The following is a 138460-nucleotide window of genomic DNA, read 5'->3' on the forward strand; positions in this document are numbered from 1 at the left end:
ATTGCCCCTGGGAGCAGCTGCCCCAGCCCTCACCGGCGTCAGCCTGTTTATTTTGAAGAGCAGTTCGGCAACACTTGCTAGAAGTTGCATCACTTCTTTTTCCCCTGGCAGAAGGCCGCAGAATTTGCTTCTCCCAGGCTCCATCCCTTGAGGGTGAGTTTGCTCTTGGGCTGCTCAGCTGCTTTCTCCTTTTTCTCCTGCTCCTTTGGTCAAGCGTTGAGCAAAAGAGCGAGTTTGCAGACTCCCCATCCCACTAAACCAGCAGCATAAGTGACCTGCTGAACTCAGTGCCTAAAAAATGCCAAGGATGCCAAGTGCTTGGACAGAACTCAAAGCTACCCAGCATCTACAAGCATCAGGAAGAACAGGTCAGACCAGGAATGATGTAAAACAACCTCAAAATGTAGTACTGGAAGAAAGTCAAGTCCTCGTGCTTTGGAGCAACAAGCTGAAGTCTGAGAGGCAGAAGAAAGCGTTTTCCCCAGTACCTGAACTTGATTGGTATGCAGCAGCTGCACCAGAGTGAGCTTTTGTCCCCTCTGCTGGCTCTGCTAGTCAGCTGGGAGAGTACCGTAAGTCATTTGCTAGAAGAAGTCTGTCAAAGCCACAAAACAGCTATTTCTGGAGTGTTCCTGTGAATCGTTTCCCCACCGGACTACGTCCTCCTGGACCAGCTACATCAGACACACGGCGTTTGCTCCCTTCCCTAGACCAAGAGGCAGCTCAAAGTCTTCGCTTCAAAAGATGACCAGACAAGTTGTTTGCTTCCCATATGCTTTGCATAATTTCCCATGCAAACTTATCTAATTATCACAGAAAGCAGGCTTTGAACAAGGGGAATTATCCTGCTTGCATCAGCCTACCTCAAAGAAGGCCACACTGAAGCCCAGCAGCCAGCACGAAAGGGGGAGAGGGAAAGGATGGTTCTTCTGCCATCACTGCCTGGAAAAGGCTGCCACCAAGACTCCACCTGATTCAGCACCTGTCAAAACGCACGCAGTTGCACCTCAAAACTCAGTAATTTCGTTGCTGTTGCAAAGAAAAATCTACATTTAAGGCAACACTCCAACTACTTTCCACGTCCTGAGAAAACACTTATTCCCCGTTGCTTATTAGCATTAGGGATGCTCTAATTAATGCACATAATCTCTGGAGTGATGGAGAAAAGCGTATCAGGGGAGTTATCAACTTTAAGGCTTGTGCAGCTGAGGACAGCTGCTGTTACATCAGGGCGGGCAGGAGGAACTAGCGATGGGCAACCCAGCCCCAAAGGCTGCTACCGTACCTAATAAAGGAAGATAAAAACAGGGGGCCAGGGCTGTTTCATTTTTAAAGTGAGAAAATGCATCTACTGCGGATAACTGCGCTCAGACTGAAGGCATGGAAAGGACGGCTTAAGATTGAGCCTTTTCAGGGCTGAGACACCGTCTCCGGGCTTAAACCAGCAGACAGCAATTCCCTAAGGGGCAGCGGTTTAGTAGCCATACACAAAAGCAGCGAAGGCCTTCCCGGTCCCAGCGGAGGGGAATGAGCACTCCCAAATCCACTGTCAGCTCTTTGTTCGAAGATCAGGAGTGAGAATAAATGACTGAATAGGTCAGAGATCCCAGCTCCTCCCGGCTTGCCCCATTTATGATCTGGAGAGGGATGCAGGTGAACATAAGACCTTTTTGCATGGTGCCGTTTCTGTATAAAATGTGATTTCATTCTCCACGACGCACAAAGCAGCTCCTTTCACCAACATTAGCTCTACTTCAACAAAACATCTTTGTGTTTCAAGCACTGTTCACCTCGAGGTCTCAAGAGCATCCCCTCGCCCCTGTCAAACAGGGCAGGAGCTGACTTTGTGTCCCCAGTGAGAACGGGCACTGTGAGGGGAAGGACAGGGAACAGAAACACGGGGAGAGTGACTCACTCCTGTAGCTCGTTTACTTCCCAGATGAATCCAGCAATCCTATTTCTTCCCCACCCCCTTTCATCCTACACTCAGGCCCAATTCCCCAGAGGAGGCAAGGCTCAGATCCGAGCAGCGCAAGCCTGATCATCAAAAGCCAGCTGAGCAAAATGAATTTACTGACCATGGCAAAACACAATGAGGAGGGCTGGAAACACCGATGGCTACTGCCTCTCCTTCTACCCCTCCGCTCAGTGACACTGCTGGCACCGGGAGTTTGAAGGACACGCAAATCCCCAGCTCAGGGTAAATTTTGGGCTGACAGTCAAGCGAAGACTTTTGGTGTTCTCCAGCATTGGCAGCGGTAGGGAAAATGTGTCTCTGCTGCAGCGCCTGCCAGCCTAGCCCCCTTGCTTCTCCCTTCCTCTTGTCAGCCACTGATAGGAGGGTTGCTCATTGCACTGTCCACAGGGGAGACCTGTTGGCCATCCGAGGAGCGGCGTAGGCACAGACAACGGAGGCAGCTGTTTGTTCGCCTCGCCAGAGAGCAGCTCTGAACAAAAAGCTGGGAGTGGAAAATGGGGCTGGGAGTGGTAGAAGGGTTTATTTCTGTTTGTACGGGGAAAATGAGCAAGGAGAGGGAAAAAAATAAATAATAATTCCAACCAGAAGCCTTCAGTAGAAAAAAAAAAAAAGCCCCAAGCACAGAATCTAGATTTGAAAGGAGAGAGAGAGGGAAGTGTGTTCAAGAACCATTTATAATTTTAAAATTATCAAGAACCTTGTTTATATAGACCCACGTTGCTGATTAGCCATCTCTGAGCCCACCGCCTCTTCACATGGCTCTGCTACACCCACAACTACGCATTTGCATTTTGATTCATAAAGAAAATAAAACAAACTTACCTTATGAAGCGAAAAACATATTTCAAAAAATTGTCAGATCACGTGTTGTTTTGTGGTCCTCTATCTCACCCAAAGCACTTTCAAGCACAGAAATAGTCTACTTGGATAATTTGAGGGAACTGGTATTTTTCTGCCCAAAGATTAGGAGTTAGAGGCCATGAAAATCCTTATTATAAAGAAAAGATATCTCCGTTTAAACTGAGATATGAGTTTCTTCGGCATTGCTAGAAGAAATGAAAATAAATCAGGCACAGAAGCATTCCACCAAGTATCAGGAACAGTTTCCTGATAGTAAGATGTATTAGCAAGTGGAAAAAGTCTCCCCTCAGGGAAGCACCGAAAGTACAAGGTCTGAATTACTTTTAAAACTCCAGAGTTTATGTCTAGTTGAGAAAAGACTTAAACACAATAAGGCATCATGGTCCTCTAGGGAAGGGAAAACGATGCCTGCTTTAGCGCTAGTCAGCTCTGATTTCTGTCATTAATCCTCTCTACCTGTTTTTGAGCTCCTTGCTTTGGACAACAGCACTATCACATCTCTGAATTGAGACTGCCGAAGAACTGGTGAATTTTCATATAAAAGGAACAACTGGGAATATCTGAGTCTGGTCAGTCGTGACTGCTGGCCCTCAGAGCCCAGTCTTGCTGCGTGCTAAGCAATAGCATCAAAAGGAACAATGTGTGAGCATGCAATTTAGAAAAGATATTTATTATACCAGCACCTAGAGATCAATCAAGATCAAGGCACCGTATGGAGTGTCCAGCCATCCCTGCCTTGGAGAGCTTACGGTCTGAGCAGTGGTGAGTTAACTCCCTGTCCTGCCAGAGGGCACCGTGGCTTTCATTCATCCAGTTGTAAAAAGAATTTTGAGAGTCAAAAACCAAATCAGACAAATGCTGTTCCTCCCAAGATCACAACACATTGCAACACCCAGCAGTTTTGGTCCTTTTGGCAGCAACTGAAGACAATGCAGGCAATGGGTTAATTTGTAAGCGGAGATTTTTTTAATTAAACGGAACTATTTATATATATACAAAACCCAGAAAATATTGCACCATTAAAAAAAGGACATTTTACATCTAATCATCTGTTAAACACACCTTGCCCTCCCTGCATTGTAGTATATACACAGATTCACAGCAACTGTTGGACATGAACAGGCAACCTGTGCTATCAGACACCACGGAAATCTGCTGGTCCACACACATCCCAGAGAAAACACCGTTACCCTTTCCACCCTTGCCCTCCTTCAGGGAACATATCCATCACGTTGTCGTCTCGGTGGCACTCAGGACCAATCATCTCAAGTTGCTCAGATGTAAGGACAAATTAAAAACAAAAGGCTTTGGGAACTTCTCAGTCATGATTTCTTTTGGGCTTGGTCGGCACAGTTTTCTGGGAAAGTCTCTTACGCGTTGGGGCTCAGTCTCCAGAACCCAAGCGTGGAAGCTCTGGAGCGAACCATTTGTGTCCCTGCCCAGGGAGAGGGGCATTCCAGTGTAGTTTCGTCTTCGACAATTGCAATCCAAGGACTAAGACTTCTCAAACCCTGAGAGCATCTTCAGTAAGCCACAGCCCCAGGGTCCCGAGGGATGCTAAAAAGTACATCCGCTTTGGCGTTGATAAAATGTGTGGCGAGGAGGGAGAAGACCAGAATGGCGATGCCCACAACCAAAGTGATTATCTAGGAAGGGATGAGAAATACTTAGCATTGTCACAACAAAGACAGACCTGCAGCATCTCACAGAACTTGTACCCAGTGGGGTCCCTGTCACAGAGACCAGCTCTCACTCCTGAGGCACTATGCAGAGTAAAATAAAAACAAACCCTGAAGACCTTACAGTCCTAGACAAAAGGAACAGTGACTGCCAAGCAGGATCAAATCAGCTTTCTCTGCAGTTACCAACAGTGCACACAGATGTTTAGAGAAAAGGCAAGAAAGCTATATGACTGATAACAGAGAATATATCATGTGTCAAAGTCACTGGAGTAGTCCACATAGTTTGCAAAGAATTTTAGCAAGCATTTAATGGGACGCTTTGGCTACTCCTGAATGAACTGTCATATCCTCCAGTAAGGAACTGTAAATGCCTTCAACGAGTACAGCTGCTGGCAGAATCAACATCTGTCAATAACCTTTGCATAACTGAGATTACCTCCTGCTCATCGTGTTTCCCAAAGCTTAAATGCCTGACCAGTCCAAGGCCTCACTGGGTTCCTTGCTATCAACCCTTATTGCGCGTAGGATTATTGTTCCAGAACAGCCTCCATCCACTGGCCAGGCACTCCTGTGCTGCTCCAGCTCCCACAACACATTCTCCATCAGCACTTCAGGGATGGCTGGGCTCAAAATGTGCATCTCAAGGGTACCACTACCCACCAGGTTGTGACACAGGGCAAGAGACACAGGCAGGAAACTATGCTTGCCTGACAGAGCTAAAAAGGTCCAGTGCCACACAAATAAGTTACTCATAGTGCAAATAACCATCAGAAAGATGCAACAACTGCCTGGGCTTGCATGGCCTTTGGGTGGTTTACTGCTGGAAATGATGACAAGAAGGCTGTGCGCTCCGGAGCTGTCCTGGCAGGGCACACAACATCATTAACAGCTAACCAGAGGGCAGCCAGGCCCAAAGGGACCGCACACTTAACACGTGTTTTGCTGGCACTTCAGCTGCATCACACCCAGCTAAAGGCTGCTTTGAATCTGAGACACTGAACCAACACAGTTCTCACTTGTGAAGGCTTTTACAAAGGTTGTTTCTGTTCTGGCAAGAGGGGATTCAAACAGCAGCAAGGCTGATTCACTGGTCTGGCCTCCTGTACATGGGGAGAGGATTGAGACTCCCGTCACTTGAATCTTTTATTCACAGACCTCAGCCTACTCATGGGATTCTTGATTATTCTGTTCTGTCTCAGCCTCAGTGACTAGGTTATTACCCTCCAACTGGCTGGAGGTGGCAGGGTTATCACTGGTGATACACTCTGGGTTGTCCCATTTGCCTGGCTTCTTAGCTGGGAAGCTCACCTACGATAAGGGCACACGATCTAACAAACTGAACTGTTTCTCCAGCCGTCAGATGTTATTCAAAGACCTTTGGATTTGGCCTAGTCACATTTTTTTCCCTCTTTCTTTTTCACACAAGCACAAACTCACCTCTAGCTCCTTGCTGGCTACCAGAAATATCCGTGCACGGATCTCCTTCCACCGACTCTCTGTCCATGTGGAATACTCTGTAGATCCCCATTGCCTCAGCTCAAAGGCAGGAGAGAGCGCTTTGGTTAGGTGAACAGTTGACCGAACACAGTAGGGGACTCGTGTTGTCGAGTTAGGGTCCAGAGAACCTTGCACCCAGGCATAATCGTACAGCTGCAATGAAAACAGGGCAGTAAGAACCAGAAGAGCACTAGCAAATAACCAGACTATGCACTTGCTCTGGAATCTTGCCTCTCGTTGGAAAGAGATAGAGGGTTTTACAGAGGGTTCTCACTGCAAGGGGATTCTTTCACACAGTCCTCTGCCCTTGGGCTTCAAAATGCTTCGTTATTGAAGGAGTTGAATGAATTCTCCCATGTGTGATTATGGGAAGTGGAAAGCTTTCCTCAAAGGTAGAAAAACAGCAAACTAGACAACAGATGTGTTCTTGTCCTACCCCACTCTGATGGCACTTACTTCTTTCTCAGTGTTTGGTGCTTTATCAGGGTTCATACACTCTTCCTTGGTGAGGTTAACAACAGTGCCCGTGAGGTTGGCCAGAACATACTGCACAAGGTAAGTGGTGTTCACAGGGCTGGAAACAGCGACGTAGTGCTGGGGAACATCACCTGGAAGAGTCAGAGAAATGGGATTGACGGGGAGATTGCCAGAAGCAGACAGCGTTACTGTGGAGCTTTAAAAAGCTGCCAGGTAACATATGGGGTCAAACCCATCCCCATGTTTTTCCCTGTGTTGCTCTTACCAAGAATCCCTTTAAGGTCAGGCTTAATGATGGACTGAAACCAGGAATTGTTCATTTTAATCAGAAACCCATACAGCATTCGAGTAACCTGGAAAGAGATGGAAACTGGTTTATACAAAGAGGAGAGAGCAAAGCATCTTAATAGCTACACCTCTCAAAATTATTTCCACTCCAAGAACCAAGAGCACAGGAAAGGAGTCACAACTTTATATAATACAGGGCTGAGCTGTGAAAGCTGGGTTCGATTCCAGATCTGTTGACTCCTTAACTGATCCCTGTGGCACTGATTGCCATTTCACCTATTTCCTCTTCTGCTTTGTGGAACAAGGATAAAGGAGCTCTGCTTGTAGAAGGCTCACGGAGCTTAATGTCTGACGTGAGACTGAGAGGCAAGGAACTAGAGAAAGGTGAAAAGTTTTTCATTCAGCCGTGGTGGGGAATGGGAGAAGGGGGGAGAGGCAAAGCCCTCATGGAGACAGACAGGACAGCATGCTGTGTAAACACATATAAACAGAGACAGAAGGGAAGTACGTGAGGGCTCATCATAGATGCCAGGGACTCAATTCCATCTGCTCGTACCGTTTTTGGATCTGCCTGAATAGCAGAGGTGTTGTTGGCTCCCCCTGCAAGCCGGTAGAGAGCACGGGCGACCACTGTGGCAACTTCTGCCAGGGACTGCAAAGGAAGAGCGCTCGGTGTTAATCAAGATAGGCAGACACAGCAAAACAAGGAAGAGCACGCCAGAACCTACGCGTCCATTGAAATGCTCACATCGTGCTAGCATCTGAGTGCCTTTTGCCATTGTAACTGTATGAAGTACTCTCATTTCTTTCTGCCTTCTTTGAAAACAGCTTTCCCCCTCTCCCCGTGATCCCCCTTGTGATCTGTCCCTACCCAAAGCCCCACCCATCCCAGATAGAGCAGCTAAAGAAAATGCAGAGTAGGAACCTTGGCAGTGTCTGTGACATACTCCAAGGTCTCCTCGGGGCTAAGCCCCTCAGGGTATTGCATCCGGATGTTCTCTGGAGTGTCGTACATGCTCTGGTAGTATCTGAAAAGAAGAAGGCAAACAGAGGTTGGGGAGGGGCAGAAAGAAACCACAGGGCATGGAATTCAATTCAGAGTGTGCCTAAAGCAAACAGTGGGAGCAGTCTCCCGGGAGCAGAGATACAGCCCTGCCAAAGCACTGCCCTGCCACACGCTCCTTAAACCATTTAATGAGGCTTTATAATTAACTTGGCCCTTCCACAGCTTCTCCCATCTGAGGATCTCCAAGCAATTTACAAGCTGTGATTAGCTTTCCAGTGGGCAACTGCCCAATCTATTAAATGGGTAGAGAAACTGAGGCAAGGACAGCCCGTGCAGAAGGTCTCATGGGAAGAGAGCTTTTAACGCACATCATGCTAGTGGATTTTATTAATGCCTTATCTTGAAGGCAGTGAAGAATTCCAAGTGAACTCTACGAGAGATTTACACCCAAGTGTCTGTAGCACACACAGCTGCACTGGGAATTGGGCTGAAAGCCCACTGCATGGGCTACGCATCTGATATTCCTAAACAATGTGGGACTGATCCCCCCAGTCTGAAGATGGTCACGCACCCAGGAGGTGTGCTTTCCTTCACCTCAGCTGTTCCTGTACCTTCAAAGCAGCACAGACAGAGCTGAAAGGGAAAAAAGGGAAGCTACTTCCCCTTTATTATACCACAGATTCTCAGTAACTGTAAGAAAAGGTAGAAGATGAAGGCAAGGAGATAATCTGAAGAGTTTGGATGAAGCAGGGAGGCAAGAAGAGAAAGTGAAAAGGGGATGTCTGTCCTCTACCCCACATCCCCATTTCCAAAATTGAAGAGGAACAGGAGATCCCCAAGGAACACGCTGTATTAGGGTCATGTGGGGTGAATCAAAGTGCCCTTTTCCAATGCCTGGGGCTTTCTGCCATCACAAATAGAAAGCTATATTAAAAAAAAAAAAAGCAGCTAGCTTCTGGAAGAACAGATGAGGCTTAGGCACGCTCAGTTGCCATTTGCTCACCTCTGGCTCCCAGCCAGCTGTGGGGAACATTTTCTGTACAAAACTGGATTTCTTTCGGTTGTCAGAATAATTATGTTGCGCTTGTTCAATTACATGGCACACGTTTGCTCCTCCGCTCCCCCCGGACTGCCGCTCTACATGTATGTTCGGCAGCACGCTCCTGGCAGAGGCGTTGCAGGAGCTCGGGCTGCCCTCTGCTGGCTCTGCTGCCTTTGGCCAAGGGCCAGCCTGTGCTGTCCACCTCGGAGGAGTACCTGTTCTGGAAGGCAGCCTGGTGGTCAGTTAGGACCACTCCGGGGATGTGCCGGGCCCGAAGGAAGCGCTGGAAGGAAGATGGGGGAAGAGGCTGCGAATATCCAACTTCCCGCAAAGTTACATTTGCTCCCATGCTGCTGTCACTCAGAATATCGAGCAGGTTTCTAACCTGAAAACGAGAAGAGAAAACAGCACTGTTCCGCTCTTCTTTTGAATGTGCAATTTCTCTGGGAAGTTTAACATCCTGATCATTTGTAGCACGCCAAAGATCCCACAGCATTTTGGGTAGGCGAGCAACTACAGATTGCTTTCAATCACCTGTGTTTGGACAGATTCATTCATCCAAGAGACGGGGTCTGTATGCATCCATAAAACGGAGCCATTCCTTAGAGCCACCTGCAAGGGAAAAACAAAACAAAACACCATCTTAAGCACATACTAGGACATCACGGAATCTTCTGGAGCAGGGAAGTCCAGATGAGGGAAAAAACAACAGAAGTAGCAGAAGGCTGGCTAGGAAAACTACAGCTAAATTATCACAGAAAAATAAGGAATTAAAAGGTCCCCTAACTTCTCTCTCACCTGATTCAACTCCACAAATGAATGAATGTTGTCTAAACGGAGAGGAAACTTGTCTTTTTCCATATCATACACCATCCGTGAACTGCCAATATAATCAAAGGTCTCCTGCAACAGAAAAAAAAAAAATCACACATGAACAGCACATGGATAGCTGCCTGGCACAAACAGCAGGACTATTTGAGAAGTTGAGGTGGAAAAAAAAAAAAGAAAAAAGAATTCAAGGGCCAGCTACTGGACCAAGTATTTCTGAAGGTCTGCATGGCTTTGCACACACCAAAGAACTATTACATTGTTCCTGGACCCAGGGACAAAAGTATTGGAAGCAGGGATGTGGCAAAAGACAAAAACGAAGGCAAACAGCAAAAACTCAGGGGACAGCTGTTGGATTCCACAAGCAAGAAGGGCACAGAGACAAAGTGAGCTTATGTGAGTACCTACAACTCGCACGGTACTGCAAGTAACAGCAGAGGGACGTTACTCCACCCTCCACTCTGGCACACGCCTTCCTCTTTGTTTTTGGGAGAGCAGAATAGGAGGTCAGGGAAGAGGGCAATCCTCCATTCCAGGAATTAAATACACGAAGCTCTCCCAAAAGGAGGGGTATCAGTTTCTCCGGAAAAAGCGGGATTGAAGGCAAGATGACAGAAAGGAGTCTGTCAAGATAATTGCAAGAGACTGAGCTTTGCTTGGGCATGAATAGATGCCCTGAAGAAGAGAATTTCCGTGACAGAAAAGGACAGTGAAGTCAGCCAGCCACCAGACTTTGCTCTTGACTAATTTACAGCCAAGTCTTATCACTCCTCCTCCATCCCGGGAGCACGACAGAGAATGTCCATTCCATCGTGCTGTATGTTTGCCTCCCCAGGGAAATTCTGACTAGGGATGTATGTGCTGGGGAGGGTGAATGAAGGGAATCACATGGCCACAGCATGGGGCTGTGGGAGCCAGTTTCACAAAGCTGCACAAAAGAAGCCATCAATGTAGATGCCTTCAGGGGAACATCAGCTGTTGGCCATCAGTCCCTCCTCCACAAGCTTGTTCTGCTTTTCCACAGCTGCCAGCTCCAGTGCTGGGCTCTCAGAAATGAACTACATTTCGCTGCTGTCAACACATATATTTTTAATCTAGCTTTTTCTGGGCTTCATTTCAGGATTTAGAGCCTAGCCATTGCAATTCATCCTGAATGGGGGGGAGGCAGAGAACAGATAGAGAGGAACCTTGGGAAGAGACAGGAGGGAAAGCAAAGTTTGAGTTATTCGACCAGAATGAACCGTGGGGCAGAACTGCCCCACTGGAAGCCCCATCTGCTGTTGTTATCCCAGTGCAATTAAGATCCTGTTCTCACTGGGGGAGCAGAGAGAACTATGGTGTGGGGATGCAGATAAACGACTGCACAAAGACTAGGAAAAAGTTCATTTGCAGGCAGCCAAGGGCTGATTTGCTATCTAGGAATAAGCCAAACGGTGGAGTGATGCTGCTGCTCTTACCCCTTGGAAGAAGGTGAACATTACATTTCTTTGTAGCAAATGAACATCTGACGCTTTATGAAGAGCTTCAGCAGCAGCCAAGTGGGTCACAAAAGAGGAGACGGCACTCTCTGCCCCGGGTGCAATGTTCCAGAAGAAGGAATGGCTGTCAATCTGTAAGCATGAACAGGAGGCATTAAGAATTTTGCAAACAGACAGACAAATACTGTACCGGGAAAGCAAATCTGTCACCCCTCTTATCCCACTCACCCTACTGATAAGGGAAGAACCAAAGCACCGTGCCTAATGGAACTTCAAATACCAAATGAGTAATTTTTGTAGTCCTGAGGTCTCAGAGCACTGCCAACACCCTTCAGCCCTGACCTGAAAACTAATGCTATCAGGTGTGCTGCAGTTTCACTGTTAGCACCAACATGCAGCGTGTGCCTCCGTGCTGGTGACAAAATGGAGTTTTGAACTTGTATCTCTGAAGGGTGGAAAGTGACTGTAAAACAGACTGCTAGACAGGGAAGCAAATTTCTTTCTCAGCTCTGACACTGACTCACTGCTTGACACACACCAAAATTTCCATGTGATTCAGTCTCTCCCATCAATATAGACAAGCGAACCATGCTCTCTCACCCTCTTCAACATGTTTCAAGCATGTGAAGTATTTTAGGAAAGAATGTCAGACACCATAATTATTTCTACTCTTCTGGTTCCGTAAAGACTTCCCATCACTGAGAAAAATGCTGAAAAAAGTCTCACATAGGGATACAGACAGAATCAAAACCCACATGTCCTTTTATTGAAACAATACGCAAACCCACCAACTAAAAGGCTCCTAGAAACACAATAGCCAGTCAGATCTAAAAGGTCTGGAACATGGGAAGAAATTAAAATATGTACAAGTATATTCTCATAAGACCCAAAACTCATATCTTCCCAGAATCCTTCCAGCCACCCTCTCTGCAAAGCAATATTAAGGAGATACCTACTCGTGTAGCGACAATGATAACTTCCTTCTCACGATCGACTTTTCCAGAGGAATTGATAGGTTGCAAGGTGCTCCACACATTGTAATCAAGAAGCGGATCACATACAGTCTCTAGGAAGCAGAAACAACGTTGCTTGAGTTGAGACTACAGCAGAGATAAGTGAGAAATGATCCCTCTGGTCAGCTGAAGCTCACCAGTGGCCCTATTACAAGAGCAAACTTCTGCCCAGCTGGGGGAAAGTCTTGGCTCCAGCGAAGTCACCAACAAAACATTCACCAGGACCAGGATTTCGATTCAGATACACACAGCCTATGTAGTAGTAATATCAGAGCTATTCTCGATGATTTATGTAGCAGGTAGTAGGTGTCTTTCTCAGCTAGCACCTCTACGTATTTTCCAAACTGATGGCAAACATACCCCAAAATTCCTTACCACTTGAATTGTTTATTTTTAAAAGGCTCAGCCAGGAAGTGAGCCTTTGAGGAAACTTTATAATTTTCTCTCTTTTGCAAAACTGTATTTCACTAGGATTTTTACCACCAGACTTATCAAGACAAGGAGAGACGAATCTGCTCACCTGGGTTAATGCTGAACGTATTTTGGATGGAGTTGCGTCTCATGCATGTAACAGTGCTGGTGACAGCATGCATGTGGGAAAAAAGCTGCATGGCACATAGAGGGTACTCAGGGCCAGATCCATCGCGAGGGACATTATGGTCTTGATAACACTGGACAGAAATAAAAATTATCACAAAACTTAGCGTTTCTCTAACAGCGTGGTGTGTTGCCTATAAAATTGGACCATAAGTTTTTACTGCAGATTTTGACTTCTAAGCTGAGTTACCTCAACTTCTGCCCCCCTTCCTGAGCTGGGTGGCAGTTCCCCTCTCCCACTCGTTGAGGAAGTTAAGTACCTGCTTAATAACTTGAGTCTCGTTGGCATCTTCAAGTAGAAAAATAGGGAAGTCAAAATCCTCATATGAAATCCCACTCCCCAGAGGATTCCACACAGTCGTATTGCAGTGTGCATATTGAGGGCCATAATCTTTGGAATAAACACCTGGAAACAGAAAGAAATGGGCAAATCTGAGCCTGTGAGAGAATAACAGCCTGCAGGAAAGGTAGGGCCTGCTGAGAAAATAGCAGCAAATACTGAATGAGCACCATTATGGGCTAGGGAACCAGCTGACAAAGCTTAGAGAGATGGAGCTGGTCACTGCATGCGGCAGAGTGGCAGAGACTGAGCACTGTGCCACGCAGGGAGAGTAAGAAACGTGCATGCTCGAAGCCATCACATGCCAGGAGGCTGGCAGGAGCACTCAGCGAGCATTTATCACATGCTGAGAGAGCGGAGGAGGCACACAGAGAAACATTATACTTCAAAAGGAGGAACATACAAACCGGCATTTTCTGAGCTCATCATGTGCTGGAAGTACCCCTAAGGCATCCATAATGTGCCAATTGTTTTAACACCTAGATACTGTGCAAACAACACCAAGGCAGAGAGACAACAAATGCCAGCACACCAATCATATCTCAGGAGTTTACACGGCATCCTTCACGGCTGAGAAGGAAGTTTTGTGCAAACCACAGAAGGTAGTTTCTCCCCAGAAATTGAAAGATAGTAAACTCACTGCATGAAAAAACAGCGAAATGAAAACCTAACTGAAACCTCCTGGGGATTCCAGGGAGGCAGAATGGAGTGAAAAAAGTAACTGGCCCAAAAAGAGGTTTACACATGCTCCATGCAATCTACAGAAATGGAATGAGCAGGTGTGGAAAAAGTACAAGTTTCACACCTGAAAGAAAAAGATGTTGTAGCAAACCTTGGCCAGGCTTAACACTTAGTGATTTAACACCGTTTTAGCCAGCTTATCCAACAGTCTTCCCTCAAACATCAGTCCCAGCCCTTGCTCGGAACTGATGAGGTTCCAGATCAGACCAGTTACTTCAAAAGGAATTATCGAGCACGTTATCTCGGGCACAATTTTGACATGAAAGTGAAGCTACAATTTCACGTGGCCTCTACAATCCCTGCTTTGACCTTACAACGTAAAGGAACTCCTCCTCCTCCTCCCAGCAAGAAAAAAGACTTCACATTTCCTTACCAAACCCGTCATTGGGGCACTTCAAACCAGGAGAGAACCCCTGGGGAGGGTTAGGTTTGGCAATGGACACGGCAAGGCCTGACACTCGGGAGGTTCCCTTCAGCTGCATCAGCACCTTCCTGGAACAGAGAAAGGAATGAAATTGTGAATTCGCTAACGAAGGGTTACAATCCAAGAAATGCCTCTGCTGACATACTACACGAGCACGTGGTTATGCTTATGATCAGAATAATCAACGCATTGATTCATCTTCTGCTCATCTTCTCTGAAGCACATAAGATGGCAACAAACAGAAAATTTCAACCACTTCTTTCCTGCTCTGCCCAGGAGATGTGACAAACATTAGCCACTTTGTTTAATAAACTTCAGACACAGCTACAGCGATGAATGTGGTGTAAGAAAACACACAGTGCAGAGCTCTTCTCACAACCAAACCATCTATTTATGAATAAATAATTCCAGGCAGTAAAACACGGTGAAAACATACACTTTACACCCTCATTGTGCTTCGGAGCAGTGCAGTCAGGGATAATTTTGCCATCTCTCACTTGAAAAATTAGATTGCTTGTCCCAGAATTGGTCTTCTGGGCACACTTGGGGAAGATAAGAAGTGCTGATGACTGACCTGTTGAAAAGGTTCCCGTCCAGCAGTATCATGTAGGGTGGGTGCGGGCCATCAGCAAGCACCCAGTTTAGGTCTTCCTCCTTCTCAACCACGTGGATCACTCCCGTGTCCCCACTGATGGAGGCTGCAGAAAGAGAAAGCGCCCTTGGTGTCTCACCGTGACCCCTTCGCACCCCAACAACCCCAAAACAGGAGGGCTGCATGGCTAAGAGAGCTGTCAGAAGAGGACGGGAGGAAGCAATGTGGTAAAGTGGCACCATTTCGCTGGAATAGGACAGAACGGTTTTTAGAAGAAAAAAAAAGTGAACAGCACAGTTCAAGAAGTAACAGAAATAAGCACCCAAGCCTTGAAAGCATCTTTTGTTTAAGCCCACTAAAGCACTGAAGGAACTTCAGCTATCTGAGCATTACAAGTCTCCTGTGACTGGAGGAAATTAGGTACGACCCAGGAGGAAACGGAGGCCCAGAGACAGAAAATCGTGCAGAGAAGACAGGACCCGAGTTGAGGACCACAGTCATGGAAACAGCTTTGTGCTGACCATCATCAAAGGTTGCAAATTCCAAAACGGAGAGCTCAAAGACAGCTCCACTTGAGGCCCAGAGGAGCATGAGGTGACAGAGAGTGCAGCACAGGGGACTAGCAGCCTGGCAGGTCCATCTGCCTGTCATTTCACCCCATCCCAAGAAAACGAAGCCTTTTCTTAAGTCTCTACTGATAAAAACAACCCCCACAGCTAGGAAAAACAGTCGTTGCTACTCACTGCCCGCGGCTGGGACAGCAGGATTGGGTGCTGGTGTCTGCACTACCACCAGGCTCACATCAGAGGGCAGAAGAGCCAGGGAGCCCACACCCTGTGCTATCGGGCGGGCTGAGTGCAGCTGTGCTGCCCTGCAGTGGCAGCTGACAGCCTCTGCTGCAGGGAGTGGCTCGCTACGGAAACAAAACTCAAGCGTAAATTAACAAATCCCTGACTCAGAGGTTGCCCTTTCTGCAAGGAGCGCCATTTGAATTGGGCTCCCTCATCCTCCTCCTCGTTCTCAGCAGCCAAGCAGCCCTACCTCCTGCATCTTCATGGCACAAAACCCAGACAAAGGTAACAAGCACTGCGCAAGCAGCTAAACCAAACCCTCCCGGCCCTTCATGTGGCACTTTGTCCGTTCTTCACTCCCTGCCTGTTTCTCTAGGAGGCTGTAAATTCGGCAGGGCTCACGGCTTTGCCTCCTACCCGGGGTGCTGGCTGGGCAAGGAGCAGCCTGCGGGGTGAACTGGCTTTACCCTGCACACGACCACCTGCATGTGCTGAAAGTGTTGCTCTCTGCCTAGCCCTGGGTTTTCCAGGGTGAGGAAACACAGACTTCCTAAGGTTTCTACCCCCATCAATTTAGCAGAAACAGCTCAGCATTACTGGAGTAGGACAGGAAAAGACAGCAAGCAGCGCTAGGAACACAGATGGTGCTGAATGAGGCAGCCCAGCAGCATTGTACCCTGTTCCTCAGGGCGTGCCCCCCCCCAGGAGCAGTTTTGGGGCTCCGTGGCTGTACTCACACTGGCAGCCGATCTGGTGGGTGGCGTTCAGGAGGCGAACGCACGGCGCCGTCTTGTTGAGGGGGATGTAGATCTTCCTCTCCACGGAGTTCCCGTGGCAGGAGCCTGGGGAAGAAGACAAAGCCCAACCTCAGAGAGAGGCAAACTGGGGGCTCCCCACACATCCAAGTGCTCCCCGCAGATAAAGGGGGGGGAGATGCAACCCTGCCCAGCTTGGAGGGAACGGCTGGGGGCTGCCAGGGCCCCATCTCCTGGGGGGGGACCCCAGATTCCGGGGCAGGGGCTAAACCCCAGATTCTAGGCAGGGAGTCAGATCCTTGGGGTGGGGGGGGGGGAAGGAGAGGAACCCCAGATGCTTGGGGGGGGGCAGGAGGGTGACACGACCCGGGGGGGGACACCCCGGATCCTGGGGGGGGAGGGAAACACGACCGAGGGGAGGGAGGATCCCAAATCCCCAGTGGGGGGGGGAAAAACAATGGATGTGGATTTGACCCCAGATCCCGGGGAGGGAATGGGAGGACGGACGGGACCCCAGATCCCGGACAGGGAGATGCGAGGGGGACCCCAAATCCACGAAGGGGGAGCGGGGACCCCAAAGCCCTTTGGGGGAGGGGGGACCCCAGACCCGGGGGGGGGACCCGGCCCGGCTCAGCCCAGCTCGGCCCCATCTCCCCAGCGGCCTCACCCGCCGCCAGCACGGCGAGGAGCAGCCCCCGCAGCGGCCCGCACCAGGCCGGCAGCCGAGGGCTCCCCGCGGTGGCCGCCATCCCCCGCCTGCTCCGAGCCCTCCCCGCCTCCACCGCCGCCATCTTCCCGGCTCTTCCGCTTCCTGCGGCGCGGCCGGAAGCCGCTCTATGGCGCCGGAAGCCGCTCTATGCCGCCTGGGAGGACCGCGTCTCGTTGGTCGGCGAGGCGGAAGCGGAAGCCGGGGCCGCTTCCGGGACGCCGACGTGGAGGGGTCGGGGCGGAGGAGGCGGCCGGTGGAGGGGGCGCGATGCTGACCAAGTTCGAGACCAAATCGGCCCGGGTGAAAGGTGGCGGCCGGGGGGGGGGCTCGGGGGACTCAGGGGGGATCTGGGAGTCATGGGGCTGGGTTGCGGGGGGAGCACCGGGGGTCCTCTGGGGGTTCTGGGGGTTAGGTCCTGAGGGGGGCTCTGGGGCCTCCTGGGCCTGCTTGGGGGGTCCTGAGGGGGGTCCTGAAGGGGGGCTCCTGGGGGTGGGGGCGTTCCCGAGGGGGCTCCTGGGGGTGTGCTGGGTGCCCTGTCACGGTCTGATCCCTTCATTCCTTCTCTCCCTGCCTCGGCAGGGCTCAGCTTCCACCCGAAGCGGCCCTGGATCCTCACCAGCCTGCACAATGGCGTCATCCAGCTGTGGGACTATCGGATGTGCACCCTCATCGACAAGTTCGACGAGCACGATGGTCAGTGGGGGGTGAGGGGGGTGGTGTGAGGGGCAGGAGCAGGGCTGAGCGGTTCTGTGGGGCTGCAGGCGGTGGGTGTTACACCCCGTGGCCAGCTCGATGCTTTCTGAGCGCTGCTTTCACAGAAATAAAGGGGGGCGGTGTTCGTTTCTGGTGTAGAAATAAATTTGTAGGTGTAAGTGCAAAGGGTTTGTGTGCTTTGCGACGTTTTTCTGCAAGAATGCTGATGAAAAGAATGGCATTTAGGAGTGAGATACCATACTCTATAAGGTGGTTTCTTGTTGCTTTGAACCTTTTAACTTCTCTGCAGCAAAAAATGTAATAGGGAGTGCGAAATACCTTCTTTGTGGGATGTAAGGGACTGTTCCAGCTGTTGGTTGTCTGCCTTGTTCAACCTTCTCTTCCTATTAATAGGACCCGTTCGAGGGATTGATTTCCACAAACAGCAGCCCCTGTTTGTTTCTGGAGGCGATGACTACAAAATAAAGGTAACCTTTTACTCCTTTTACAGTTTTTCTCTAAAAGGAATTGTTTGGGGTGGGAATTTTTCAGGAAATATGATTCTGCTGTTTCAGAGGAATGAGTGGTAATTGCAGCAAGTTGAAGACTTTTTATGGCTTGCATTAGAAATATCTTAAACTGGAAGAGGGAGAGGCTTGTAGGTGACCTAGAAGACTAAAATCTTTAGCCTATTGTGAGAAAGCACAAATAAATCCAGCTGGATGGGGCACGTACCCTCATTGTGCTGCTTTTGTGTTGCTCAGGTGTGGAATTACAAACTGCGCCGCTGCCTTTTCACTCTGCTGGGACACCTGGATTACATCCGCACCACCTTCTTCCACCACGTAAGCTCCTCTAATACTCACCCCGATGTGTGCCTGTGTTTGTCCTGTGTGAGTGGAAATCTCTTTTCCTTCCTTGGATGGGAATCTTTGCTAAGGAAGCTCTGCTAAAGCAAAAAGTACAGGCGTGGTCCTTTTTAGAGGTGTAAGACGCATAAATTCTGCCCCTAGATCTTTAGTAAAATAAAATAAAATGAGGGTAATTTTGGGTGGCAACTGAAAAATGCTGGAAGGAGGGAATGTGTGTGTGTGTATTATTTCAGATGCAAACTACTTTGTCTTTTTAGGAATATCCGTGGATTTTGAGTGCTTCTGATGATCAGACCATTCGAGTTTGGAACTGGCAGTCCAGAACTTGCGTCTGGTAAAATCAGTGGATGCTTTAAAAATAACTGTAGGGCTTGGGTGCGAGCTATCCTCATTTGTTGTTTTCAAGTGGAAGATGATACTGATATTTCAAACTGTGCTTAGTTGAAAGACCAGAGCTGACAAAAAACAAACAAACAAACAAACAAAAAAAAAACAAAAAAACCCAAACAGACTAGTAATGAAGATTTCTGTCAGTTATGACTTTTGCTCACTTACATTGATCCTACTAAGCACATTTGTAATTTCCGGTGTTGTTTTGTTGGACATTTTTTGAAGTTAAAAAAAGATGCAGCAGTGTTGATACCTATGAAGTTACTGTTATCAGCGAGCCAGCCCTTCAATATTCCTATTAAGAACAGCTGTGTTCAGCAGCTGTGATAATTCTTGAAGAGAATTTTCCTTCCCTTTTTGAATTTCCCTTCCAAGTATTATCAACCATATTCCTCTTTGTCCCTTCTGAGACCGAGCTCATTGCTGTTGGTGCAAATCAGAGCGTGTGCTAATATACTTTATGTTTAAATGGCGTTTTCTGTCCTTTTTGTTGTAGTGTGCTGACAGGACACAACCACTATGTGATGTGTGCCCAGTTTCACCCCTCTGAGGACCTGGTAGTGTCAGCCAGCTTGGATCAGACTGTGCGCGTTTGGGATATTTCTGGTGAGCTGCCCAGATCAAGGGGGTGTCCGGTGGCAAAGCCCACTTCAAAACTGCAATTGCTGAAAGCCAAACGAGGCAGGAAAAAAGTTGGTTCTGATCTGAGAGCAGAAAGAGTAGCCTGTCAGCTCTAGGAGCCTCAGGAAGAACATTAGGGGTTTGGCAGGGATCTAGTCCTCTCATTTTTCAAGAAGCTGTAGATTGTTGGCTGAAAGGGACTTCTGGGGCTCATCTAGTCCAACTTCATGCTTGAAGCAACCTTCTACAACAGTAGATGTCAGCTTTAGGTTTGTGCAGCCCCAAAAAACTCTTTAAGAGTTGGATTTTATAGCCAACATAGGTGACAAGTATTGCTGTCAAAATGGGCATGGTGCTGTCAGCTGATCAGCTTTGCCAACGTGCAAGACCTGTAGGAAAATTATAAAACTTTCTGGATCACCTTTATCCCTTTCAAAATCTGTTGGAGGCAGCAGTAAGTCATTTGTTCTCAGATAAAGATAAAAAGGCCTCAATACCCATTGCACAATAGGCAGGGGATCTTTTTGGTGGTTTAATTGTGGATCGTGACGGGAAGATAACATTAGGAATTTCTTCATCGTCCAGTCTGCTTGTCTTTTATAAAGCAAGGCGTGGCCTGGGGATCAGAGCAGGAGTTGCAAGTCAGAAGTCCAAAGTCCTTTGCTGATATCTTAGCTGTTTCTGAGGTTATGCCTAAGGCTACGAGGTGATTCAATGGAATCACGTAGGATCCATAAATGAAAAGCTAGAAGCCAAGAAAATAGGTGGAGAAGGGACTGGTGGGAGGCAGTACTGGTGGTGTTACAGATTAAGCTATTCTAGAGACAGACCATGGCCCTGCCGCTCTCGCCATTGCAGTTTTGGTTGGGCATGCTGCATTATTTGTAGTACACGCTCAGACACAGCCAGCTGTGTCAACAGTAGGGGCTGGGGACAGGATATCCTGGTTATTTAAAACCTGTCCCCCTCTCCGTACTGCCAGCACGGGGAGTTTAACAGCTATTCTGCTAGGAAGCGTTGCTGCTGCATTCACCCACAAACGCTCTCTCTCAGCAGAGTTCCAGCTGCCAAATTGGTTTGGAGATGGTACAGGGCTTTTTTTTTTTTTTTTTTTTTTCCTCTCAGTTGATGTGATGAGGGGTTTTAGAGACATGCTGAATTATTGACTCAGCTGTCGCTCCAGTCAGACACGACACTGCAGGAATATTAGTGTGTGGAGAAAGACACGGGTAGATGTTAAACAGATTGAAAATAGTACTTTTTTTTTTTTTCCTCCCCCCAAAAAGTTTTTTCCCCAAAATGACTTCTGTCCTCAGCAGGACTCTGTTCTGGCTCTAGCAGCCTGCTGGAAATGGTTATTTCCACATTTTGTCTGATTCCTGTTATCCATATAATCCTAATCAGAGAGAGCATCATGTGATGTTGAGCTTTAACTCCATTTCTGAGTGCTGCTTATAACTTGCAGCTTCTGCTGACATCAGTGGGATTATTTTTCATCAGGCTTTGGGGTTTTTAGTACTGGCTCTTTGATGCCCCCAGTTAAATGAATTTAAAGGTCGTATTCCACATTCTTCCTCCCAAAACTCAGCTTTGATGGCAGCTGTGGCAGAGTGAGGGATGAGGAGCATGACCCAGACCAGACCAGGGTGAAGACTGCCTTGTAGTTCTGAACTCCCACAAATTTACTGTTCTTTGATTTGAAACCTGCTGATAAAGGACTTTCAATGTAAAACAAATAAGGTGGAGGTGGAAGGGTCTATTTCCTGCTATTCTGCTGAGAGAGAGTGTGAATGCAGTCAGAATAAGCTTGTTTATATATTAAAAAGCATGAACATTTGTACTGAACTGTTCACCTGTGCTGTGGAATGAAGTCATTGCTCATGTGGCTGATATTAACCTACAAAATCTACAAAATAATCTGTTTTTCTCTTGTTTCTTTTTAAGTATTAACCAGTGAGGAGGATGCTAGTGGTCTTACTCTGATCGGAGTGCTTTCTGTCTGCGCTTTAACACCACGCACCAACTCCTGTTTAACCTTCCTCTTGGTTGCCAAATAACTGATGTCTGTCGCTTGGCAAAAAAATGCCCTTGTTCTGTCAGGACTCTGTTTAGTCGATCTGGGTGGCGTGCTTAAGTGAGGATCACCTCAGGGTTTGGGCTGGTGCTGCTGAAGCACCCTGGGACTGGAAGGACCTCTGCTGGAAGTCCCCAGATGGCACCTGCAGATCTGGAGTGCCTCTCCTTGAGCACCACCTTATGTGCATTTGTGGTGATGGCTGGCGAAACCTTTGGTACAACTTCAGCCCCCACTTCACTTTTCTGCTCGTCTACTGAATGTGGGTGGATTGGAGGGGCCAGAATGAACCTAAGCCCAGCAAGGGTGTAGTCAGTACCCAAGAGCCCTCTTTAGTTTCCACCTTGGGTGGGTTACTGACCTCAGGTATAAGGCCTGAATTGTGAGGAAGATGATAGAAGAAAAGAATTTGTAGAGGGCCATCTGCCTGTAGGTCAGTGCTGTCACATCAGCCATGTGTTCCAGAAAATGGGTGCCAGGAGTGTCCTGATGCTTCCCTGGTCTCTTTCTCCTTCTCTCCTAACTTACAACGTGTAATTCACCAGTAGTATGTTGCCCCTTTTCCTCTGGTTGTTCTAATACCTGCTCTTCTGAGTGCTCATGTGCATGTCCATCCGAGTCTGCTCTTCAGTTTTTTTTTTTTGTTCTTCTAAACAGCTGTCCTTAGAGTGCCTAATATCTGCCTTTCTGCTGCAAGTCCCCTCTCTGTCCCTGCTCCCTCCCCAGAGCAACACAGGAAGCTGCTGTGTTCTGTGAGTGTTCTGCCTTTCCTTAGATTTGTGCAGTTATGCCAGAAATTTTCCACTTGTGTTCCAGTCCTGTTTCACTGGCTTGTCAAAGGCTCAAGTATTTTCTCTTCTGAAAATCCTACGTTTCTTCGCTCGCCTTCTCTGGGTTATATATGTTTTATTCCTCCTTTCTGGGGTGGTTTGTGCCAGCTTTGTAGAAGTTTCCACTCAGCCATTCAAGTTCATCATCGTTACTTGGACCATCTGTGTGTGCACCTCCCTCAGTGTGCTGAGCGTTCATGCTGTGCTGTGAGGCTCTGCTTATCATGGTCATTTCATCAGCCTAACTTCGCAGAAGGGTTTGTTGAGAGGTTGAGCTGCTAATCTGAGTAGTGTGGGAATCAGAATTGCAACTAGAAAATAATTTTTGCCTTCTGTATCATTTATTCTCTTCTTGTACTTCCCTCTCTGTTGGTCTCCATAGCAGTGCAATTCTGCATTTATCCTAGACAGATTTTTCTTACTCTATAAACTCCATGATAGCTTTTTGAGGCCAAGTGCTTTTGAATCTAAAAGGGTATTTTCTAAGTTTTGTTTTAGCGTTTTATGTACAGTCTTTCACTGTGCACTGGCAGATGAGAGGCTCTTTTCATTTCTTTCCATACAGCGTTACGTTGAATTTTAATGAGGAATGGCTTGAAGTAGGTCTGTTTTAATATGGAAAACTTAATGTTCTTCAGAATCAAGAACAGGCTTTTTTTGCTATAGTTTTAGCTCCCCAAAATATCCTGTGCCCAGGCAGATTGATGACCTCAGGATTATGGATTTGGGCAGAGTGGCATGGTTGAAAAGTCCCCTGAAAGCTGCAAGCTCAATTCAGTGAAGGAGGAATGAGAGGAAGAGAAATCAGAATGCCTCAGTCCTTTGCTGAAGTGCCACTGTCTGTGTCCCAGTGAGCTGAGGTGATCCCTTGAGTGGTGTACTGCATTGCAGACTTTCCTTTTTGGTATGTCTAATCTGAGCTGGTGCTTTTGGAGGAAGTGGAAGGGAGTCCTGGATATTTCTCACCCTCTTTCACTCTTTCAAGTTCTCACTTTCCACCTGAAGATGTATATAAACAACATGGGATAGCACTCAACTTGTTTCTGGATAAGGAACGTTGCTATGATCAACATAATTTTTGCTTCCTCCACCCTGTTTCTCCTTCCCCTTTGTCCTTCAAGGCCTAAGGAAGAAGAACCTGTCCCCTGGAGCTGTGGAATCGGATGTCAGGGGAATAACTGGAGTGGATTTGTTTGGGACAACAGATGCAGTTGTGAAGCACGTTCTTGAGGTACAGTGTCAGTGTGTGTGCTCTACAGCTTTTTCAGATTTGTGTAATAAAATCCTTGTGACCCAAATGACTTTCTAAAAGGCCAGAAAAATAGCAGATGAAAAAGAGTTAAAATACCAGCCTCAGCTCAGTGGAGTTATGTGCTCCAAGAATTTTGTAAATTGAAATCTGGAGATGTTTGCACTGAAACCTAACGAGTACCGTTCTCTCTGTATGGCTAAAAGCTCCATTAAATAGCAGACATTATTATTGCCTTGTGTTACTGGAAGCAGCATTCTGTAATGGCTTGTTAAAGCTGGGAAGTGGTGCCTGCTCTGCTGGTGAAGGATGGTATCTGCAAAGCTCATTACCGTGGGCAAAGTCTGTCTAAGCATTTGGTATGAGCAGCATGGCATACAGAAAATAGCGAGAGCTGCATCTTGGCAAGACTGTCTGCAGTCTTGTCACTTCATTTTTCCTTTGCTCATTACATTCAGTCAGTAACCTGCTTCAAGTGACTGTTTTCTTTTCCCCTTGTAGGGCCACGATCGTGGGGTGAACTGGGCTGCCTTCCATCCCACAATGCCGCTTATTGTATCAGGAGCTGATGATCGACAAGTGAAGATCTGGCGGATGAATGGTAAGTGGATTCTCCAGGGGGAACACTTGGGAAGAAGGGTGTAAAGAATTGAAATGTGTTTGAGCGTTTGTAGGCTGAACCTGAAGATAATTTACATTTTGCAAGCATGTATGTAGGACACAGTGGTAAATAATCCCAAACAGCGTTGGCTTTTGCAATCTGAAGAGGGCTCAGTTCCCTAGCACACACTTCTAGCTTCTTTTGATTTGCATGCACTGCTGAGCAGAGGTTTGTAGGAACAGAAAAGTTTTTTGATTACGTGCCAATGAAATAAGAAAGGGAGATGATTCTAGAATGAGAAGCACTTCACCAGGAATGGATGCCCTTTTGCCAGCTCAGTCCAGCTAAGCTATATAAAATTCTTTGCACCTTTTTGGAAATCTGGTTTATCTGTTTCTCAGGCAAGCTGTGCTAGCAGTTAAACATCACAAAAATAAATTACAGGGAATGGTTTAGTAATAGGCTGATAGAGGCCACTTCATTAAGGTGTTTGCTGCATTTCTCCTGTGGAATAGCTTAACCCATTTAAGCATTATTTTCTTCTTTCTTTTCCACTTCTGGTTAGAATCCAAGGCCTGGGAGGTTGACACTTGCCGAGGACATTACAACAATGTCTCGTGTGCTGTCTTCCACCCCCGACAGGAACTGATCCTCAGCAATTCAGAAGACAAAAGCATCCGTGTCTGGGATATGTCAAAACGGTTAGTGCATGTCAGGCGTCTGCCTCAGCCTTATTGTGGAAGCTTTTACACATGTGAGAGGCCTACAGTTATTCTTAGAGAAACTAAATACCAGAACTTTTTAAAACATTAGTTCTAACGTTTGATAATTACTGAGAAAGAAATGTTTTTCATATTTGCTCTCCCTTTGAGATGCATTTTATGGGCAAGGCTTATAATTGTCTGAAGGCACGTGGAAGAAGACTGGCTTGTCTAGTGGTGTTGCTGCTGCAAATACTTTAAATGAGAATATATTATTTGACAGAAGGTTATGAATACAGTGTTCTGAACTCTGTGTAGTCTCCCCATGCTGAATGCTAGAGATCAGTCTGAAGTTTGGGATCTTTATTTGGGGACCTGGAGCATACAGCAGAGTTTCCATTTTCTTTACATTCCTTATTTCTTATGTTGCATGTTTAGCACGGGTGTTCAGACCTTTCGCCGTGATCACGATCGCTTTTGGGTATTGGCAGCTCATCCCAACCTCAACCTCTTTGCTGCAGGTAAAAAAACAAAACAAAACAAAAAAAAGCATCGAAGGGCTTGGTCTTGGTATCTCCATAATAAGAAAACCCACAGGATTTAATTCAGGTCTGAATTCTTGTATGCCTTTTCCCAGGCCATGACGGTGGCATGATTGTATTCAAATTGGAGCGTGAGCGGCCTGCTTATGCTGTGCACGGGAACATGCTGTATTATGTGAAGGACCGTTTCCTCCGCCAGCTTGATTTTAACAGTTCCAAAGATGTTGCTGTCATGCAGCTGCGAAGGTAAGAGATGAGTGCTTAGCATATTATGAAAGGCATTGCTAGTATCTTTAATCCCTTGTTAGTTCCTCACTTCTCACTTACAGGTAGGTCAGATTGTCACATTCTGCATAGATGTAACTTTTTTTTTTTGTAACTGGCTTTAAGTTTGCAGTAATTCAGACTGAAATGCCAGCTTTTGTTTATAAAATGGTGGTGTTCTTACAGTGTTTCCAGGTGGTTTGGGAAATTCATCAAAACAGCTTTTTTTTGGCACTCTGTTTATTTAAAAAAAAAAAAAAAAAATAACATGAAGATGACTGTTAGAAATAATCTGGTTTCACTGTAACTTTCTTTTATTTATGACTTCTCTTCAGCGGTTCCAAGTTCCCTGTGTTCAACATGTCGTACAACCCAGCTGAGAACGCTGTCCTTCTCTGCACAGTAAGTCAAGTTTTGCTATGTAACGTGCTAAAGAACGTTTCATGAGGCTGTGAATGGCCGTTCTCTGAAATCCTACCTTGAAAATTTTCCCCCCATCTTTGTGCAGAGAGCCAGCAACTTGGAGAACAGTACTTATGATCTATACACCATTCCCAAGGATGCAGATTCCCAAAATCCGGATGGTAAGCACTTTCTTATTTCACATTATTCCTCTGAGTGTTTATTGTTGTATAGCTGTCTCCTCCTCCTCCTCCTCTCTCCAACTGTGTGTGTATTATATATAAAAAAGCTTCATTTTTGTAAGCCTCCCATTGGATTTTTTTTTCTTCATGTTTCCCAATGTCCCTGCAGCACACATCATTTGGCAGGCTTCCTGCTTACTATATCACACGACACTGACTTGAAAAATTCATGTTCATCCCAAACTTTTACTGCTACAAATATATATTTTATAATTTTGTTATTAGTAACTTTCCATTTTCCCTTTCGACGCAGCAGGCAGCATTCCTGGCTTGTCAACAGAGATGGATTTTAACCAGATATGTTTTGTTCGAAGAGGTTTTATACTCTGAAAAGTGGCTGTAAAAGTGACAGTGCCAGGGTGCCAGTGCTCATTCTTCCTCTCGGCAAATTCCAGATCAGTTTTGTGCAATTTACAAGTCAAAACATGATTTAGGAAAAGAAAAAAATTCTTTCTCCTAACTGTGAATTCCATTTGGGATCTGAAACTCCAGCTGGTTTCTCCTGCCTCTGTCGTCATGGCAGTAAAGATTTCGAAATGAGTGGGAGTGATGAATGTGTTAGACTGGAATCCAGCTCACTTGTTCTCACATCTATTGATTTCTGCAGATCTAATGAAGGGATGGTTTCTTTGCTGAGTACAGTCAGCAGGTATATTTGGAAAGAGAGAGAAAGGGAGCTTTTTGGTAACTTTATATAGATGAAATGCTACTGAGGATATTATAAATATTAATTTTGACTGAGTCATTCAAAGCTGACTTGTCTGGGGACACCTGGCTTGTGCCTCCCTTTTAGAGAGGAAAGGGTTTATTCCAGAAGAGGTTTTATCCTCTTCTGAAGAAGGTGTCAAGGCCTCATGAAAACTAAGCACCTTTAATGTGTTTTCAAGAACAGCATGTAATTCTACTAGCTGATAAATATTTTCTTTAACAAACTGCTGTGTATGCAGAGTTCTCATGATTTCCCTGGTCTGTAATGTAGATATTTAACACGTGCATTGGATTTTTCATCCTCATGCCCTTCAGTTTATTTACCTGACCTACAAGGGAAGCTAAACTTCCTTATCACCCTTTAATAATCTTTTAGGTAAAATAAATACATCAGTTGTTTTCTGAGTGAGGCACAGCCACTGTTAAAGATTTAAAGCCAGTAAAAATACTGCTTTGTGGTGATTCAGAAAAACAGGTGAAGTTGCCATCAGAAAACCCTAAGCAGAGCTGGAAATTGAATTTAGACCAGTCTTTCTTGCGTAGGGTAGTAACTGAGAGCTGAGGCAGTCAGGTTTAAGTCATTTGTTCGGCTGTAGATCTGTCACAAACAGTACTGTGCTTTTAAAAGAGTCACAAGTCTTGTGGGTGGGTCTGCAAAAACATTTGTGTTGAGCACCAGGAGGACCAGAGAGAAAGGGGATTGGGAACTAAAGAAGAAGAAATTTTGTTTTACCAAAACAGTAGCAACTCTCTCCTCTCTTGTTTGTTCCCTTCTCCTGTTTCAAAACCTTCTCTGCATCTGAAAAATCCTGCGGCGTGGTTCTTTATGTGTGTCTGACATGCAGAGCGCTGTGTTTGTATTAGCATTTTAAAACTGAGAGAACAGCTGCGTGCTGCTCAGAGTGCAGCCTTTCTCCTCCAGCTCGTTATGTCAGTTCGCAGGGGGGAGAGGGAGGGGGGCTTACATTGAAGCCGGGACCCTCGCTGCTCGGTTTGTTTGGCCAGCAAGGCTCTGCTCGTTAGCTTGACAGACTGTGCTGTCGCCCAGGATGGCCCGCTTCAGCGCCAAGCAGTGGCGTTGGCGGTACAGACAGCCACTTGTCTTGTGCCTTGGCTGGAGAGAAGGGCTGGCGCTGGCCACGCTGCGATCTGAAAGGACATTGGGGGAGGAAATGAGTCTTGCGAATAGCCTCAGGTTAAACATGAATTAGTAGGAAGCAGCTACAACAGCCAAGATGGGATCAAACAAGACTGACTAATGTGTTGCCATAAGAGCCTGCCAGAGGTTTTATTCACTGCCTGCGTCTTTCTCTCCCTAGCCCCTGAAGGGAAACGTTCCTCCGGGCTAACAGCTGTGTGGGTAGCTCGTAACCGCTTTGCAGTCCTGGATCGAATGCATTCGGTAAGGGGACAGGCTTAATAGGGTCATCTTTTTAACGGGGTATATTGTCATTTGGAAACATGCAAATGGAATAGTGGGAGATTGGGTTAACAGAATTACTGGAGATCCACATAGACTGGCAAGGCAATCTCAATAGAAAGTGAGCTGCGGATACACATGAAGAAGTATAATACAATGAAAATGTAGTGAGCTGAAATATTATTTAACTTACGGTAAATGCCGTCTTAGTTGCTGGAAGCTTGCTACTGCAGGTGAGCTCAGAAATGACAGCTGACCAGAACAGGGCTGTGAAGCCACCCGGGTTGCTTTCATAGCATGCAAGTAATGAGAAAATGCTGAAAAAGCAGGTTAGTTTTTATAAAGGTCTTTGATCTCACTTGTGGAGTGAAATAGGAGAAAGAAAGGGGAAAGTAAGTCATGGAAAGTTCTTCCTGCTTCAGTTTACTTGGCAGAAAGGGAAATAAGCCTTACGCTTTGCCCAATGCAGAATATTTATCTACTTATTTTGTATCTGATTCAGTACTTTTTTTTTGCCTAGTATATTAAAGCTTCTTTTAATTTTTTTGTTACTCCTCTCTGCCTTCCCTTCCTCTCTTCGCAGTTCTCCCTTTTCAACTTCCTCATCTCCTTTATTTACCCTGTATTTGCCCACCCTCCTTCCCTTCATATTTACTTTGTTCATATGCTCAATGTAGAGTGCACTTGAAAATTATATGAGCTAGCTGACAACAACAGCAGTGGGGCTAAAGGGAAAGCTCGCACTCCTATGTCTGTGCCCTGGTAAACTTAAGTTGTTGGATTTTCCGGAAGGATAATGTCTGATCCTGTCTTGTGAAAGGCTTTGTATTTAATTTGGGCTCTTGAGGTTCAGCTATACAAAAATTCTGAGCTAAAACAATCCTAAATTTCTTTGTGTATTCTATCTGACTGCCCTGTGTTGCTGTGTTTCGTTTTCGTCTCATCAAATGGCAGATCCTAATCAAAAACTTGAAGAATGAGATCACGAAGAAGGTGCAGGTGCCGAACTGTGATGAGATTTTCTATGCTGGCACAGGGAACCTGTTACTGAGAGATGCAGACTCCATCACCCTCTTTGACGTGCAGCAGAAGCGGTAAGATCCAGTCTGCTGGGGGAAGTTTTAATATTGTAATCCTGTTGGCGTGTGCCCTCTAGGGACAAGTAATAGCTATTAATGCACTCCAGAATTCAGCATCAGCTGCAGGCTGTGTCAGACTGATCCAAACCATGGCTAACAACTGTTAGGGAGAGCAGAGTGTAAACATAGCCAAGGTGCAGTTTATGCTGCAGGCGTTGTGCCATTGATCACAGGGAGATGTGTGCCATATCCTTATAAATTCTGACTACAGAATCGGGTACTATAAAAGTGGAAAGAAATCAAAAACCCTATACTCAGTCGAGCTAAGCTTGCCTGATGCCTTGTCCCTTAGGTTTTATATCTGTTCAAAATGCTCTTAAATTGGAATATTATAGCACGTTGGTACTGGTTATGTGTTGCTAGCCACAAAGAAAGACAAGTAGCTGGTGCTCTTGGCCATCATTGTCAGCTTGAGAAGGTTCTGGATTAGCAGCAGATAAATGCAGTGTGTCTTGATTGCTTATGTCCCAGAATTTGTCTGGAGTTTCATTTCCTTATCTCTATGTCTTTGCCTTTCTAGTATTGTTGGGAAAGTTATGGATAAATTTATTAAAGCAAACGTTACCTGTAAATACCTTATTTCCTTTGTTCTATTAAAACCATCTTTAATCATCTCCATGTTTTTCAAGTCAGTTGTCACCCCAAATGTGTTTGTTATTGCATAGGCATGGAGAAAGCTTTGTTTTGTTGAACTAGGGAGACACTGAGTTTTGTTGCATGATTTTGTAGCTTCAGAAATGCATAAAGAGGATTCAGAGCATCTGCAAATTGGGCTCGGTGTATTGGAGACTGGTAGCTGATAATAGAGCTTGCTGTGGAGGCAGATTGTTCAACTCTAACGTCAGTGCTGTCCTTTTCCAGGACTCTGGCCTCGGTGAAGATCTCCAAGGTGAAATACGTCATCTGGTCGGCTGACATGTCCCACGTAGCTCTGCTGGCCAAGCATGGTAAGCAGGGGCGGCTGCAGTATTTCACCTGGATCCCAGTGCACGCCAGGTCCTTCCTTGGCTGGGAGAATGTTTCTGTGTTCATGATCTGCTAGAGTAACTGCTCAGTGCTGTGTCTAGTGGTGAAGGTGCAGCTGCAGACGGATTCACAGTGCGAGCCCTGCTGCTTTTTCTCTTCAGCAAAACCTTTTTGCAAGCTTATAGAACAGATGATTTGCTATATTCCTCAAAAAGGATCAGCTATTCCGTCTTAAAAAAAAAAAAAAAAAAAAAAGGCAAATGGTGACAATTTTGTTGTGGTTACTATCATCTCCTTAATGTCCAAATCTGAATATAGTCCCTATTTCTGGGACTGTGGAAGAGAGAAGCTTTAAGTCAGAGTCAGATATTTAAGAGCAGAGTTACCTGATCCTCCTCCTTCCTGTTTTTGTCTCCAGCCATCATGATCTGCAACAGAAAGCTGGAATCCCTGTGTAACATCCACGAAAACATCCGTGTCAAGAGCGGTGCCTGGGATGAAAGTGGTGTTTTCATCTATACCACCAGCAACCACATCAAATATGCTGTCACCACAGGGTAAGTCTGAGAGTCAAACAGAGCCCTTGAACTGGCTGCCCTTGTGCAGACTACCAGTGTTTTTATTTTGTTGTTTGTTTGGCAGATGCCAAAGTTAGTGCTGGTGCAACTCCACTTTTACAGTACGGATGGTCCCCAGGACAGTTAGAGCTAAATAGATGCTCCTGGCTCATGTTTGGTTGCTTACCCTATGCATTAGTGTTTTATTGCTGGCTTGGGTGGCTGCTCTATTCATCTGACTGGGGCTTGAGGGCTAAAATAGCATAGTGAGCCTCCTTTGTGGTAGGGGATGTGGCCATACAGACACGGTGTGAACATGTGCTGTGTGTTGGCATAGGGATCATGGAATCATCCGCACCCTGGACCTTCCTATCTATGTTACCCGTGTGAAGGGGAACAACGTGTACTGCCTGGACAGAGAATGCCGCCCCAGGGTCCTCACCATTGATCCCACAGAGTTCAAATTCAAGCTGGCATTGATTAACAGGAAGTATGATGAGGTGAGGCATGAGAAACTCTGCACTATTTCTTGGCCGTAGCCTGAGTGTTCAAGGACGTTCCTTGTGAGTGGTGTCAGCTTCACTGCCTGGGCCTTTTCTTTGCAGGTGCTGCACATGGTGAGGAATGCTAAGCTTGTGGGCCAGTCCATCATTGCCTACCTGCAGAAAAAGGGCTACCCTGAGGTGGCCCTGCACTTTGTCAAAGACGAGAAGACCCGTTTCAGCCTGGCACTGGAGTGTGGCAACATTGAGGTGAGGTAGCAGATGGTGGTGGGAGAAGGGCATGTCTTTTGGGTCGTCACTTTGGGGATGATAGCTGCCCTACTAAAGTGTGTGCGGGCCCTCGTCGAGGCATGATTTAGTGCAGCGAACTTTGTAATCTCCAGCTTTTCATCAGGGGCGTTATTAACAGAAGCCTGTAGAGAAAACTGCTTCTGCAAACCCTCATAGTATTTTTGGTGGGGCAGAGAAGCAAGCTCAAGTCTTGTGTGTTGAGCATTTCTTTTCAGATCTGACCTTGTAACCGCATCAATTGTCTTGTTAGATTGCTCTGGAAGCAGCCAAGGCTCTGGATGACAAGAATTGCTGGGAGAAACTGGGAGAAGTGGCATTACTGCAGGGAAATCATCAGATTGTGGAGATGTGCTACCAGCGCACCAAGAACTTTGATAGGCTATCCTTTCTCTATCTTATCACTGGCAATCTGGAGAAGCTTCGGAAGATGATGAAGATAGGTGAGTGCAGGAGAATGAATTAAGATGTGCTGCGCTCCCAGAGGGAATGAGCAGCATCCCAGAGAAGGACACTTCTCTGACTTCTTTGTGACTTTTTTTTTTTCCTGTTTCTGTCTAGCTGAGATCCGTAAGGATATGAGTGGCCACTACCAGAATGCCTTGTATCTAGGAGATGTGGCAGAGAGAGTGAGGATCCTGAAGAACTGTGGGCAAAGTGAGTAATGTCAGTCTAACGTGTTTCTCTGGGCTGAGGAGCAGCTGGAGAGGTTTTGGGGGTGAACAGTAATTTCTGAAGAGAAATGAGCATAATCTCTTACTGAGAGATGGACAGAGAAAGTAACGCAAGAGTCACAATACAATCCAGGAGATGTGAAACAACCTTGGAGCATATTCAGGTGGTCAGTCACTTGCTCACACTAGTCCTAAATCCAGTGATGCCCCTAGAATTGTAATTTTACACCTTGGTACATGTGTGCTGCTAATCTTTCCTTTTGACAGTGTGGTCATGCTTGTTGGTATGAGAGGTTTTCTTTCTGCATAATACAGAGAACACACACTCATGTTTGTTATACTTAATTTCAGAGTCCCTGGCCTATCTCACGGCTGCGACTCATGGTCTGGATGAGGAAGCTGAAAACCTGAAGGAAACCTTTGATCCTGAAAAGGAAACGGTTAGTGACTAATGCTTCAGAACAAGAACCTTACAGTTTTGGGAAGAAGATGGCAGTGGGACATGGTGTTAGTGTGACTGGCATGACAGCCCCTTTCTGAGAGGGAGGCACCATGTTCCTTTTCTGTCACTACTTAACAAAACCTTGAGACTGTGCTGCATGGAGGTGGGTAGGTCAAAGAACGGGATTTTCCTTATATGGCCTTTAGCTGTTTTTTGCTCCTTTCTGCTCAGATTCCAGACATTGATCCCAATGCAAAACTGCTGCAGCCTCCTGCTCCTGTCATGCCTCTGGATACCAACTGGCCATTGCTGACTGTTTCCAAGGGGTTCTTTGAAGGAACAATTGCTAGCAAAGGTATTGCTTTATACTTAGAAGGTCACATTAAGTTGGGATATGCAGAACAGAGAGAGTTGTTCCCGTGGCTCCTGGTCTGTTGCTGTTAAACCCCAGATTTGCTGTGTGTTACTAGTAGGGGCTGAACTGCAGCTTGGTATTTACACCATCCTCGGCACATCTTCTCAAAATCTTTGTCCTTTTAACACAAGATAGGGTTTGGTAATTGGAGGGGAGAATGCTGGCCTAACTTAATTCTTTTCTTAACACCTGTCCAACTCAGAGATGAATAAACAAATAATCCTGTCCTTCTTTTTTAGGCAAAGGGGGTGCCTTAGCTGCTGACATTGATATTGACAATGTTGGCACTGAAGGCTGGGGAGAAGATGCAGAATTGCAGCTGGATGAAGGTGGGTAAATTAAAAAGTGTTTCTTACAGAAGTGAAAATGTGCCTGTGTAGGAGCTCTAACTGTTTTTCCCCCTCCCCATGCAGATGGCTTTGTGGATGCTGGAGAAGGCTTTGGAGAGGAAGGTCTAGGTAAAGGGCAGGAAGAAGGAGGTGGATGGGAAGTTGAAGAAGATTTGGATCTTCCCCCTGAACTGGTAAGGGGCTGTTGAGACGATGACGCTTTTGGGAGAGTTCTCACTTTTAGCCCAGTTTTAGTTACTTAGGAAAGCAATGACAAGTCATGGTGGGCTGGGGAGGGGGGAAAAGCATTATGGGCTTCATCAGAGGCTTGGCTACCTCTGATATAATCTGGGTGCTGGAAGCTTGCACGCTAATTGCTGCTCTGTGTCTTCCCCCAGGATGTTCCTGCTGGTCCAGCAGGAGGGGGAGAGGATGGATTCTTCGTGCCACCCACCAAGGGCACCAGCCCAGCTCAGGTAACAGCACACATCTTTGATTTTTCAGCTTTCTGCTTTCTTTCTGTTTTGGTGCTTTTTTCAGGTTTAGACCTTACTAAAATTCACCTGTGAGCACAACACAGGAACTTGCTAAGGGGCATGGGGGGTGATGAGGGTAAGATCAGAAAAATGTGTACACATGCACAACTCCTCTTGTATGTTTTTTCCCATATTGTAGGTGTGGTGTAACAATTCACAGCTTCCTGTTGACCACATTCTGGCAGGCTCCTTTGAGACAGCAATGAGAGTAAGTTACACTTGGAGTTCCTGGGGAAAAAAATGTTAAGTAAGAGGTTCCGTGAGCCTGAGTGATGATTGCAGCTTCTGTATGGCCCTGGACAGCTTTTACTCAGCACATCAATGTATTCTTTCCAGCTCCTCCATGACCAGGTAGGAGTAACAAACTTTGGACCCTACAAGCAGCTGTTCCTGCAGACCTATGCCCGTGGCCGTACGACCTACCAAGCCCTGCCATGTCTCCCTACCATGTATGGATACCCACATCGCAACTGGTAAGCAACTGCGTTAGTTCCTCTTCTGTGCTCTTCTCCTGGTGTCATGTACCTCCCTGTGTCTTTCACTCTCTGTTCTGAAGGGAGGAGCCTTCCTGTTTGCTGGATGTTAATAGGAAGTGTGTTCCATCTTTAGTGGGATGTTTCTGCTGATGGTTAGATGTTAAGATGTTGAAGAGCTATTTTTATTTATTTATTATTTTTTTGGTGAAAACAGAGTGAGGCAGTCGGGATGTTGTGTTTTCTATCACTGATGCTCTGCCTCTGACAAAGCTAGTCCAAACCTTGGGATGTCTAGAGAAGCACAGATGTGTATTTTTAGTGGTGTCTGGAAACTGCTGTAGAAGAATGAGCCAGATTTTTCTAGTGTGTTAATGAAAAGAGAGCTGGGCATTGAATGTGACAACTAATGGAAGCACAGGTGCCTTTTATGCTAAGCTAATGGCCAAGAAAAACAGCATGGCCCTGGGTCAAAATGTTGCTGATATTTGCAGCTGAGCTGACTGTGTAATGCAGGTGTGTTGTTGCTGGCCCCTGTATTAGTCCTGCTTGTATCCCCATCCCCTCTCTGCCCCCAGGAAAGAAGCTGGCTTGAAGAATGCTCTCCCTGCTGTGGGACTGAAGCTTAATGACCTGATCCAGCGCTTGCAGCTGTGCTACCAGCTCACTACAGCTGGCAAGTTTGAGGAGGCTGTGGAGAAGTTCCGCTCCATCTTGCTCAGTGTGCCCTTGCTGGTGGTGGACAACAAGCAGGAGATTGCTGAGGTGAGGGGCAGATCTCTTCTGTCCATATTGTCAGCGTGCCCCTGGGGCGGGAGGCCAAATGCTTGACTCCATCTTTCTCTCTCAAAGGCCCAGCAGCTGATAGCCATTTGTCGGGAGTATATTGTAGGACTCTCAATGGAGATTGAGCGGAAGAAGTTGCCTAAGGAGACCCTGGAGCACCAGAAGCGAGTCTGTGAGGTACAGTAACTCTGAATTTCCTCGCTGGGTGCCTGGGAGAAGCCTGTGGGTTTAAAAATGCATCAGGAATCCTGAATTCTATTTCCTGCCTTCGAAGCAGATGTGGCAGTGATTACCTGGGAGGGGTCGGTGTGTTTCTTGGAGCATTTTCAGGGCATCCAGTTTCTCACGTCCTTGGTAATGATTGTATCCTCACTTTTCCTCCTTGTCCCCGCTGCAGATGGCTGCCTATTTCACCCATTCCAACCTGCAGCCTGTCCACATGATCTTGGTACTGCGCACTGCACTTAACCTCTTCTTCAAACTCAAAAACTTCAAGACAGCTGCTACTTTTGCTCGTCGGCTACTAGAGCTGGGTCCGAAGCCTGAGGTGGCCCAGCAGGTATGTCTGTGAGGTGCATTGCCAGAAATATTTGCTGTGGCAGATCCTATTTGGACTGCTTCCTAGCTGCACCTCTGGTTGATGTGGTTGCTTTTTGCAGACCCGCAAGATCTTGTCAGCGTGTGAGAAGAATCCTACTGACACCTACCAGCTTAACTATGACATGCACAACCCCTTTGACATCTGTGCTGCCTCTTACCGACCCATCTATCGTGGCAAGCCCGTGGAGAAGTGTCCCCTTAGTGGAGCCTGCTACTGCCCTGAGTTCCAGGGGCAGATCTGCCGTGTCACAACAGTAAGGGAGTCTCTGTTGCAACCCAGTCTGTGATGTTTTCTGCTAGAGAGGATTCCAGCAGCTTCTCCCTTGTGTCCCCCTAACTTAAGTCAGTGTGGGTTTTGGGTCAGTGGCAGGGAACTTGGCATTTGGGGTGGAGCAGTTTGGGAATTGTGAAATACAGCGTAGCTTAAAAATCCCCTTCAGGGACTGACATTGCAGTGATTGGCAATGTGTGTTCTTCAGAACCATCTAGGCTGTCAAGGCAACATACAGGGTCGGGCTGTTTTGTTTCTTTTGAACGTTAATTATCTCCCTTTTATTCCTCAGGTGACAGAGATCGGCAAGGATGTCATTGGGCTGCGGATCAGCCCACTCCAGTTCCGCTAGCACACGTGCCCATCCCAGGGAGGTGTGGGATCAAAGGGAAATGGTCCCGTTTGACAGTACAGCGTGGAAACTTTCACCTCCCACCATTCCAGCTTCTAGTTATCTCTTCACCTTACCATAGTTATGCCTGTGCTGTGTCTTAACTGCTCTTCCCCACCCAGGAATGCTGTAGCAAGCCTCTCTGCTGCTTCTAAGTAGGGATCCTGTTTCTAACTTGGAATCCTATTTTCACATCTGATCCAGCTGATGTGATGTTTTGTGTACCATAGCTTCCAGGCTTTTTTTTTTTCCCCAGCAGATAGAATGTGGTTCTTGCTGACACCTTGGTATAGTACAGTGTGCTCAATAGAAACTGCTCAAGAGCCAAGGACTGCCTCTCATGTCCTTCAGTGTTGGGCTCCTAAAAGAAGCGCTCAAAGATCCTGCTGCAACCTGGGCAGCAGGAGGAGTCAAGCCTGGGTCTCAAAAGAGGGTGGTACTGTCTGGTACAGCCCTGCTGCCCTCGGAAGTGACTGGAGAGCAGCTAGGCAACCAAGTGGTAGTGTTGACTGTTTTGTTGTCCTGGTAGCATTTCTCAACATGATCTGCCTCTTAACACGAATAAAGTAAATTGACTGTCTGGATCTTCCTGTTCTGCAGCTTAGTTGTTCTTACTGATTTACAGTAGATACCACATTACATTTCCTCTTTTCACGTCCCACCTCCCACTCATTTGTGCTGTTAAGCTGCCAGATCTGAAGAGTTCTGAAGTTTCCAGAAAATGGAGGCCACAGCACTGAAATAATGAATCATGCCAGCAGGGGCTGCTTCTGCTAATTATTAGTGTGGAACTGCTGTTGCCTGTGCTCAAAGTGTCCTCACTGGTAAGGCTCCTGTCCTCACCTTCCCATGTGTAGTTGTGCCATTTGGTATTACTGTGGCTTTCCATGTGGTACTTAGCAGCCTGGAGGGTCTTCAGAATCAGGCAGATTGTAGTTTCCAGCAGTGACAAGTTGAACATACATTCTTTCACCAGTGGAGAAGCAGAAACCCTAGAGTTCCTGCTTCCTTGTTGCTCCCGAGTTGTCTAGTTCTTTCTCTAAAATAAAACCATGCCATAAGCTAGGATTTTAAACCTTTATTTTATTCATAAAAAGGGGGAGTGGGAATCACAGAATCACAGAACTGTAGGGATTGGAAGGGACCTCGAAAGATCATCGGGTCCAACTCCCTTGCCAAAGCAGGTTCATCCCACTCTTAAAGGCGTTCCTTCCAGTTTTGCATGGGTTTTGTTCAAGGAATGTTGGTAGCTGGGGGGCTGATGAAAGTTGCTGGGACTAGTGGTTAGGGGCCTGAACAAGCAGGGCGTCATGGCAGGCCACTGCAATGCCTCCAATGAGGTTCAGGAACTCCTGGAAGTCCAGCTGCCCATCACTGTTCAAATCGAGTTTCTTCATCATCCTGTCCAGGACAGCTGGGTCCCTCTGATTCTGCAAAAAATCAAAGAGATTGGGATCAATGCCTGCCTCGAGGCAAAGGTGTCCTTTGCTGTACACACCCAGGTACAAGCCTGCAGCTGCTGAGTTCATCACTAGCAGCAAGGGTTTGGCAGAGGGAAGCAGAATCCAGCTGGGGCAACTCCAATCAGGCTCTGCTCTGGCTTCTGGTAGAAGTGAGGTCTTTTCCCCTGCCCCCTCCCATGCTCATGTGGCTGGAGGACTCCTGGCCTGGATTTCACTCACCTTGGTGAAGGAGGCCAGCTCAGTGTTCATGAAAGCCAGGAACTCCCTCTTGGAGAGCTTTAAGTTGTCCCCTTCACGCCCTGCGTACCGCTGGAAGACGGCCAGCAGGGACTCGATGCAGCGTTCGGTCTCGGTGGGGGACACCTTGGACTGCAGGAATGGAGCAAAAGCAAAAGTTCAGGCTGGTGCTTGCAGCGAGCTCTGTGCTTGCAGAAGAGCCACGACAACTTCCAGAGGGAGGCTGGGCTGAGGGAGCCCTCCTGCCATCCCCTTTAGGGAGCCTGCTGTGCCCAATCTGTCCAGGTGCATTTTTCCTCGGTATTCCTTTTTTTTCGTGACCTGCACAGCTCTTGGGTGAGAAGGGACCCAGGGGAGGGGCAGGGAGTGGTTTGGGAAGCACCTGGATGCCTTGGGAGCATGGAAAATTCCCTGGGGAGACACCAGCAGTCGAGGGAGGAGGGCTGCTCCCTCTGGTTTACTCACCATTCTCCAGCATAGCTGAACTGGAAGATAAACCTCCCTTTCCCTCCCCCTGCCCCGTCTGGCCAGAGGAGAAACTCTGAGTCACCAGAGAAAAATGTGAGTGGAGCAGCAGCGGAGTTGGCTCCCCAAACTGCTGCCTGGGCTGGGGGAGCTGGGGTGGCTCCTGGTGAGCCTTCAGCAGGGCCAGCCAGGCCCTAAAAGCGAGGGAACACCAGGGACATGGGGCTCTTTCCCCTCCCCAGGGCTCCAATTTTTGGGAAAAGGGACCTCGCAGGCAGGGTTGGGTGGAGTCCGCCCTTCCCTCCCTAACCTCAGCATCCTGGGGACTCCCTGCCACATCCTGCCCCGCCTGAAGCTGAATTCAGCCTTTTCTGGTTAAAGTGGCACCGTGTTGCTTCCTTCCTGAACCTCGTTTTTTCATCTCCTGGTTCCCCTGAGCCCCCCACCCTGGTGCCGTGAGCTGGGTGGAGGCCAAGCCACAGCCCTGAGCCCAGCGCTGGGCAGCGGGAACAGTACTGGAAAGAGGAAGGCGAGGGGAGGGAAGGGACTGGGGGGTGGGGAGGGGAGAGAAATAGGGGGCAAATATCCTCTTGCTGTTTCCCTGCAGCCACGGGGACCCTCTGCTCTCCCACTCTGAACCCCTTTCCAACCCCCCTTTCCCGAGGAGGCTGAGCTCAGCCCTTGGCCCCATTCCCTCTTCCCAGTGCCAAGACACGTCTGGCTTCCAGCTCGGGGCCTCTTCCCTGAGGGAAACGCTCCAACGCCCTCTCCCCCAGGCCCGGGGTCGTGCTCACTCACCATGGCTGCGTCTCGGGGCTCAGTGGGACCGTGGTACGGTTCGAGGTAGAATCGAGACGGGTGTGAGCTTCGTCTGCCACCGCCCTGCCAGCGCCCAGCCCCGGCTCAGCCCCCTGGGCCACGTTGGGCAATCGGCGGCGCTAACGGCAGATCCCGACGTGCCTGCGGTCCCCACCTCAGCTTGGGCCCCTCCTTCATCCTCTTCCCTCCTGCATTTTATTTTTTTGTGCTTCTATTTTCTCTTTTGTCCGTTTTTTTTTTTTTTTTTTTTTTTTTTTCCTTAGTTTTGTCTACTCGTCTCTATGCTTTTTTTTTTTTTTTTAAACCCAGTCTTCTCAGGGCTGAGCCCTGCGGCTGCCTCACTGCTCCCCACACTACCCTTAGGCCTTCTTCTTCCTCCAGCGACCTTTGGGCACCCCCGAGTGCAGCCCACCCCCCCCCCCGTGTCCCTGCCCCTTCCTGTGCTAACCACCAGGAAAGCTTTGCCAATAACCTGTTATTATTTGCCAATAACGTGTTACAAGCTCAACCTGTTGTAAAAAGGGTGCAGCTGCTCTCTAGGGGTGAAGGCAGCCCCCTGGGGTCCAGCTGCAGGTGGGATTTGTCCCAAGCAGCCTCAGTCCCTATGCCACTGGAGGGCTGAAGACAGGGAGAGGCAGAAGAGGCACAGCAGACACCCAAAGGCAAAGTTTGGGGCCCACCTCACTCCCAGCTGGGGGGCTACGGGGGCAGAAACTGTCCTGCTGGGTGCATCTGCCCCGGGGGTGTCCTCATCCGCCCCCCCAGCCCTACCCTGCCACTCCTCGTCCTGCGGCACCAGGGAGGCTGCTGAGACACGTCAGCCTGGCCTTGCCACTGCAACCGCAGTGTGGTGACGTCCTTGGCACTCGGTGTGGATACGGAGCCGCCCGCCCTGGCCCCGATTTCACCCAAAAGCTTTGGGGAGAGGAAGGGGGAAGCGTGGAGTGGAGAGGTTGAGTGGCAACCATCCTCAATCTCATTTCCTTCCTTTCTTTCCCCAGTTCCCTTCCCATATTTTTATCTGTGTATTGAGGAAAAATATCTTCTCCACCGCTACCCTAAATCTCATAAACAGTTCATTGCAAATGAATCAAAAAGATTTTCTGATGCGGGGAGCTGAGGGCAGGAAGGCTTCTGCTCTTTGGTCTGCACTTCCACCTGCGGTTTGCAGCCTCCTCTTTGTGCTTCCTGAGCGCTGCAGCAGCGCTCGCTCCTCCGCCCAGCTTTTATCTCCCCCTAGCTTTTATTTCCCCCTTTGCAAGAGCAAATCCCGGAGGGGCTGTGGCCTGGCCCCAGCCTGGCTGCAGTGTGGGATTTGGGGAGATTTCTATTTCTTGCTGCTGCTCTGTGTGTTTGCGATCAAGGCTCTGGCACCGTTTGCAGACGCACCATCTGTGCTGCCATATGTTTGTCACTGGGACATGCAGCGGCCACGTGCATGAGAGAGGGGTGGCAGAGAGCAGTGCCAGCGCATCCGTCTGCCCCAGCTGGGACAGACCCCTCTCAGTACCCCTAGCACCACGTCCAAACCATGCCAGGAAAATGGCTATGGCTGGCTAAGAGTGAAGGCCTGAGTGCTGCATCAGGCTCTGGTGGACCTGAGCTGCCCTTGTTCCTCCTGGCGAGCCCCGGCACCAGCCAGAGAGCACTGGTTACACCTAGGGGCAAGTCCTAGCCACTGCTGGGGTTATCCTCGCGTCTCACTCTTCTTGCAAAACTGCAGCCCCATCTGCTGCTGAGAGAATTGATTCTCTCTTGCTTGAGAGAAAGGAAAGTGAATTAAATCAGGCTTTCTCCAGTGCGGGGTTAAGGATGTCTCCATCCATGGCTAAGTGCACCGTATGTGGGATCTGGAGCATTTTGCATGCTGTGCCGCTGCCTCTCTATGGCCTGAGGACCCATGAATGGGCCTGCTTGTGGGGAAATCCAGGGGAAAAGGCAAGTGGATACCTGAGGGTGGGAAACTGCACCTGGATGGCTCCTACCTGCCCACCCCTGCATGGATCTGGGATCATAGTGGACACCGGGAGCCCCTGGAATTATGCAGATCTATAGTGAGGACCACAAGGTTAGAAGTATATGGGTGCCAAGACATACAGTAGGGGGGTTTGTTGTAATTTTCAGCAGCCCCTATCTGGATTAAGCGCCTAGAATCAGGAGGCATGGGTGATCCGAACTGGGACACCTTCCCAGTGGGCTGAAGCCCTCGTAGAAATTAGAAGGAAGGATGAAGGATGGCAGCAGTCAGTGCAGTCATCAGCTATTTATTGTGATTTTTCATGCAATACATCGTTCTGAAGTAGAGAATGACCCCCCACACCTACCACCACCATTACCCTTCAGTAACCACAGCAGGACTCAGATGCTTCAAAGCCTCCGTGATGCTGGAACTGGGATTCTGCTCAGTTTCCAGGAGAGCAGAAAGGTGTAACCAAAAGCCAAGGGCCTAAAAAGATGTTTATCCCAGTCTCAATACTTTTCAGACCCCAGAAAGGGTATGGTTAAGCTCCTGGGATGATTTTTGTTTTTTATTGCACAGCGGAAGCTAACAAGCAGGAGAGCCAGCCATGGGCCTAGGGAGATGTGAGTGCACTGAAATGCAGAACTGTCATGCCCCAGGGTAAAAGAGATGACAGGGACACAAAGGACTGAGAGACCCAAGGAATCCAATTAGAGCGGAAAAGTGACTAAATACTGCATTGGGGTTGATAGACATGATGCAGGAAGGCAGGAGCTGCAGATCCTGGCATAGCTCTCTGCCTTCCCTGGTTGCTGAGGATGTGTTAGCTGGAAACCCCCCAAAGCCACTTACCTCACAGAGCCCCCTGTTAACCCTTTGTATTGAGCACTTCTGTGCCACTGCGTGGTGGCATCCTAAGCTGAAAGCAGAGAACAGACATGATCCTCAAAGAGGCTCAGAGAAACCTCATCAATGCCACAGAGAAGATGACCCCTTAAGATGCCTTGGCCTCATCCCTAGCAGGTTGGCTTGTTGCCTTCTGTGAAGCTACAGGGCCGGGGGCGCCCTGGCTCTGCTTGGTGCAAGGATAGGATTCCTCTTCCTGTTGAGGCTGGTCACGGCTAGCTTGCTGTGGGCTCTTCTTGATGCTTTCCTCCTCTTGTGGCTGGCAGCTCCTCTCTGGTGGGGGAAGCTCTTCATCCTCTGGGCAGCAGTCAGCTTCGTCCCTTTGGGGTGGTTCAGGACGTTGCTCTTCTACAGCTTGCTGGCCTGTCTCTTGAGCTTTCTGTGGCTCTGAACCCTGTGATAGAGGCAGGCAGCTCTTGGTCTCCCTGTCTTTGCTCACCTGGCAGCTGGATTCAGACTCCTGTTGGCCCTTCTCCCTGTTGGCTTTTGATCCATCACCCTGGCACTGATACTTCTTTTCTTCCTCATCGGGCATTCTGGGACGCTGGTGGTCTCTCCTGTCCTCCCTGGACTCAACCTGGTGAGTATCACTCTTCACACCATCCGATTCAGGGGCAGAAGCCTGCTGAGATACTGCCTTCACCCCTACTGCAGACCTGTCTTTCAACTCAGCTTTCTGAGGCTCATCAAGCTCCCCTGAGTTTTCATGGGAGCTGGAAGCTGGCAGCTGCTGTTTTTGATGCTCATCCATACCTGATTTAATCCTGCACACATCCTTGCACTGTGGCTCTTCAACCTCGTGTGTTTTGCCATCGTCCTTACAGGATTCTGCATTCTGGGCACTGCTCTCTTTGCATGGCACAGCTGGTGCTTGGGATGAAACGTAGCATTTTCTCACATAGACAGGCTGCTCCAGGTTGTTGGGCTGGTGACAGACAATCTCATAAGTGGTAGCATTGGGATCATTCAGGTTCTGGATTACATGGATCAGGTACGCAATGGTCTTAGGCTCACAGGGACCAGGGAGCACCTGAACCTCCGGCTGTATGTCAGGGTCAGCAGGGATATAACGAACCCTCATATCAGTAACAGATGAAATTTCCCCTGGGAGACATAGGTCTCCACTATCAACATCAACTGTTTGGTAGAGGCTCGTCCTTTCCTCCTCTCTATGGGCCTCCCGTTCTTCTGTGGGGGCGCCTCGCTCTTCCCTCTCTCGAGTGAGGCGGCTTCGGCGCTCGTGGACCTCCACCTCCAGGTCCCGTTGGCGATCGAGCCTCCTCTCGCGCACCACGGGCTCTTCCCTGTCTCGTGCGCGGCAAGGCCTCGTCTCGTCCTCTGGTTCGTCGCACTCGCGGGAGCGCTCCCTCCTTTCTCCCTCGTCACGAGGCTGCAGTTCCCGGGACACGCGGTGGACCTTCACGTCCGCTTCTGCGGAGACCTCGGTGGTCTCCCGCGTCCTTTCGTACCTCACGGCTTCACGGCGTCTCCTGGCATCGTCTTCGGGCTCCCGGGTGCGACACTCACGACCATCGCGGGGCTCCCGTTCTTCTGTGGGGGCGCCTCGCTCTTCCCTCTCTCGCGTGAGGCGGCTTCGGCGCTCGTGGACCTCCACCTCCAGGTCCCGTTGGCGATCGAGCCTCCTCTCGCGCACCACGGGCTCTTCCCTGTCTCGTGCGCGGCAAGGCCTCGTCTCGTCCTCTGGTTCGTCGCACTCGCGGGAGCGCTCCCTCCTTTCTCCCTCGTCACGAGGCTGCAGTTCCCGGGACACGCGGTGGACCTTCACGTCCGCTTCTGCGGAGACCTCGGTGGTCTCCCGCGTCCTTTCGTACCTCACGGCTTCACGGCGTCTCCTGGCATCGTCTTCGGGCTCCCGGGTGCGACACTCACGACCATCGCGGGGCTCCCGTTCTTCTGTGGGGGCGCCTCGCTCTTCCCTCTCTCGCGTGAGGCGGCTTCGGCGCTCGTGGACCTCCACCTCCAGGTCCCGTTGGCGATCGAGCCTCCTCTCGCGCACCACGGGCTCTTCCCTGTCTCGTGCGCGGCAAGGCCTCGTCTCGTCCTCTGGTTCGTCGCACTCGCGGGAGCGCTCCCTCCTTTCTCCCTCGTCACGAGGCTGCAGTTCCCGGGACACGCGGTGGACCTTCACGTCCGCTTCTGCGGAGACCTCGGTGGTCTCCCGCGTCCTTTCGTACCTCACGGCTTCACGGCGTCTCCTGGCATCGTCTTCGGGCTCCCGGGTGCGACACTCACGACCATCGCGGGGCTCCCGTTCTTCTGTGGGGGCGCCTCGCTCTTCCCTCTCTCGAGTGAGGCGGCTTCGGCGCTCGTGGACCTCCACCTCCAGGTCCCGTTGGCGATCGAGCCTCCTCTCGCGCACCACGGGCTCTTCCCTGTCTCGTGCACGGCAAGGCCTCGTCTCGTCCTCTGGTTCGTCGCACTCGCGGGAGCGCTCCCTCCTTTCTCCCTCGTCACGAGGCTGCAGTTCCCGGGACACGCGGTGGACCTTCACGTCCGCTTCTGCGGAGACCTCGGTGGTCTCCCGCGTCCTTTCGTACCTCACGGCTTCACGGCGTCTCCTGGCATCGTCTTCGGGCTCCCGGGTGCGACACTCACGACCATCGCGGGGCTCCCGTTCTTCTGTGGGGGCGCCTCGCTCTTCCCTATCTCGCGTGAGGCGGCTTCGGCGCTCGTGGACCTCCACCTCCAGGTCCCGTTGGCGATCGAGCCTCCTCTCGCGCACCATGGGCTCTTCCCTGTCTCGTGCGCGGCAAGGCCTCGTCTCGTCCTCTGGTTCGTCGCACTCGCGGGAGCGCTCCCTCCTTTCTCCCTCGTCACGAGGCTGCAGTTCCCGGGACACGCGGTGGACCTTCACGTCCGCTTCTGCGGAGACCTCGGTGGTCTCCCGCGTCCTTTCGTACCTCACGGCTTCACGGCGTCTCCTGGCATCGTCTTCGGGCTCCCGGGTGCGACACTCACGACCATCGCGGGGCTCCCGTTCTTCTGTGGGGGCGCCTCGCTCTTCCCTCTCTCGAGTGAGGCGGCTTCGGCGCTCGTGGACCTCCACCTCCAGGTCCCGTTGGCGATCGAGCCTCCTCTCGCGCACCACGGGCTCTTCCCTGTCTCGTGCGCGGCAAGGCCTCGTCTCGTCCTCTGGTTCGTCGCACTCGCGGGAGCGCTCCCTCCTTTCTCCCTCGTCACGAGGCTGCAGTTCCCGGGACACGCGGTGGACCTTCACGTCCGCTTCTGCGGAGACCTCGGTGGTCTCCCGCGTCCTTTCGTACCTCACGGCTTCACGGCGTCTCCTGGCATCGTCTTCGGGCTCCCGGGTGCGACACTCACGACCATCGCGGGGCTCCCGTTCTTCTGTGGGGGCGCCTCGCTCTTCCCTCTCTCGAGTGAGGCGGCTTCGGCGCTCGTGGACCTCCACCTCCAGGTCCCGTTGGCGATCGAGCCTCCTCTCGCGCACCACGGGCTCTTCCCTGTCTCGTGCGCGGCAAGGCCTCGTCTCGTCCTCTGGTTCGTCGCACTCGCGGGAGCGCTCCCTCCTTTCTCCCTCGTCACGAGGCTGCAGTTCCCGGGACACGCGGTGGACCTTCACGTCCGCTTCTGCGGAGACCTCGGTGGTCTCCCGCGTCCTTTCGTACCTCACGGCTTCACGGCGTCTCCTGGCATCGTCTTCGGGCTCCCGGGTGCGACACTCACGACCATCGCGGGGCTCCCGTTCTTCTGTGGGGGCGCCTCGCTCTTCCCTCTCTCGCGTGAGGCGGCTTCGGCGCTCGTGGACCTCCACCTCCAGGTCCCGTTGGCGATCGAGCCTCCTCTCGCGCACCACGGGCTCTTCCCTGTCTCGTGCGCGGCAAGGCCTCGTCTCGTCCTCTGGTTCGTCGCACTCGCGGGAGCGCTCCCTCCTTTCTCCCTCGTCACGAGGCTGCAGTTCCCGGGACACGCGGTGGACCTTCACGTCCGCTTCTGCGGAGACCTCGGTGGTCTCCCGCGTCCTTTCGTACCTCACGGCTTCACGGCGTCTCCTGGCATCGTCTTTGGGCTCCCGGGTGCGACACTCACGACCATCGCGGGGCTCCCGTTCTTCTGTGGGGGCGCCTCGCTCTTCCCTCTCTCGAGTGAGGCGGCTTCGGCGCTCGTGGACCTCCACCTCCAGGTCCCGTTGGCGATCGAGCCTCCTCTCGCGCACCACGGGCTCTTCCCTGTCTCGTGCGCGGCAAGGCCTCGTCTCGTCCTCTGGTTCGTCGCACTCGCGGGAGCGCTCCCTCCTTTCTCCCTCGTCACGAGGCTGCAGTTCCCGGGACACGCGGTGGACCTTCACGTCCGCTTCTGCGGAGACCTCGGTGGTCTCCCGCGTCCTTTCGTACCTCACGGCTTCACGGCGTCTCCTGGCATCGTCTTCGGGCTCCCGGGTGCGACACTCACGACCATCGCGGGGCTCCCGTTCTTCTGTGGGGGCGCCTCGCTCTTCCCTCTCTCGAGTGAGGCGGCTTCGGCGCTCGTGGACCTCCACCTCCAGGTCCCGTTGGCGATCGAGCCTCCTCTCGCGCACCACGGGCTCTTCCCTGTCTCGTGCACGGCAAGGCCTCGTCTCGTCCTCTGGTTCGTCGCACTCGCGGGAGCGCTCCCTCCTTTCTCCCTCGTCACGAGGCTGCAGTTCCCGGGACACGCGGTGGACCTTCACGTCCGCTTCTGCGGAGACCTCGGTGGTCTCCCGCGTCCTTTCGTACCTCACGGCTTCACGGCGTCTCCTGGCATCGTCTTCGGGCTCCCGGGTGCGACACTCACGACCATCGCGGGGCTCCCGTTCTTCTGTGGGGGCGCCTCGCTCTTCCCTATCTCGCGTGAGGCGGCTTCGGCGCTCGTGGACCTCCACCTCCAGGTCCCGTTGGCGATCGAGCCTCCTCTCGCGCACCATGGGCTCTTCCCTGTCTCGTGCGCGGCAAGGCCTCGTCTCGTCCTCTGGTTCGTCGCACTCGCGGGAGCGCTCCCTCCTTTCTCCCTCGTCACGAGGCTGCAGTTCCCGGGACACGCGGTGGACCTTCACGTCCGCTTCTGCGGAGACCTCGGTGGTCTCCCGCGTCCTTTCGTACCTCACGGCTTCACGGCGTCTCCTGGCATCGTCTTCGGGCTCCCGGGTGCGACACTCACGACCATCGCGGGGCTCCCGTTCTTCTGTGGGGGCGCCTCGCTCTTCCCTCTCTCGAGTGAGGCGGCTTCGGCGCTCGTGGACCTCCACCTCCAGGTCCCGTTGGCGATCGAGCCTCCTCTCGCGCACCACGGGCTCTTCCCTGTCTCGTGCGCGGCAAGGCCTCGTCTCGTCCTCTGGTTCGTCGCACTCGCGGGAGCGCTCCCTCCTTTCTCCCTCGTCACGAGGCTGCAGTTCCCGGGACACGCGGTGGACCTTCACGTCCGCTTCTGCGGAGACCTCGGTGGTCTCCCGCGTCCTTTCGTACCTCACGGCTTCACGGCGTCTCCTGGCATCGTCTTCGGGCTCCCGGGTGCGACACTCACGACCATCGCGGGGCTCCCGTTCTTCTGTGGGGGCGCCTCGCTCTTCCCTCTCTCGAGTGAGGCGGCTTCGGCGCTCGTGGACCTCCACCTCCAGGTCCCGTTGGCGATCGAGCCTCCTCTCGCGCACCACGGGCTCTTCCCTGTCTCGTGCGCGGCAAGGCCTCGTCTCGTCCTCTGGTTCGTCGCACTCGCGGGAGCGCTCCCTCCTTTCTCCCTCGTCACGAGGCTGCAGTTCCCGGGACACGCGGTGGACCTTCACGTCCGCTTCTGCGGAGACCTCGGTGGTCTCCCGCGTCCTTTCGTACCTCACGGCTTCACGGCGTCTCCTGGCATCGTCTTCGGGCTCCCGGGTGCGACACTCACGACCATCGCGGGGCTCCCGTTCTTCTGTGGGGGCGCCTCGCTCTTCCCTCTCTCGCGTGAGGCGGCTTCGGCGCTCGTGGACCTCCACCTCCAGGTCCCGTTGGCGATCGAGCCTCCTCTCGCGCACCACGGGCTCTTCCCTGTCTCGTGCGCGGCAAGGCCTCGTCTCGTCCTCTGGTTCGTCGCACTCGCGGGAGCGCTCCCTCCTTTCTCCCTCGTCACGAGGCTGCAGTTCCCGGGACACGCGGTGGACCTTCACGTCCGCTTCTGCGGAGACCTCGGTGGTCTCCCGCGTCCTTTCGTACCTCACGGCTTCACGGCGTCTCCTGGCATCGTCTTCGGGCTCCCGGGTGCGACACTCACGACCATCGCGGGGCTCCCGTTCTTCTGTGGGGGCGCCTCGCTCTTCCCTCTCTCGAGTGAGGCGGCTTCGGCGCTCGTGGACCTCCACCTCCAGGTCCCGTTGGCGATCGAGCCTCCTCTCGCGCACCACGGGCTCTTCCCTGTCTCGTGCGCGGCAAGGCCTCGTCTCGTCCTCTGGTTCGTCGCACTCGCGGGAGCGCTCCCTCCTTTCTCCCTCGTCACGAGGCTGCAGTTCCCGGGACACGCGGTGGACCTTCACGTCCGCTTCTGCGGAGACCTCGGTGGTCTCCCGCGTCCTTTCGTACCTCACGGCTTCACGGCGTCTCCTGGCATCGTCTTCGGGCTCCCGGGTGCGACACTCACGACCATCGCGGGGCTCCCGTTCTTCTGTGGGGGCGCCTCGCTCTTCCCTCTCTCGAGTGAGGCGGCTTCGGCGCTCGTGGACCTCCACCTCCAGGTCCCGTTGGCGATCGAGCCTCCTCTCGCGCACCACGGGCTCTTCCCTGTCTCGTGCGCGGCAAGGCCTCGTCTCGTCCTCTGGTTCGTCGCACTCGCGGGAGCGCTCCCTCCTTTCTCCCTCGTCACGAGGCTGCAGTTCCCGGGACACGCGGTGGACCTTCACGTCCGCTTCTGCGGAGACCTCGGTGGTCTCCCGCGTCCTTTCGTACCTCACGGCTTCACGGCGTCTCCTGGCATCGTCTTCGGGCTCCCGGGTGCGACACTCACGACCATCGCGGGGCTCCCGTTCTTCTGTGGGGGCGCCTCGCTCTTCCCTCTCTCGAGTGAGGCGGCTTCGGCGCTCGTGGACCTCCACCTCCAGGTCCCGTTGGCGATCGAGCCTCCTCTCGCGCACCACGGGCTCTTCCCTGTCTCGTGCGCGGCAAGGCCTCGTCTCGTCCTCTGGTTCGTCGCACTCGCGGGAGCGCTCCCTCCTTTCTCCCTCGTCACGAGGCTGCAGTTCCCGGGACACGCGGTGGACCTTCACGTCCGCTTCTGCGGAGACCTCGGTGGTCTCCCGCGTCCTTTCGTACCTCACGGCTTCACGGCGTCTCCTGGCATCGTCTTCGGGCTCCCGGGTGCGACACTCACGACCATCGCGGGGCTCCCGTTCTTCTGTGGGGGCGCCTCGCTCTTCCCTCTCTCGCGTGAGGCGGCTTCGGCGCTCGTGGACCTCCACCTCCAGGTCCCGTTGGCGATCGAGCCTCCTCTCGCGCACCATGGGCTCTTCCCTGTCTCGTGCGCGGCAAGGCCTCGTCTCGTCCTCTGGTTCGTCGCACTCGCGGGAGCGCTCCCTCCTTTCTCCCTCGTCACGAGGCTGCAGTTCCCGGGACACGCGGTGGACCTTCACGTCCGCTTCTGCGGAGACCTCGGTGGTCTCCCGCGTCCTTTCGTACCTCACGGCTTCACGGCGTCTCCTGGCATCGTCTTCGGGCTCCCGGGTGCGACACTCACGACCATCGCGGGGCTCCCGTTCTTCTGTGGGGGCGCCTCGCTCTTCCCTCTCTCGAGTGAGGCGGCTTCGGCGCTCGTGGACCTCCACCTCCAGGTCCCGTTGGCGATCGAGCCTCCTCTCGCGCACCACGGGCTCTTCCCTGTCTCGTGCGCGGCAAGGCCTCGTCTCGTCCTCTGGTTCGTCGCACTCGCGGGAGCGCTCCCTCCTTTCTCCCTCGTCACGAGGCTGCAGTTCCCGGGACACGCGGTGGACCTTCACGTCCGCTTCTGCGGAGACCTCGGTGGTCTCCCGCGTCCTTTCGTACCTCACGGCTTCACGGCGTCTCCTGGCATCGTCTTCGGGCTCCCGGGTGCGACACTCACGACCATCGCGGGGCTCCCGTTCTTCTGTGGGGGCGCCTCGCTCTTCCCTCTCTCGCGTGAGGCGGCTTCGGCGCTCGTGGACCTCCACCTCCAGGTCCCGTTGGCGATCGAGCCTCCTCTCGCGCACCACGGGCTCTTCCCTGTCTCGTGCGCGGCAAGGCCTCGTCTCGTCCTCTGGTTCGTCGCACTCGCGGGAGCGCTCCCTCCTTTCTCCCTCGTCACGAGGCTGCAGTTCCCGGGACACGCGGTGGACCTTCACGTCCGCTTCTGCGGAGACCTCGGTGGTCTCCCGCGTCCTTTCGTACCTCACGGCTTCACGGCGTCTCCTGGCATCGTCTTCGGGCTCCCGGGTGCGACACTCACGACCATCGCGGGGCTCCCGTTCTTCTGTGGGGGCGCCTCGCTCTTCCCTCTCTCGAGTGAGGCGGCTTCGGCGCTCGTGGACCTCCACCTCCAGGTCCCGTTGGCGATCGAGCCTCCTCTCGCGCACCACGGGCTCTTCCCTGTCTCGTGCGCGGCAAGGCCTCGTCTCGTCCTCTGGTTCGTCGCACTCGCGGGAGCGCTCCCTCCTTTCTCCCTCGTCACGAGGCTGCAGTTCCCGGGACACGCGGTGGACCTTCACGTCCGCTTCTGCGGAGACCTCGGTGGTCTCCCGCGTCCTTTCGTACCTCACGGCTTCACGGCGTCTCCTGGCATCGTCTTCGGGCTCCCGGGTGCGACACTCACGACCATCGCGGGGCTCCCGTTCTTCTGTGGGGGCGCCTCGCTCTTCCCTCTCTCGCGTGAGGCGGCTTCGGCGCTCGTGGACCTCCACCTCCAGGTCCCGTTGGCGATCGAGCCTCCTCTCGCGCACCACGGGCTCTTCCCTGTCTCGTGCGCGGCAAGGCCTCGTCTCGTCCTCTGGTTCGTCGCACTCGCGGGAGCGCTCCCTCCTTTCTCCCTCGTCACGAGGCTGCAGTTCCCGGGACACGCGGTGGACCTTCACGTCCGCTTCTGCGGAGACCTCGGTGGTCTCCCGCGTCCTTTCGTACCTCACGGCTTCACGGCGTCTCCTGGCATCGTCTTCGGGCTCCCGGGTGCGACACTCACGACCATCGCGGGGCTCCCGTTCTTCTGTGGGGGCGCCTCGCTCTTCCCTCTCTCGAGTGAGGCGGCTTCGGCGCTCGTGGACCTCCACCTCCAGGTCCCGTTGGCGATCGAGCCTCCTCTCGCGCACCACGGGCTCTTCCCTGTCTCGTGCGCGGCAAGGCCTCGTCTCGTCCTCTGGTTCGTCGCACTCGCGGGAGCGCTCCCTCCTTTCTCCCTCGTCACGAGGCTGCAGTTCCCGGGACACGCGGTGGACCTTCACGTCCGCTTCTGCGGAGACCTCGGTGGTCTCCCGCGTCCTTTCGTACCTCACGGCTTCACGGCGTCTCCTGGCATCGTCTTCGGGCTCCCGGGTGCGACACTCACGACCATCGCGGGGCTCCCGTTCTTCTGTGGGGGCGCCTCGCTCTTCCCTCTCTCGAGTGAGGCGGCTTCGGCGCTCGTGGACCTCCACCTCCAGGTCCCGTTGGCGATCGAGCCTCCTCTCGCGCACCACGGGCTCTTCCCTGTCTCGTGCGCGGCAAGGCCTCGTCTCGTCCTCTGGTTCGTCGCACTCGCGGGAGCGCTCCCTCCTTTCTCCCTCGTCACGAGGCTGCAGTTCCCGGGACACGCGGTGGACCTTCACGTCCGCTTCTGCGGAGACCTCGGTGGTCTCCCGCGTCCTTTCGTACCTCACGGCTTCACGGCGTCTCCTGGCATCGTCTTCGGGCTCCCGGGTGCGACACTCACGACCATCGCGGGGCTCCCGTTCTTCTGTGGGGGCGCCTCGCTCTTCCCTCTCTCGAGTGAGGCGGCTTCGGCGCTCGTGGACCTCCACCTCCAGGTCCCGTTGGCGATCGAGCCTCCTCTCGCGCACCACGGGCTCTTCCCTGTCTCGTGCGCGGCAAGGCCTCGTCTCGTCCTCTGGTTCGTCGCACTCGCGGGAGCGCTCCCTCCTTTCTCCCTCGTCACGAGGCTGCAGTTCCCGGGACACGCGGTGGACCTTCACGTCCGCTTCTGCGGAGACCTCGGTGGTCTCCCGCGTCCTTTCGTACCTCACGGCTTCACGGCGTCTCCTGGCATCGTCTTCGGGCTCCCGGGTGCGACACTCACGACCATCGCGGGGCTCCCGTTCTTCTGTGGGGGCGCCTCGCTCTTCCCTCTCTCGAGTGAGGCGGCTTCGGCGCTCGTGGACCTCCACCTCCAGGTCCCGTTGGCGATCGAGCCTCCTCTCGCGCACCACGGGCTCTTCCCTGTCTCGTGCGCGGCAAGGCCTCGTCTCGTCCTCTGGTTCGTCGCACTCGCGGGAGCGCTCCCTCCTTTCTCCCTCGTCACGAGGCTGCAGTTCCCGGGACACGCGGTGGACCTTCACGTCCGCTTCTGCGGAGACCTCGGTGGTCTCCCGCGTCCTTTCGTACCTCACGGCTTCACGGCGTCTCCTTCCATCTTGTTCATATTCTCTTCGCAGAGTACGTTCTGATTCATAGTGTTCTTGTTGGTGTCTCAGTTGCTGATCCTTTCTGTCTACATCATGTTGTTGTTCCAACTTTTTGTCTTGATAGCTGCGTCTCTGAGTTTCTCTGTTTTCAGTGTCATCTTCTTGTTCCTTTTCTTCTTCATAGTCAGTTTCTTTTTGCTCACATTTCTCAAAGTATCTTTTGTCCAGTTCTAGCGGTTCCTCAATGTATGACTGATGTGGTCTTTCTGAATCCAGGCATTCAGGCTCACATGGCTGGCGGCTGCTTTGTTCAAGTTCTTTTTGTTCCAGCTCACGTAGGTGGTAGCGGCTTCTCTCCTCTGTGAGTAATTCGTGCTTACGTGGCCAGTTGTGACTTCTCCTATCTGCTTCTTTTGGTTCATGTGGCCAGCTTCTTCTTCCTCCATTTGCCACTGCTTGTTGGTTTTGTGGCTCATGGTTTCTTTGATCATATGCTGGTATTGCTGGCTCACGTGGCTGGTGGCCACTCCACTGGTCTGGCAGTAGTTTTGGTTCACAGGGATGTCTGTGACTCTTCACGTCTGCCAGTTCTTCTGTCTGTGGCCCCTCTCGGTTTTGTCTCTCATCCACCCGTGGTCCAGGCTGACGTGCCTTTGAGCTGCCGCACTTGCGGTGTTGTAAATCTTCTAGCCTGTCCTGCTCAGGTGGCTGACGTCTTCTCTGTCTATTACATTGGTCGCTTGGCTCTTGGCTTCTCTTTTCATGTACCTGAGGGATCAGCTCTCTTGTCCTTGTGCTTCGTTTTGCATCATCTCTGCTCTGTGTGGTGCGTTGCTGGTGATGACTCTCTGTCTCTTCTAGTGTTTCAAGCTCCTGGATCCTGGTTTCTCGCTGTGGCTCAGGTTGGCAGGGGGGATGGCGATTGGTCTCACGGGTTTGTGGTTCCTCTTCCTGCAGCTGCCGATGGCTCCCTCTATGCTTAATTTCAGGCTCTTGCAGTGTCTTGCCACTGGTTACTAGCTTTGTTTTTTGCAGAAGGCATGGTCCCTTCTGCAGGTACCAGTAGCAGGCCTTAGCCACTCTGAATACTAAAAGCAGGAACTCATTAAAATCTATTTCGCCATCCCCATCCCACTCCAGAAACTGCAGAATCTTGTCAATCGTCTGAGGGTCATGTGGGTTCTGCAGGGAAAGCACACACAGGGAAACAAAAAAGGGATTTTAGCCTTCCTGCTCCTTGTCAGAGAAATTAAAACCTGGGGATAATGGCCATCTTTTCTTCTTGCATCTCTCAGGTTCTCTTTTATAGCTCCGCATCTCCTCTGTGTCTTTTTTCTCCTTTTTCCTGATGGCCACAGCTAACCAGCTCTCTTTTTGGGAGATGCTGTACTCCTCCACTGGATACATTTCCTTCCACCCCTTGAAGGTAACCACACCACCCCAACAGTCCATTCTCAATTTTTTCCCCATTTACTCTTTACAAAATTGATAAAAAAGAACTGTCGCAGACAGTGCAAAAGCACACATTTGCTGCTCACCCTTGGTAAAAGCCTCTCCATCCCTATTTGATCTGATCATACGATTTACCCCCTCTCCAGGACATTTTGTGATCCTGACCTCCAGTCTCAGCCTTGAGCCCTCCCCATAGCACTCACCGCTATGGCATCTGCAAACTCCTTCTGGATGAACTCCTTCATCCTCCTTCGACTCAGTTTGGACTGGTCTCCATCTTCCTTCGCATGTTTGCAAAAAGTGCTAATGATGATGGAAACGCTGTCTAAGAAGTGAGACATCTTCCTGCAGATTCACGAAGCCTGCAAGAAAAGTAGCGGACCTAAGGATGGGAGCTTAGCTTGCCTCTGAGAGTGGGAACCGGGGGAAGAATCACTGGGGCCAGCTAATGAGATGCTGGGTGCCGTGAGCTCTGTGTCCACTCCTCTGGCACGGTGAGCTTGGCTTCACCAGAGCGCTGGGAAGATATTCAAATGCTTAGGGGTTTTGGTGGGATGGGGAGTGTCCTCCAGCTTGTCTGCTGACGTATTTGAATGATGTTTGATATGGGATGGCAGGATGCCCGTGTTTGTGGGTCGCAGGGAGGGGACTGGGGATGGTGACTCAAGAGACACCCCAAGAACCAGTCTCCGTGGGCTCTACCCAGGCATTCAGTCGCCAGGCTCCATACTTCTATCTCGGCTTGGCACCAAGACGCAGCAGCTACTCTGGAGCACGTCCGAGGATGTCTAACACAGTGCTGGCATGGCCCAAGACAGGACCATGCTATGGCAGAGGCAGTTAGAGTGCTACAGAGAGGTAAAACAAACCCTTTTTCCAGTCCTCCTGTGACCAGTAGCAATGCAAATCAATTGATGAATCTTTCGTTACACCATTGCATCCTTGACAACTAGATTTTGGCCAAGAGGGACCTGTCAGATCACCTAGGTCAGAGAAACTTATTTCATTTTACTGTGATCTGCTGGGCCGAAAGCACTGCTCCTGATCGAGTTTTGTGACTGGAAACCTCAAAAGCCACCTCTGTCCTTCTCACAGGATCCCTGAGCCTGTTATCGGGTACATCAGTGCTGGGATCTCAGCTCACAGCTGGGGAAGCTGTGCCCTGCCTGCCTCGCTGCCGCCATAATGAGCTCAAAGTAGGAGTGAGTGCACGCACCTTTGTGTACGGAACCCTGTTTCTTGGCATTTCCGTAGAAAACTGAAAATTTGGGCAATCTGTCCATCCCAACTGGGAGATGAGTGCAGACCAAAGCAAGGCACCAAATTTGACTCCCACTCTCCTTTCTGTTTGGAGGAAAGCCACCTTGCCACATCAACAAAGGAGAGCATGCAGCTGGCCAAATCGCACAAAATAGCACTTAATTGCAGATAAACCCAAAAGGCTCCCGGAAAATATTGAAGCAGGAATGCCATTGTCACCCAAGATGAATCCTATAGAAATAACTAATTTTCACCCAGCAAAGTATGCATTTCAGAAGGAATGACTTACCCAAATCACCAACGGGATCAAGTGGGATTCCTGTGAAGCCGTGCGGAGTGATCGGAGGACCCAGGTGCTTTTATAGGGTCCCCGACGGAGGAACAGAAAGGAGCCACCCTTTGTGGACGTTGCCCTGATTCATCTTTGGCCAAGCCCAGCTGCACCTTCATGTCCTCAGACGGGTTATTTAACTTATCATCCCCTTACCTATCATTTTAACCCAGAAATAGTAGTTGCCATGTGGCAATTCAGGCATCAGCTGGTTCCACCTAATCCGGACTGTAAAGTTATTTTACAGGTAATTGTATTTCAGATTTTTTTTTTTTTAAATCTAGAATAGCTGTGAAGCATATATATATGTATTAATGGAAGGGTGTATTTTTAACGAATTCCCACTTTTATAGGTATGCATTTATATATGTATTATACACACCCATAAAAACAGTACTGGAGTTGGAGGACGTCGATAGAAGTGCTGACGTTTGCAGAGTTGTTGTAAGCACCCTGGGGACAGAGGGGATCTTCATGGCCCTCCAGCTTGGTGCTGCACCACCAGAGGTGATTTTTGCTTCCTTTTTTCATGTGCTTTGCTCGTAGAGAAAGGACAGATGAAGACCTAACCATTCGGAACGTGTTGAAATGCAGGTGCACAGCAGAGAGATCTCCAAACCCTCCAGGAGATCTAGGCTTTTGTGGTGTCCTTGTAGCACGTACTGAAAAGTATCCCTTTTTTTTGGTAACTTCTTATTAAGGAGCCTTTTTATTGTATTATCCAGGTTTTTGGTGAAACAAACAAACAAAAAAATCCAACAAATCGAAACGTTTGTAAATGGTAAAGTTTGCAAAATACATAGATATTTATAAGAAAATGCCTATTAAATAAGTAGTGACTTTTCATTGAGAAAAATTGTGATAAAACATTTTTTATGTTAACTGTCTTCTGTGAATGACTTATTTTCACTTTGCTTGATCTTTAATTAAAAATGAAAGCAGAAACCTTTTGGCTGGGAGGTCAATTCATGTCGAAGCTTCATCTGGTTGCTCTAGGCAGCTTTTCCTGTAATTATCTCTACAATCCTTGTTTTTTTTTTTTTTTTTTTTTTTTTTTTTAATCTTAATTTGAGACCAACAGATTCTTTTATTCATTCTGAACTCTCCCCGTGCAGGGAGCAAATAGGGGAGACATCAGCCGTGCCACCTGGGCCCCTGCGTTTGGTTTTGGAGCTGGGCTGCTGCCTTGACAAGCGTGCTGGAGACATTGCGGAGAGCCTCCGGAGCATGAACCTGTCACGCAGCCTTGGGTGAGTTGCTGATCTGGCCCATCTGTAAGGTAAGATCATACTGGGTGTAGGAGCCTAATTAATTAGTGCTGGTAACAGCTTGGGGATACTCATATAAGTGCGCACAGAGGATTGTTGCTAACCATACTTCATTTTTGAGCTTTTTTTCAAGATTAAATTATACTTGTGTAAATTATACCCCACCTGTGGGATAATGATACCCTTGGGAAACTGTAATTTTATGGTAGATTGGAGTTATTATTAAAATTAGAGCATTACTGTGTGGCTGGAGCTTGTACGCACGGTGTCCTATAACAGTTTGCAATCCCCTGCGGGCGCTGGGGACGTCAGAAGGCATTGGGCAGATTTTGGGAGAGGTACATCAGGGCAGCACCAGCACCCCAGGTTTCTAAGGGCTTGGCTTTGCCCAAGGACACTCTCAAAAGCACGGACTCGAGTTGGTCTTTCAAAACTGTTACCCAACAGGGTGGGCTCTTTTTTTCCTACCCAGTTCTGCACCTAACCCTGTCGACATTTCTATAGGGTGGCCAAACCTCTGTCGCATTTAATCAAGGTGGAACTGGGCTCCCCACGAGACATATAAAAGACCTTTTCTCTTCTGACACCTCCCAGCCTTGCAGGTATCTTAAACAGGTATTTGTGTCAGTGGGATAATTTTCATTGGGCTGTAATGTCCTCCTTAAAATGAACCAAAAAAAAAAAAAAAAAAGTCCACCCCAACTTCAAATACAACACTCCTGATGGCAAAAGTAGTGATATTCACAATAGAGTATATAATTAGCCTGTCACTAACAGGGCTCAGTGCCTGCTGAATTGGGAGGTCAGTTTTTTATTGAAACTGCAAAAAGCAGCAGCTGATGGATGGGCAGATGAACAGGGGGCTGGCTGGGTCTGGAGGTTTTAGACCTTCACCCAGAGCTAAGAAATAGCAAAGAGCTATTTGAGAATCCTCCAGCTGAGATCTATTTTGGAAGGAAAATATTTTTGTTTTTTCTTGTTTTCTGGAAAATGAAATGTTTCAAGGAATGAATCAGACGGATTGGGAGTTTTGATGGATAGGTGATGAAATTTAAGTCTTGACTGTCTCATTTCGTTTTGACAATGTCCACAGCTGTCATTAAGGTAGGTCAGAACCTGTTTTTGCTAAGGTGTTTTATCAGCGGTAGAGCAGACTGGTGTATTTTGTGTCTAATGCATTTAACTTTGACATCAGCACTTTTAGGCCAAATCATTTTTGCAACGTGTGTTCTAGGGATCATTTTGAAACTCTGGTTTTTCAGTTCTGATTCAGCGTGCAGCAAATTGTGAAACTCTGGGGTGTCCCAGAGGAGTGACGTTTTATTTCCTCGTGAGGTCTCTGTGTGCTGCTTGTCACCGGCCACAGAGCAGGAGGTGCGGGTGCATTTATCGTCTGCTGATTTGGCTGATAGGTCACAAGTGAAAGATAGTATGGTGAAAAACAGGCTGAGCATCACCCTCCCTGCGGGATGCGGAGTCCTAGACCTGCCTGGTGGTCCAGCACGTCCGAACCCCCTAATAATCCCCACTGACTTCACCGGACTGCTCGTGCCCGCAGAGTTATCCACATTCCTACATGCACGTCTGGACGAGTGCCCAGGACCCGGTACCCCAAGCCACCTGAGTTTGAGGTTGGCTCCACTCCACGTGTGCTTGGTTTGCGTGTCAGCTTTTTGTCTCTGGCCTCCCAGGTGTTGCTGGGACTGCATGTACCTGAATAATATTTTTTCTGTTGTTTAGTATTTCTCAACTCCTTCTTTTGTAACCTTCTTTAGATAATGTTTTTTTTTTTTTTTTTTTTAATCTTCATCCCATACTCCACATTCCCTTTGCTTCTGAGATTATTAATAAATTAGGTTAAATAGGACAAATCTCTCCCATGGTGTGTTAAGCAGCTGTTTATTCTTTTCACAGCAGACACGAACAACACCCAGAGCAGATGGATGCTGCAAGGGATCTGTTCAGAGGCTGGTCATGCCATTGTATCAATCCAGACACCTACCCTCTCTGAAGACATCTCTCGCCAGGATGTCACATCCCTGCCCGTGGGAAGTGATCAGTTCACCTCAGCTAAATTGCAAAGGTGAACAGTAGCTCCTTCAGGCTGCTTGTCCCCGAGGCACGCTGCCTCCCTGCAGCCACCCTGGGGCAATGTGGATGTGTGGCATGCAAGGGACGGGCACCCAGGTCCTCTGTACCATGTCAGCCTGCTCAGAGCTGGGCCAAGGGCACGAGGGCACGCTTACAGCAAAACACCAGGACACATGTGCTGTTTTGCCTTCAGTTTTATTGCTTTGCTTACATAGGCAGAGGCAGTCTAATAACAGGATAAGAGAGAAGGTCTCAAGCCACAAATAATTCTATACAAACCAGGGGTGTGAAGCCCAGGGTTAATAAAGAGTGGGACAAGACATAACAAATAGGAATATAAAATCAGGGTGGCATTGGACAAAATGTCCCACCTTGCAGGGGGCGACAGCCTTGGTTGCACAGGGTTTCAGCCTTCACTGCTGTGGTGGCCACTGAGGCTGCAAGTGCTGCTGCTCCCCAGGGTGTTGTCCTTTGCCGTGACTGCCCTGTTGCTGCTGTCCCAGAAAAGGCTGAGCCTCAGCACCGCTGTTGTCCTGCACCTTGGGTTTGGGGAATGGAGTTTGAGCCTGGTTGTCGGGTGTTCCCCAGGGCTTGGGATCTGGATGGGGGCTCCCACCCCACCCTGGGGGCAGCAGCTTCTGGGTCTCACCTGGGTTGGGATCCTGCCGAGAGGTCTCGCAGACCTGGGTCTTGTTTGTGTCTTTCCCTGGTGTCTCAGAGGAACAGCTTGGGTTCTGCTCTGCTGGCTTTGTCTCCGGGCTGTGACTGGGGTTTGATACCTTTGTCTCTTGGACCTGGTGGCTTATTGGGTTCTGTTTTGTGGCTTTATGAGTATTTCCGTCTTGCTCTGGGGTCTCAGTATACAGGATCTCACCACTCTTTGGATCCCTTTCTGGCGCCTTGGTCTTGTCATCCTGATGGGTACCCTGGCCCTTCTTTGGTGTCTCACCCTTCTTGGTATCCTGATTGGTGTCCTGTTCCTTCTTCGGTGTCTCACCCTTTTTGGCATCCTGATTGGTGTTCTGGTCTTTCTTTGGTGTCTCACCCTTCTTGGTGTCCTGATTGGTGTTATGGTCTTTCTTTGGTGTCTCACCCTTCTTGGTGTCCTGATTGGTGTTATGGTCTTTCTTCTGTGTCTCACCCTTCTTGGTGTCCTGATTGGTGTTCTGGTCTTTCTTCTGTGTCTCACCCTTCTTGGTGTCCTGTTCCTTCTTCGGTGTCTCACCCTTCTTGGTATCCTGATTGGTGTCCTGTTCCTTCTTTGGTGTCTCACCCTTCTTGGTGTCCTGTTCCTTCTTCGGTGTCTCACCCTTCTTGGTATCCTGATTGGTGTCCTGTTCCTTCTTTGGTGTCTCACCCTTCTTGGTGTCCTGTTCCTTCTTCGGTGTCTCACCCTTCTTGGTATCCTGATTGGTGTCCTGTTCCTTCTTTGGTGTCTCACCCTTCTTGGTGTCCTGTTCCTTCTTCGGTGTCTCACCCTTCTTGGTGTCCTGATTGGTGTCCTGTTCCTTCTTTGGTGTTTCACCCTTCTTGGTATCCTGGTTGGTGTTCTGGTCCTTCTTTGGTGTCTCAGCCTTCTGGGTATGTTGGGTGTCCCGATCCTGCTTGGTTGCTGCACCCTCCTGCACCTGATTGCTCACCCGCTGCTCAGGGTCCTGCTGTTGGGGGGCCCCCGTCCCTGCCACGCGCGGCTCTGGTACCCCACCTGCCTTCTCTTGCACCGTTGTCTCCTGTCCATCTTCTGGTGCCTGGCACTGCTCGAGCTGCCTGTAGCAAGCCTTGGCCACCCGGAAAACCAGGCTGAGAAACTCACTGAACTCAACCTTGCCATTGCTGTCTTCATCCAAGAAGCGCAGCACCTTCTCGATGGTGTTGGGGTCATGGGGGTTCTGCAAGGAGACAAACAGCATCAGCAAAGCCCATGAGCCCTTTGCACCATCTCTGTGGGACTACTTGAGCAGTCTTGGGGCAGAACCAATCCCCATGCCCCCTCCCCGTGGCTCGCCTTGCTGGATCCTCACCACTATCACGTCTGCAAACTCCTGCTCGATGAGCTGCCTCAGCTCCCCCTTGCTCAGGGCGCTGCAGTCACCGTCCTTTCTGGCATAGTTGTAGAAAACAGCGATGATGCCATTGATGTTTTCCTGGAGCTGGGCCATCTCCCCACAAAGTTGAGGCAGCCTGCAAGAGAAACACAGGCAAAAAGGGGCTTTTGTCGGTTTGCTTGGTTTTCAGGTAAATTACACTTGAACAATGCAGCTGGACAGGCAGAGCGGAGGATGAGCCAGAAGGACACGGATAAAATGAAACAGAATAAGGGAGGGAAAGGAGAGAGCAAGAAGGGACTTGCAGGGAAGCAAATCCCTGAAAAAAATGAAGCTTGCCGTGGAGATGGTTGGGTGCGAGGATGGGCGAGCAGTGGCCAGAGAGATGAGGGACAGCAGGAGCCAAGCTGCTGGGGGTGCAGAGAGAGAAGAAAAAAAAATAAATCCCACTTGGCTTTCTCTGGAGCAGAGCCGTGAATGCAGGGTGTCTCTAATGAACCAGAGAACAGCGTAACTCCCAACCCTTTTCCATATTTTTTCTCTAGAAGAGCTCAGCTCCAGGAAGAAGCTCTTGCTTGAGCGTGGTGGCAAAGTCCAGCAGCGTCTGTCCAGGCTTACCTGGGCAGGAGCAGAAGCGCCGGCCTCGGGAGCGCGATCTGGAGCGGCCCCACTCTCAGCAGCCTTATATACAGCCGAAAGTCACGGCCCGCACCTCGCAGAGGAGACACCCCATCAGCAGGGTGCCGCATCTTGCGCCCAATTACACTGTCATCCCCCTGTCTTCATTTGTCTCTTTCTCATTAACTTTGGCTCTGATGCTGTTCTCTGGAGTTAAGACATGATCCTTCCTAAGCTTGCCCCACCTGCAGACGCATTTTAGAGGAATTAAGTAGAAAAGGCTATTTTTAGTGCTGCAGGATTTAGTTGAAGGTGATGCCCAAGCAACGCCCGGGACTCTTGTCTTTGGCGAATGTGTTTGGTGAGCAAGCGATCCGAGTGACTGACACCGGGGAGGAGGCTGCCCGGGGGCGCTTGCATGGTGGATAAAGAGAAAATAAAACAAAGGTAGAAAAAATAAGGATATAGTGATGCCAAGATTAACGTGATTCCTTCCAGAAACTCCCACTTCTGGAACCCGACAGGGAGGCAGGCACCCAGCGAAGAAACCTTTTCCAACAGTGCCACCAAGTGGCACTTGGGGGGGGACAGAGGGGTGACACGGCGTGGCCAGGGGGTTGCAGTCACTGAGGTACCGGGCAGGGAAACTGAGGCACGGTGCAAGGAAGGGGCTTCTGCTCCTCCTTTGTACGTCCTTGCACTGCCATATCCCCCCTGCTGCTACAGCTGCAGTGTAATATGAAAGTTATTTCCTAGGCAGTTTTGTGCAAGACTCTTAAGTGTTCTCGCTTTAGCTGTCTGCTTTTAAAAGTCCTTTTCTTGGCAGTAAGAGAGTCTGAAAAAAAATAGTGCTGGAACTGCACGTGGCTTGTAATGTGCAAGGTGCTTCAGGAACAGACAATAAAATACAGCCAATTTTGTGTAAGGAAAAGGACTTTCAGGAAAATGCTCCAGCTTGCTTCATGCCTGGCATGGGGCGGGTTAATGGGAACCAGTGTGTTTGGGTGAAATACTGGCAGATGTGCAGGGGCACTGGGAGGGGATAAACTGGGGAGCCAAGGAGCCCCCCTACTGTAATAGGGGTGCTGCAGAGCTGGGGGGCTTTGTGGCTGTCCTGTCCCTTGGTTCCTGTTACTCCAGCAAGCTCTGTCTGAAGCTGTGCCCTTTCCTTAAACCAGGAATTTTCTGATCCATCTCCACTTCCATCTCTTGTTCAGGGGCACCGGCTGCCCCCAGTTCCTTAGGCGCTGCCAGCTGCAGGCTCGGGGCCTTTGGGAGCCTCTTCTGACGGCTTCTATTTTTTCTCCCATGCTCAAGCTTCAGCTCTGAACAGAGTCGGCTTGAACCTGAATGAAGGAAGGGAATTTGAATCTTGGAAGCAATTCTAATAATCTATTGACCTGTCTGTTGTATGTGCGTGGGAGCACACCGCTTCTCCTCTGGTGGGGCATGTTGGCTGCTAATCCCATTAAGATGCAGGGAGGGTGGGGGGCAATTACTGGAGGCGCCTTGGAGAGGCAGAATTGCTCAGAGTGTTCTTGCAGAAGTTATTTCTGGCCAAATCACCCAGACCCTGGGCAGGGCGTTTTCTCCCTCATAGACAACCGTAGACAATAAGAGGTTTATGTTGTGCGGGACCTCATACGTGCTTTACACGGCAGAAAAGGTCAGGGGGTCAGATGGGACGTGAAGAAGTTAAAAGAATGAAGTGAGAACAGCATAACAGGAGGAAAGCACTGCTTGCAGGAGAGCTGGAGCTAAACGAGGAGGAACCCAGAGGGCAGGTCCTTCTGGTTAACAAAATCCCCCGGAACTCAGCGGTGCTGCGGTGAGAGGTGTGGGGAGGCTTTGCACAAGCTTGCACCTGGTTTCTAATAGTCCTGGGGGGTTCAAACAGGGCTGGGGTGAGGTTGGTGACTAGAAAGGAGCTGAGCTTCCCAACAGCTCTTCCTGCAGCACAGGAGCAGTGTTTTGGCTGCTCTTTGCCACTAAAATTGCTCTGCCAGTCTGCAGAGCCTAAACTTTTTGTGCAATTTGGCTGAGGTAAAGCACGAGCTGCAGTTTCCGTGTTTTTCCCCCAATATCAAAAGAGGCTGGCAGCCTCCGAGGCTGTGCCCCGTGTGTGAGAGGCCAGTGCTGGGAAGGCATTTGCACCACAGCTCTGATGTCAGGGCAGGATCTTGCTTTTACGTGAATGATTGTTCCTTCCCCTGTGATGCCACCTGTGCTCATGAGAACAGCAAATATTTTGGGAGCTTGCGTTTGAAGCAGCCAAAATGCACGTTAATCTGGGCTGGTTTCCCGAGGCTGGTTTACCAGGGAGGCGCGGAGGGACGGGGCAAGGCGTGGCGGGGGAGTGAGCGAGGCTGCAGCCCTGTTTGCTTGGCAACTGAGCTGCAGTGATAATCACAGATTTTGGAGGAGTGTTTGCCAAAGGAGCTCTGTCTCCTGAGCTCACCGGGAGAAAATGTGCTGGGGCACTGGGCAAACCAGCTCCTCTGGCTAGGCAGTGTGCGTTCAAACTTGGTCTGTTAGTAAAATCCTCTGGTTGCTTGCTTTAAAGAGTTTGGACACTCAGTTTTTCCTCATCCATCCAGTTCGCCTTTCTTCCTGCTGTGGGTTCTCTGGGCTGGGGATCTGCATGGCCACAGGGGGCTGGGGGTGATGCTGTGACCTTGGCGTGGCCATTTGGAGCGTGATTCTTGTCAGGTGGCCAGGAAAGAAGAAAGGTGTGGAAAATCTAAGTGTGTACAGTTGCACAAGAGGCTTTAAATAATTTAGCAGCTGTTAGTGCTGTTAGCTCCAGGGTTGCAACGAGCAGGCGTCGGGCGGTAACAGCAGGGACCAGTGTTGAGCCGGTGTCGGGACTGGGGGTGCCTGGGGGTGCGGGTTCGGTCACAGCGGTCAGGTTTCTCAACAAAAAGGGGCAGGAAATTATTGTTTGTTCCTGCATGACTCAGGGGGGTTGTTCCTGCTCAGCAGGGAAGAGCAGAGGTGTAGGTTAGCACTGAGGAAGGAGGGAAAGTGTTACACTGAAGGTTTAACCTGATAAATTGTTTAAATGCACATTTTGGGGGGCTTGAAAGAGTTGGGGTTTGCTTTGGGACATTAGAAGAAAAAGCAAAAGCCTGCTGTAGTGTCTTCACTGTATGCAGCAACAGGAGCCAGAGGTTTGTCCGCAGTTATTGTCCTTTCTGTCTGGTTTTCCCCTCTTTTTTTCTTTCATCTGTTGAGAGCAGTTGATGCTGAGGTTCCCTTTTCTTGCCTCGTTGCACACACAAAGCGCAATTCCCAAACTTTCCCAGAGCTGGAGCCCATTATGCAGAGAGCTTTATCACTACATCTATGTCATTATCAGGAATTAAGCTAATTGCAATAAAATGCTTTATTTTCCTATGCTGCCTAGGCATTTCAGTAAGTTATTTCTGTTGCTGCCTTCTTTACTGCTAATTCATTGTGACATTAAGGAGTGTAATACATCAGCTTTTCTCTAATACACATTTCTACTTTCTTACATGTTAATGAGCATATTTAACATTTCTTCAGAGATAATTGGATTCCGAGGCTCCCTGTGGTAATGCACTGAAAGCCAGCTAGCAGTGCCTTTAATATCTAAAAGACCTTCTGCATTTGAATAATCCCACAATTAAAATTAGGAATTAATCTCTTGGATGAAACAAAGCTTTCGAGGATACTTTGTTTTGAGGCAGTTTTAATACATATGTTAACCATAGTTACGGCGAAGTTAATTAAAATGTTCTTTTGCATTTCTACCCCAGATCTCACAAAGGGGCACAGGTATTTCCGATTATTTTATTCCCCTTGATCCTTCTTGTGACAGCAGGATTTTTCTGTGCTTCATTTGCTCATGGCTTATCCAGATGGCTGTCTTAATGCAAAATATAGAAGTCATCTTCAAGTAAATTATTTTCTGAAGGGGCAAAGGGACTCCAGAGTTTCTTTCCTCTTCCATACCCAGAGCTGTTTAAGTAAATGATGATAGGTGCACTGCTGTGCATGGTGTTATATGGAGAGCACATACGAATTTCTTTATTTCATGTTAAGCAAACCTTTAGTGATTAGAGATCAAGAATAAAGCTAGGAGGGAAGCAGAGGTGAGATGAGATAATTCTTCATAGCAGAAAATGTGGGATAATCTCCCCTCCCTCTGCAAGCACCTGCCTTTCTCTGCCTGCAGAAGGATGCAGGTGCAGCAACGTGTGCACACACGACCACAGCTGTGTGTGCTTGGGTGGGCAGCCAGGACCCCAGCCCTCCCACCGGGTCTGCTGCCCACCCCCAGACCTTGCTTGGAGACATCCAGCTATGGGGATTTTTGGAAAATCCTCTTCTAAGCATTAACCAGCTTTTTGTGGCAGCGCACAGAAGGCTGGAACTCTCTCCTCTGTGCTCTTCTTCCCCTGCTGCACACGGCTGAGCTCAGAGCTTTTGCTGGGCTAGGGATGGAGGCGGCAGCAGCTTGTCCCCACCTGTCCCCAAGCTGTCCTCACGCTGTCTGCAGGGCAGGTGGGATGGGGCAGCAGCTCCCTTGTGGTCCCTCGTGGCTCTGTCTGCGAAGGCTGAGGGTCAGACCTGAGTCACCTCCTGTGGCCACGGTGGAAGTGAGTCACTGCTGGGCTCCTTCAGGCTGCTCCCCTTGGTGGTGGGGATGATTTTGGTGCCTTTCCCCGTTACCTTCCTCGCTGCCCGGCACTTCAGTGGGAGAGTTTTGCTTCTTTTTGCTAGCTAGTTTTAGATGGAAGGTGCGATTTCAGGGAATGGATTTTCTCTAGCTGGGGTGGAAAGATGCTTTCTGCTGCCCCAAACAGCAGCTCCAAGGAGCGACTGCGGGAGCATCCAGGGCAGGTGGGGAGGAAGCAATGGGGAAGGACTGGGAGGCGGCTGTGCTGCAGGGATGGGAGCGTGTCTGCAGCAGGGGGTGGGAGGGGGCAGCGAGGACGTGTTGGGAAACTCGACCTGATGGAAACCCCACCAAGGGCAGGCTGGTGGGGTGGAGGAGCTGGCTGGATGAGGTGTGCCAGGGAGGATCAAGGCGTTGCGCTGGGCTGGCAGCCGAGCACCGGAGCGGGTGCTTTGGGGCACGACAGCGCTCACCCAGCAGGGACTCGTGTGGGGTGGCAGGAGTGGGGCAGGCAGCTGCCTGCACAAATCAGGAGGGATAGGGGGGCACTGGGGGTAAAGCCAGGCTGGTGCCCCTCGTCCTGGCTGCGTTAATGATGCCACTTTCAGCACTGCAATCCCTGACTGCCCTGCCCACTCCACTCTTATTTTCCCAGGAGATGTATAGGCAGGGAAATCAGCTGCTTTCTTTTAAACATTGGGATTGATCGTCCTTTAGCCTGATTTTCCCAAGAAGGACAACTTCTATGCTCTCAGTTCTTATACCCTAACCTATTCAATTTGGCACAGTGGTGTGGTTCAAACAAATGCTAAATTTCTACCAGTTTCACAGAAAAAAAAAAAAAAAGAAAAAAAAAAAAAGAAAAAAGGCTGTATAGCTTTGGTTAATGCTGCCGCAGTAGAAAGGACCAGCCAGTTCTCCCTTTGTTGGGCTGCTGGACACAGGAGAGACGGTGGAAACCAGGCTCTACCAGTTCTGCCTGTGGGCTGCCTTGTTCCAGAGCCGTGTTTCTGTTTGCTTATGCTGCGAAGGTAAACACAGAGGAAGAAACTGGGCACTGGCGGGTGCCCAGCCAGTCTCAGGAACTTCTCCCCGTGGTGTACGTTTCTGCTGAAGTTTAGAGCTGTGCTGTATGGCAATGGAGCTGGTCACAGCCTATGGGCAAAAGCCACCTGACCCTGAATCCACTGAGATGCTGAACTGAAGCCTGAAAACCAGAGAGGAAAAATGGGATATAAAAAAAAAAAACAAAACAAAAAAAGTGAATCCAGATCCAATCTGATGGTGGCTGAGTGCTATTTGTGTTAAATGTTTTACTTTGTGCAGCTTGGATGTGCTGTGAAGAGTTTCCCAAGCATGCTAACGGGGTGCTGAGCTCTCTGCTTTCAGCAGCGGGTGGGAGGTGCTCCTTGTAGCTGTGCTTCCTGGTCTCCCTGTGCCTGGAAGCCCCTCTGGAGCTGGTGACTCAGGCCAGGGGAATGAGGACTCCAGGCTGGCACCACTCAGGTGCAGACGTGCAGCAGCTGACGGGCTGTGAAGGATCGGCTTCCTCAAATGACTCACCTGGCTCCATGGGATACGCAGTACCAGCCTTGGGGTCAGCAGAGCTGGCATTACAGCGATGCTCCTGCCTCTGGCTTGAGAATCGTGGGCAGGGAAGGCTTGTAGCAGCCCGGCTCATGCTTGCTGTTCCCACAGGCTGAAGTTGATTTGGGGAATTAACAACATTTGCCCTCCGAAAGGCCAAGAGAAGGATGTTGGAGCTTGCCACCAAGTGGCTTGTGCTCCCTGACAGCAGTGCGTCCCCCAGAGGTTTCTTAGGGCAGCTATGGGTGCTGGCTTTGGTGCCAGGCTTCTTTGTTGCCTGTTGGATGCTTTGGGAAATGGGATTTAAGAGAGATCCCGAGAGTGCTGAGCTCCCACCCTGTGAAAATGAGAGCAGCTGAGAGGTCTGTATGCCAGCTCTCAGCAACACTGGCTGTGCCTGAGAAATGAGGCCTTTGCCTGGGGTTTGCAAAAAGTTCGGCCAAAGCCAGGCTGGCTGGCATTTTGTCTTTTCCTTCCTCTCTGCAGGGAAGTGATAAATGACTAGCTGATATGTTCGGAATGCCACAATCACACCTAATGCCTCTTTTCCAGCTGTCCCAATTACACTCCACCCTGATGATGATGAGCTGTCACGAGGCAGAATAATGACAGACGAATGAGGGGAGGAGATCATGGCGAGGGGAACATGAGAACTGCTAAAGGAACAGAGAGCTGGGAAAGGCAATGAAAGGGCTGTTCATGAGTGCTGAGATGCAAACGCAGCACGTTCCCAGAAAACGTGGACCAGTGAAAGGATCTATCTGGATCTGGTCTTCTTGATTTCTTGCTTTGCCATCAGCACTGCAGCCCAGGCTCAAAGCCTCCCTCTGCCACAGATTGTTTGAATGAATAAATAAATATTCACTGAAGTTACAACTGTCATGCATAGCAAAAAAAGAGATTATTTTTTTTTTTCAGGCTTAGTTTTCATGAAAAACCATCGATACCTGTGGCCCTGGGTGGTCTCACCCATTGAAGAGCTAAAGAAATCTTTGCTTGTCTTGATGAACACCTCCAGCTTCCTGAAGGCAAAGGCTCTGCCTCCAGATTTTGTTTTGTTGTCATTGTTTTGTGCTCAGAAGCACCCAGGATGATGCCAGCAAGCTCTGAGCATCAGAGGATGGGTATTTGCATGTCAAACCCGACGGCACAACGCAGGCTCTGTTGGCATAGCCATAAATGCTGGGGTTGCGACAAGAAGTGCCAACCAGGACGATGAGAGTGTGTAATGAGAAGTTATTTTGGTAATTGAGATCATGTTGGAGAGCACAACAATTTGTAAAGGACAGCTTAGTAATACTGTGTCAAAGGAATATCTATCTTGTAACAATGAGCTGAGCTTATCTGACTTTGCAAGTGCACATTTGGGACTACAGTAAACAGTATTCCTCTGGTTCATCCTAGTTATTTTTACATTACTATAGGCTATCTTCACTAATGTTTGATTTATAATTGCTTCCAAAGTCTGATACTGCAGATCTAATCTAACTCGTAAAAGAATTGTATTACAACATAATGGGTAATACATATAGTTCCAGGCACGATAATCTGGCACGGTGTCTTGAGAATGAAATCTGTTGATTTATTTACTGGGAGGGAGATGGGGTGGGTGAGGAAATAGCTGACAAACTTTTCAGATTCATGAAAATTTATTCCCTCAATCCAGTAAGCTGCAATTATTGCTACAATATAAGGAACTCATTTAATCTCTTTGCAAATGCACGCAGCACACTAACACGTAGGGATGTTTTATTTGATGTGCATATGGAGACAGAAAAATCCTTCCTAACAGAAGACATTAAAGACCCAGCCATAATCCAATAAAACCGGCTTTCATCGAGCAGCTGTTTTGGATGCCTGAGCTGGTTCCCATCATTTTTCCAGGCTGCCCTGAGCCGGGAGTGGGCTTGATTGCAGCAAGCAGCCGTGCCAGCAAACAGAAGCCCGCAAGCGAGTGCCCCTGGGAGCATGGAGAGCCCAGGGTGCCAGCGCCAAGCAGAAGGGGGCTGCAAGAGACATCAGGCTGTGGTACCCCATCTGCACGGCGGACAGCTGCAGAATGACTGGCAGATCCTTCTCCCCCTGGCCTTTCTATTACTCATTTTTTAAGGCTATATCCATCTACTGCATCAGGCTGCTGCTAGTATTTAGATATATAACTCCATTTCTGGGGAATGTTACATGCGGGGAACTTTTAATTACGCAGTATTTTACTCAGTCTTAACTGGACATTGTGCAACGAAACTTGCATTTCTCAGCATTATTCTTTGCCTGGTGTTTTCTGCAAGTTCTTCCTATTCAGCATTTGCTCTTTCTTCACCTGAAATACCTTCTGTCATTTTATATCTCCTTAAAAGACCTTTCTCGAGCTATGTTAAAATCATGCCTTTGAGCTACTTTTCTCAATATTCTCATAACAATTTCAATCTAAGAGACCATTAAAAAAGAAGATAGAAAACCCAAAGGCAAAATCCTAACTGAATTTAAGACAGATTGTGAAAGTAGTTATTTATATGTGGGAAGTAAAAAGGTTGAAGATGATGAAACGGGCCTCTGTGAATGCAATTAATATGTGCATTGCACTTTTGCCATTATTATTGCAGTTAATATTAGGCAATAAAAATAAGGGCTGTAATTATCAGATGATTGAAAAGTATTTTTTATTTAACGTGAAGCAATTTTCTCTCCTGTTGATACACAAGAAACTGAGAGACTCACCAGCAGAGGTCTCATTGATGCAGTGGATCCTTTCTTATCTGGTGTGCCTGCTGCTGCCGCTCAGTTCTTGCCTCGCAGCCAGTTCTGACACCGGGACAGACACCGCTCCACGATGGCTGCGGTGCGGGTGTTGAGGCAGAAAGATGCTCGTGGGGACGGGCAGGCACCATCACCTTTGCCTGTGCCCTTGGTGGAGTCGGTGGCTGCAGGCTCCCCGGTGCGCTGGGGTGCGCAGGGTCCCGCAGTGCTCTGGGGCACACATGGCTCTGCACAAACCACACTTAGAGGCGTACAGGTATCCACGTGTGTAACCAGGCACTGATCGGGGCAAGGATCACCGCTGATCACAGCCTGAGCACAGCAGGGCTCCACCGGCAAGGCCGTGCAACTGCTGGGGAAGGTCTCCATGCAGGTCTCAAGCACTTCGATGGTGCAGGGTTCCATCGGTGACACGGGGTGCTGGTGAGGGAAAGTTTCCCCACATGTCCCCACGATCTCAGGACTGCAGGGTTCTATTGGCAAGGTTGTGGGCTTCACTGGGAAGCTGGTCCCTCCCTGGCTTTGTTGGAGGTCACAGGGGACAACCGCTGGACACACGCAGGTGGTGACACATGGAGATGTGCAAGAGTTGCAGGCAGGTGTCAGCTCAGGGCAGCAGGCGTCCCCAGGCACAGGGACAGCTGGAGGTGCACAGGGAGGACTCAGCTGAAGGCACACATCCAGGCATGGGGCTGCACCCTGGCATTGGCAGGGATCCACCTCAGAAGTCTGCTCCAGACAGGGATGCACATCCTGTTTGGGGCAGGTGTCTTGGTCCACTGCGGCACAGCATGGTGGGCATGCGGCGGTGAGCGCAGCCGCCCCCATGCAGGCAGGAGGGTGAGACATCTTTCACCACTGTGGGCAAGCCTGAAAGAAAACAGATCAATCTGGTGTCCAGTAACACAAAACTTCAGACTGTTTGCTTTCTTGGTTGGTGAATTCTTCAGCAAGGTACTTGCTGCTCATGCCGCAATTGGGCATGACATAAGGAATAGAGAGAAAGCTGGCTGTTTGTTATTTCAAATTCTACAACCATTCCTTACAAAGAGAACTTTGGTTGTGCTGTTTTTCTTTATCAACATCCAAACTCAACTTTTCTATTTAAAATTGGCTTTCAGCCAAACAATTCCACCCTAGCAGTATGTCCTTGCACAGATAGCGATGGATTTCATTAACATTTTCAGCAGAGCTGTAAACTTCAAGGTATTCTCCTCTCTTTTGCAGGTATTTTCTAATTGCCCTATTTGCCCTTGCAGAACACCCATCTTGCAGCTGCTGCAAGAGGAGCAGCTGTCACCATCCTGTCTTTGCCATTGCTAAAGGCAGCAACAGGCTCAACAGGAAAAAGCCAGGACGTGCTGCCTACTGTGGGGCCAGGTGCTCTTACCTTGGCCGCTGCCGTACCGATGCTGTAGTCACTTCACCACTTAGATGACAGCCACATGCACAGCAGTTTCGTCTCCTCGGTGAGCAGGATGGTGTGTTAGTCCTCTAAATCCAGTGCTGGGACGCCAGAAATCATTTTGCAGAGCATCCATGGGAGTTACAGCAAAGCAAGCATGAAGGGAGAAGATTATTACTCTTTCAAACTCTTATCACCAATGATATGTGAGAGCTAATAAACAATTTTCCTTACATAGTGGGTAGCAGTAATCTATCTCAGCAGAAGTTCCACGCCAGTAGTAGTCTTAGATCCGTAAATCTTGAAGATACTTACCCTGCTCAGTATCAGCAAATAAAGCCAGCAAGCAGACCCAGCAACTTTAACCTGGGATCTGCCTTGTATATGCAAGAGCCTGGCCTCCGGAGATGAGGTGCCTCAGGCACACAGACAAGCAACCCTTTGCTAACATGGACCTGCTCCGCCTCTGCCCTGCCTAATTATTTTTAATGGAAACCATCTATTTCCGTGGCTGCAGCATAACCTCGAGTGAGCCCAGATAGCTTGCAAATTCACGTGTCCTTCCAGCAGGGCTGACGTCAGAGAAGAATTTGGGAAATGAATGGATTCAGGGCTTGCTGCCAAATAGTCAGCCAGTCATGGGCAGTTTTTCTGTGACGGTAAAACATCCTCCAGCCCAACACATCATTGAGGGCCATTAGAGACTGGGTGGGATGTGGGATGTGGGAGATTCCTTTACTTTTAGCCACATCTGACCTGCTTCTGTCACTGCCCCTGTCCTGTTTGGATGTGGCACTACTAGTTGTAGGGTCCTGGTGTGCTTCTGGAAACTCTTATATCATCGCCGGTCTCGTGATGTTTTGCATTTTCTTCTAGAACTCTGACTCAGGTAACAAAGCAATATTCCTTCACCAGGTTTTTGCCTTTATCCCTGCACAGTTGCACCCCTGAAGAGCAGAGGGCTGACAAGAGGATTGACCACCAAGCTTTCCCCTTCAGCCCACTGGTTTACCAAAGGCAGCTGAATTACGCCAAGGATTTACTCAAATTGCTGTGGTCGGAAGAACGTTGGCAACCCAAGTGGTCACGCATCCTGAATTTATTTCTTTCTATTCAAATAACCAAAAGCCACTATGTGGGGCATCACCACACTCAGCAGCATGTATACCACACACTTAGAGGGAGGTCAGAACGCAGACACAAGCATGCACATTTGTCTCTGGATGATGTATGAGCTCGTCTCTGCACGCAGGTAATACTGGTTCAATGTTTGTGTCACCGAGTGACTTAGGGCTAGTTAGGAGCAAGCAGAGAAGGAAGTCTCAGCCTCTTTGATCCCTCAGATGCAATGAACTCATTGGATCTCCCTTCTCTCTTATAGTGAGGGGATTTCAAATGAGAACTTTGTTACTTAACCACAATTGTGGCAGGCAGGACCATGCAGCTCCATGCTGCTGCAGTCACACACTGTTTGCTATCTTGTGAAGGGTGCGTCTTGGTCTCATTTTAGCCCACATTGTGAGCACAACAAATCAAACAGGGGCCCTACCACGGTGATTAAAGGTCTTAGCATAGTGAAGTCTTCCCTGGCTGCCTTGCTGCCAAAATCATAACAAATTTATATATATATATATATATATATATATATATATATATGTATATGTATATATGTATGTTGTCTATAGGTTCATGCCTGGTGTGCAGTGCCCACAGAATCAGAATCCTCACAAAGGTCTTTTAATTAAATAATTAATTCAATTATTTCCTTATTTTTTCGGCTAAAAGACTACACAAGCTACAAAAACACTATACACTACACAAGCTACAGGCCTCCCTGTTTTCTTTAAGGTTTCCTTGTCTTTTCCCCAGCTTTGGGACTACATATATATGTGTATATATATATGCATATATATATATATTTGTATTTTTTTTTTGCTAGAATACTGAGTTTGATTGAGGAGCACTGATGTTATGGAGCCACCCAGAAGATATGGGTCCTCCCATTGCTCTGCTGCTCTTTTTGGAGCTCACGCTTAGGTGCAGGGTCTGAGTGCTCCCCTCCTGAGACATGTCTGTGATCCAGTTTGGAGCCCACAGTGCAAGAAAGCCTTCAACAAACTGGAGCAAGTCCAGCAGGGACCCCCAAGGTGTCCAGGGGCTGGAGCAGGTGGTGGGTGGGGAGCAGACCAAAGGACCTGCTGAGCCTGGGGAGGAAGAGGCTTAGGGGAGATCCTTGTGCTCCCTGCAGCTATCCATAGGGTATTAATGTTGAAGACAGGCTCTTCTTAGAGGCACCCTGAGACAGGTTGGGAGAGAATGCTTGTATGTGGCAACAAAAGAAATACTGGCCAGGTTACCTGGAATACATAATTTTTGTAAAAAATAAAAAAAATTTTGTTGGGACGGATAGTGTATACAAGGAAGAGCACGGAAACTGACACACTAGAGCAGAACGAAGCTGTTCCAAGTCCTATACCACATACACCACTTCTGCTGTGACCACAGGGTGTCACAGCAGAAGGTGCAAGAAAATGTACTAAATTAATTTTTATTTAAAGATCAATTTAATCCCAAGGGGATTGTTTCCATGCTGTATCATCTGTTCTTTGCTCCCCACCCCCCATACGAAATACGTAGATGAGGAATTCAGGCTTGCAGGCAGATGTCATAGGTTGCATGTACCACCTCAATGGAGAGGTTTCATTAAAAATTATAATGTAAGCAGGTAATTTAAGGATTGGAGGTGGAGCAAGTCTGGATTATTACAAATTTTATTTCCATACCCCTGAGGTGTCTCACTTCCGGGGACACGGACACTGAAATCGTATAAAAGGGTTCATATTGTGGGGTTTCTCAAACCATTTTGGTTTCGTATGCTAGTTCCCGGTGGTGAATTGGGTAAGTCTCTCTTGGCTGACTGGGAAGTAATGTAAAGGCTGGGGTTATTTAATTTTAAATATTATCTGCAGAAGCAAGCTAGAAGACTTACAAGTACTTCTGCTTAGCGAGATTTGTATGTGGTACTTATCAAGCAGCTAAGTTAAGGGTGACTGGTCATTCTGTCTTCCTCCAACCTCTATTTGCTTTATGTTTTGCAATTGCTGTGTGCTTTCCATCGAGGTGCGTCTCAGGGTAGGTGAGAGTGGCCCAGCCTCTCTCCTTCCCCAGTGACACTGTAGCCCGGTTTTAACCAGGAAATTGTTGGGTTTGAGAGAGATCAAAAGGCAAGGCAAGGACTTCAAAGGCAAAAAAGTGGGAGGGAAGATAAGAAGTGGAGCCTGGCAGGCTGCAGGGGTAAGCGGCGCCTGGAAGGGTGTCTGGGTGGGGAGATCTGCGAGGAGCTCTGTGGGAGAGCCGGAGAAGCCGCGGCCCATGAGGGCCAGGCCCTGTCCCGGGGGGAGGCTCCCAGCACGGGGCCTCGCCGTTCGGCTTCCAGCCTGTGTGTGGACAGGTAGCCTTCAGAGGCTGGAAGTATCCCTCTTGGGCGGACACCAAGAGGTAGTGGCAGAGAGGTAATCCCAAACCGAGGGGAGCCCTGGGAAGGTGGAGGCTGTCGCACCATCAGACCCCATCATGTAATCTACCAAAGTCTGAGTGACACCGCTTCTCGCTCCTCTTTTGAGAAGTTGTTTGCGACAAATGTACAGCTGGTGGCTACAACCTGAAATGCTTTCATGTGGAGTTAGTGCCCTGCTTGGGTTTCAGTTTGTTTCCCCAGTATGTGGCTCAGAGTTCCACCGGAAAAAGTGCGGATTAACTCAGTCTGTGAAATAGCCTTGGGAAAGCTGAATGCCTCTGTTTTCCACACAGTGTATTCCTTTCCCTCTTTCAGACATTCTCCCTCCCTCAAAGATGCTTTGCCAAAATGACTGCCAGCGCAGACAGCCCTGCCTCCCTCCTAACATCGTCTTCTTGAGGAACTTGCCCGTGAATAGAAGCATTGGTCCTGCCAGCACCGTCTGTAACATCGAGTGCTTGCCCCGCTGCACGGATCCCTGCTACTATGCCAGGGTTCCTCGGGGCACCACCACATACATAAACCTGTCTAATCTTGGCAGGAGACAGATTTCCCTGGATCCGTGCTGGTTCGGAATCCCCACGTGTGTGGATCCCTGCTGCCAGGACCAGAACAGGTGCACTACCAGGTGTGTGGATCCCTGCTGTCAGGACGTGACCAAGTGCACCACCACATGTGTGGATCCCTGCTGTCAGGATGTGACCAAGTGCACCACCACATGTGTAGATCCATGCTGTCAGGATGTGACCAAGTGCACCACCAGATGCGTAGATCCCTGCTGTGAGGAGGTGACCAAGTGCACCACCACGTGTGTAGATCCCTGCTGTGAGGAAGTGACCAAGTGCACCACCAGATGTGTAGATCCCTGCTGTGAGGAAGTGACCAAGTGCACCACCAAATGTGTGGATCCGTGTTGCAAGGAAGTGACCAAATGTACCACTAGATGTGTGGATCCGTGCTGTGAGGAAGTAACCAAGTGCACCACCAGATGCGTGGACCCATGCTGCAAAGAAGTGACCAAGTGTACCACCAGATGCGTGGACCCATGCTGCAAGGAAGTAACCAAGTGCACCACCAGATGCGTGGATCCATGCTGTGAGGAAGTAACCAAGTGCACCACCAGATGTGTGGATCCGTGCTGCAAGGAAGTGACCAAGTGTACCACCAGGTGTGTGGATCCCTGCTGTGAGGAAGTGACCAAGTGTACCACCAGGTGTGTAGATCCCTGCTGTAGACCTGTGACCAAGTGTACCACCACATGTGTGGACCCATGTTATGGCAGATATACCAAGTGTACCACCAGGTGTGTGGATCCCTGCTGTGGAGGTGTGACCAGATGCACCACCAGATGTGTGGACCCATGCTGCAAGGAAGTGACCAAGTGCACCACCACATGTGTGGATCCATGCTGTGAGGAAGTAACCAAGTGCACCACCAGATGTGTGGATCCGTGCTGCAAGGAAGTGACCAAGTGTACCACCAGGTGTGTGGATCCCTGCTGTGAGGAAGTGACCAAGTGTACCACCAGGTGTGTAGATCCCTGCTGCAGACCTGTGACCAAGTGTACCACCACATGCGTGGACCCATGTTATGGCAGATATACCAAGTGTACCACCAGGTGTGTGGATCCCTGCTGTGGAGGTGTGACCAGATGCACCACCAGATGTGTAGATCCCTGCTGTGAGGAAGTGACCAAGTGTACCACTAGATGTGTGGATCCGTGCTGCAAGGAAGTGACCAAGTGTACCACTAGATGTGTGGATCCGTGCTGTGAGGAAGTGACCAAGTGTACCACCAGATGTGTGGACCCATGCTGCAAGGAAGTGACCAAGTGTACTACCAGGTGTGTGGATCCCTGCTGCAGACCTGTGACCAAATGTACCACCACATGCGTGGACCCATGTTATGGCAGGTATAGCAAGTGTACCACCAGGTGTGTGGATCCCTGCTGTGGAGGTGTGACCAGATGCACCACCAGATGTGTAGATCCCTGCTGTGAGGAGGTGACCAAGTGCACCACCACGTGTGTGGATCCGTGCTGCAAGGAAGTGACCAAGTGCACCACCACGTGTGTGGATCCCTGCTGTGAGGAGGTGACCAAGTGCACCACCAGGTGTGTGGATCCCTGCTGTGGAGGTGTGACCAGATGCACTACCAGATGTGTAGATCCCTGCTGTGAGGAAGTAACCAAGTGCACCACCAGATGTGTTGATCCGTGCTGCAAGGAAGTGACCAAGTGCACCACCACGTGTGTGGATCCCTGCTGTGAGGAAGTGACCAAGTGCATCACCAGATGTGTAGATCCCTGCTGTGGGGATGTGACCAGATGCACCACCACGTGTGTGGATCCCTGCTGTGCACCCTGCTTTATGCAGCCCACCCCTCTGTGTGCCAGTGTCTGCGGCAAGCAGTACTCCATCAGCTGTGCCGATATCTGTTTTCGTAAGTGAGGGCTCCCTGAGCAGCTGTGTGCAGGGGGCTCCTGCAGTGGGAGCCACCAGATGACCCCTCTGAGGTTCCTCTGCTCTGTGGTTTCCCCAACAGCTATGGAATGAAAATGGTTTGCAGACCCCTGAACCCGTCGACGTCTTCCTCACCTTTCGGCTTCCCTTCTGCCCTTCCTCCCCTAGGAAGGGTAGACCCACACATGGTTTTCCTTGCATTCTGCATCGTTTCTAATGTATTTATCTAAAGCGCAATGCCTTTCCTTGTAACACAGAACCACTTGATTTTGTGCCCCCAGGATTATTGCCTGGGAGAGGGATTCTGTAATTCTTTTCTGCACTGATGTGGATGGAGGAATTTCCCTGTTTGTTCTTCCTCACCATCTTCTCCTTTTCTTGTATTAAGCAATAAAAACAATTAATCTTGGCAACAGCTGTCTGCAAGTTTTCCTTCCATTTTGCACACCCCCAGACTCACACTTCCTCCTTTTAATTTCTTCCTAAATGTCTGATCTCTGCAGAGTGGCAGCTAATGTTAGAACACATGGCAAGGTCTAAGGCAATAACAAGGGTTCCCCATATGATGCCTGGGAAAGGGGGTGTTTGTTGTATGTGTCAAGGAAACACAGCTCTGCCATGGTTCAATGTCTTTCACATTGAAAATGCAGCTGCAGTGCTCCTGAAGCTGGAGGAGCTTAGGGCCTGCTGTGTTTGCGTCCCACAGGCAGAAAGAAAACATTCCCTTACTAGCAATGGGTAAACGAGCCACTAATGAAGGGAAGACAAGCAGGGTTGGGAGACTGCTTGTGCCTTGTGACATTGCCACCTGTGCGCAGGAGGTCCTATCTCAGCCTTTTGCAATCGACTTGCACTTCCTTGTCTCTGGTGGCAATTGGGCAAGTCTCATCAGCTGGGGAGAGCAACATGGATTTGCTCACCACTGAATTCTGCAGAAAGGATAGCAGTATTAGCAGGGTACCTTGGACAACTTTGGTAGCCCTCCATGAACATTTATTGACAAGGATCTGAGTGCTTCCTCCTTAGCACAGTATTTGCTGGCAGAGCTCTCCTCCAGGAATGAGCAACGTCCCCAAGGACTCAAAGTTGTGTTGTTCTGCATGCCACGGTTGTGCTCTGTGGGTTCCCTGAGTGGAGATGGTGCAGGGTGGGCTCAGAGCCAGCAGCAGCTGCTGAAGGGAGGAGAGTTGGGGAGGCAGGTGTGGGGCAGCCGGCCCAGCTGCTGAAGCAGCAACGTGGGCACATCTCCGTCTGCAAGCACCCACTGCCTTGTTTTTAAAGATGCCCCAGAGGCACGAGGCTGGTGACTAACCTGCAATTATCACCGTCTCGCTTTTTCTAGTAGAGGAGTTGGACCAATAGTTGGATGTGATAACTCATACCTGGCAGACGTGGCATTGCACGCGGCTGGGGAGATCCGGCCTCGCGCAAATCACCCCACCCTCGTGGCTCTCCTGTTTCCATCCTCCCCTCCCGGTGGGTCGTGGCGGAGCCCAGCTCTCCCTGCTGGTTGTGCAGCACTTGTGGGTGCAGGGTCCTTGCCAAGGGCTAAGGCATTGCCTCAGCACAAATGCTACCCAACAGAAACACCAAAGCAATTGAGGCTTCCTAATCACCCCTCTGTGGAGGTCTGGTTTGACTCCAAGGCTCCTCTAAAACTCACTTAAATGTTCTGTGCAAGCAATGATTACTTTTGCTCCTGCTCCCAAATCCAATGGAACACTCTTCTGGGAAATAAGAAACTGTAGATGGAAAAAAATAACACTCAGAAAAGATTATTCCTTAAAATCTTTCTCTAAGGCATCCTTCTGATGGCCTCAATCTTGCATTATCTTTAATACTACATATGAACTTGGAAACTCAGTGTTTTAAAAGGATGGGGCCTTTGCAGCAGAGAGCAGACACGTCATTGCTAGGTGGGCATCACAGGTTTATGCCATAGGAAGAGGAACAGAGACCCCTTTTCCTGAGCCACTGAAAATTTACACAACATCTATGAAACTCTCATAAATGTTTGGGAGAAAAGTGTAGTTCAGCATGATCAAGTACAGCAGACCTGCAGTTTTTGCTCTCAGGCAACATGCTTTGAGCTCTATCATGTATTCCTCAGAGATCAGGACACTGCTTTGTTCAGTAAAATACAAGTCCTAAAGAAATTCAGATTCCCATTCCAAAGTGTTGGGAAATCAGAGCAAATACCTGCAATAGTCAGAAGGCAAAAGATAAAATGGATGAGTTATTTTTTTTCAGCCACAGCTAGTTCCTCTTTTTCAGATTTAATTGCATTCAGATGTTCACTTGTCATTCTTCATGGAGCACTCACCTTCCTGAGTAAACAGGAAAAGAGGTGGATAGTGCTGTGTTTGGGTTCCTCTCAGCCCCAGAAGTAATGATCTAATTACTTGATCAAATAGTCCGGAGGGCATGGACTAGACAAGCCACTTGTTTTCATGTGAGGCTAATTGCATTCTGCACTCAGACTCCTGGCATCTCAGCTATGCGAGGATTTCCAAAGCTGGAGCAAGGTCGGGCAACCTGGGACCGGCCCGCCCTGGAAGCTGCCCTCAGTGCCGTGAATGTTCCCAGTTGTGGTAGGGAATGATGAGAGGGGAAAGTCAGGTGTAATGACGCCAAGGACTTTAAGATTTAATTGCAGCAAAGTGCAGGAATGTCCTGGGAAGGCATTGCCATGTTGAGAATAGGGGAAGAATCTTTGGTTTCCATGAAAATGCTTCGTTCACTCAAATGTGGGTAGTGTACTAAACGGGATGTTGTGCATACACAAAGCTTCTTCCAGTACAGGGTCTCATATGACATCCCCAATGCCAACTGGTGCTGGATGCAACAGAGGAACAAATCTTACTTAGGAGGTTTTTGGGTAAACCAAAGGATTCAAAGAAATCCACAGGTGTCATACTTCTGACATCTTTAGGAGTTTTTGAAATAGTTATTCTATATTAGCAGAAATCCAGCTAACAGCCCAAAGCAGTGCATACTGAAATAGTTGCACAGGGAAGAATTTCAGTTTAGGAGGTTTCCATCAAAAATTATGACATCTACAGATATTGAAGTTGTGTATTTATGTTAATAATCATGTCTCTGTGACCATGGTGTGTTTCACATCTGCAGGCGAAATTTTTATAGGTATGGGAAGAGAGCTCCAGTCTGGTTGTGCCACCATCTTTGTTAGCTCTTGATGGTGAGATATGAGGATTATTGGGAACCAAGTGTATTGACGGTGCCTTTTTTTTTGTTTTTTTTTCCTGATTTCTTCATAAACATTTTTCTGAACACCAGAGTACTTTGCCCAAGGGGCTCTTCTTCTGCGACACCAGCCAAACCTCTGGGTAGAAGAAGTGTCACTCTGACTCCTTCTGGGATCCAGGAGCCTCTTGTTCAGGTTACTCTCTGCAGTCCTCTTTTCATCAAATAGCTACTCATTGCACCAGCCTTTGCTTCTGCGAGTGAGCTTAATGTCTGCCATTTAATTAAGTAGATCCCAGAAGCTGCGGCTTTGGAATATCATTTCTTTCCAGTTCTTTTGCCAAAGGATGATGGCCGTGAACGGATGTCGCTGTGGAGTCCTGACTCACTGAACCTAATGTGACTAGTCAAATAGCCAAATTGCTCATAAATATAATAGAGATCCACAAATAAGTGTCAATTAAAAATAATAATCCATCCCTCTGGTGTTCCCACATATTACAAATGCAGATCAATTTATATCTCCTAAAATATCTATTTCTCCTGGAAGTTGTTACAATTTCTTGCTAATCAAATATAACAATAGGGTTCACAATAACACCCTATAGAAAGGGAGACGTAGAACCAGTCATCACCATTGGTTTCAGAAATGAGCCTGGAGCCCCAGGAAAGCATGAACGGTACAAACCAGGCCAAGAGAACCCCCCCCAGCAGAATAAGCAATGGTGGTAGCTGCTGTGAGGGGACCTAGAGGAGCTGGAGGGCGATTGCTGGTATTGCACAGCAAGGTTAGCGCTAGGTGGAGGAGATGGGGAGATGTTTATCCATCAAAATACTAGACACATAAATCTCATCTGGTTGCTCTCAGTATGTTTTATTATCTTTGGGGCCTATCTGCTGCAGTCATGGCTCTTCCTCCTCACCCTGAGGCAGATATGCAACATGAGCAAAACCCACTGTACAAGTCCCTATTCCTGTCATCTACAAAAGCTGCTGGTGCAAGTCTGGGGGGGGGGAAAAAGGCACATGATGCACTACGTCTATGCTGCAAATGAAGAGAGGAGCGGAAAGAATGAACAAACCATGAGGTGCTCCCAGGAAGATGCCAAGAGCAATGCAAATCTGCTCACATGAGTTTAGGTCAGGAACTCCAGTTCCCCCGTGTAAACACTAGAAAGGAATCGGCGCCGATGCCTGTCATTCTCCAGCAGAACTCCTGATGTCCAGTATAAACAGGATGCACTGCTCATGCTGAATGGATTGTTGCTGTTTTTTTCTGCTCATTCAGCATTTTTGTAAATGATCTAGTTGGGGAATTTGGCCACCCAAATGTAGCCCAGTGATCACATTCCACCTCTGTGATTGGAATATCTTGGAGAAATAAAGATTTTCTGTGCTGTGAAGCTGAGTGACATATCACAACTAGGAAAATGATTCAATAGCTAACATGGAGTTCTGGGCCTTAATTCCACTTAAACTGAAGTAAATTTACACTGCTCTAGCAATGGAAAAATAGGCCTTTAAAATGTGTGCCCCTCTGTTTTGCCCCGAATGGCTTGAAGAGGTCCTCAGGGTGACTGGAGTTGTGTCCCCATTGGCATTGCCAAGCACGAATGCTGTTAATAGGGCAGCAGTATGGAGAGGAAGGGGCTGGGTGTATTTAATGTTTAAAAAGGTCCTGGAGAAACAGAAACCTCAATATACTGTGGAAGTATTGATGGCACACTGTAGGATTAGCTCCCTCTTAGCATGAGAATTAGGAGAAAATATTTCTCAGAGTAAATCAAATCAATTAATTGCCCGTCTTCACTAATAATAGCCATCTGTTCTTGCTTCATTGAAAATACAACTAAGGTATCATTCAGACATTTATGGAAATAAGGAGTTTAAAATATCCAAGCATACTAAATCTTTTTGGAAAAGCAATTAATGCTGTACCTATCTGATTATTATTTTTTGATTACTGTGTCATTCCCGTTGGGAACTGCATGACTTGGGTATTAGGTGGAAACAGATTTTGCTCAGAATCACATGCCTTGCCTGGAAGAAGGTTTCCATCAAAAATTATGTTGTAAACAAATATGTAAAGCATGTATAGGTGGAGCTTATTCAAGTTGTTAGTGGTCAGGTGTCCATACCCCTGGGCTTCTTCGTTTCCGGAGATGACGCCACGCAAGCCATATAAAAAGGTTTGCATTTTGATGCCCACATCAGTTCATTTGACTTCTCCCTCACTCACTTGTGTTGGTGAACTGGTAAGTCTTTATTGGATTTATCAGGGAATAATATGATAACTGTGTTACTCGGTTGTTCTGGTCAAAAGAATATACTAGCTATCACAGGAGAGCTTTGCTTCAAGTGTTCCTGTTTCAGGATTTTGTCTTGGGATGGGGGGAAGAAATGTTGGACTCTTTTAGAGTTTGTTCCTCTGTAAGTAGCTTGCAAATGTCCTGTCACCTGTTGGGAAACTATCTGTCTCTTATCCTCCTTCATATTCACTCTTCATTAATTTATGTAAACCTCATTAAGTCAGGAAATTATATAAATTACTGGATGCTGCAGAGTAAGACCTAGGACTTCAAAAGAGATGGCTGGGAAGAAGCACTGTCAGTAAGAAGGAAGCTGCAGGACACCTGAGGGCTGCACTGCAGGAGGCATCTGTGAGAAATCAGGATGAGGAATTGAATCAGAAATAGGAGCTGCAGCCTCTGGCCCAACCCTTCCCTTATGAAGGGAGAAGCCCATTAATTTTGATGCAACTCCAATGATGAACCACGATATACAGCAGGGAGAGCATCTGAACTTGTGGTCTTTGGGATTTATCCTCTGGGATTAGCAGCTCAATGTCTACACAAATGGGGATGTGCTCTGTTGTGTGTTTGAGGAACTGAAAAACTGATGGACAGAGGATGGGCTCTGGAACATCTGACGACTTAAATAAGAAAATAAGGAAATAGACTATTTTAACATTATGGCTTCTTCAAAGTTAAACTGTGTGCAACTGTTAAGGGTTTATGGTTGTAGTTTCTCTAACACTGATGCTTGCAGGTTCCCAAGAAAGGAATAATCTGGTAGTGCTAGTTGTATGTATTTGAATGCAGAAATCATTCACACATGCAACTTTTCCTAATAGGCCTCTTGTGAATCCACCAGCTAACTGCTATGTATGTTTTAAGGGCTTAGGTTGGGAATTGTGCCTTACAGAGAAAAGACAAATGTCCTGATCTTGTCTCTCTCTTGTCTTTGCCTCCAGCTTTGCCAGCACCCCAGAAGAATGTCTTACTACGAGCAGTGCAAGCAGCCCTGCGTGTTCCCTTCCTTCTGCGTGAAGAAATGCAACCAGTGTGTGGAGCCCTGTGAGCCAGTGTGCGTGGAGCCCTGCAGCAACATCTGCGTGAAGCCATGCTCCACGCAGTGCGTGGAGGTCTGTGCCCCTAAGTGTGTGGATGTCTGCCAGGCTCCCTGTGCCTCCGAGTGCACCACATGCTGCACCACCCAGTGCGTGGAGCCCTGCAGCACCCAGTGTACCACCCAGTGCACCACCCAGTGCGTGGAGCCCTGCAGCACGCAGTGTACCACCCAGTGTGTGGAGCCTTGCACCACGCAGTGCGTCGAGGTCTGTCCCCCCACATGCATTGATGCCTGCATAAAGCCCTGTGAAACCCAGTGCCCGACCCACTGCACCACCCAGTGCGTGGAGCCCTGCATCAGCCAGTGCTGCACCAAGTGTGTGGAGCCCTGCCCGCCGGCGTGCGTGGAGGTGTGCGCTAAGAAGTGTGATACGTGCGAGACCGTGTGCCTGGAGCCATGCGGCACTGTCTGCTCTCACCCGTGCTAATTGCCTTACTTGAATGGGCCTTGCGAGCACCCCCAACACTTTGGTGCATTGCAATATCCACGGGCTCATGAGCATCCATGGAATGAAACACAGATTACAGACCCACCTGCGACGTACCAAGACCTCTCCCAACATGGTCATCCCACGTTTTCTTTGACTTGGAAAATATTTCTCTGAATTTTTCCAGCCTGGACCTTTTCTTCCTATGCTACTTCTGCTACTTCTAACTCAGCAACTTTTTCTTGGTAACTGCAGTTGACCATTATTATACCACGGGGCATCTTGGCAGAGGCTGTGCTATGAGAAGTTGGTGTTGGAAGATGTCTCCACTTCCATTCTATAATTCTCATCTTGTCTTTTAATGCATGTCTTCTTGCCTTTCAATGTCTATGTGCAGCAATAAAAATTGACCATCGATGGCATAATGTGTCTTCTGTCTTTCTTTTGTCCCCCAATTCCTGTGTCTTCGGACCCAAGAACATCTTCCTTTAGTTTTCCTTTTAAAAAGCTGGTACGGCTGTAGAGGATTTGTGTCTAAAATGCAGTGCTGTGAACAGAGGGAGCATGCGTTATAACGTTGGACAATATTAATACCATAAACAAAACATCAGCTGATGAACACTTTCCTGACAGGTATCACAGTTCTGTTCTACCTCAGAGTAATGATACAAAATTTTTTTTTTGATCTTTATGTCTCTGTATTTTGGGACCAAATCTTAGGAACTGTTAAAACGTAAATTTAAGTGGAAGAAAACCCCAAGCTAAGAGAGAAATCATTGAAACATAATGGTGAGTTTTTAATTATTTATTTAAATCAATCCGATGGAGATGAAAATGGTATTTTCAGGGAACCTTTCCCATGATCCTCACTGACTAAAGATAGAAAGTAGGGGATTCGGCTTCAGGAGATGAATGTTTTTGTGGTTCAGGAACAGGTCCTAGCCCTGCAAGTTTGCAGTTTTGGTCCAAAGTTTGCTGTAGATACTTTGTGTGGCTTTGGGCAAGTCTTGCCATTGTTATCTATCCATTCCCCATCTGCAACGAGGAGAAGTTACCTCCCCAGCTGATAAAGTAGTTGGCATTTCAGGTTCATTAACACCTGGCAGGGGACAATAATATTTGAATTCACTTACAGGTGCATCCTCTTTATCTAGAGACACAATTCTGAAACTGAAGGAGGCCCATTGTCTGGATGGATGTTGTACCCATTTAGACGTCGAGTTTCAGAGACAACGCTCCCATTGTCTTACACACCGTGCATGTGACTTGCTTACCTCTGTCTCCATGATGGCCATACAATTTCCATGTCTGGGATGAAGAGAATTATTACCCACCTACCGTGTCATTATGTCAAGGGTGGAGGAGGACTAATCTAGAAAAGAAAAGAGTTATATTTAGGTGTGTGTAAACACTGTTACCAAATCAGCATCTAATGAGACCTTGTGTGCAGGTTTGACAGTAGATTATTTTTTGTCTTATTTCTGTCAACGCCAAAAGGTGATATCATCAAAAAGGAATAATAATAGACAAAATACTGTATCTCACTAAGGCAAAGAAATTCTACACTGCAACATGCCTTCAGTTCAAAGTGGTGGACCAGATATTTAACAGCAAGAAAGGTGAAGGGGAGACTAAGAACATGTACCTCCAATTCTACTGTTGAACCCAAACCTTTAGGGATTCAACACAGAACTTTGCCATCCACAACCTCACAAATGACTGCTTGCTGCTGCCACATACTTCACGTCAGTGCCCAGGTTCAGGCATGGAAAATGTCTTAGTCAGGAAGTCATATGCAGCTACTAAGGAGATCTGTCCCACAGGTTAGTCACTCATAATTGATGTCCAGTCTTCTTCATCCAGATCTATAAGACATGTTAGTCATTTATAATTTCCTCTCTTTTCTTCTGTCTCCGCTGCAAGCTCTGGACCAGGTGCAGTAATGACAGATGTGAGCACGCTGCTCCAAAAACCCTAGAGGAAGTGGACAAAGAGACCTGTTAGGCTGTGCTCATCATGTTTCCTGTTCCTGTAGGAACATGTGTCGCAAAAGCCCTGACACATTGCTCTTCTATGCACCTGTGGTTAATGTTGAGCATTGCTAAGGTTCTCCTATATATTTACAAAAATTAATGATGTTTGGTCCGTGTTAACCACGCGATCATTAAGACCCCTGGTAAATCAGCAATGAATGGGCAACATTAAGGTGTGGGATATTCCATTAGCACCTGCTGCTCACCTACACCCAGTGGAAGCCATGTCCGTCATCTCTTTGCATATCACACCACTATAATGGACACTGGGCTGTAATTCATGGGGCTGAATATGACCCCACAGGGCATAGCATTGAGAAATACTCAAGGAAGGTTGAACTACCTTTTCCACTAGAGCTAAGGGCAATGTTTCAGTTGAAACAATTTCTCTATTCCTTCCTGGGGAAAAAAAAAATAAAAATCAAGAGGACTCTCATTTTTCTCTAGCATAGATCCATCCCCAGAAAAAGAAATCCTGCCACAACCCCAGCAAGCCAAACTCAGTGTTTGTAAATAAAATTTAGTTCCATCAGTGAAAAACTAAGGGAAATCCTAAGAAAACGTACGGAGAAACCTTTCCAATTTCTCAGTAGTATGAAACGTTTCAGTCCTCTTTTGGGGAAGGAAAATGGAGAAGGACAGAAGCAAGAGCTGAAAACACGGAGTGTAACAAATGCAGGCCTGCTGCCCTTCCTGGGAGCTGGGAAGGACAAGTCTCCTGTGCCTTGCTCCAACATATCTCATCCAGCCAGAGATCTATCCTGGTGATCACAGACAAAATTACTGGGGGACACCTAACCTTTATGCAAATGTCTTACCAACTCCAGAGTGGATCTGAGCTGGCCCAGAAAACTGAGTTCACCTGTGGGATCTTTGCCCAGGGTCGGGACAAGATGAATTAATAATAAATTAGCCAGTTATTACCAGACTGGGTGTGCCTTGCATTAAAAACAACAAATCCCCCGCACCCAAAAGAGGAGGCATCTCTGATAGACCTTGACTGAAGTCCAGGAGTACGGAGGTGTTAGTGGAGCAGGTTCTGGTTGTGAAAGATTCTGGTCATCACATTAATCTGTTGTCATCAACTCCCAGGGCTGACTTCTGAAAGCGTATAAAAGCCTCCTGGTTGGGAGGCTCCTTAAACCAGGTGGCTCTTTCTTCCCTTCCTCCAACAGCAGAAGACGCTAGGTGAGTCCCTTCAAGCACAGTTTGCTCTACAGACTGGGGGTTCTGGTGCTTTGTTATTGGGAAACTGGATGATTTTTCTTCATTTTGTTTCTCTAGTAGCAACTCCCACCCATCTCCCTTTCAATTTCACCTCCATGAAGGTGAAAACCATATTATATTATTTTGAGACGGTCTGAGGCTCCACAGTGGCTGGCTGACTCTTTGAATCAGCAAGCCTGTGTTATCCCTCATCATTTTTTCCAGATGATAAGAATCGTTTTGGATAACCATCAGGTATTTTGTATCAGATACCAAAGGATAGCATCCACCAACTCATTGTGCATATGTAGAGTAGCTATGTGCTGATCACCACAGCCTCCTGCATTTCCAGGGCTCTGAGTTTCACTTTTTTGTACAAGATGGTAGCAGCACACAGCAGGAGAATCGTTCACCTGTGCCTACAGCCAGAGACATGGCTCCTGCTCTAAGGCTCTCAATGTTATTAGCAGAGACATGGCTGTAGCCGGAAAGGATTGCTATCAAGCTATTGTCTTTTTCAGAGATCGCTTGCAACACAGAAATATCCCTGTATTTTTTCTCCTCTTGCAGCAGTTTTAAATATTGCTCTGAGGTTCTTTATGACCTAAGCGTGCTTTCCTTACAATTTGCATTGCTTCTTAATCTGTCACTTGAAATATTTGGAAAACAATGGGCAGAAGGAAAGAAGGAAAAAGCCTCTCATTATTTCTCTCCCTCTTATTCTGTAACCATTTACCTGTTGGGATCATAACTTTGTTAGGGCAGTGCTTGCCTCTTATCCTTTTTTATGCGTATATACAGTTATGCCTCAAGGCCTTGGCAGAGTGGCTGAGCACCGTAGAAATCATACAAGAAGTGTGGGGAAGCTAAAACAAACTGGAGTCACCAACAAAAATTGCTGTGAACAGCAGCATCCAAAGTGATTTCCAAGTTTCTGTTTGTTTGTTTGTTTCTGTTGTTACTTATTTATTTGTTTGTTTATTTATTTATCTATTGCGTTTTTTACTGGTAGAACTAGATTTTAAAGGCTTTTCATTGTTAGCCTGATATCAAGGCAAAAGAACTGACTGAAACCCTAATATCAAGAAAGGAGAATTGTGTTGGGCTCAATTTAACTGGAATGGCACCTTGTTTTCTTCCAGGTTTAGCCAAAATGTCTTCCCACCAGCAGAAGCAGCAGCAGCAAATGCCTCCAAAATGCCAGGAAAAGTGTCCTCCAAAGTGTGTGGAGCAATGCCAGCCTCCAAAAGGACAAGCCAAGTGTCCTGTGAAGAGCATCCCACAGCAGCAGCAGCAGCAGCAATGCCCAAAGCAGAAGTAGCACTAACAGCAGTGGTTACAAAGTGCTGTGGAAGAGGCAAATGCATTTTTCCAACCTCTCCCTCTGCCTGCTAGCTCTGCCAGAATAGCTGGGAATTTGCAACACACCTTCTTTGTTTGCAGGCAGAAATCATGTTACAAAGAGATGCAATTCATTATCTCGGATTTATTCATCTTCTACTATAAAAATGTCATGGGGGCATTTCCTTCTGATCTTTAATTCGGGACATGCTGCAATAAAATTGTAATTGACCTCATTATTTGCTGCCTGATATTTTTGTGCTTTACTTGTGTCATTCATTCTCTTTCGATTTCTTTTAGTAGTCAAAGAATCACCTTTAAGCATGCACATACATATAGGGCTTACATACACTTGGGCCCATGTACATTTGCCTTCCAGATTTCCCACGGAGGAAATTACATTCTCAGGCATTGAATATTTATGTAGGGATTATAAAATCTTGCAAGTGTTTTTCACCCTGAACTGTAGCAAACTAAGGAAACTTGGTGTTCTGCAAGGTATAACATTCTGAAGTACGTTCCTGTGGAATCTATCAAAGCAATTAATTGTGAATTTGAGTCCCAGATATACTATAACTGCTGAGAGAAAAACAACCTTTGGAAGTTCTTAACACTGAAAGGAAGCTTTCGCTTGCTTAGAAAGAATATTTTTAGTTCTAAAAGAATCAGAAATGGGATTTTGAATGTTGCCATTTCTCAGCAGGAAATACTGGCTCAGCTAATTGATTTCCAGCCAGCTGTATGGCAAGGCAGAGGAGGAAAATTATCATAAAGGCAGAAGCTGTTGAATGCTATGATAGTGGTGTCTTGCAGACAGACACAAATCTGCTCTGCAAACCAGAAGCTGTGTGTCTCAGAGTGATTCTGTGATCAGACGATGAGGTTGGCGGTATCTAACCCATCTAGCAAGTACAGGGCCAAACTAGCGAGACCACATTGCTCCTGGCTCATCTGAAGTGTGGGAAAAGCTTGTCTGCCTGTGCTTGCAACCCTCCTGATAGGTACACCCATGCCTTCTGCCTGCTGGAGGTCACGGGGTGGCTGTGAATGTGTTTAAGTTGGGCAGACTGAGCACTGGGAGAGCTGGGCATAAGCTGATGCCCTGTGTCCTGCTTTGGGATGGGGTGTCTTGCAGAGAGCTGTGGTGCTATTAATTAGTGTTATTAGTGTTATCAGTGCTATTAATTAGTGTTTCTGTACAATAAGCCATCCCCATGCTGGTACAGCCCAGGGGCTCTTGCAGGTGCCTGGAGGAGAGGAACAGAAGATCCAGGGTCCTCTGCAAGCACCCAAGTTTCTGAGTTCCAATTTGCCTGGTTTTCAGCCTAAAAAGTGAGCGATTTGCAAGCTGAGACTCCTTGTCCTCTTCATAAGCAGAAGATATTAAAAGTCTCCACAATTCAGTATTCAAAGTCATTTTTATTGTTGATTTTCACAGTGAAATAAACCTGGATACAATATCAGCCTAAAATAATTAGAGTTAAGCACCAAACACATACGCAACAGCACTGTGTGGTGAAATATGTTCCAGGGTGTAATTCTGACAGCACCGTGTATGCCGCCTCCTTTATCCTGTCTAACAGCTGGAAGCTACGCATGAGGTTAAACTATTTCAAAACATGTCTGGGTTGCATTTAATTATCTATATCTTTTCCATAAATACTCTCAGCTCAAGCTGCTCTTTACACATCCTAGAAAATCAGAGGTGAGCTCTCTCAGGAAAGCGCTGATGACTACCAGCTCAGCTAAGCAGATAATTAAGAGGTGATGGATCCTTTGTAAAAATCTTTCCTTTCCTCTAGCTAAATGGATTTATTATTATTATTTTTTTATTGCATAAAATATTTAGCACTGTGGATTCATGATTCAGAAAACCTTCTTGCCATCAACCAGAACCCCTTAGTGGCAGGTTCTGCAGAAAACTCAAATCCTATTATTAATAGGCAAAAGCCCTAAATGCAAGGTGGGAGATGGCATTCGCATGCAGGGAGCAGAGGATGGGGGTGGGGGGAGGGGGATGCATGAAAACCAGGAGGCAGTGTGCAGGTCTGCAGGATGAGCTGGCTCATTGGGTTGAGTTCAAACACTTAGCTTAATGAACCCTGGCTCCAGCCTGCCATCATGCTCTTCGATTTCTCTCCAGGTGTTTGAAAGCCATGAATGGTTGGGAGAGGGCAGAGATTCAGGTTGCTGGAAAGTCGAATGCACATGCCTACACCACCACTTGAAGCCTTCCTATCTATTGACAGTCCTGACGTGTCAGTTAGCGTATGGCTGTTAGTACGGGATAACGCTAGCATTAGTGGGGGGAGTTGGGAGCCGTGCTTCTTAACAGAAATTCTGCGGTGAAAAGGGTGTTGGAAAATGACCTTTGCGAGACACGGGGAGAGGAGGTCTTACATCCTGCTTCTCTCTTCAGGGCTTCCCTTGTCAGCTGCAAGTTACTTCTGCATCAGTGGCCACTGGTTGGGCTGCTTCACTTGCTGCTGCTCGATGGGAGGGTGCTTCTCGGGAAGGGAGCACTGCTCCGGCTCAGGGGCCGGCACCGGGATCTCCTTGCACTCTTGCTTCTCCTGGGCACACGGTTCAGGGTCAGAGCATTGAATGGGGACAGGCACCTCGATCTCCTTGTATTCCTGCTCCTCCTGGGGACATGGGGTGGGCACCGGGATCTCTTTGCACTCCTGCTTCACCTGAGGACATGGTTCAGGGTCAGAGCTTTGAACAGGGACAGGCTTTGGGATCTCCTTGCACTCCTGCTTCTCCTGGGGACATGGTGCAGGGTCAGGGACAGGCACAGGGATCTCCTTGCATTCCTGCTTCTCTTGGGGACAGGGTGCAGGTTCAGGGCATTGAACGGGGATTGGTACAGGGATCTCCTTGCACTCCTGCTTCTCCTGGGGACATGGTGCAGGGTCAGGGCTTGGAACAGGGACTGGCACGGGGATCTCTTTGCATTCCTGTTTCTCCTGGGGACATGGTGCAGGTTCAGGACAGATAACAAGGGTGGGCTCTGGCTTCTCTTTGCATTCTGATTTCTCCTGGGAGCATGAAATAGGTTCAGGGTGTGATACAGGAGGGAAAGTTGGTGGTAGCTTGGTTTGCTGCTGTTGCTGCTGTTCCTGGGGTGGATACTCAGGTATTACGACCACTGGTTCTTCTCCCTTGCCTGGTTCCACCAAAGGTGCTTGCGATGGCTCTGTTTTCTCTGGGCACTGTACCACAACTACTGGGGTTGGGTCTTGGACTTGGACTTCAGGTTGCTGCTGTGGACATGGGACCTGCTCAGGGCATGGAACCGGCTCTTGGCTTTGCTTTGGAATCGTTTTGCTCAGGCCAGGTGGGAGGGTGATTTCCTGCTTGCACTGCACCTGATTCGAAGACATCTTTGCAGGAAACAAGATTATCTGAAAGAAATGTCAGACTGTTATTGTGTCTGCTAAATGAACTGCAATGGGATAGGGATGAAACAATTATAAGAAACATTAATCATCTGCAAGAGTAAAGTTCTCTTAGCTTGCCCTCAGTTACCCAATGCAGGCTGGCTCAGAAGGAATTATGATTTGCTGTTTCTTTTTCATCCTGTCTTTCAGCTCTTGCTCTGACTCTACCTTATCTTGTTCCTCCTTTCTGTTCTGCAATGTGGGACAGCCCTGTCAGGTCTAACAGAGATGGAGTCACTCCTTTGAACTTGGAGCTGATTTACATTTCAGAGCTCTTCCGCCTGTTGCTTAGCCCTTCCCAATGTGTTAACTCCCTTTCATTGCTTTCCTGGGGGACTGATGAGAGGAGCTGGCAAATAACAGATCTTCTGGTTTGATAGCGGTTTCAGAAAGTTAAAATAATAATAATAATAATTTATAATAATAATAAAAACAATGCTGAAGACAAGCATTTAAAAGCATGTGGTATTTCAAAAAGTAGAAGAATATAAATCTGGGGCCAACAGAATATTCCACACTGAAAAAAATGAAATACTTAATTTGATTTTGCCCATTTTGAAATGGTTTCCAGATTTTTCTTGGAATTCAAAAATTGAGGTGCTAAGGCCTCGGGGTGAACCTCCTCAATAAGCGAATGTATTTCTGTAGTATTGAGGGCCTTTACAGTAACGATGTAATAGGCCAACTCCACCTCTTTTTATGGTATCACTCACTTCACTAATGATGCAATGGACTTGAGGCTACCTGTGTTATGGTCCTGCCAACTGTCATGGAAAAAATTAGCAGTGGTGATGCTGTCCTACATTTCTGGATTATCATGGCCATTAATGATGCATGTAGCTTGCATGAATCAGAATAATCAGGAGGGATTTCTTCTCCCAAGGTCATTAATGTGCAACAGGCCAAATGATTTTTCCTAACAATTTATGAAACTCCCTCTCTTTGGTGTGCTGCTGAAGGTAGGACCAAGTTTGGCTGGACTGGTGCTGTGTCTCTAGCAATTCCTATGCTGCTCTGAAGTCAGTCTAAGGACACAAATAAAAGGTTAGAACCATGGAAGCATGACTTGGAAAGGGTATTTCTAAGTCCTATCAACAAAGGACTGGAGCCAACACAGATCAAGTGAGTGTGTATGTCTGTTCTCCCTTCCCCACTGCACCTGCCCCTCTTAGCACATCTTTAAAGCAAATTCATTCCTCTCTTTCCCATCCTCCTAGATCATCTAGATCAGTATCTGGTGTCTCTTGCTAATTCCTTTATAAGGCTATGATAGCATCTTAAGCCCAATTAATATATTGGTTAGAAGGAATGACGAAGCTCAAGAGGAATATTTTCACCTTTCTGCTCCGTACAATCCCTCATAATCACAAATCTATCTTTCCCAAATACAATTATTTGATTAAATTAAAGTTTTTAAAACATTCATGTTATAAATAGAAGAATCATAGAAAATGGGTTTAGATTGAACTTTAGGAGGCCATTTAGACTTTTTCCTTCCCCTGAAGGCAGGATCAGTTATACTTAAACCAATATAATTTTATCTAATCTCTTCTTTAGAAAGGATCTAATTTAATACTTGACTATCCTCAGATTTACACACAATCTGAACGTGCCTTGCAGAGTCATCCCCAGCCTGCTTGTACTACCCCAATGCCAACAAATTCTCTCCCTTGTAGGAATCCTTTGCATATTCAAAGGTATCAAATAAAACACTTCTTTAAAGACTGCCTACATTAAACCTCAGTAAAATTACAACCAGCAATAAAATTATAGGCATCACAAAAAGGATCAGTATTGTCTGACTTACCCAACCAGTCAGCAGAGAGAAGCGTGAAGTCAAGTGGATGGTGGAGCATGGAGATTTGAGAACTTTTATACGGTTTCAAAGCCCTGCCTTCTGGGAATGAGTCCTCCTAGGTAATGAGCTCATTCTTTCACAACTGCTGTTGTGCATTTCCTCCACAGACTTGTTTTACACGTAGGCAGTGTGAGGAGACGGCTTTTGGTGCAGAATGCATTTTAATCCCTATTCTGACTAATCCGATTTACAAAAAAACTTTCTCTGTGAATAAAGGTCATAGCTTCCAGTTAATACAGCCATTGCAGAGCCCACCAAGATCAGGGGTCTTGATATGGTGTCAGCCAGTGTGGTTCCACTTCAGCCCATGCAGCTGACTCATTTCATGCCAGCTAATGGTCTTGCCCCCACTTCTTTGGATGTCTTTGTGGTTTAAGACTGGGGGACTAATCTCGACTTCTCTCACCTCCTTTTCATCAATGAATTCTCTAAAGTGATTTTTTTGTGACTCTATCAGAGAATGACAGATGGGTTTGCTTTTTTTCCCATTAAGATCTTTACAGATCTCATTCTTCTTTCATTTCAGAACAGATCATTTTGAATGCATATTATTGTCTACAGTGCAGAAGATTTAGCTCCCACCTATCCAAACATGACAGAATAGGGAGTTAAGTTTATCTCCATACTTCATGTGAAAAAGTAAAGGGACTTCTAACGGCATGCAAGATTTATCACACCCCAATGGAACTAGGACATTGGGCTGCTTTTGGTGCTAGGACAGCACTTGAAAAGATGTTTCAATATACCTGTGAAATTAAGGGAGCTGGTAGTGTATGCACTGTATTCTCTTAACATAATTCCATGTAAAAAGTCTTTTGAGTGAAAAGTTCATTGGTTGTTATCTTCAACATCTCAAGAAGCTGTTGGGATATAAGTCACAGACCTCACTGCTGATGCTAGGATTATTTTCATCAGCAGAGATGAAGCGTCCCACACAGAGGTGAATTTCATCATATTTGGTTGCCTTGGGACTATCTTTGTCCGGTCTCCTCGATTTTACCAGAGCTTTTATCAGCGCACACACTATAGATGCAATCGTTGCAACAGGCTGAGCTGGTACCCGATGCTGGTTGGGGTTCCTGGGGTGCAAATATAAAAAACTGCTTCTAGTTGTGGCGTAACTTCCTCTGCTGATAGCTGTTTAGTAACTGAAGGACAGAACACCTGGATTTGAGACCACATCTTCTTCTCCCATGGAGTGACTTCACCCATGCAACTTCCCTTCTTACCTCACTGCAGGTGGGGCCCTGCCTTGCTGGTGTCAGGCTGGCCCTGGAACCTGCTTCGTTTTGGTTGCCTTTGCTAGCAAGGGTAACATCCCAAGCTGGTGCCTACCCTCAGCTAATGCCTCACCTCACTGCTGCAGCTGCTGCTCTGCTGGCACAAATTGTGGTTGTAGGTCTGGTGAAGGCAGGAACTAGGACACTTTCCAGCATTGGAAAACCTGCCCGTCTGCTTTCTAGGTAGCATCAAGCGTCGCGGTTATCAACATAGCCTTTCTGCTGAGGTTTGCTTTAGAACCTCAACCCTATGGAGCAGGGCTAAAGTCAGGGCGAATATAGCAAGGGGGAATAAGCTCAGACTCATAAAAAACATATTTTGTAATGCACCTGTTGGCCTGCAGAGGACAGAGCAGCTGGGTTCAGAAGGAGACAGGGTGCAAGTCATTAGATCAAATGTTGCAGCTGAAAAAAGTGAATGTGCACCTCCAGGCCAGAGCTCCAGTAACCTCTCTCTGCCCATCAGTGAGAGAGAAACTGGGCACGTAGCACCTGTGGACCATTGCTGAGGCAAAGTCTGCTACAGGTGCAACAAACCACAGCCCTGTGTTGTGACACTGCTTTTATTAAAGCAAGCAGTCGGGTTTCTGGAATATGTAGCCAGTTTGGCTGTCAAATTTCCAGCCTCGACTTGCAACATCAAGTGAGCAAGGAAAATCACTTTCCATAGCTGGAGGGGAGACGACCTGAACCATGTCTGGAGACCAGAAGGTGGGGCCATCCTGACCTTAAGCCCTGGTTTGGATCCAGGTCTGCAGAGGCTTGGGGAGGTCACTTCACATCCATGTCAGCAACCTCAGCAGAAAAATGATGGTAATTATCATCGAAGAGGCTCTGAAGTCAGCCCGTGGAAAGGGAGTGAATGTTTTTCCCATAGTAGCGGTGTAATTGCTTTCCCCTTCCATGTGAGTTGCACAAAGACTATTTTTAGAGGCAAATGCCATATGCAGTGAAACCTGCCTTACTCAAACCTCTGGGGAACTACGGGAGAAACGTGCATGAAGGAAGGCGGCTTGGCAGTGAACGTGGAGCTAAGCAGCAACTCAGCTCTCACCTGGCGGAGCCTGGCTCTGCTCCCAGCTGTTGCTGAAGCCGTACCACTAATTCCAGGCAATGCAACACCACAGATGATAAAAATGCTGGCCTGAGCCCGTCCTTCTTCCTAGAGAGAAAATGCCACTCCAGGTTCCACACAGCTTGTGCAGGTGCTGAGTTGCCCTCAACCCCCCAGTGGCTTTCCAAATGCTGATCAGGTAATTAATTAATTAGGTCCCCAAGAGTCTAAGATGCCTGGGGAGGTATGCAGCAGTTATGTTAGCAGTTCCAAATGGAGATTTGTAGCTAATTTACTATGAGTGTCTCAGTATCTCTGAGGTCCCTGCAGCTATAGTACTTCAGTCTGAAGGAAGGGATGAGTGTTTTTAGAAGCAAAGAGCACTGCAGAGAACTGCAACTCAGGATGTGAAATGTAATCCTCACCTCACGTCTGAAAGGGTGCTCTTTGTTTTTTGTCCATCCAGTACTTTGAACCTTTATGCACAGAGAAAATGATTTGTGGAAATTATTGCACTCCTGGATTTCATGTCTTGGTGTGATTCAGAAGTTGCTGAACTGGATCTCCTAAGACATAGCTCACCCAGTGGCTTAATTAGACACTGTTTCGTTAACACCCCATCTTGTTCTTTATTATTGTGTCTGTCATCACTTTAGGGTGGACACCTTGATTAGCTCATCTCACGAGACAAAAGACTTAATTACCAGTTACTGAATTTCCTAGTATCGGTCTGTCTGCCTGCAAGTCCAGTAGCTGATACTTTTGTAGTCTTGACCTTCTCTCCTAGTGCCCAGGACTCTGAGCATCAAGTCATATTACAGGAGAAGAGAAACTGGTTTTCCACAGGGATGGTCAGATGTGTCAGTTTGCACGCCATTTTTTTTTTTTTCTTTTTTTTGTTTCCCTTGCCTGTTCATGAACAATTATTTTCCATTTTTGCCATAATAGAGCACCCTAGCTTCCTAGGATTATTTTAATAGCTCTCAGGAAACACACACGGCTAAATCAGTTGTCTGTGACTTTATATTCAGAACAATAAAACCTCTTTTGTAAATTCACCAGCCTCCATCTTCAAGCTTTTTACATATTTTGCCTCCAATTCTCTGAGTTACCAGCCAGTTCCAGAGCCTCCCTGCACTGCTTCTTGGAAGTCTTCTAATTCCCAGCCTAAATGTATTCATAGCCGCTTGTGCAGGATTACTGTGCTGCTCAACAGATTGCCTCATTGAAAACCCATTGGGCACAACAGAAATACTCTCCAGTCAGTCATCACATCAAAGATCCTAATTCTCAATTGCTTCATTCATGCTCTGGAGCTCAGGAATGAACTTGTTGGAGTTAAGCCTGTTGTCAGCCTTTTCTGGCCCATGCACCAGAACACACAATTTACAGCAGGGCAACCCGGGGGTCACCCTAGATTTGTGCTCAGCTTTGCAGCACTACTGCTGGAGAACAGGGAGCAGCTGGGGTGCAGCATCCCATTTCAGGCTTCCCATGCTCCTGGAAGGGGATGAAGTGTTGGCTTTCTGGAGTATCAGCCTCATGGTTTTCTGGCAGGTGCCTGGTGGAGCAGGGAGGTTCTCGGGGCATTGCTTGTGTTTGGATTAAGGTTGCTTTATCCTTCCCCCAAAAAGTCAGAAAGGACCTTAATTGTCCTCAAGGTTCAGGCCCTGCATTTGCTGCCTGCATTATTTTTGTGATTATCTCTGGAAGGACTGAAAATATGGGGATTTAGATCACAGTGTTTGGAAAATGCCAGAACAAGAACAAGGCTTCAGGTGTGGCCAACACAACAGCCTTCTGCAGCTAAAATACAAAATGCCTAAGAACAGGGAGTTTTCTCCCTTAAACACCAAGAAGAACCATCTGTGCTGTGAACTGGGCAGTTCAAGAGTCACAAAAATGCATATATCATGTACAGCACAGGCCCCTCTCCGGGAGGCTGAACTCCTGGGGTTTATAAGGACCTTTCTGGGTTCCCAAGGCTCTTCCATTGTCTTTGCATTGATTTGTTGCTTCACTTGTGGGTTGGGTAAGTTTGCTTTTGATGAATCCATTAAAAATTGGTAATTAGGTTTGCTATAATATGACTTACTGTGAGGTTATAGTTCAGCGATGGCAATTTCAGACTCTTGCATTTGCAAATTGAAATAATTGAGATTGAATTTCAGGAGCTGCAGGCTCTAGAAATTAAGCTATTTCTTTTCCAACTGTTTCTGCATCCATGTAATGTCACAGAGTAATGGAGATAATCTTGGTTATACCTATGCCATTCCTGTGACTTTGATGGCATCACACCATTGCACAAGGGGATTATAGGAAAAGAATCAGGCCCAGAGGACTGAGAGATTATACAAATATGCCTTACATTATAATCCTAAAACTATGCTGTTAGTTGAATTACTATGGAAAAGGGAAATTTTAAAAGCTTAGTATGTTGAGACCATCTGATGTAATAATATGTTCTGGCTGTCAGGACAAACTCCCTGGGGAGGGGAAGGAAGGGCTAAATCCCAGAGCAGCAGGGAAGATTTCAAGGATCCGCGCAGCCTTGCACGAATGCTCTGTCTGACAAAACAGATTTTGATCGAACAGTGTTGTCCTCAGAGGCTTTTGGGCTGCAAACCAGTATTAATGTGGTTGAGGGCTGGAAAGGGAATATCTGACAAGGTCTGGGTGGTGAAAGGAACCCAGACTAAATGAATATACAGCGAGAAGATAGCATGGGAGGGGTAATTATTGGTCTTCAGGTTCAAGAGAGAGAATTATCGCGGGTCTTCTCCTTTCCATTGCTCTGAGTTACTCATTAAAATTGTAAGAAAACTGAGCTCTCTAACACCTGTATGCAGATTAGGGTGCAGTTACCAGGGCTTCTAAGAGAAAGTGTTGCTGTTGCTGCTGCTTGCTTCTCTTACTTCTCTTGATTTATTTCACCAAACAAACAAACAAAGAAACAAACCCAAAACAACAACAAAAGTTTATTTTTTTTTTCTTCAAGTACATAAATAATTAGTTTTTTCTTTTCTTTTCTTTTCTTTTTTATTTTTATTTTTTCCAGTTCCTGGCTTTTGAGAAGAATGTCTTCCCAGCTAACCAGAAGCATTGAAAGCAAGCAGCCCCTCTGCCACCTGCAGTAAGCAAAAGCCACGCTGGAGCCAGCAGCAGAGCCAGACCCAGCAACAGCCAAAGAGAAAAGAAACCTCAGGAGAAGCCAGAGATGCAGTTTTCTTCATCAAAATCAGAACCCAGGCAAAGCCCACTACTACCTAAGGCACCACAAGCTTCCATTTCTGTGCCACCCCTGGAACAAAAGCAAAACCTGCTTTGGCAGGGGGGTTGGACCCGATGATCTTTCGAGGTCCCTTCCAACCCCTATAATTCTGTGACTATGTGATTCTGCAATTCTGTGAAAAAAAGAAAGTGAGTCAGTGGCTTCCCAAGGAAAAGTGGCTCCTGCACATGGAAGGTGATGGTAGAGGAACAAAATGCAGGGCCTGCCATGGCAACATCATGTTCTCATGTCTGGTGTGATAGAGCCCCCACTAGACATATTTCACAGCTTCATCCTCTGCAGCAGGGTGTTTGGTGGCTGCACGCTGTTGCCCCGTGCAGGGCAGTCAAGTTTTGGGTGCAATCAAGTATTGGGCACGTACATCAGCACCCAGGCTTCTCTGGTGTTGGAAACCCAGCTGGTGCAGCTAATGGATGTGGGTGCCAAGGGGCAAGAAAGTTGCATCAGTGTTGACACCCCACAGCTTGGCTCATGTATTTTAAAACTCACCAGGGCTATTGCAATCATGTAGTCAGATTTTCTGCAGAGGCTAACCTCCACTGAGCCTGGTAGCAACCAGAACAAAGAGGTGTGCTGGGGCTACTAATTGCAGAACAGCAAGAGTTCATTAAGCAATAAAAAGCTTTTAAAATATAGCAAGGAGTCTAAGAGAGGAGCATTTAATTCTATTGCATGATGGAGTTTGTATTTTGCCTTCAGTGCTGTTAAATCATTGAAGTAACGATACTGAAAATTTACTGCTTGCTGGGCTAATAATATGTTAAGTTTTATTATCTGCAGCCTGTATACTGCTTTCTAATTACAAGTCTGATACAATACAGATGTGCAATCTCTTTTTATTCTCTTGCGCTTCCCTGTTCTCCACCTTCCTCTCCCTGTACACACCTCACTGCCTTACAGCATCGAATGAACAGATTCCCTCTCCTGTGAAGCCCAGGGAATGCAGCCCAGCTACCATTTCAGTGCAATGTCGAGAAACACATGTGCATGTAAGCTGGGATGGGGACAGGAGGCTGCAGCTGGGCTGCTGGGTGCGTTGGTGACTTAGGTTTAACTTCATGTGGCTGCTTTGATACAATAAGGAGCATTTGAGTATTAAGATGCAAAGGCAGTGATCTGGGCTGAGTTCACAGGCTGCCAGTTCAAACTTTTCCTGGAGAGAGAGGGCGTTTGAAGGTGATTTCTCATCTTCTGTTGGCCAGTTCTGCAAGGCTGTAGCAGGAGGTGGTTGCATGTGCATATGCTGCACTCTAGTGGCTTGTACAGCTCTGAGGACATGGTCTTGTTGAGGCTGGAGAACAAACAAGGCCATGCCTAGGTGAGGCTGGAGGACAAAGCCATGCCTAGGTGAGGCTGGAGGACATGGCTATCCCAGCCCCATGTACATCCCTAACCAGTGTTTGGTACTTGAAGATTGTTCTCATGGTCACAAGATGTTAAGCTGAGCTTGTTTTTACTTCTCCAAGGCAGACTGATTTCTTCAAGGAAGGACTCTCTTCCTTGCCTCTGCTGTAGCGGCCTCACATGCGCAGTGTCCTTCACTATGTGCTAGTTTTAATCTTTAACAGCTCCCCACTGTAGCTTCCTCCTGCTTTACAGCTATTTGTCTGAATAATCAGCATTTTCTTGTTACAGTTAATGGAACAAAACTGATTTTATGCCACTTGAAGTTTCAGCCCAGTATCTGAGATCACTGAGATCACACCTAGCTAATTTACCTTGTTTCTTCTATCTTTTTTTTTTTTTTTTTTTTTTTTTTTTTTTTTTTCATTGGCTTGCTTTTCTGCCAGATTTCTATAATTGGAGCAGGCGAGGAGCTTTGCATTCCTGGTGCATTAGCTCATGCTCCAGAATTGCTGCTGTGTGACGGTGTTCCTTTGCATTCCTGACTTATTAAAGGGAAGGCAGTGGATTCCCAAGTGTCTCACCTGGCATCTTTTCCAGGATGTTTTTCAGCTTCCCTCTTCATACTTCTCAGTGCCATGGCCCTATTTTAACTTCGTTTCCACCTTCATCTTGTGCTGTTGTCCGGGTTGCAAGATGAGTCAGGCATGTTAAAAAAGCACAGGAGATTTTCTTAGCTGCCAACCATTGCAGGGCAGGGCTGCCTTGTGGGAAGAAGGTGAATACTGCCAAGATATGCACAGGTGATGACAACAGAAGCACACATTTTTGACAGGCATTGCTATGTGAAAGTGAAACATTCATTAAACTGCTGCATAGTGAAAGTCTCCAAAATTGCCCTGTTGCCAAAATTAAAATAGGCTGTAATTCTTTCTTTCTTTCTTTCTTTCTTTCTTTCTTTCTTTCTTTCTTTCTTTCTTTCTTTATTTCTTTCTTTCTTTCTTTCTTTCTTTCTTTCTTTCTTTCTTTCTTTCTTTCTTTCTTTTTCTTTCTTTCTTTCTTTCTTTCTTTCTTTCTTTCTTTCTTTCTTTCTTTCTTTCTTTCTTTCTTTCTTTCTTTCTTTCTTTTCTTTCTTTCTTTCTTTCTTTCTTTCTTTCTTTCTTTCTTTCTTTCTTTCTTTCTTTCTTTCTTTCTTTCTTTTTCTTTCTCTCTCTCTCTCTTTCTTTCTCTCTCTCTCTTTCTCTCTCTCTCTCTCCTTCTTTCTCTCTCCCTCTTTCTCTCTTTCTCTCTCTCTTTCTGTCCTTCTCTCTCTCTCTCTCTCTCTCTTCCTTTCTTTCTTTCTATATACTGAACAAGTGGCTTTAGATACATAATCCTATAGATATCACTGGGTTTAAACATAAAAGACAAGTCATTTCTGTGATCAAGTAATTAAATTTCTCCTGGTCTGTCAATAAACTAGGTGGGTACTCATGGGTTTCAGTCAAGTATCCAATGAAATAAGGATTTGTTTGAGGGCTTGGGCAGTGCCTGCATCCAGACTAGAATTAAACCAATATAAATGTGAATTGCTCACCTTGGTTAACAGGGAGGATCAGACCTGCAATGTTTGGAGCTAAAAAGCAATGAAGAGTTATGACTTTGGATCAAAGAACCAATTTCTGTGGGAGGGGAGGGAGGCCACAACAAAGCTGCATTTCTTGTGGCTCAGCCAATGATGAACGCCCTCAGTGCTGACCAGCAAGGGTAGGGCTTAGTTCTTGCTGGACATGCCTATGGTAAAGGGAGCATTTAATTCTCTGTGATTCTTGCCTAATGAACCCTAAATTTTCACCCATGAATAAACCTTGAGAACCACTTTCATAGTTGTACAAAAGAGTTGCTAGGCTTTATTATTCACTTGTACTACAAAATTATTTATATACAGACCTTTCTCTTGGCCTCAGAAACCACCTGGGGAGTGCCATTTCTCTAGTTCATAAGAAACCACAGCTTTAATAAACATATGCAGGAGCTGCTCCCCCTGGGGTGGGTTTCATCTAACCCAGTGCACTCCTCTGAGCTGGTCCCCCTGAGCTCTCCTTGGAGCCAGTGGGAAGAAATGGTCATTTTAGGGGAAGATTCATGGGCTAAAGTACACATGAAAGCGTTGACTAGATCTTCAGTAACTTCAACAAATTAATCTCCCAGGTTTCTAACTGGTTTCTTTATTCTGGGCATGGTGTGCGATAAGAAGTGGACTCACTGAGAAGGTACCCACAGGACTGGAGGCAGTTCATCTGCTGGTGCTGATTGTGGCTTGTCGTGCTGCTGGTGACAGCTTTGACAGCTGAGCTCATTATGCAGTGGCTGCAATCAAACGTGACTGTAGCTCATCTTTCCTGCTCATCTGTCACTGGATAGTGTATTCCCATCACTCTGATGACAGGTAATTGCACTGGGGTCATGGGATTATCAGGGTGCTGGCAGCCAGATGCTCTCCAGACCTATGTGAGCTAAAGATGAGGGTCGCTGTGGATGATACCCACCCAAGGGTGATGTGAACCTTCTGAGGAGCTCCTGGTTTTCCCCAGAGGAGACAGTGTCCTGTGTCCCACCGCACACTTAGCCAACTCCAGCTGCTGGGCATTGCAAGGTGGATGAGAAGGGCTGCTCTAAAGAGTGCTTATGGTTAGAGATGGACATGGAGCACCCAGCACAGCTCCCACAGCACTAAGCCATCCCCATGTGTGTGCAGAAAGAGGCCAAGCAATGGGATGGCCTGTCTCTGGGGACCACCAGAAGGAGTCCAGGAACAGGGAAGCCTGGCTTCAGGGAGTCCCCTAGAAAACCACTATTGCACACTGTCGTGTGTGCTCTGGTCTCGCAAAACCCCCGAGGCTGGGTATGCCTCTGCCTCTCCAAATACCATTCAGTCTTACCATGCCAGGGAGGATTATACAACAGGTAATTACTCCTACTATGGGGAGCTGACACTCAACTACTCATCCCTGGGGATGAGTACACTGATGCTAGTCACTGCAAGTGTTGCACACAGGACAGCTTGTGCATAGGAGCTAATAGGCTATGTCGTGAGTTCCTCATACCTTCAAGGCACGGTTAGTAGCTATATAAAAGGTCTCCTTCTGTTAGGGCTCACTGGTCACATCACAACGCTGTTCTCACCAAGGAGCTGGGTAAGTCTGGTTTGTGCTGAGCCTTTGTAGCTGTTCAAATGCAGATTTCTTTCTGTCTTTTTACATATGGAAATGCTTTGTGGGAAAGGTTTTTAAAATTAGTGAGTTTGAATTGCTATGTTGGTGTGGGAATGTGCTCTTACAGTGTCTCCAGTGAGGTATCTGACTCCAAGGGCCACTTGTGAACAGTCTAAAGAATAGCTGTGAGCAGTAATTGTGGTGTTGCTATTGTCGTTTGCTTTTGGGGGTGCCTGATAACACTCAGAGCTGCTTTGTGTGTATGAGGGAACACAGTGCCAGAAGAGCTCTGAGCAGGTTTGTGTTCCATTGTCGTATCTCTGACCTTTAATTGGCTTTGGTTCCCTAATGAACACAGACTTGGTGATGCTGGGACTGGGCTGTGAACCTCTGCATGCCCGCGGTGTTATGGGATCAGCATGCAGCAGAGCCTTGGGTGATGTTTGCCTCTCTTGCTACCACAGAAGTGGCCAGAGGTTCAGAGCAGGTTTTGGCATCGGGGATTTTTCTCTACACAAGATGTCAAATGTGGCCCCCAATGAAAAGCAAAGGAGAAAAACTGGATTTTGTTGTTAAAAGGCAGCTCTGAGATGAGGAATTCCTCTGCTGACCTCAAAGATCAGTTCTTCCCCTTGAAGGTCCAGGTGATGGGGAGAGGAGGGGGGGGTGAAGTCCAGGGAGATATTTCATGCTGCGTGTGTCTCTGAATGTCCCTACTCCTTGACTTATTGACATGTTTCTGAGTTAAAAATTACAGGTTAAGTGCTCGGCTGCTGCTGGCGTGGTCTTGAGACAGCGGTGCAGGCAGGACACAGCTCCAGCACCCTGCCAGGTGCCTGTCTAAGGGCTCTGCTTTCCCACCTCTCGTTCCAGCCCTGCCAAAGCCTCACCAAGATGTTGTGCTACCAACAGCAGTGCTTCCCTCCTCTCTGCCAGGAACCCATCCCTGTTAAGTGCCCCCCCATGTACCCTGCCAGGCACCCGTTGGTGACCAGCTGGCAGTCAGCGCAGTGCATCCCACAGTATGTGACCCCCTGCGTCCCCCGGCAGCGGTTTCTGTCCTCCAGCTTCTCCCAGCAGCAGTGTGTGACCCAGTGTGTGCCACGGCAACAGTATGCAACCAAGTGTGTGCCACAGCAACAGCGTGTGACCCAGCTCATCCCACCACAGCCGTGTGCACCTAGGTGTGTGACAACCTGTGTGCCGCAGCAGCAGTGTATCACCCCGTGCGCGTCACAGGAGCCTTGCATGACCAAGTGTGTGCCACAGCAGCAATGTGCAACCAAGTACACGCCTCAACAGTGTGCAACCAAGTGTGTGACCACCTATGCCACCCAGCAGCAGTGTGCGACCAAGTGCATCCCACAGCAGAAGTGTGCCACCAGGTGTGTGACCACGTGTGTGCCACAGCAGCCATTCCTGACCAAGGGCATCCCCCAGCAGCAGTGTACGACCAAGTGCGTCCCTCAGCAGTGTGTGACCACCTACTCCCCATATCAGCAGTGCGCCACCAGGTGTGTGACCACGTGCGTGCCACAGCAGCGTGCAACCAAGTGTGTCTCGCAGCGCTACGTGACCACTTGTGCCCCGCAGCAGTGTGCCACCAAGTGTGTCCCGCAGCAGTGTGACACCAGGTGCGTGACCACATGTGTGCCACAGCCATGTGAGACCAAGTGTGCAACCATCTGTGTTCCACAGCAGCAGTGTGTGACCAAGTGTGTCCCACAGCAGTGTGCCACCAAGTGTGTCCCGCAGCAGTGTGCCACCAAATGTGTCCCACAGCAGTGTACGACGAAGTGTGTTCCACAGCAGCAGTGTGCGACCAAGTGTGTCCCGCAGCAGTGTGCCACCAAGTGTGTTCCACAGCAGAAGTGTGCGACCAAGTGTGTCCCACAGCAGTGTGCCACCAAGTGTGTTCCACAGCAGAAGTGTGCGACCAAGTGTGTCCCACAGCAATGTGCCACCAAGTGTGTCCCACAGCAGCAGTGTACAACCAAGTGTGTCCCACAGCAGTGTGCCACCAAATGTGTCCCGCAGCAGTGTGCGACCGATTGTGTCCCACAGCAGCAGTGTCAGTCAGGTGGAGTAAAAATTTCAAGTCACTCTAAAAAGTACTGCTCTGCATCAAAATGGCCCTGGTAAAAAGGAGCGGGGGAAAGGAAGGTCCTTGGAAAAACAGCGAGGTATGGCTTTGGGGCAGGGTTATTTATCTCCTTGTGTCACCTGCCGACTACTTGCTATTGCTTAATTCTGCTTTATCTCTATTTTCCAGTACTTCCCCTGTAACTTAGCTCTATTTTGGGCCAGGGTATGATATTATTTCTATGGTTGCACTCCAGGAGTCTGTGGCTTATTCCTTAGCCTGCTGCAAGAAATAGTTTAGTGGGATGTTATTAAATTCTCACCTAATTGAAATGAATAGAAGATTCATAAGAAAAAAAAAAAAGAAAAAAAAAGAAATAGAAATGTCTAAGGAGTCCAGCTGACAACAGCATCAAGAGGACTGGCGGTGCAGCCGGTGGAGGGCTGGCACCAGGTTTAGTCCTGGTCTTGAGACAATGCCTGGGTTGACCTGTAATCCCTATGGCTGCAATTTCTCCAAAAGAGCTGTTTTCACTCACAGATTTGGAAGCCAAATGTAAATTTGCTAAGCAAACAGTATACAAGTCTTGTTCCAACAGCCTTCGTTTCGGAAGGTGGCCAGAAATCCCTGCTGACTCTGCGCTGACTTCAGTGGAGTCCCTAAACCAGGCAGGGTTTCTGGCTTGGTGAAGTTGGTCCTGCTGAAATTTTATCCAAGAAAGTTTTTATTCACTTGGTTGCTTTGATTAATATGGAAAATACAGCCTGAAACAAAAGAAAGTCTTTGAAATGACACTGAAAGTTGTAGTGCTACTCTTTTATAAATGTTGAGATGTTGAAGTGATTAACTATATTCTTTATGCTGCCTGAAGATGTGTACTCTACACTGTATTGAAAACAAACCATATATATATATGTATACTTACGCTATACATATATATACTTAAATAAATATAGTTCTCTGACCTCACATTAAATACCTTGTCTTTTTGCCCTCTGGTGGTTCGTTAAAAATACAGTGAACTCCTGTCTGAAAAAAATACAAAAATCTTGCAATATGCCCTATCATTAGGAAAATGAATAGGAGCCTGCTCACGCTAAGTAGATCATACCTATTTGGAGGGCAAAAACAAGTGGTGCAAGAGGATGAGGAGGGTGTGACTGGGGCCGGGACGCTGTCCCGCATCCTGCCCTGCTCCACCCTTGCTCAGTGACCTTGGGGTGCCACTGCAGGCTGCCCACGAAAGCCAAGGAGATGCCTGAGATGGGAGTGGGTGCAACGCGGGCAGCCCCTTCTCGCATCTCCTTGGCGAGCCCATGGACGTTGCTCTGGAGAACAGCAGGTAAGAGTTACAGCAACTGTGGCCCTCCTTCCTCGTTTAAGAACCAGGGAGGCTCTCGCAACCCAAATTTTTGTGTCCCCTTTATAAGAAGAGAGCATCGCTGTGGGCTTCCGAGGAGGTTTCACACCGTTGCGGCTTTCCCACAGCAGGCTGAGCCAAGAGCAGTGTTACCAAAATCCTCCTGGGTGGTGTAGAGCCTCATCTCACAGGGGCTGGGTGGCCAAAAGGAGCATGGGGTTCCTTTTGGAGGCAGCTGGGACTGAGCCTGGTGCTGGCCCTGGCTCTGACTCACACCAAGTGACTGTGGTGCAATGTGCTTCAGTTTCCCCTGTGTTTAATTGGGAATAATAATAGCCCCTGCAACGATGTCCCATGCAGCACTGTGCGTCTCTCCAAGATGAAAGGATTTCAGGGGACTTTGCAGATGTTAATTAAGAACATTTGTATGACAGGGCATGATGTTATCATTGGGTTAGTATTTTGTTACCTGCACTGGAAACACTAAAATGAATATTAGGATTACTTGAAGGCTACCGGATCTGGGTCTTGCCCATGAACTGGATTTATGGAGCTTGTAAAAATGGTGGTAATCTGCTTACCTCTTCTCTGACGCCAACTTGATTCCTAAAATCTTGGGTCAGGCCATTTAACATTAAAAAGGGTGTTGTGGTTTAGGGGATTGAAACACAGCTAAGAGAAACACAGGTAGGATTTAGTGCTTTTGTCTTCAGATGTGGAAAATAAGATAAGCCTAGAGAAAGCACTCTTCCCTTTAGCTATTGTTGCTCTCAAAATATTGGCATCAACTGGGAAAACGTGCACTCTGTTTACATTTTTGTCTGTGATTTTGGGGTAAATTTTTGGTAGAAGATCAAAAAGGAAAAAAAAAAAAAACAAAATAGACTGCTGGGATTTTATTTTCTGGAAAAAACAGAAATAGAAAATTAAGTCCATGGGTCATAAGCTGGAGATCAGTATTCTGCTTCTTATCAGTGAGAAATTTTCCACTTACTCCACTCAGAGTATTTATTTCACCCCTTTTTGTTTCAACATGTAGGACCTCACCTAAATTCCCAGCATGCTGTAACCCAACTGATAGATTTCAAATTTACATTAAAGGGGAAAAAACACCAGGGCCTTTACTTATGCAGATATAACTACACAACACCCCCTTCCCTATCGGCACATATACTCATGCCACTGTTCATCTCCCCTCAGGTTTACACCTGGCATCAGCAGGGAACAAAAAGACTGTGCAGCAGAGCAGGAAATGGGAGCTGTGTTTTCAGGGCCGGAGCTCGCTGTGATTCAGCCGCCTTTCCCTGGGCTGCCCCTGTGCTCAAGCGCTTCTCCCCTTTGTTGTGCCGGAAAAGCGTCACCTCTTTGGGCAGGTTGTTCGCTTCATGGCAGGTCATTTTAGCAGCCGACTTGCCCTTAGCCCAAGGCTTTCTCAGTCCCAGTCACCCACCTCTTCCCTCGGTTCCCTGTGTAAGTGAAGGAAGTCTGCGTGCCACAGTAATTATGGTCTGCAAGAAGTCGCCAAGAGTCCTTCCTGGACGGTGTTTTCAAAGGCACCGAAGGGCCTATGCGTACAGCTCCCATGGAAATGAGGAGTCCCTTGGGAGGCCCAAACCCAGTCCTTTGTCTCAGCCGGCATCTTTTTTGGTGCAGAAAGGAGCATTATTGCTGCCCTGAATCTGCAAGGGGGGAGCAGAGATGCTGTGGCACTGTGCATGGGATGCTCAGTGTGAGAGCCACAAGCAGCCCTTGCAGGGGATGTGCTTGGCCAGCAAGGCTTTGCTTGCGGAGAGGAGCAGGAGGTTCCTGTGTGGAGCTTGGGGCTACACCAGACATCCTGGAGGTGCTGGCCGGCGACGGCAGCCCCGCAGAGCGAGGACGGCCATCCCCGCCGGCGCGAAGCTGCACGTGGCTCAGCCGGGACTGGCAGGCAATTAGAGCATCACCCAGCCAAACCGCCTCACTCCCCTAGGGCACTTATTCACTGTATAAAAGCTCTGCCATCGCGGGGCTCTCCTAGGCACTTCTCTCCGGTTGTTCTCACTGATGAAGTGGGTAAGTCTGGCTTTTAATGGAGCTCCTGAAATGCTGTTTTGTACCTGGGTGGCTGGAGCAGGCAGAGGTCCTGCTCGTCTACTTGTGGAGATGCAGTCTCTGGGGGATGCTGCCCTCAGCCCTGGCGTGCGCGGCTCTGACAGCTGGAGCAGCTCCTCCGTGCTGAATGGAAGAATATCAGGAAAGCACTTCCAGATGGACCGTGAAGCTGGGAGTGGGATTTTGGGCTTTTCTACACTTTCTGTTAGATCTAGTCTGAAGGAAGACATTGACTGCATAAAGGGCTCGACGCTGCCAGGAGTCAGATTCGAGCCTGTACACAGAAAAGTGACTCCTCTAAAGAAACTGGCAGATTTTTTCTGCCATTTTATGGTATTTGAATAAAGCAGCTTCTCAAGGAATAGGAAGAAGCCAATCAACTTCAGTGCCAATGTAAAAGCTAGCAGAGAGACTCTCCAGCTAAACCTGAACATGTTTAACTTTCTATGTAGGTTAATGGATAAAATAAGTCAGAGATGCAAACAACTCCCTGGAAGCAAATAATCCCCCTATTTTAGAAGATTTTTATCTTGATGAGCATCACCAGATACTTTAGCATTGTACGTGTAGTAGTAGCATTGCTATTGTTGTTTTTCAAATGGTTGTTTTTATTAGTCAGTGATTATTATAATTGTAGTGATAATGATAGTAACACACAGCATTGTTATTGTTAATAGACACCCAGTGATAGGCTTTTTGGAAGATAAAGCAGATTACTGTAATTATATACAGAACTAGGGGCGTTCAGAAAATGCAGTTTCTTTACAATCATTTAATTCCCAAACAATGTCAGAAGAAAAAAAAAATATCAATCAGAGCACCTTCTGTATGTCCAGTGGTTCAGCCAAAAAACTGAAGGCAGTGATTTCTGATGGAGAGCACGAAGAGGGTGATTTCCCTCATGCCTCTCAGGACCAGGGCAAAGCACAACATCCACAGCAGGTTCAGGAGGGAAGTGTGGATGTGCCAACAGTGCTGCCCCATCCTGTCCCTGGGACATGATCTCAGCTGGCCTCTCCTTCATGCTGCTCATGAGGAGCTGCTGGGATGAGGTTTCATCATCCGAGCTGCTGTGGCAGGCATTTTGATGTGTTTCAAGCTGCCTTAGCAAAAACAAGACATTATGGCTTGGGATGAATGCAGTGCAGGACTGGAATGAAACTTGCTTGAGATTTTGCCTTAATGCCTTCTCCTTCCTTTCTGCTGGGGTTTCAGCAAACACTAAGAAAAAACCCTGCTGTGTTTCTCTTCTTTCTTTTCTTAAAGCTTGCCCACGGGACAGTATAAAGCGGGGACTGCAGAGGCAGTGATGCTGATGCTACAGTAGGGAGCTCAGAGTCCCGTAACCGCATGCTGCCCACCCAGCGGACCCCTGTAGGACCATGCTTCAGCAGACAGGCAGGTCGTACGTGCTGCCACGAACCTGTTCTTACCGTCAGCTAGCTCATTTAACCTCAGCTTGGGTTTGCCCCCGTGAACTGCAGCCACGCCTGAGTATTACAGCGTGGACACACCTTTAATTTTGGCTTGCCTTTCATCTCCAGTGCTTGGGAGTTGCAGAATGTAAACTTGAAAGGACGTCCTGGTGGGGATGGAGGAGGCTTCCAGCCAAACGGAGGGTCATAACGTCAGTTCTCCTTGGTGAGGTGCTCTGAGGGATACTTAGCTGACCTTTGAAGGGCAGCATGAAAACTCTCCGGTTTGCCTGACTGTGATCCCAGGTTGTTTCTGGTCTCATATGAGAAGAGTATGGGGGCAGAAGTGGAAAACTGTCTCTCCTCTCCTCTCCTCTCCTCTCCTCTCCTCTCCTCTCCTCTCCTCTCCTCTCCTCTCCTCTCCTCTCCTCTCCTCTCCTCTCCTCTCCTCTCCTCTCCTCTCCTCTCCTCTCCTCTCCTCTCCTCTCCTCTCCTCTCCTCTCCTCTCCTCTCCTCTCCTCTCCTCTCCTCTCCTCTCCTCTCCTCTCCTCTCCTCTCCTCTCCTCTCCTCTCCTCTCCTCTCCTCTCCTCTCCTCTCCTCTCCTCTCCTCTCCTCTCCTCTCCTCTCCTCTCCTCTCCTCTCCTCTCCTCTCCTCTCCTCTCCTCTCCTCTCCTCTCCTCTCCTCAGAAATCCCAACCTTGTCCCAAGTCACCCCAAGCCTCTCACTGCATGGGGACACCTGTGGGAAACTCAGAGCCCTGCATCACAAAGAACCAGACAGTGCCTGTGTGAACTGTCCCTCTTTTTCCTGCTTCTTTCAGGCATAAGCACCTCGCAAGACCATGCACTATTATGGGGAGCGGTATAAACACCTATACCTGCCGGGATCGAGCTACATCACTGAAAGCCTCCAGCAGTGCATGCCCCAGCCTGATGCGTGCAGCACCACGTGCCACCCACTGAGCGTGATCAAGAGCCCGATGCCCAGATGGCAAAGCTATGTGCAACCTTTCACTTACGTCTGCTCACAGCCAACCGTGACCCAGAGCCAGCTGCTGTCTTGCCAGCCCTATGTCCAGCCATGTGTCCTGCTGTGCCCTGAGCCCTGTGAGACCACTCGCCTGCTACCCTGCAGGAAGCCCAGCGTGAAGCTGAGCACGACGCAGAGTTTCCAGACCTGTGAGAATGGCCACTATGAGAAGAAGCGGGTGGCCAAGAGCCTCCCACCCTGTGCACCCAGGTGCCCAGAGCCAGGCAAGCTGAGGTTCCCACCATGTGGGATCAAATACTCATCCTCCTGCAAGGATGAGCGTGCATCGCAGAAGATATCCAGATGCTCATCTCAGCGGTATGGCACGGAGCTCCGGTCCCTGCAGGGGATGACCGGTGGCTATTCCCCACCGCTGCGGGGGGTCACCGAGTGTCCCCCACAGCAGTACGTGACCCAGTGCTTCCAGCAGGAGTATGTGAGCACATTCCCTCACCAGAAGTGCATGAAGGGGTACCCGACGCAGGAGTGCATCACCACCTACACCTCGCAGCAGAATGGAACCAAGAGCTTGCAGCAGCCACAGGTGCCTAAGTGCCCCCCTGGCACCGGAATAAAGGAGAGCTCGTCGCAGCAACGTGTGACCAAGTGCTCACTGCTGCAGGAGGGGGTCAAGCACAAGAGCTCGTCCATGCAGCACATCAGCAAGTCCAAGTGCCTCCACTCGTGTGCCAACCAGCACTCGCCACGGCACCACTCAGGGGGGGTTAAGCGTTCGAGCCACACCAAGAAGAGCCGCTGTGCTTCAAAGTGGCTCTGGTGAAGGAGCTGAAAATGTATCCATGAAAACTGCAAGCTATATAGCTGGGGCCTGAGGTTTATTTTCCCCCATTCCTAACTCCTGGAGATGCTTTGCCCGCATGTTCCCCTTATTTTAACCAATGCTAAACTTGTAGGGTGCATTGCCTTCCTTTCATGGTTATTCTTTAGTTATTAAATAACTCTAGTTACACACTTTAGTTACTCCTGCAACAGAAAAGATGTTAGTGAGAAGTTAAGTAAATCTGAGCAGGTGCTCAGGCTTTGAACTTTAAGCTGATACATCTCTGTGGTAATGTTTGCACCCCCAAGAGGTTTTTACTGTTACTGGATCAATTATACTCACCGGTTGTGCCCGTTGTATTAAATCTCAGGTTGCAGCTGGATTCCTGCTGTCTGGTGTCTGATTCATTTTCCATCTTCTAAAAATTATTTCTAATACTAGCAGTCAAATTATTCCCTGCTGTTGTGCCACTCCTTTGTGTAAAATAATGCCAGTAATCTCACTTTTAGGACTTGAAAGATTTACCAGCTGTGGGAACAGATCTTGGTGTCGAAAGCTTAGCCAGAGACACATAAAAAGAGCAGCATGGGCTGGTATTTAGAAGAAGGCTTGATTAATGCAATGAGACTCATTAGCAGTTGTCTTCTGCTCTGACAGGCAAGTTCATCCCTAGACAAAACACTGCTGGGCAGATTATGAAATGGGTTATGTGGGATAGCCCCTGGGATAGCAGGAGAAGGGAGGACAGTGCATAAAGTCCCTTGTGATGGTGGGACCCCAAGCTGTCCCAGCTCACATCAAGGATGACCAGCATCAATAGTCTGTGGTTATAAAAGTGCAAGCAGAGGGAAAGCAACTTCCAGCTCCAGTTGTTCCCAGATGAGAACGTTTTCCTAGAGAACAGCAAATATTTATCTTGTTTGGTCAATATTTTCATTTCCTAATATATATAAATAAACTCCCGGAGCACATTTCTCTGCACACCTGCCCTACACCACGTGTCCCTCACAGGAGGTGCAGCGCCGGGCAGTGGCAGCTTTCTGTCAGCACACAAAGGTGCAGTGCGAGACCTGGTGGCTCCTCCTGGCGTTGCTTTGTTGCCTTGCACTGCTGAGCTGGCTCCCTGGGCAATTCCCAGCAGGAAAACTCCCTCCTAGCTCCCCAGCTTCCTCTGCAGCACCCCAAACAGAGAGAGCAGGATTTTCTTAGACCCTTTTTTCTAATAAAGAGATAGATTTGGCTGTAAAAATAGAGACCGATGCTACCTAGTCCTCCAGGACTAGGAGGAGTCCTGCGGGGAGAGAGAATTCATTTTACGTTTAACCCTGGGGAATTAAATAAAAAGAGGAGGCTGAGCAAATAGCTCCCTCCTGATAACCTCACCTGGGATCAGCCTCTTTCTTATCACAGTTCTGTGTAAAACCTGGCTCCTTTCCACCCTGGCATGATGCAGGGGCCCTGAGGTCTGCAGCTGTTAGAGGGAGATGGAGCTTCACAACTGCACATGAGAGTGGCACAGCCCAGGCTGTGGGGCAGCTCTCCCACACACATTTATGCCACTTGCATGGTTAAAAGGGCTCTGCTGGTGTCAGCTGCTCTTGTTCCCAAAGGATCTAGCTTCCCCTTCGGTTAGCATGAGAAAGATGGCATTGAGCAGCAGAAATGGTTCCCTTCTAAGAATCTGAGGTTCTGTTTCTGTAGTTTTGCTCTTGACAAAGGGTGGGGCTGATATGATAAATAAACAGCTGAGATCGCCAGGTAGCCACTGAATGATGCAAGGCTTTTACCAGCTCTCTTCACAAAGATGTTTTATTTTTATGTTTTGTTGGCCATGGTCAGTAATGCAACTTTGTCTCAGAGCTACCATCTGAAGAGTCCAAAGACCCTCACACGCCTTTGCCCACTTTGCTCACATTCAGACTACCACTGCTGTGCCCCAAGCTGGTAAGGCAGCACTGTCACCTCTTTTCCCCAAGCCGCCCTGGCAGCAGATCCATGCTCCATCACCATTAGTGGGCTGGATCTGCTTACAGAGAGGTCAGGAGCTCTGCAAAGTAATGAGCAGGCAGCCCCAAAGGTGACATGGATCTGGTAATCCCAAAGATGATGTGAGGCAGTGCTGCATCCTTGTGGTGGTGAAAGCTAACCGCAGGCTGTGTGAGCCAGAGCACAGGCAGCAGCAGGAGGAAAGTGATTATTTCCCTGCAGCTGGCACTCAGGAGGCAGCATCCAGACCTCCGTGTCTGGTATTGGTGCTCAGCCATGGACAGCTGCGAGCAAGCCTGGTGGCAGCTGCCTGGGCTGTTGGGACACTGGTTGCAAGAGAAAAGGCTGGGAGAGCTGGGCAGATTTGCCCTGGAGAAGAAAGCAATGAAGGAACAGCTTATTACTGCTTCTACCCACTGAATGAGTGTTTAGAGTGAGGACAGGCTCTTCTCTGATGTGCATTGCAACAGGGTGGGCTACAAAGGACCTTTGTCTGTCTTCATGTTTTCTTGGCACAGTTTTCCCCATGCAACAGTTCTACATCCCATCGGGGACATCCCATCGGGGCAAGCTCCACAGTGCCGCATTAGTAAGAGGTGTGAGACATTTAAAGCTGTGTTGCTAACCCCATCCCCAAGGTGTTTTTGTGCAGGCAGCATTATAACTTCTAGAAATTACACAGCAACCCTACTCTCCTTTCTCCCTACAAGGAAGACTGGGAGGTGTAAATGAGTTTCCAGTTTGGGCAAGTGGGTGCTCTGCAGGTAAAGTAGCCTAGAAACAAGAATTTCCATTTTTCTGGATACTTTCTCCTTTTTAAAGAAGGGTATGATCAGAAATTGATTCAGATGTCACCAAGAAATCCATAAGAAGCTGAAATTGGCAAAGAATGTGAAGCACATTTTTTTTTTACATAAAACATCATCAGTCTCTAATAACAGAGCTTAGCAGAGCAATTCTCCATCACGAACTACAAATTCTGGGTCTGGTTTTTCAGATAACTTTGTGTGTACTTTTCATTGTCTCTTATGAAAGAATGGGGAAAATAATCCTGACAATTAAGATTGGTGATGTGAAGTTTCCACACAGCAAGGAATGTCAGAACATTTCAAAAATATTCATTATCAGTTTATACATGCAAAGAGTTTTATCATTATAATATTAATAGTATGTTAGCTGAGAAACACCTCAGGGCTGAGTAATAGCACCTTTCGAATATGCATTTTTTGATTGAAGTGCCTAAGTTGTTCTCACAAACAGGATGTTGTTTCAAGCCTTGATAACTCATAGCATTTTGCATTTTCATTAAACGTTGCATTTCTGTTTGCATTCAAAAGCAATAATTTCAACATAGGTTAGGAAGGCAGCTTCTGCTAAGCCTGTACAAGTTGAGCACATGACTCTTAAATCTGAGAATCCAACTGAATTCCTGGGAAATAAGTGAGGCCCCACAAAATTCAGAAATACCAAACAGGAACATGGTTCTCCTATTCCAGAAAGTTTCTGAGGGCCTATTATGTATTTCAGCCTGTTGATGTAGAGGTTTTCCTTGACCCCATTACAGACAGATGTTCCCTCTTTAGGTAAATTTCTGAACACATTAAGCCTCCAGAGCGAATCTCTCTTGACTTTCAGTCATCTCTTAAATCTTTATGGACATAGCGATGCCTGTCGATGCACTGATCTGCCAGAGTGAGCATCTCTGTGTTGTCTCCTGCTCTCCAATGGATTCAGCCCCAGCAGAGGAAGAAAAATGGAGAGAAACCTGACAATTTATACACCAAATAGGTAGATCAAAGTTTTTAGAAGTGACTTTCAGTGATTTTTGGTACCCAGCCTGAGGCCATTTTAAGCAACCTCTTTCAAGACATCTTAAATGAGCAAGGCATGAGATGGTCCTTCGTGTAGACACCAAGTTTATCTGCAAAGGTTTGAGAACCTTTGTGTAAATTGATGGCCAAAATCAATGGATGCCAACTATTGCATCTCCCTGCCCTAAGTCCTGGCTGTTCATCTGAACCATTCCTGACAAATGTTTGTCTCATCCACTGCTAAAAGTCTCCAATGATAGAGATTCCACAACCTCTCTTACCCATTTCTGCATGTCAGTAACCACATGATAAAATTATTTCCCCGTGTTTAAGTCTCCTTTGATGCACTTTTAGCTCATGACTATTATTCTCGTCCTCAGCATGTGTAAACCACAGCTAAATGCTTTCACTTTGGTATCTACCTTTTATCTGCAGAAATTCTTACCTTATCTCCCCTCAGTCATCTCTTTTGTAAGTGGACATAATTAGGAGATTATGCTTTTTAACATTCTGATCTCACTTGGTGACTAGTGCCAGATGCTAACCAACTGGTCAGTACCTAAAGCAGGAGAGGGGATCCCCAAGCAGAATGTCATCCTCTGTCTACAAAGCTGTGACAACTCTTTGACAAATGACAGGAACCAAATAACCAGATTTGTTCCATTGCTGACAAAAAGGGGGGATGTGTAGTGTGCAAAATTCTGTTCTCCACTCCACTGAGGCCCTTACAGGGTGAACACCATGGTACCTCCATCTAAATGCTAGGATGGATTTAGGGGGACCGAATTACAAATCCCATACCTAGAAGCATCTGGGCATATCTTCATATCATATTGCGTATTTGCAATACATCAGTTACTATCTGCAAACCACTGCTTGCATGGTTACTGCTTAAGTTGAAGCTGGACAAACTGGAGCGAGATGCATTCCCACACTAACACAGCGGTAGAAGGAAGTGGTAGAATCACATCAGCAACGAATTTAGACCATAAAGATATAATACAAGGGAACCCCACAGCATGTAACAGTATGTACTGTCAAGAATTGAATAATGTTGGTAAACAATCTTAAAATAATTATAGTAATTATAAGTGTTACACATGCGGGAAAAATTGCTTGGGAAGTAATTAGGACCTCATGCACAAAGGTTGTCTCATCTTCCTGGAAGTTGGAGAAACTATATAAAACTCACAGGATTCAGGGCTCCTCTGGCCATTTCTCTTGACTACCTCCTGGACAACTGGTAAGTCCCATTCACCTCAATCTAATTATATCGAGCAAGATGTTGCTTTAATGTGAGCTGGGATTTAATAGCAAAGCAATCTGCAATTTCTAAAATTACAACTGGAATTCTTTATAGAAGAGTCTGCTAGAAATTATTTAGTTGTATTCTTGGACTGTGTTCAGCTGTAAAAATGCATATATGGGGATAATAATCCTTATTAAAAATGAAATGTAATTTTCTTATTATCAGATAACTGTATATATCTATACGTTATCCAATATGAATGGCATTTTAACCTAAATTCAGTTAGAATTTTGGTAATATTGTCCTGGTTTTGGCTAGGAAAATTTTCCTCATTTTTCATTAAAAAATGTAAAAGATCTGAACTGTTCCAGCCAGTGTTGAATAACAATTACATTTGCACCCAAAACACGGGTAGAACCAAGAATTCATTTCACTAAAAATTGATGCCTACTGGTTTTCTCTGTCAGTTATCCTCGCAACTCTGTTCATAACCAGAGCGTCTCTCTTTGGGCTAAGACACCTTCATTGTAGTACTAGGAAGGAGAAGGATCTCTGCAAGGACAATTGTTTTCATGCTGAATGATTTTAGGATTTTTCTGATGAGAGTATCTGACGCTGAGCATTGAAAGACAAGAAGTACTAGACAAGAAAAGCAAGGGGATTCTCCAAAGTTTTCGTCCTAATCAGTGACAGAAACAGACATTTCACATGATCTATTTAAACACCTACCTCTGAATGAGCTTGATCACACTCTGGAAGTGCCTGTTTCTCTCCAGGACAGAAATGAAGTGACTACTTTATAGATAATTCTCTATATCATGCAGTTTTTAACTTTGACAGATAAATCCCACAATGTGTTTATATAGTTTCCTGTGAATGGCTTAAAAGATGGATTCAGGGTCTAGGCAATAAAGTAGGCACCAACAATCTCCAAGAAGTTCTTGGCTGTACCACCAATGCTCTCTGCAAACCGCCTGGAAGTACCTGGAGGTGAGATATTCCTAAGAGCTTGGGGCACCGAAGCTCAGTCCTTCCACCTCCCGCACAGCAGTCCCAGCTCACAGGACTAGGATGATGGCCTTTCCTCCCAGCCCTGTCCTGTGCAGGCTCCTCAGTGTGTGTGAGCCTCTCAGAACAGAGCCTCTCCATAGCTTTGTGCTGATAACAGCGCCCGGCGCAATCTCAGCAGAGGCGCAGGAATCCTATTACAAGTGATTATCCAAACGAGGGCTGGGCGTGCTCTATCACAGACACCAAAATTATCCCAGACAAGGACATTTATCCATTCTCCATCACAGGGATATCAAGTACCCATTCCCATATGACCAGTGGCTTCACGGCACCAGCAGTGGTTGTGCTGAAGCCCCCAGCCATGGCTGTGGTGTCTCTCCACTTGTCCTTCTTAGCTGCCCAGTCAGCATGTGTGTCTGGAAGAGAGAAAAGAGGCGCTGAGCCTGTGGGAATGGCCTGTGGGCAAGGGCTGGAGGGAACTAACTTGGGTGGAGAAGGGTTAGATCCAGGCTTAGGTGTCCTTTTGGCAAGATGAGAAGGAGTCAGGGTGATGGGGATATGATTAGCAAAGCAAGGGGTCAGGAATAGGACGGGGGGGCTGGACTGACATGGGAGCATCATCTCCTGAAATTAGAATCTCATATCTCCTCTGTGACAGCATCTACATTACCTACACAACCTCTATAACTAAAATACCTGTGCTAGGCCCTTACCTGCTTGCATTGTTTGTGTGTGTGTGGGGAGGAGCAGGGTGTGGGGTGCCAACATTTCCCAAAACACTGCTGTGGTCTCACTGTGTGCTGCAGGTTTGCCACCATTTCTCCCAGATGTCCTTCGGTGGGGGGTGGCACACAGGATGCTGCTCCTATCCATGCGACGTGCAGTGCCCACAGCCACTTGCTACCGCCTGCAATGACCCTTGTGTTGTATCCTGCGCTGCCTCCAGAGTCATTATATTCCCCCCTCCCGTCGTCGTGACATTCCCGGGGCCGATCCTCAGCACCTGCCCACAGGAGACAGTGGTGGGAAGTTCTGCCATCTCGCAGGGATGTGCACCAGCCTCACTGACGTCTCTGGGGGCTGAAATCCTGCACTCCGAGCCATCTGCAGGGAGGTTCATCCCCAGCTACCTGCCTCAGTGTGCCTCAAGGTGCTCCTATGTGTTTTCTTCCCACTGGATTCATCCTTGCAATAGGCCCAGCTACAGACGATACCGACCACCTGATAGAGAGAGGGAAGAACACATTCCAGAGAAGGAGAAACCAGAAACAGAAACTACAAATGCAGCAAATGAAGAAAAAGAGACCTCAGAAGCATAGCACAGCAGCACCAACCCCAACAAGCATGTCCAAGGGCCTTGTGGATTCCTACTGCCTCTCTCAAGCAGATTTACCTATGTTTTCCTTAAATTATGCTGTACACTAAGTTCATGTTTTTTTCCTCAAGTACATTCTCAGGCCAACAGGCAATTTGGCCAAAAAATGGCCCCAATTCTAATTTGCATTAACACGAAACATACATTATTTCATTCTCAGAAACATTTTGCTCTTTTTCCATTGTTTTGCCAGAAAAATGCAGGCAGCAGTTGTTTCAAGATCAACACAAATGTAGTCAGTTAAGACATTATAAACCCTTTCCCTGCTAAAGCTAGTTAGACTGGTCTTTGCACTTAAGAGAATTAGTCACTTCACTTTTTCCTTTGATAAATATATACACACATATGTAATATAAACATATGCCATTTGTTTCTGCCTTTCAACTTCACTGCAGGAAAGAGTCTAGTGGGGAACAACTCCTGTATTTATATTTTACTTTTATTTAACAACAACAACAAAAATTTGGTGATATGTGTCACTGGCATCTAGGAGAAGCCTGAGTGCAGCATGAGAGTGACAGAATCTGCATCTCAAACTGTGTTACTCCATCTGTTACTTATTCCAGAAGCCTTGTCCTGTCCTTTCCCTTCACATTAAAGTTATTCTGCATTATTATTGTCATTTTCTCATTTTCTCTCTCTTCGTGTCCTGATTTTCACACACCTACTGGTGAAATTTAGATGGCAAACATCAAAACCAAGTCTGCCAGTCCTGCTCACCCATGAAGTAAGAAAATAATCAACTCCCTCTGCAGTCCCCAGCTCTGTGCACAAAACACTTTCACTCGACCCTCTTCCTGTTGCTTGTGGTTTTCAGCATTCATAGCTTAACCTGTCAGCTGAAAGCAGTAAGATGAAGGGGGTGATACTTAAATTTTTATTTATTTATTAGGTCCAGGAAAAAAATAATCAGCTCCCCCCAGTTCAATGCTTATTTTCCACTGATGATTTCTACACAGTTTAAGCACACACATTGCCCATTGGGTCCCAGGAACATGCTACCAGCCCTCACAAGCCACCAGCCCGTTTTAATCCAAGGGAGAAAAAACTCTCAGGCAAACTCATTTCTAACCCAGCATAAAGTTGTTTAACCCCAGTGAAATGTGAAAGCTGGCTAAATGCTAATTCCCCATTGCTGGGCCAGTGAGCCGTGAGCAGATTCTGTGAACATCAGGGTGTGCACCTTGCTCTGCAAGCAGCCTGTGCAGTCCCATCCAAACACAGTTGTTTTTCCAGAGACTTCAAAGGCAAACGGAATTGCAGGAAACTTTACGGCAAGGTGAAAACATGCGAAGCAGCCTGGATCCCTGCCAGTCTCCTAGCTTACCCTGCCCTGTCTCCCTGGGAAGCTGCCAAGCTCAGGGAAGACAGCGTCTGTCCGTCTGTCTGATGCTGCCTCTGGAATTTCATCCTCACTGTGGTCTGCTTACATGGATGTCCACCTAGGAGATGAGCAGCCCATGCATGCCCCCTACCCCTCTGTAAATCTGCATTTCCTGAAATGAGCCCCCCCCCCGCCCCAAATGTAAGGTAGTTCCTTGCCTAGAAGACCAGACCTGCTCACTGCAGGCATGCCTAGCTGCATCCTTCTAATCAAGAAGAGCTTAAAAATTCACCTTACCACTTTTATTCATCACTCCTCTGATTTTCTGCATGCCAAGGGGAATCCTAAAAGGGCAGAAATTGGAGCGATTTGAAGTTTTCCTTTTATAAGACGGGAACTCTTGTAAATTTACTTGTCTTGCAGATGTTACCATGTGCCCTACTTTATTGATCCGATATGGATCAATTATTGTATCTCGGAAGATGAGCTTGTGAACTGTGTCTCGGTGTCACACCCTAGATAAGAAAGGAGGCAGTACAGAGATATTAAGCTTATGTTGTTTGCATGGCTCATGCAAAAAGTGTTGTGAAAAACTTGGTAATGAGGTCATCAGTGGGGTGGAGCTCTCAGGAACCTCCAGTCCCAAAGACCCTGTCCTGACTCATTACCTCCACCCTATCCAATCCAGTGGTTCAAGGAGTTTAAGGATAATCCAGTTGCACAACAGGGCTCGGGAACCCATCTTCACCTGCTGAGGATGACGCAAATTATTATTATTATTATTTTTAGAGTACAAAATCTGAAAACGGATAACTTTGTTTTTTCTTGAGAATGAAGCAGCTTGCAAAAGATATTCTGTACTCCAGGATCCTTGCTGAGGATTCTTAGAGAAGAGCCACAGGCCGTTCATCCTAGGGAATTTGAGCTTGCTCCCTTTTGGAGAAATTTGTGTATAGCATCCACTCCCATGCACCATAATGTACTGCTGCCTGGAATACGGATGTGTCATTTGGGTCCATTCTGTGTGAATTGATGCACGTCATGTTCACAGAACCCTCAATGTTCTGTACTTATCTGCCTAAGCCATGCCTTAAGACATTTAGATAAACAGTCTAACAAAAAAAAAAAAAAAAAAAAAAAAGGCATTTCTGATAACACTGCATCTTTCTGGCAATTTGAGCTTCACTCTTGGTCTTTCCTCCTTTAACAGCCTCTAACCACCTCCTGCAAACACATTTCACTTCTTTCTTTGGCAATGCCAGTTTTAGTGCCTTCCATTAATTTTGCCTTGCATGTAGGAACCCAGCTGCTCCTCTGCCTTCCCCTGCTCTTTCCATCATTAAGAAGGACACCGCCTTTCATTTTCACTTTAACTTCCCACATTGTCTTCTCCCTGTTTCTTGCAAGCCTTAATTCTCTTTACACCTGCATGGCAGAGACAATTATCATCTTATGAGATAACTGATGCCTGAAAGCCACCTAACCTGTCTAAGGGCACTGTATATATAAGGGTGGATCTAGTATTTAGACACACCTAATTATTATTAGCCTTATTACTTATAACCTGTCATTATAATTTCAATATTGCACATTAGCCAAACTTATGACAGAGCCAGGCAGGCCAAGGCATGGGACAGACAAGAGAAGGGGCAGAATGCATCTTGCACACAGAGTAGGTGCTGGTGGGAAGGCGTTTTTACTGTTTAAATCCCTTTTCAAGTTGTGACTTGAACTACAAGGAGAGCATTGAATCACAGCCTGGCTGAGGCAGGAAGGGACCTCTGGGTCCATCTGGTGAAACCGCTGCTCAAGCAGGGCCACCCAGAGCAGAGTGCTCAGGACCATGTGCAGAAGCTTTTGAAGATCCCCAAGGAAGAAACTCCACAGCTTCTCTGGGCACTGGCCTTTATAGCAGCTTTTTATTCATGCTTTAGACTTATTAACTTGAGTTGAAAGAACCAATGCAATGCAGATTCTTACTGCAGAAGAGAACTTGGCACTGTCATTCAGATGTTTCCTCTGGAAGGCATAGCTCTAATGTGTATTTTATTTATTTGGTGACAAGAGCCTCCTCTGTCTCTAAATTTACTGTGTTTAACAGCACTCTGTGACATCAAAAGTGCTCTTTCAGAGCAATAGGCTTGAAGGAACCAAAAGTCAGCTGACAGATTTTCTTTCTGAGATTAGAATGTTTAATGCTAATGAACAGCTAATGAACTAGAATGAAGATTTAATTAATAGCTTTAGAATTAATAGATTTTTAAATTGGATGCTAGCACCACACCTCTGTGAGCCATAGGAAAGTACAGGGATAAGGATTCCCTTTGACAGTATCAGTGCATAACATGAACACCAAGAAAAATATTTAAAAGGAAATACTAAAAATGGGTTATTGGCAAGGGCTGAAGTCCTGAGGCTCTACACTCCAAAACCTGGACCCCCTATTGTCAGAATGGGTCTACCATACTTGTATTCTACCATACTTGTATTCTAAGAAGGCTCAGCTAACCTCTGGCACTTTTCATGGTCTTCACCAAGAGACAAAATTGTTGTTCTGGGCTGTATTTGTCTGAACAGGCAGTGACACTACATCCTTCCCACCTCCACAAACCTCTGGGTTCTCACTGAGGTCCCTCACCCCTCTCGCTGAGGTCCCTCACCCCTTTTGTACCCTGGTACAGAGAAGACATGAATCTCTTCTTCCTCAGAGCCCAGGTCTTATGGGGTGGGACGAGGTGGGGCTACTTTGTGGAGAAGCCTCATCCATGCCACTCTGCCAACTCTTCCCATGTGTGGGGATTCAGATGGTCCAACATCCTCCCAGAAAGCACAGCCCCATCACTGCCCAAATGAGGTGGCTCTGACCTCAGGAACATGTCTGGGTGATGGGTGTGCTGTGTGCGGCTCAAGAGGTGCACGTTGGCTAGCTTTGATATGAAGCTAAATTATACGTGGACATGCAAGCTGCAGTTACAACTTGGGCTGCAATTTAGCATGCCCTCAGGTTTTATCAAGGAGAGCAGTACTCACCTATTAAAGAAATTCAGTTCTGTTTTGTTTTTAAGATGAAAGATGCTCAGCGAGATTACAGTAGTGTAATTATTCCAGAGCACCAAGCATCTCATTTAGTGGTGGGAAAGAATTCTTCGGCTTCAGAATTATTTGTGTGTATAACTATTTAATCACTGCTTTTTGTTGTACCGTGGCTAGAAAACCTTTCTGTAAGGGAGGAAATCCACATAATAAGAAAGCTGTATTTTGTCATTAAATACTTAAAGATGAGACTCAGTATCTAGGGTGTAAGTGGGACATGAGCAGGCTGGAATTGCTGACAATGAATTCCCCTTGGAAGCAGGGTCAATTATGCTGAAAGGGATTAAGTGACAAATGTAAAAAAGGCAAGAAATCTTAATCTTAATGTCAACAAAAATGGAAAACAGTTGTGACTGAATAAAGGATCTCCATGTAGGTGGAGTTTCTGAACTTCCAATGGTCTCAAAGACTGACACTGCAAATACACAGCAGAAATTCTATGTTCATTTAGAAACATAGAATTATTTAGGTTGGAAAAGACCTTTAAGAGCATCAAGTCCAACTATCTACCTGACTTACCAACTCCCATCACTGAAGCAAGTCCTTTAGTGCCACTTAAGTGTTTATGGAAAAGTCTCCACTGAGTGTGTCTGTGCCTACAAGAGAAGCTTAAATACATATTTTTGGATACCTAATTGTAGAGATTTCCATCTGGAAGTAAGTTGCAACCCAATGTCCTCCTTTCTCCTATGGCAACCACATTGTTTCACAACCCAGTCCAGCTTTCAGACACAATGATTTGTGTTGCTTTACTGAAAGACTGACAGGACAAGCAACCAGGGCTTTTAGATTACTAGAAATTGTTTCTAGAGAAGACGGTTATAAACATAATATAAAACCTGAAAAAAGGAAGGCAGATATGGATCTGATTTTAAGAAGTAATAAAGTTCCTTTGATTTGGGGTACTGGTGGAAAAATCAGCTTGTTTTCTGGAAAAATATGAATTCTATCATTAATACAGACTTTTTTTTTCATTTTTCTGTTGTCTTCTGCTCTCCTTGGTCCAGAGTCACAAAGTTTCCCATACTTTCAGCACAGTTTGGTTAAATCACCTCAAACAGCTCCAAACACAGGAAGAGGAACTGGCTCCCAGCACAAAAAAGTCTTTTCATTTTGTTTTCTATGTCCAATAGAGGTGAACAAATGAAATCAAATAAGTGCAAAGCACAATTTACAATGAACATAAAAGTACAAAACTGATATACTGCTATGGTCTAAGCAATATAATAGCACTGAGTATGTAGATAATGAAAGAGCAGGCAGTGGTGATCCAGTTCTTTAGTTCCCAACTCCATCTTCAGCCTTGCAATTAGGCAGTGAAAAAGCACTCAGTAATATTAACCTTCCAGTTTGAGTTTGTTCTGAAAATAGGTTTCCAGGTGACAGCTCTTAAACCACACTGGAAATCTGTACCAAAATGTGGATGTCCAGGGTCCAATGCAGGGCTGTAGACTAAAATCTGTACTCTTCCACCATGATTCTCATCCTTTGGCTTTTTGTTTTCCTGCATAATGGTGTTTTCTGTTTTCTTGCAACCACTATATTACAGAATCACAGAATTTCTAGGTTGGAAGAGACCTCAAGATCATCGAGTCCAACCTCTGACCTAATGCTAACAGTCCCCACTAAACCATATTCCACATCTGCTTGGAATTGCTATGATATGATAAAATCTGCAGAAAAAATAAAGGCTAAGGATAATGTTTTGTTACAATCTGCAATAATAACATAGGCAATTTCCTTTCAGACAAATGAACCTTCAGACCAATTTAGAAAATTATAGCATGGCACAGGTGAGGGCAATAGCAATTATGCCGGCTTTGTCTTTAAGATTTAATCTTAGTATGTAAAGCAGCTGTGTAAGCATCAGAGAGCAGTATGGGGATTTCTAAAACCAGAAAGTAATGCGCAACAACATCATCTTCATCTTCCCAGAAAAAGTAAGAGGAGAAATCTTTTAGATAGTTTTTCAGCATTACCTTACGTTGAGGTAACTTTAAATCTAAATCTGTGAACCCTATGTCTGGGAGTCCTCAGCTATACCCCAGATTTACGTTTTTTACCTAGGTTGCTGCTTCTGTATGTGAAGCAAGAAATTCTTTAGAGTAAAATACAAGATCCTTGATGTTTTTTCTTCATATTTTAAGAAGTATTTAGCTTTCACCTGTTGAGGGAGGAAGGTGATTCCTTTACTTTTAATAATTCTTTGGTGGAAGATAACTAACTTCCAGATGATGTGAAAAAGCATACTGGAATATTGCCAGTTACCCTTGCATTCAATTTATTTATTGTTTAATTTATTTATTTTAAATTGTATCAATAAAATGTGAAGGTTGAATGCAGTTTGGGCTTGAAAGATCTTACTTACTCTTATGGTTTTCTACTTTACATAAACCATCAATTCACTTTGCTTAAAGCTGCTAGGGAAAAGCCTCAGATAACACCACATGGATTGTCAAGCCAGTGTGGTGTTCTGCAGGTATTATTGTTGGTAGCTAAGAACCTGTAAGATCAACAAGTTGTACTTGCATTAGAAAACACTCAAAATGTTTGAGTCCTTATATACTTTTATAAAATATTTAGTTTAGTAACTCCTTTAATTGCTTCAGCTGTCAGTCACTGTAATTATTAGTTATTTCTCATTCCCACAGATTATATGACTCATTATTCTAAGCAGCTTGCTGTCATATCTCTATTGGCTGCTTACATTCCTCTAGTTATTACGCTGCTTTGATGGCCATGAAACACAAATAAAGTCATCTGTTATGTTTGTTTTTTTTTTTTTTTTTTTTTTTTTTGGTCAGTTTCAGTTTTAATAATTTGCCACAAGAAGATCAAGAAGATAGCTAGGAAGTTTATGATGTAAATGTGAATCACAGCATCAGCATTTGACAGGCCTTGTGAATTTATTCTGCTTGAGGTTATGGACCTGTACTTCACATAATGTTTTCTCTGAGACCTCTAATCCCACAAGTAACATGTATTCTCTCTCCATGCTGGCATTCAACATGAAAGTTGGAGAAGGAAAAATCAATTTCTTCATAGCTATTTGTATTTTTTTTACATTTATTTTGAAAGCATCTTAGAAAAGGATGAATTCTTGAGAATGTGAACTGATGATAGATTGTAAAAAGCTTGGCCTAGTGCATCTCTTTATTTAAATTTCTAATTGAATTTTGTGCTCACGTGCAGGAGAGTATCTTTTCAAAGGATGGTACCAAGTTATAAACTCTAGTTCCAAAGACCCTGGACTAGTGTACACAATGGCTGTGGACATTAATGGCTAATTAATAATAATAAAAATATTAATGTGAAAATATTTCCTTTCTTTAAAAAGAAAATTCCAGTAGGTCGTTTGTTTTTAATAGACGAGATGTCATATGATAGATTGGAATCCTCCTTTCTTTATTCTTCTGAGCTATCTTCACAATCACAAGTGTTTAAAGGAAATCCACTAATTTTACCATGAGATTTTTCTGCAAAAAGACAAGAGGGGAGGGGGAAGGAGGGGAATGCATGTACCATGCTGTGTGGGACTGGAAATTATCTACTAATCACAGGCTGTTATCAAAGTAGTTGCAACAAAGCATGGTATCAATGGGGAAAACATTCCGTTTCACAAGATGTAGAGCATGATTGCATAAAGGTGTCTCCCAATTTCTCTTCTCTATGACAGTGTATAAAAGTGCTTGTAACTCGGGTGTCTCTAGCTGCCTCTGCTGACTTATTCCTCTTGGTGACTGGGTAAGTCCAATATAACTGTATCCGTTTGTAATTATAGACATGGTTTTATAGGTAGTATTATTATGAGGTTATTTGTCCTATCCCATTTTAGGGTAGGAACTTATTATCTAAGAACATCTTACTTTGAAATTGTAATGTGCAAATAGGGTGGATATAGGCATCACCATGAGCATGCGGAAAAATGAATGGCAGTTTCAAAAATGTGGATGATAGCAGCTCCTAGGAATTGAGCAGTTATACCCATTTAGAAGAAATGAAAGATGCTGTACCTTCCTCCGTTGCTCTTTCTGAGTTCACATACAAAAATGAAACCAAAAATGTTGTAAAAGAATGATATAAAATGTTTAGTGAGAGGCAAGGTTTTCATATGCCATATGAGAACAGGATACTGGGCCAGGTGTTAAGGAGAATATTGTTGTTTCCAAGAACTTAGCAATAGAACTAAATAGAGGATTCCCAACTCTAATGGGACCTGACTGATATTGCTACTTTGAAATTGAACAAACTCATCCCACATAAGCAACTAGTTTTTTCTTCATTAACATTTCCTTTGCTACTTTATATCGCAATAATTTTCTAAAAATATTTCTGCATCTAGACTACCAGGGTCTGTAGTTTTGACCCTTCACATGCTTTGGCTGTTAAGAAAGTCTTTGTTATGTTTTTCAAGCAATGAATGGAATGGGGAAAGAAAGAGCTATATATAGATTTTGGGTTAAGAACAAGTAGACAAAAGGGTAAGATTCAAAGTGGAATGGAGTGTGCCTTAGAAATGGTGAGGTGTTTTTTTAAATTAGTTTTTAATCACTAAATCTTAAGTTTAATGTAGACTACTTGGAGGTATATATTTGCACCTGTTCAGATGACTGCCATTCAATACATCTACACAAACCAAAGTACTCTAATACTGTTTGTTCATTCACTCCTCTGGCCTTAACTCTACTGGGCCAGTTCTCTCTACCTTTCAGGTTTACTTGCCTTGTGGAATGATGTCTACCTATGGACAGATGCTTAGCTCCCGCTGTGCTTCACCTTGTGAAGTGACGTGCCCACAACCATATGTCAACTGTTATAATGAACCATGCATCAGCTCATGTGGCGATTCAAGAGCAATTGTGTACGCACCACCTGTTGTTGTGACTTTCCCTGGACCCATTATCAGCTCGTGTCCTCAGGAAAGCTTTGTGGGAACTGCCATGCCTGAAATTGAGGGTCAGATGGGCTCCGGAGGAATGGGAATGGGCTCTGGAGGCGGAGGAATGGGAATGGGCTCCGGAGGTGGAGGAATGGGCTCCGGAGGTGGAGGAATGGGAATGGGCTCCGGAGGTGGAGGAATGGGCTCTGGCGGCTCCTGTGGTGGAGGCAGCTCCTATGGGATGGGTTCCCATGGCTCCTGTGGCTCTGGGGGCTCTTATGGTGGGGAGGGCTCTTGTGGTGGTGGAATCTCTCGTTTGGGAAGCTTTTACCGAAACTCGTTTTTTTCAGGATATGGTAGAAATTATTTCCCCTTTTCTAGAGGATACTATAGGTATCGCTATGGAAACTGTGGGCCATTTTAAGTCTTTAAGAAAAAGTCATGACAAGAAATGATAAGATACAAACTAATGATTGATATATAGGCCTGGAAATTAGACATGCCAAGCAGCCTCTGCTCCAGCTGATGTCAGTAGGAGTTGGGGTTACCTGGGATCTCTTTGTGCTATGTTTTATCTAAGGCTTACAATCCCAATGTTGCATCACTTTGTCATTTGCTCATGTTATGTTTTGGTCTTTTGATCTTTCTGAAACTGAAGAAAGTAAAACAATAATGGGACTTAACTGTGAAAGGGTCCAACTGAAAGAAGAATATCTTGTGAGCCCTGTGCTACTCTGACTGATGGTAGTCTTTGTTGAAATGGAAATTACATTCTTTGTCTCTGTGTTGCCTCATTCTACAAGAATGTATTCCACTTCTTGTTTGTATTAAAACCCTGTTGCATCATAGCTCAGTCTTCTGGCGTTCATTTTGCTGCAGTTCCTTCATTACAAACCAGTGTGAAAGAAGTTAACCTTGTGCATCAATTCTGATGCCTCAAAGAGCATCATCAGGGAAGAATTAATTACTTTCTATGGACAATATCACTTGTCAGGAATTCATTAGAGTAACTTTCCCCTTTATGATATATACATCAAAATATACATAGTAATAAATAGAACAGAATCATAATTTAGATTGAAGGTCCTCTGGAGATGGTGTAGTATAATTATTACTCAAAGCCAAGATAACTTTGAAGCTAGGTCAGTTACTCAGGATCATTACCAGCAGTACCTTGAATATCCCTGATGAAATTGTTTAGACTTCCCACAAGGGTCTGAATGACTGCATGTGTCCTGACTCCATCAGAATGTAAGGTTGTGCTCTGATTTATCTAGTCTAAATGGTGAAATAGCTTATCCAATTATGTGTTAGTTAAGTCCTGGGTATTGCAGGCAGGGCCAAAATGAATGGTAAGAAGTTAGTCATATGCAACAGAGAATCAGACTGAAGCTCTTGCATCCTGTATCATGCCTTGAAGTAAGCTGAGAAACTCACCTTGATGGCTATATCAATCTTTTGGAGCTGTTTCGATTGTACTGTTGTTCACAAGAAAGAGCTCATGCGTAGGCTGAGCAAGGGCTGCTGTGCCAAGCACAACATTCACTTCCTTCCTCTGATTGTCTTAATCATTGTGGTTTGTTAATTTAATTGGAGCATTTATCCAGGAAATGATCTGATCTTGTTAGGAACATCACTGTGAGATCCCTCAGGCAACTGCTACACGGATGCACTCACACTCCCTCAGAATTAAGGATCATGAAGCATCTCATGTACACTTGCTGACAGAACTGGCTAGGAAAAAGATTCTCCCACCACAACTTTACACCTGAATTTTAAATAAATAAATAATTTATAATCTCTTATATAGAATAGATCTCCTAGACGCCTTCTGATGAAACTGTAATTTCAATCTGAAGATTTAGGAGAAACATCCAGATAGCCATACTCATATTGTGGTACTTATGCATGCAGTGCTATGTGGTGTTAACAGAATATTGCCAGAATTATCTCTCCCAGTGTTAGCTTATGGAAAGTCTATCACACAAAATAATGATGTTCTGCTAGTTAGACCATAACCCATAGACTTAAGTAATAATATGTAACATGGTAGTTAAGAAACTTTTGTTTGTATATAAATCCTTTGTCTTAGTGCAGAAGTGGTGTTCTCAGCTTCAAACTGAGGGCACACACAGGGGTGTACCAGTGAATGTGTGGGGGTCCCAAAGTAGCAAAGGAGTTACTGAACTGCTGTGTCTGCAGTTTTAGTTCAGGAGCATCCAACTTTGCTCTAATGTAATGCAGATAAGACAGAGGCAGCAATGCCCCAGCAATTTTCACTGTTGTTATTCGGTGTTTCATTCCTCAACCTATTGAGTAAAAACAGTATGAGGGGTTTAGCTCTCCTTTGTAAATTGTGAGACATATCCTTCTCTCAAGTCATGTGCATGACAATTTATATAGATGTTCATGGCTCAGCCTCAAGATCACGAGCTCTGATCCTCTTAGTAATATGCAGGTAAGAGTGCATGAAGCTCAGTGTAGGTACAGTCCCATTCATCCTCTGCAAACCACATTATCCAAAAATCTCAAATTCAACTGAGTACGCATAAGCGACTCCTTCCAGGCTGTCACTAAAAAGTGTAGAAATACTTTTCTACACAAAAATAACAGTGGGATTGGTGCTTTCATGCAGCCACACATCAGGCTACTGAATTCCACTCCCCCTTGTGTATGTGAAGCTCCACCTACTAGTTTGACTCCTGCTGAGTTCAGTTCCACTAAGCCTACTTTATTAAGCATAGTAGAGGAAAAGAAAAACCAGAAAGCCAGTGATATAATTCAACAAGACTTTTAATATGACATGAAATAAGTGCTACAGAACAGAAGAGTGCAGTTCATTAATGGTCTATTCCACAGTCCAAAGGCAGCCAGAAGGTCGGCATTGATAGTAACAGGCACTGCACTTTACAGGGTAAAGCTGAAATCTTGGCAGCCAAGTCCCACTTTCAAATACCAAAACATTTCTACTCCACCAGAAAGGACATAGTACAAGGCTAATAACAATTAAAGGAGAGAAGGTATTATATGAAACTACTATTGATAGAAGGTGAGGCATGACATGGAAAAAAAAGAGGTGTGGGCCCAGTTTTCAGAGGTATCGAGCAAGGGTGGCTCCTGCTGACGCAAAGGGTTTTCGCCATCTCAAAGCCAGGCCCAGCTGCAGACTCAGATCTCGTGTTCTCATCTCCGAAGTTGATGCGTGGTCTGCAGGTGTTCAGGCTGCCTTAGAAGGAGCTGCAGTTTCCAAGTCGGGATCCACGACGGCTTCTGTAGGTCTGCCTGCTGTAACAGCTCCCTACGCCTGAGGCGCCTCCGAACCCAAAGGAGCCCTCATTTCCAAAGGAGCCTCCTCCCATCCCTGACAAGCCCCCACACCCAACAGAGCCTCCCATCCCTGAAAAGCCCCCAAACCCAGCAGAGCCTCCCATCCCTGACATGCCTCCAAACCCAACAGAACCCCGAGCTCCAATGGAGCTTCCCATCCCTGACATGCCTCCAGCTCCAAAGGAGGCCCCCCTCCCGGACATGCCTCCAGAGCCAATGGCACCCCCCATCCCATTAGATTCATCAGAGCCATATTGGGTCAAAGCAGCATAAGGCTGGGGAATCGAAGTTCCCACAATGCTCTCCTGGGAGCAGCTGGTGAGAGTTGGTCCTGGGAAGGTGAGGACAACCGGTGGGGCATACACCACAGCTCTTGAATCACCACAGGATGCAACACAGGGCTCAAGGCTTCTGCTGCAGGCATAGGGCTGTGTGCATGCCACCTCACAGGCAGGCACGCACTCGGAATTGATGCTGTTCATCATTTTTCTTGGGGAGTGGAGGTGAAGCTAGAAAAGATAATATGCAGTCAGGAAGCCATCACACTTGGGTGAAAACAGGTTTCCAGTGTAAGTCAAGTGCACCTTATCCTTCTGCTGCAGCTGCTCATCAAATCCTAGTTCAAGCTTTCCTTCCAATCTCCATTTCTCTGCAAAATTTTCTACCCGATTGACCCCTTTTTAAGGCTTCTCATTTCTTCTTTTATGTACCATTCACATCTTTCATTCTTCAGAATCTCAGAAAATACTGGTTTTGAGACTAAGTTATCTGATCCTTATATAATTACTTGCTTAGAAAAGTCCCATTCATTCTCTTTTCAAAGTAAACCTACAGAAAGCTTTCCTTATAACTAAGAAAATCTATAGAAGAAAGGAACAGACTCTTCCCTACTCTGTGTTTTTTTCCTTTACCCTATATTTTCTAAAGATTTTTGCCTATTCTACTCTTCTCTTTACTTCATCTTTTCTAAAACTACTAGCGTTTTGCAAGATAAAATATATATATATATATAATTTCAAGCAATTTACAGCTACAAAGACATGCATCGAAGTTAGACTTACCCTGTTGTCTGGGAGGAATAAGTCAGTGGAGCTGGAAGGATGGAAGACTTCTTAGCTCCGTACCCTTTTATACACATTCTTAGACAATAGGAAGGACATGCAGTCATTCATTGTTCATCACATTCTTGTCACTCACAAAGAAAAAGTTATTCTTCTAATCCTTGTAATTGTTTTCCTTTCAATTCATAATTAGTGATCCATTTCCAGCCCTACTTTGAGTGACAGCTATCCAACACCCAACAGTTTCCTTTTGTCCAAACTTCATGAAAAAAAATCCCTTTGGCATGATTCTGGTTCCAGCTGAAGCAGGAGTTGATCTCTCCATGTACTTACTAGTAGCTTACTAATGTGTCAGTCCCACAATTTATTTGCAAGCCTTAGGTTTAGGTATAATACCTTCCATATTGAATCATCTCCCTTTGATGGGGAAGTCAGCAATCTTTGCATCCCCACCTCTATCTATTGACTGAGAAACATGGCAGAATTGGGCCTCTTGAGTTATTCTTGAGCACTGGCCAGGACAAGGCCCTGAAAAAGTCTTTCAAAAAGCAGATAAACAGGATTGAAGTGGCACATGATGGTTCTGATGACTCCTTTAAACTCTGAGCCCTCTGAGTAATTTCACTCAAGTACAAATCAAAATTTGCTTTGGGATGTAATGCACAGTGCATTGTGATGGGTATGGCTGTAAGGCCACTGCAAGAGCATACCCGGATCAATAAATCTTTTTGCTCCAACGTGGACCTCAAGCTTTGAAATGAGGTAACTTTTAAATTATCTCATTTTGCTTAGCACTGGGATCAGGCTGTTCTTGAAAGTCGACTTGCAGGGTTGATCTTTCTGGGGACTCATTTTTGGTGAATAGTCAACAAAAACTAGTAAGCAGGATTCAGTAAGTTTCCACTGTAAATCTAGTGTTGGCAGCAGTACAATATTGTGTAGGAATTTGGCTGTACAATTACAGCACAACAGAAAGCCCAACTTCATTATATGAGAGTCATGTTGTGTAGGTTTCTGGATGAATTACTAAATAGAAGCTATGTAAATAATTGCAGACATTAGAAGAGTCACCTAGCAAAGGGAACTCATCATTTTATAATTGTTAAAGATTGTACGTGGTGCTTCACATTGTTATTGTCACCTGCAGAAAGGTACAAAAGCAGGAACAGTTTAAGAGTCTCCTACGAAGTTTCAGGGATGGCAAAAACCCTTTGTGTCAGTGGAAACCACCCTTGCTCCATACCTCTGAAAATGGGGCCCACACCTCTTTTTGGCTTGACTTAATTAATGACAGCTTTTGTTAATCACCTTATGATTATAGATCCCTATTTTCATTGTGCCAATGTTAAAAAAAAAAAAAAAAAAGTTGAAAGGCCTGACACAGCTATTGCAGCTATTGTCAATAAAACTGTGACAGCAGAAGAATAACTGGTGGAAAATGAGATCTTCATAGGCAGTGAATGCTGTGCCCTCCCTGGAAGCGAGGATGTATCTGCTTTGTGTTGTGTTGCCATCTCATTCTGTAGTGTGTCCTATTTTTCCTTTGTACTACAATTCTCTCACTTCATCAAATTGTGTTCAGCTTTTCTTTCTCTCCAAGACTGTTTTGGTCCTATCTTTTCCACTAGTTCATTCTACTTCCTAGAGCTTTTTACATAGCCTGTGAGTGACAATTATGTGGTTTTATGGTAATATGATAGTAATTGCCTAAGTAATAAAGGTGTTGTAAAAATGGATAATTGAATGATGCATTCAAAATTAAATATGCAGAGCAGTTTGGTATTGCATCTCCATAGGGCACAGAGGTTTCTGAAGCTGACAACTCAGTACTTTGTGCTGGTATACAAACAATAGATGGTTCTCACAGACAACCATCAGGTAAATCTTTATCCATCAGTGCAACTATTTAATTTCATGTCAAGTAAGGGATGAGATCTAAACATGCCACATCTACATACACTTTTCAGAACTGGTCGGACTGTTTAATTTTATTTCTCCCTTACTGACAGGAACAAGTGCAGAAAAAGAAAGTGTAAGGGATGAGGCAGTCATCTAAGTCTGGAGATTCATGTTTCTTTACTTCTATACTCTGTGGGGTAGCACAGCTTTTCTCTTCTAAAGAAGTCTGTTTGATCACTCATTTCACCACTGTATTTCATTTAAAATCAGTTTATAGGGATTACCACAATACCTTGGGGATGTGTGAGGTCCAGTTGATTTAAATACATTACTGAGTGCCTGAAGAATACTAACCAATACAAAAAGACTTTTTTTTTTTTTTTTCCTTCCCAGAATTTTCTGGGGATTTTGCATGATAACTAAAGAAAATCAACCACATAGGCTTTATTTCATTTCTGAGATTTGCCACCTAGAATTTGCAGTATAAATTCCAGAAGGAATTTAGGAATTTCCTTTCACTGTTGCTTTATCAGAGGGCTGAGTTTATATGCCAACGTAATTGCTTTCAGATCTCAGGGGTGTGCAAGGGAGACTTTCATAAGCCATGAGTGACAGGAGAATAAAAAATAATGCCTTGTGTTGCTCTTTCCTCTAGTTATTGCTGGGA

The 138460-nt window shown here is 47.8% G+C and overlaps 10 protein-coding genes and 2 long non-coding RNA genes across 13 annotated transcripts; 6 read left to right on the plus strand and 6 right to left on the minus strand.

Moving 5' to 3' along the window:
- Nucleotides 1-4043: 4043 nt before the first annotated feature.
- On the minus strand, nt 4044-17215 carry NCSTN (nicastrin). The gene is made up of 17 exons (XM_068662571.1): nt 17058-17215; nt 16373-16477; nt 14827-14950; nt 14202-14320; nt 13008-13153; nt 12671-12821; nt 12094-12203; nt 11117-11269; nt 9630-9734; nt 9366-9443; nt 9047-9216; nt 7709-7811; nt 7340-7435; nt 6761-6848; nt 6475-6626; nt 5959-6171; nt 4044-4485 (listed from the first exon to the last, which is right to left on the minus strand). Exons 1-17 carry the CDS (start codon nt 17179-17181, stop codon nt 4363-4365), a joined length of 2160 nt encoding a protein of 719 aa, XP_068518672.1. The 5' UTR covers nt 17182-17215; the 3' UTR covers nt 4044-4362.
- Nucleotides 17216-17252: 37 nt separating this feature from the next.
- On the plus strand, nt 17253-37662 carry COPA (COPI coat complex subunit alpha). Its single transcript, XM_068662570.1, has 33 exons — nt 17253-17406; nt 17679-17792; nt 18207-18280; nt 18557-18637; nt 18922-18998; nt 19551-19660; nt 23701-23810; nt 24330-24429; nt 24995-25130; nt 25569-25651; nt 25768-25918; nt 26272-26338; nt 26445-26520; nt 28608-28690; nt 29663-29802; nt 30709-30794; nt 31232-31370; nt 31708-31870; nt 31976-32122; nt 32415-32604; nt 32723-32818; nt 33187-33275; nt 33509-33632; nt 33932-34021; nt 34106-34215; nt 34420-34497; nt 34697-34765; nt 34894-35030; nt 35609-35795; nt 35883-35993; nt 36214-36375; nt 36476-36670; nt 36980-37662. The coding sequence occupies exons 1-33, from the start codon at nt 17367-17369 to the stop codon at nt 37037-37039; spliced, it is 3675 nt and encodes a 1224-aa protein (XP_068518671.1). The 5' UTR covers nt 17253-17366; the 3' UTR covers nt 37040-37662.
- Nucleotides 37663-38141: 479 nt separating this feature from the next.
- On the minus strand, nt 38142-40220 carry S100A11 (S100 calcium binding protein A11). The gene is made up of 3 exons (XM_068662572.1): nt 40042-40220; nt 38761-38910; nt 38142-38508 (listed from the first exon to the last, which is right to left on the minus strand). Exons 1-3 carry the CDS (start codon nt 40042-40044, stop codon nt 38356-38358), a joined length of 306 nt encoding a protein of 101 aa, XP_068518673.1. The 5' UTR covers nt 40045-40220; the 3' UTR covers nt 38142-38355.
- A 1919-nt stretch (nt 40221-42139) lies between these two features.
- On the minus strand, nt 42140-55285 carry LOC137845425 (microtubule-associated protein futsch-like). Its single transcript, XM_068662586.1, has 3 exons — nt 55148-55285; nt 43772-54674; nt 42140-43681 (listed from the first exon to the last, which is right to left on the minus strand). The coding sequence occupies exons 1-3, from the start codon at nt 55283-55285 to the stop codon at nt 43017-43019; spliced, it is 11706 nt and encodes a 3901-aa protein (XP_068518687.1). The 3' UTR covers nt 42140-43016.
- Nucleotides 55286-60230: 4945 nt separating this feature from the next.
- On the minus strand, nt 60231-63107 carry LOC137845658 (cornulin-like). Its single transcript, XM_068663070.1, has 3 exons — nt 62558-63107; nt 61916-62075; nt 60231-61783 (listed from the first exon to the last, which is right to left on the minus strand). Exons 1-3 carry the CDS (start codon nt 62686-62688, stop codon nt 60308-60310), a joined length of 1767 nt encoding a protein of 588 aa, XP_068519171.1. The 5' UTR covers nt 62689-63107; the 3' UTR covers nt 60231-60307.
- Nucleotides 63108-71288: 8181 nt separating this feature from the next.
- LOC137845659 (uncharacterized) lies at nt 71289-73490 on the minus strand. Of its 2 annotated transcripts, none has more exons than XR_011090246.1 (3): nt 73183-73490; nt 72934-73049; nt 71289-72413 (listed from the first exon to the last, which is right to left on the minus strand). It is a non-coding gene; the product is annotated as an uncharacterized lncRNA (long non-coding RNA). The 2 variants fall into 2 exon arrangements; XR_011090245.1 differs by having other exon boundaries at nt 71290-72413; nt 73264-73490.
- Nucleotides 73491-76800: 3310 nt separating this feature from the next.
- Nucleotides 76801-79276, plus strand: LOC137845699 (keratin-associated protein 10-4-like). The gene has a single exon (XM_068663120.1). It carries the CDS (start codon nt 76801-76803, stop codon nt 78913-78915), a length of 2115 nt encoding a protein of 704 aa, XP_068519221.1. The 3' UTR covers nt 78916-79276.
- Nucleotides 79277-85390: 6114 nt separating this feature from the next.
- Nucleotides 85391-86379, plus strand: LOC137845725 (proline-rich protein 9-like). Its single transcript, XM_068663146.1, has one exon. The coding sequence runs from the start codon at nt 85406-85408 to the stop codon at nt 85967-85969; it is 564 nt and encodes a 187-aa protein (XP_068519247.1). The 5' UTR covers nt 85391-85405; the 3' UTR covers nt 85970-86379.
- Nucleotides 86380-91948: 5569 nt separating this feature from the next.
- On the minus strand, nt 91949-95860 carry LOC137845522 (keratinocyte proline-rich protein-like). Its single transcript, XM_068662774.1, has 2 exons — nt 95800-95860; nt 91949-93956 (listed from the first exon to the last, which is right to left on the minus strand). The coding sequence occupies exon 2, from the start codon at nt 93933-93935 to the stop codon at nt 92991-92993; it is 945 nt and encodes a 314-aa protein (XP_068518875.1). The 5' UTR covers nt 93936-93956; nt 95800-95860; the 3' UTR covers nt 91949-92990.
- A 10857-nt stretch (nt 95861-106717) lies between these two features.
- On the plus strand, nt 106718-108910 carry LOC137845719 (keratin-associated protein 9-1-like). Its single transcript, XM_068663141.1, has one exon. The coding sequence runs from the start codon at nt 106909-106911 to the stop codon at nt 108154-108156; it is 1248 nt and encodes a 415-aa protein (XP_068519242.1). The 5' UTR covers nt 106718-106908; the 3' UTR covers nt 108157-108910.
- A 4833-nt stretch (nt 108911-113743) lies between these two features.
- Nucleotides 113744-115106, plus strand: LOC137845723 (uncharacterized). Its single transcript, XM_068663145.1, has one exon. It carries the CDS (start codon nt 113810-113812, stop codon nt 114776-114778), a length of 969 nt encoding a protein of 322 aa, XP_068519246.1. The 5' UTR covers nt 113744-113809; the 3' UTR covers nt 114779-115106.
- Nucleotides 115107-128481: 13375 nt separating this feature from the next.
- Nucleotides 128482-132354, plus strand: LOC137845589 (uncharacterized). The gene is made up of 3 exons (XR_011090230.1): nt 128482-128567; nt 130304-130371; nt 131323-132354. It is a non-coding gene; the product is annotated as an uncharacterized lncRNA (long non-coding RNA).
- The last annotated feature ends 6106 nt before the right edge of the window (nt 132355-138460 follow it).

Source organism: Anas acuta, chromosome 28 (assembly GCF_963932015.1).
Source record: "Anas acuta chromosome 28, bAnaAcu1.1, whole genome shotgun sequence".
Classification (NCBI taxonomy): domain Eukaryota; kingdom Metazoa; phylum Chordata; class Aves; order Anseriformes; family Anatidae; genus Anas; species Anas acuta.

Coding starts and splice junctions, on each gene's coding strand:
- LOC137845723 (XM_068663145.1), top strand. CDS start 113,810: ATGCACTATTATGGGGAGCGGTATAAACACCTATACCTGCCGGGATCG.
- LOC137845522 (XM_068662774.1), bottom strand. CDS start 93,935: ATGTCTTCGAATCAGGTGCAGTGCAAGCAGGAAATCACCCTCCCACCT.
- LOC137845425 (XM_068662586.1), bottom strand. CDS start 55,285: ATGTCTCACTTCTTAGACAGCGTTTCCATCATCATTAGCACTTTTTGC. Junction 54,675..55,147: donor AGTTTGCAGATGCCATAGCG/GTGAGTGCTATG, acceptor CTTTCCCTGCAG/AACCCACATGACCCTCAGAC. Junction 43,682..43,771: donor TGTGCCATGCAAAGAGAGCA/GTGCCCAGAATG, acceptor GGATTAAATCAG/GTATGGATGAGCATCAAAAA.
- LOC137845658 (XM_068663070.1), bottom strand. CDS start 62,688: ATGCGGCACCCTGCTGATGGGGTGTCTCCTCTGCGAGGTGCGGGCCGT. Junction 62,076..62,557: donor GCGCTTCTGCTCCTGCCCAG/GTAAGCCTGGAC, acceptor TTTCTCTTGCAG/GCTGCCTCAACTTTGTGGGG. Junction 61,784..61,915: donor AGTTTGCAGACGTGATAGTG/GTGAGGATCCAG, acceptor GTCTCCTTGCAG/AACCCCCATGACCCCAACAC.
- LOC137845725 (XM_068663146.1), top strand. CDS start 85,406: ATGTCTTACTACGAGCAGTGCAAGCAGCCCTGCGTGTTCCCTTCCTTC.
- NCSTN (XM_068662571.1), bottom strand. CDS start 17,181: ATGGCGGCGGTGGAGGCGGGGAGGGCTCGGAGCAGGCGGGGGATGGCG. Junction 11,270..12,093: donor TTATCATTGTCGCTACACGA/GTAGGTATCTCC, acceptor TCATGCTTACAG/ATTGACAGCCATTCCTTCTT. Junction 7,812..9,046: donor CAGGCTGCCTTCCAGAACAG/GTACTCCTCCGA, acceptor TCTTCTTTTCAG/ATACTACCAGAGCATGTACG.
- COPA (XM_068662570.1), top strand. CDS start 17,367: ATGCTGACCAAGTTCGAGACCAAATCGGCCCGGGTGAAAG. Junction 33,276..33,508: donor TTGATCCTGAAAAGGAAACG/GTTAGTGACTAA, acceptor CTTTCTGCTCAG/ATTCCAGACATTGATCCCAA. Junction 34,022..34,105: donor AGAATTGCAGCTGGATGAAG/GTGGGTAAATTA, acceptor CTCCCCATGCAG/ATGGCTTTGTGGATGCTGGA.
- LOC137845719 (XM_068663141.1), top strand. CDS start 106,909: ATGTTGTGCTACCAACAGCAGTGCTTCCCTCCTCTCTGCCAGGAACCC.
- S100A11 (XM_068662572.1), bottom strand. Junction 38,509..38,760: donor AGCTGGCCTCCTTCACCAAG/GTGAGTGAAATC, acceptor GATTTTTTGCAG/AATCAGAGGGACCCAGCTGT.
- LOC137845699 (XM_068663120.1), top strand. CDS start 76,801: ATGCTTTGCCAAAATGACTGCCAGCGCAGACAGCCCTGCCTCCCTCCT.